General features: G+C 42.0%; 3 protein-coding genes across 6 annotated transcripts; all 3 read left to right on the top strand.

Moving 5' to 3' along the window:
• The first annotated feature begins 51904 nt into the window (after window positions 1-51904).
• Window positions 51905-104013, top strand: tncb (tenascin Cb). 3 transcript variants are annotated; one of them, XM_080045490.1, is made up of 23 exons: window positions 51905-52184; window positions 65921-66479; window positions 67051-68271; window positions 69866-70129; window positions 70218-70333; window positions 71865-72018; window positions 75363-75632; window positions 76435-76620; window positions 78750-78839; window positions 79182-79445; window positions 84153-84428; window positions 88512-88784; window positions 90466-90588; window positions 91147-91290; window positions 91642-91761; window positions 92853-92996; window positions 93374-93504; window positions 93607-93739; window positions 94952-95103; window positions 95894-95990; window positions 96339-96500; window positions 97142-97305; window positions 102420-104013. In XM_080045490.1, the coding sequence occupies exons 2-23, from the start codon at window positions 65987-65989 to the stop codon at window positions 102528-102530; spliced, it is 5088 nt and encodes a 1695-aa protein (XP_079901616.1). In that variant the 5' UTR covers window positions 51905-52184; window positions 65921-65986; the 3' UTR covers window positions 102531-104013. The 3 variants fall into 3 exon arrangements, with proteins under 3 accessions (XP_079901616.1, XP_079901617.1, XP_079901618.1); XM_080045491.1 differs by lacking the exon at window positions 88512-88784; XM_080045492.1 differs by lacking the exons at window positions 84153-84428; window positions 88512-88784.
• A 677-nt stretch (window positions 104014-104690) lies between these two features.
• Window positions 104691-108633, top strand: b3galt8 (beta-1,3-galactosyltransferase 8). The gene has a single exon (XM_080039873.1). The coding sequence runs from the start codon at window positions 104795-104797 to the stop codon at window positions 105764-105766; it is 972 nt and encodes a 323-aa protein (XP_079895999.1). The 5' UTR covers window positions 104691-104794; the 3' UTR covers window positions 105767-108633.
• Window positions 108634-113268: 4635 nt separating this feature from the next.
• On the top strand, window positions 113269-141126 carry LOC307258019 (dual specificity testis-specific protein kinase 1). 2 transcript variants are annotated; one of them, XM_080037404.1, is made up of 10 exons: window positions 113269-113408; window positions 114459-114535; window positions 124797-124990; window positions 125806-125927; window positions 127499-127547; window positions 128041-128193; window positions 136276-136449; window positions 136908-136991; window positions 137635-137721; window positions 138899-141126. In XM_080037404.1, the coding sequence occupies exons 2-10, from the start codon at window positions 114505-114507 to the stop codon at window positions 139004-139006; spliced, it is 1002 nt and encodes a 333-aa protein (XP_079893530.1). In that variant the 5' UTR covers window positions 113269-113408; window positions 114459-114504; the 3' UTR covers window positions 139007-141126. The 2 variants fall into 2 exon arrangements, with proteins under 2 accessions (XP_079893530.1, XP_079893531.1); XM_080037405.1 differs by lacking the exon at window positions 114459-114535 and having other exon boundaries at window positions 113317-113408.
• The last annotated feature ends 3053 nt before the right edge of the window (window positions 141127-144179 follow it).

Raw genomic sequence — 144179 nt, 5'->3', positions numbered from 1 at the left:
CAGCTAGTTATTGAGCGCAGCATGGCAACTCCCACGGCTGATTTGTGTTCGTCTGTTCTCAACTTGAGGTACCAAACGAAAGCCACGGTCAGCTTATCACCACAGAGGTGTATTATTTATGATTAGCAGTGGTTGCAGTTTCCCCCATGAAGAGAGACAGATGTGTCCAAGTGCCAAATTATAAATCTGAATATATCTGAACAGAAAACAGAGAATTCGGTTCTCACTATAAAATTTCTATGAATTGAAGACCTAAGCTACATGTACAAACAGTGTATTGCTTCAGTATATGACATTGGTACCGAGCCTGGTCCTACCAGACCATCGTTCTTCATTTCATTTGTACAGACGGTCTGGAATCGCTAACTCACTTGAAGGCGGGTGTTTGTCGAAGTTTAAAACTATTTGATCTTGCCAACCAATCTCACAATGCTTGGTTGTGACGTATGTCATGCACCGGCTTCTGAGCAGCTCCCTCTGTTCGCTGATTGGACAGCCAAAAATCTGGCTGAGAAAAACCCACGAATATACCTCAGAACCAGACTGACTGCTGAAGGGAAATGAAAATTGAGCGGAAGTAAGAAGGCGGGCGGTGCCAGGCTAAGTGGTACCCAACATTTGATGTCTTCTGTATGCATACACCCAGTAAGACAAGTAACCCTCCGTTAACACCACCCATCATATTCTAAATGTATTTATTTGAATTGGCTTTACACTCTATGCTTATATAAAAGTTTGTATTCCTCCAATACTTGTTTCACCTAATTAAACAATCAATGTAATAATCAGCAACACAGTTCAGTTTTTACAGAGTCAATAAAGTATACTGTATGTATGTCATTTGAAATAATACTACTTCATACAGTGTAAGAAGAGTGGTTGAAGACTATCCATCAAGATTATCATTTGTTATTGAGGAAAAGCCCTTTGATGGTTGAAAGAGTCCTAACCAAATAACCTTCACTATGTTTTTCTCTGATGCTCCTCTGTGATGCATCCAGATATGTATGGCAGGATGTTTATGAGGCAATCCTCATAAACTGTCTGTAGATTATAGCTCTTTACCTAAAAGATAAGAACTGCAGACTGCTACAGTTTCATTACCTGACACTGAGTCTGAGTAACACTTGCATCAGTTTGATAAAGACAGGCACTAAAACATCTCTTGTGTAGCATCTTATACCTGTTTTCTCATACATCCATTTGTCACCAACATTAAAATGAATTGTAGCCTGTATACATTGATGGCCTAGGCCCTATAGAGGAAAGCGGGGCACCGGACGGGAGGATGTTATTTGTAAAAACTAGTGGTGGCTGGTATTACATTTACAGTGCCCACCATATCTATCATTGTGTCCTTGAGCAACTTGAGCACTTAACCCCAAAAACTGCTCCAGGGGCGCTGTACTATGGTTGACCCTGCGCTCTGACCACCTCCGAAGTGTAGCATCTTGAGAAGGAATATAAAAAAAAAAAAACACATTTCACCACTGATGTTATAACCTTGCTTTACCAATAACTGAAAAAAATACTAACTACAGTTGTGTCAACAGTTTTCCTGAGGTGAAACACTATCAAGCATTTCAAACAGGCTCATAAATTGAACAGCGGAGCTCTTGCATGATAAAAAACCTCTTTATCCTCTTCACTCCATCCCAGTATGGGAGATGCATGGTTGGGTAATTTACTTTAACAAATGACCATCTGCTTGGACAGTTTGGATGAGGGCACCGATGACCTACAGTCCTGAGGCACAGCAGCAGCAAAAGGTTGCTGGATCTTAGACATGTGCTACATATCAAAAAAGGATTTCTCATCCTCGGACTACCAGTGAATATTACTGAAAATCCCAAGTTTAGTTTTTTATAAATGTAATCTTGTACATCTTTAAACGGGTTTTGGCTTAGAGGGCTTTATTTTTGTGAACTAATGGTGCATAGCTCAATTCCAGTCAAAGGGCGCACACAGCACAAGGGCATAGTGTCTGACTTTTAAGTTTATTGCCAGAGGCGTGCTGGGTGCATGTGCGGTGCAGATGGAAATGGGAGGAATACATTTTCACTAGGTGTTGATGGCCTGGCATCAGTCATGATTGATCAAATCACCATGCCATTAAAAGCAGTGCATGTGATGCCACGGTGACCTGACAACCTTAAGATGGAGGAGAAAAACAACAAAAAGCAGAACACAAAGGACCCCTTGTTTGCAAGAGGACGTCCTAAGGAGTGGAAGCTTTTTGGATAGGGCCCGGGTCATATGTGCATTGCTCAAAATGGAATATACAGTTTTGCCGCATCGTTTCTTTTTGAATGTTACTAACAAAACCATGAGTGCATTTTTTCCCCTTGAAAGGACATTTGTTGACAACACACTTGAAAGAGCAAATATGTTTATTATGTCATACCACCCAGATTTTGAATGACATATCTTATCACCATAGTGAGGACATGTTTATATTGGAAGTATCTACCATGTCTTCTCTTCTTATAAAGCATGGTGGAGTTTTTATTGTTGTGTTAGGGCAACTGGGCGCTTGGTTGAAGATGGCGACCTCCTGAATATTGAAGACTAAAGATTATACTCTACAGCATGTGCTTTGAGCTAAATATAAATACAGTTGGCTTGAATTGTTACATTTAGATAAATTGTTCCTGCCATGTTTATTGTTTATGTAAGGATCCCAATTAGATAGACATGGATCTACTATCAAGTCTTCCAGAGGTGTTGAACATAGAAATACATGTCAACATTAGCTTGGCGTTTAGCAGACTGACAACAGATTGAACTTTCCATCCCAACGGACCAACAGGGACATCCCTAGAGCATGGCCGAAACTGTAACACTGACTTGGCTGTTTGCTTTTAAGTTTCATAAATCAGATGATTTTCATAATAAACATTTATGTACTGTCAAATAGAGTTTGTTAGGTTGTTTTAACAAAAGCTTAGGGATGTAACTGGGTAATGTGCGTGTGGAGCACGCCGTACTTTATTGGTGGAGTGTTTTTCTGTACCTTATGACACTAAGCTACGCTCTCTTTCCATTTTATCGTGATGTGTTCAAGTGCATGTGTGATGTGTTCAACAAAAATGCTACAACTGTACAACTTTAAAGGTATCAAAAATGAATCCCAAGGCGCATCAATTAAATGAGGCGGATCCTCGTTCCAAAATGATTCTCTTCTCTTCTTTTTCTCTTTTCTTGTAGGATAATAATTTCATTTTCTTTAGTTTTTCCGAGGGTCTCCATGTTGACGGCGGGCCTGGGTGTTTGTATGAGTCATGAATTGATCAGTGGTACAGCTAGTCTCTTACCGTTTTGCAGGATTAGGATTATGCAGACTGCACCTCTGCACTTTATTTCTGCTTTCAGCAATTGATTGTATGCAGAAAGAGTTTTAGAATACCAGTGACTTGAAGATAGCTTAGAATGCGTGTGTGTGTGTGTGTGTGTGTGTGTGTGTGTGTGCGCGCGTGTCTGTGTGTGTGTGTTCGCGCTCAGGATTGAAATTTGACCTTGCCTTTATGGTGAAGAACAGCAGCACAGGTGTGTAACGTGATAGATGCGATCCCCTTACCAGAACGCCCACAGATTACCCCACTGCCAGATTTCTGTTGTAAATGACTGCAGAGATGAATGGACTAGCTTAGTCATTTATCATGTCATAGGAAAATAAGGCGGTATGAGTTTTACTATGATCCATACACTGAGTCACAAAGGGCAACAGGAGCTCAACCACATCAAAGTCTCAAAGGAGTATTGTCTTACAACACTTTTCTAGCTTTGTTACCCGCTCAACTTATTGTCTTTGTAGTTTTAAAGACACTCTTTTAAAATATGTTTTTGCGTGACTTCCTTGGCTCATGACCCATTGGAATGAGTACATTTGGTTTAAAGTAATATTGATACATTTACACATATAGACCGTTTGTATTCTATGAGTGTGACATTTCTGTCTGTGAGCTAGTCCAAATTGATAAAACACACCCAAAGTACAGAGACCCCTGAATAAATAATGACCATGTTGTTTTGTTAACATTAACCTATACTGTAAAGGACATTTAAAAAAGGCTGTGTAGTTGTAAAATTGAATGGTTTAAGATAAGTTTAAATAATTTAGAATCAAAACTCTCCTATTATACTACTTTTCTGGTCTTAATTTCTCATTAATGACTCCTATAGAGCAACCTGACATGAATCACAGCACAAAATAACCATGTAGATTTTCGGGAAGCTCTTCCTCTCATCTCAGCGATTTCAGCATTCGTTGTCCACACTCGGCTTTATGCTTCTCCGCCCCCTCACCCCCCTCCTGCAAACCCCACTCCTTTGTGATTGGTTACCTTCCTTCCGGAACACTTTCAGCAGTGCACAGGCAGATTTGAGCAGGCAGGTGGGGGCATGGCTGGAGCGTGCCTGAGCACGTTGCAGCATTACCATACATGGAAAAATCCGGATTCTCTACGTAATATATCCCGGAAATTTGAACAGTGAATCGCGACCGGCTGCCCTAGTGTTTTGCGCTCTGCATAGCCACCCCAGATGGTCAGCAGGGAATACGTCTAAATGCATGTAAGTCATTACTTGACACTTTAGTATGGTTAAACATAACTATACATTTTTTCATCAAACTCCCATGCCTCGCAAAAATTCTAGAATCACTTATTAATAATCAGTTAAAAACATTTCTAACTAGTGCTTACATTTTGAGCCCATTCCAATCTGGTTTTAGGGCAGGTCACAGTACTGTCTCTGCTGTGACTTTGGTTGTAGACAACATTGTTACAGCATTAGACAAGAAAAAGCACTGTGCAGCACTTTTTATTGATCTTTCAAAGGCCTTTGATACTGTTGACCACCATTTGCTTTTACAGAGGCTGCATGACATTGGCTTTGATCATTCTGCATGTAGCTGGTTTAGGGATTATCTCTCTGATAGACAGCAGTCAGTTAAACTGGGAAGATACCAATCTGAGTTTTTAACTGTTACAAATGGTGTCCCACAGGGCTCAATTTTAGGTGCAGTTCTTTTCACAATTTATATAAATAACGTCACGCCCATCTATACGCTGACGACACAGTAGTGTATTGCATTTCCGATTCGGTGCACCAATCTATTCAGAACCTACAAAGCTCTTTTAACACCCTGCAGGACTGTCTAGTGGACCTCAGGCTTGTTCTAAATACAGACAAAACCAAATATATGTGTTTCTCCAGAGCAAGAACTACAACTTTTAATGATTTTAATATTTTTACAAAGAATGGATTTTTAATTGAAAGAGTCACAGAGTACAAATATCTCGGCATCTGGTTAGATGATAAACTCACTTTTAATTTTCATATAAAAAATCTTGTTTGTCGACTACAACAAAAAATTGGCTATTTTTATAGGAACAAAACCACCTTCCCTTTATTTAGTAGGAAAAGGATTATTGAGGCAGTTTTCATGTCTGTCCTTGATTACGGTGATGTGGTTTACCGGCATGCATCACATTCATGTCTTAAACTCCTGGACTCTTTTATATGAAAAGGTTGGGTGGTACTCCCTTAAAGAGAGACGTGACGCACATTGGCACATTTTTATTTACAAAGCCTTGACCGGGAAGCTTCCTCGTTATTTAACAGAAATGCTGCAAATTTCAGATGGGCTTTATCAGACCCGCTCCACTGACATGCTTATGCTTTATGTCCCACAAGCCCGGTCTGAGCTGGGAAAGACAGCTTTTAGCTTCAGTCAGCCCCTGACTCCTGGAATAACTTACAGCAACAAATTAAACTAAATACCTTCATATCTTTTAACCAATTTAAACAAACTATCTTAAATCTGCCAAACTCTACCTGTAACTGTTTTAATTAGACTATATTGTACTTTCACCCATTTAATTTTAATTGCTGCCACTCTTCACCACTGTGTAAATGTTTCAATTGTTTTTTTCACCTGTTGTTGTGTATTTGATGTTTTTGCATTGAATATTGTTTATGTATTGTTGTTTTTCCTTTGAATTTGCTTTGAACTCGACATCATTGTAAATGAGGGTCACCCCTCAATTGGTCTCTCGAGGATAAATAAAAGTTAAATGTAAAAAAAAAATGTAAATATTACGTTTATAGGTCATACAAGTTGAAAAAGCATAATAATGATAAATGATAAAATAAAATATTATAAATGATAAATATACTGTAAATTATCTGTGATTATTACTGTCAATATTGGCATCAGGTGATGTTGAGCTGGTTCACCACTTCAGGAATAGACTCTAAGGTACCTCACAGAGTTGCTGAAAGTCAGGTCAACTCAAAAGAGCAGCGCTGGAAAACTCGTCTAGGGGGCCCGGTGGCAAAACTGACCCCTGTGCCCTTTTTTCCCCTTCTTTTTCTTTTTCTTTTTGGCTAATATTGGAGATTTGACAGATTGGGAAAAAGCTAATAAATTGGACTTGATTTCAGATTCACTTTATCAATTAAATGCTAGTCTAGAATGTATTTTTATCGCTCAAATTCCACCAATCATAACCTGGAATGAATTTTAAGTGTTCCTGCTTTGTCCGGTTGATACTCAAGCCTTTCAAAAGAGAAACATGGGATTCTCATTTCTGTAAAGACTCATCTGAATTCAAAGTCCATATTAATTCATCTTCCATTTTTGTGCCATCAGGTTGTTACAGTATCAACAGGCAGCGTAACATCTCAGAGCGTTATGTGTACTACTGACACACAACACATTCTCAGACAGTCCAGACTGACCTCTTGCTGGAGCAGAAGCTGTAAATGCCTGAACTGTGGCGTGCCACAGTAATCACTAAGGAATGATCAACAGACTACTAACTACTCAGCATCAGCAAAGACAGTGGGGGGACATCTGTCAGTTAGATGAGGATGAATGTAGGTCACTGTTGGCCTTGTCTTGTGCTGATCGGGGTCCGCCTGATTAAAGCTGCAACCTTTTGGCCCTAAGATCTCTGCACCAGCCATCACTGCCAACTTACACAACAACATTTGACTCTTTCTTTTTTGCAGTTGCGGAAGGATTTGATACAACCTTCGTCACTGAGAACTTTTGCCCCGTGCATGCGTGCCTGCCTGCCTGACTCCCCACTCCGGAAACAGCAGAGATTGGATTACTGGACTGTCAGTCAATCATGATACAAGCCCACCATGAAACATCCCTAAACAGATGGCCAGCCACTACCACACGCTTTGCACCCCCCCATCCTCCCTCTAACCTCGGATCTCTAGTCCCTTAGTTAAGAGACTGTAAGCTCCTTAGACATTTTTTCATGCTTATCACTAATTTAGGTCTTTTCATCAAAGTGATCGCTATAGTCATATTTTTGCAACCAACAATGACACTCCTAATGCCTTTTTTTTGCTCACAGCTCACCATTCCCTTTATTTACAACATATAATGTTTACACCACAGATAAGGAATGTGTGATAATGTGTCTTAATGAGTGCATAAATCCGTGGCTGTGCTTAAGACAATAGCATGCCAGGGGGCTTGAGCGATGGGTGTATTTTTGGGGCAGGGTGACGACCCCACACACACACACCCAGGCCCGGCAAGCAGGCAAGCAGGCAGGAAAAGCAGAGGAGGGAGGCTGAGCCAGAGCAGGTGTCTCTGGGTGACATCTGCTTCAGTTCACTGGAGAACACAAGCACCCTGCAGCTCCAGCTATACTGACAATGCCACTGAAGTGCCCCGGCTCCATACGTATGAACAAGGTAGACTCTTTTTTTTTATACTACTTTTTATTATTATTATTACGCCTCTGGAATTATCAGGCTGATGGGGTGAAGCCATAATTTTTCTTTTTGCAGGATTTTGTGAAGGATTGCTGTTTGCTGGATTTTCTTTAGTTGGAATATTTTTTCACACTTTTGCATAAGATTGTATGATTCTTTGGCAAATCAAGTTCATCTCTGTAGCACAATTCAGACACAAGTCAATATTTAGACGTAAGGAAATATTGAAATTGCATTCAAGAGATGATAAAAAACAAAGAGCCTTTATTGTAAAATGTTGTATCAGCAATATCTACGGGCTTTTGACACTTTTACATGTTCCATGCTGGTTTTTCAACGTGGCGGCTTAATCCATGATAGAAAGAAAAAAAAATGACGTTTTCATGTCAGTGAGTATTAAGAGGATTCGACCCAGATCTCTTACAAACATTAAAAAAAAGAAAAAGAAAAGCGAAATGGTTGGATGTTGAGGCTCATGCAATATTGATGCTGTCATGTTTACCCATCAACCCACTTTCCTCCTGAATCTAATCAAGCTGACAAGAGAGAGAAAAAAACCCCACCAGGCTGTTGATTCAGACGCTATGTATCGATCCAGGATTGCGTGCCGTCCGCCCGGGTGCATTTTTTAAAGACTTTGTAGTGTAATCAAAAGACTATGTGGACCCCCCCTCGCTTCTACCATGACCCTGTGCTCGGCAGATATAGCAGTCAGTGATATCCCTATAAATCTTATGTTTTCCCTTTAGCTCCAATACTGCTTTTGACAAGCGTTTGCATCACAATGCCTGACTTTGTGTGTTTTGCCATAATCGCACATTGATCTTTCCTGTGCGCTCCCCCTCAAACAATAGATCATAATAGGACAATGATGTTGGTGGCAAGCGTGGATGTGGTGGCAGCAAAGATGATGCGTTGAGATAGATTTATGTTGAACTGAGGAACCGAGGCAGGAGGGAGGGAGGGGAAGGGGGGTGGGGGGGGGCGCTAACAGGAGTACCTGATAGAAATTCTGAGCATGCACCAGGGTGGCGCTGAATCCCAGTCCATATGTGTCCTATAAATGAATGAATACTGTCCGTCTTATCGCTATCCTAATCTGACCTATTTCCAAACTTAGTTATAGCACAGAGGAAGTCTATGACGAACAAGGCTGTACCATTTGATTTTTTTTTTAAGGAAAAATGTGTGCTGCATTTCCAATCTGTTACTGCTTCTTCTTCAGATATACTTTAAGATGACAGCCTGAGGGGCTTTAACGAGCCCAGTGCACGGTAGATATCACATTGACAGGAGTGATTTGTTCTTCCTACTGCTATAATTGGTTTGCCATTTTGTAAAATTCTGTTTCAAGACATAATTGAATTTTTGTAATGTTTTTAACCGGCAAAATATCACTGCTTATCTCATAGCAGCCAATAAGCACCTGTAAAAAAACCCAAATGTCAAGGAGGTGAAATTGATCCTTGGTTATTGACAGCTCTGTGTGTTTGGACAGGTTGGGGCTGTCTTTCAGGTGTTGAGTTGAGGGTGTGTATACTTTAATTAATCAGTTGCCTCAAAGTTTTTGATTACTGGGTCGCTTGTTTTTAATTTAATCAAGGCAATGTATTTCATTTAAGCACACTTGAAAAAAATTACAAAAGAGACTAAGAAATATTGAGTGTATTCTACATAAATATTTTGTTTGTGTATTCATTTATCTTAAATTTCGCTAACTTCATACCATTGGAGTGTGAATGAAAACTTTAGAGTCGTACTAAATAAAAATATTTGAGGTGACTTAATAAAAACTTTAAGTTCACGGTACTCAAACAGTACATGTAGCATGTAATCCTAATATTATTGCCAAACACTGCTTAGAAGAGCAGCAGGAAAGAAGACTGCATGTTTGCATCCTTTTAATCCTTTTCCTAAATAAAATGCAGGAAAAAGATATTACATTACATTTAGCTCCAGCCCAAAGCATTTAACAGTAAGCGCATTCAACCATGTGGGTATAACCCAGCAATACAGGAATCCTGCTAACCATCAAATAAGCGGAAATTATTCAATTGCTACATTCAGAAATAATAGAGAGAAAGAGAAATATTGTTTTTCATGGGCCAAGGTTCAGTCTGACCTGAAACATTTTTAGTTTGGAACAGGAGATGGGTAGAGTTTCTGCTGTCCTGATAGCAGTGAGGACATTGTTCCAGCATTGTGGAGCCAGGACAGAAAACAGTCTGGATTTTATCGTTCCCACCTTTTAACGAGCAAGTAGACAGTATCAGAGTGTAGTGGACATGCTGAGGTGTATGGTTTGAGCATGTTCTGAATGTAGGATGGGCATGAACCATTCACAGTGCGATAGGAGATTACAAGTGTCTTGATTTCATTTTGAGCAGCCACCAGTAGCCACTGGCAGGGTACAGAGGAGCAGTGTAGGGTTGGAGAATTTGGGTAAGTGTAAAGGTGTGGCCACACTACACGCGTTACGCGCGTAACCATGGCTGCGATCAGACCAGACCCGACACAACAGCGTGTATGTCCACACAAAAACAACAACAACACGGCCAGCAACTGTGCCAAAAGTCAAATAAACAGCAACTGAACAGCACAAATTGCCTAGCATTAAAACAGCATTGCATATTCACGCCGCTCGGAAATTCATACAAACAGCATGGCAGCTACATAACAAACACAGTTACAGCAGCATCGGTGCACGGCGGCACAAAATAAAGGCAAGTAGCCAACATTACCCTACCTGGCTGTGACAGGGGACCGTGGCTGGCGTAGATAAACACCGGTGCTTCGCTGTACTTGTCGTGAAAGTTCCCCGGACATAGCCGTCATGTTTGGGTTCATAATATGAGGCGCTAGCCGCCCGCACACAACCGGGTGAGTTAACTAATGCTATCCGGCGCTAACTTGGTTTATCGGCTAAAGCACAGCTACACATATTCACTGAATTAACCAGGAAGTCCATTCTCCTGGTTTACTTTCCCCACGTCTTCTATTCCCGAGCGGCTTCATACAGCACCGGCCGCCCGCAATACATTTTCCTCCTCGGTGTTTCTCAGTCTCTGTGTACACTGTTCTCCGACCGTGCCAATGTATGTGATGGCGGGTCAAGCTCAACGCTGATTGGCCAACGCGGCTAAGCGTCACGCGTAGGAGCGTAAAAAGTAAAAAAAATTGAACTCTGTGTGCGTAGGCGCGTTAGGTGCGTATATACGCGACTCATACGTGGCTAACGCGCCTACAGTGTTGCTTTAGCGCGTGTAACGCATCTACGCGCCATCTACACACGTGGACCAATGGTTCCCTATGGAAAAATTGCCGATTTTAAACACGTCTGTGCGCGTGTAACGCGTGTAGTGTGGCCGCACCTTAAGGAAATGATTGGTTATGTTTAATTATATGGGTCCATAATTTACTAATCATTTTAGAGAATGTCACATAATTATTATTACATATCATTACAATCAAATCATACGTGCATTTAATTGGTGTCAAATCGCACTGTTTCCGATAAACTTGTATTACGTTATTATGAAATGATGGGCTTGTCACACAAAGTTTTACCAAATGGAGAAGGATGTTCACTATAAAATCATTTGCACATGAGAAGTTAGTTCATATATTATATAATAATATCATATGTGATTCATTTTCAAAAATACATTTTTCAAATTGCCAATTTTGAATGATAAACTGCTCAGTGAATGGCAAAATTGTAGTAGAAAAATTAAGGATTTTTCTTGGCATTGTGTCACCCAGTCCTTCACAAATAACAGTTGCGGTGATGACTTATGGAGGGGCTTAGTTGTGGAGACAGGGGTCCCCTCTCCAGCCTGAAGTCAGTGCTGATCTGGCATCAGCCTGTCTGGGGACAGGATTAAGGGTGTGTGCGACTGTGCGTGGAGGTGAGGACTTGCAGATAGATAAAAGGTCACTGACTGAGACACACACGAGCAAACAAGCGCATTATCGACAGGACTAGCTCTACCTAACATTGCAGAACACATGTCCACTAGATCGAGGTATAGCTAGCTGCTTAATCCCTTCAGTGCAGATCCCAGAATATGATGTGATTACTGCCAGCATATGAAACGTGTGAGCTATTGGTAAACAAACGCCAAAGTCATGTGCTAGAATAGACCAATGAGCTCTCTCTCTCTCTCTTTGAAGAATACGTTCTATAGTGATTCACTTGATCTCTTTAGCCAGCTTTGGTTGACACTGAATGGAATACACTCAAAATCTGTCCGATTTAAGGTCAGTAGATTATTTTCATTCATGCTATTATCATTGTTCAGAACAGCCTTGTATAGCGTGTATAGAAATATATGTATACATGTATCCTTGTTTAGAGTCAATGCATGAATATCATTATCATTTTGTTGATAAAAATGCCAAGATTAGCCCTTAACCTGCTTATAGGCAATCTGAATAAGATATACCCAACATTAGTTAGTGTAATCAGATGGGATACTTAGCATGTATACACTTTATCCCATTTAGGGGTGGATTTAGCCATGTTTGTTAATTGAGTTTCTATGGCAACAGCCAGAATATCCTTAAAGCTTGTTAGTAACTAATTCATTAAGATAAATAAATGGATTGATGTCTGAAGCTCTTTTGTCAAAGAACTGCACAGCTTGAGAAGGTGTGTGTAGTCACTCAAAAATGTTCAGCGTTTAACATTAGAAGGGAATTTCAGTGCAAGCGGTGTCATGCCATTCAGTTGTTAACCCTGGCATGAAAATATAAATAAATAGGCCTACAATACACAGTTTCATTATATGTTAAAGCTGCAACAATTCATTTATTTGGCCACTTGGGCCATATATGTACTCAACTAGCAGACATGGAGCAATACGGCACTGTGTTTCTAGCAAATTGACGCATGTATGTCCAGTAGTGATTCTCTTTTGAGCTTTGGTCTCCACCAACTCTTTAGGGAAATACCTGGATCTGGAGTTGTTAAATGCCAGTCACTAACTTTGTCTGCCTGTTGTACGGTGCTGGGCAGGAAGTAGCCTATAAAAGCTGCTTTATCTGCTGCCACAGATGCAAATGGAAATGACAAAGGAACGTAAAAGCTACAGTGTGGAAGGATGCTGAAATGCTCCATAGCTGTCATGGGAAATATTGTGGTGCACTGATAATGTTTTCTGCAGGTTTGTCACTCAAAACAACCATTGGAGTACATGGAGTCAAGCCATCCACTGCAAAACAATCAAACAACATAAGCAATAGAGGCAAGTCCAAAGTGCAATGTTATGATGGTTTAAATGAGTATAAGTACGTCCCAATTGTTTGCCTACTGCGTTTGGAATGGGTCTATAAAAGTCATTTGGAACGCAGGGGACTACCCCAGAAGTTAGTCCCTTTGACACTTGACCCCCTGTGGGATCAGCCATCTCTCTGATCTGTTCATACTTAAATGTGACCATGTACTTTGGGAACACATATCTATCTATCTATCTATCTATCTATCTATCTATCTATCTATCTATCTATCTATCTATCTATCTATCTATCTATCTATCTATCTATCTATCTATCTATCTATCTATCTATCTATCTATCTATCTATCTATCTATCTATCTATCTATCTATCTATCTATCTATCTATCTATCTATCTATCTATCTATCTATCTATCTATCTATCTATCTATCTATCTATCTATCTATCTATCTATCTATCTATCCATCTTTTTTTGACACACATCTTGAGGTATGTGTCAACATCTACTTTGCCTGAACTCATCACAAAAATAATCCTCTCAAAAGTGAGGTTCTGGGCCCAACTGTTTCCCACTAGTCTTTGAGCATGAGTGGCTGTGAACAAGCTTGGGTAAGGATGAAAGGGGAAGGTTAAATGGGGAGTGAAAAATGCTGTTAGCAAAGCCTATTTGAGGTTGACACACATACACACACACACACACACACACACACACACATGCACACACCCCTCCGGCGAGCAGATAGGCAGGAGATTTAGTTCCCTTTTGAATATGTAATGAGTTTATCATGCATGATGAGCCGCTGGTTGATTCCTGGCGAAGCAGCTGTGATCCACGCCGCACAGTCAGGATTATCTGCCACCAGAGATAACGGGGCAGAACAAAGCTGTAGAAAGAGAGAGCTGAAGGCATAGGAAGACCCTCACCCGCTCAGCAGCACTAGACCCTCCAAGCTATTTGATTGGAGATCCCCCCCCCCCCTCCTCCATTTTACCTTTGCTTGCCTCCAAGCTGCACTCCACTTCTGGGGATTGGCGGGTGGCCTGAGGGGGCGGCGGGGACAGTGTTGGCTCGGATAGGCGGCAAAGCATTAGCTAACATTGTGTTTAGAAAAGAGTCTCGGGAGAATAGGACATACAGTAACTTCTTGAAGCCTTGTTTCCCATCAACTCCACTTAGATCACAGTCAGCTATCTGAAGTCCCAAGGAGCTCAGCTAGTAGAATTTTTGATGAAGGTGATGTTTATGACATCAAGATAAGGACATTACTTGTAATATTTTGATTGTATAATATTATGATTATAGGTGCCACATTGAGCCAACATATGTATGATCTTTACCAAGGTTGCACATCTAAATTTGTGTACATTTCTACACATCAGATGACCTCATCGGTGGAATCATTTTCAAGTATTTGAGAGAAGAATTTGAGTCTTTTCAGTAGTGCACAACTTGCCTAGACCTTTAGCTGTGCAAATGGAGTGCACCATTAAGTCTCAATTGTACTGTTTCTAAAGTTCACATACTATAGTATGCTACAGTTTTCAGGTTCACATTTGTGATTCAAATTTCTTTATGGTGTAGTGTAAAAAAAACGTTTTATTTCTCACAGTGCCATTGCTAAATCTTCTCTTTTGAGCCTCTTTCTGAAACGCTCCGTTTTAAGAGCTTGTCTCTTTAAGCCCCGTCTTCAAAAAAGCCCAGTCTGCTCTGATTGGCCCTGAATCTGACTGCCAGGTTTGAATCGACTGTAACTTGCAGTCAGATTCAGGGCTATCTGGGGGTGTGCTTATCACAAGTGGAGGTAGTGCTAAGGTTAGCAATAAGGTGTGTGGCTTCTCCCCTTATGATGTCATAAGGGGCGGGTTGTTTTTTCTGATACGTTGGGCATTTCTTGTCACACCGGGGACCAATATTAATGTTGAAAAAAACATGCAAAAGTGCATTTTGCATAATAGGTGGCCTTTAACACACACAGTGGACAATTGTCAATGTATTCATACCATTAATGCAATGTATTCAAGTTCATGGTTACATGGACAGTGCTTGCGAGGAAATGCCAAGTAAAGATTGGCAATATATAAAGCCTATTTCAAAGTACCAAACATCCTTTCACTTCACTGCCCCATATGTGTGCATCCTAACATAATCATTTTAATAGTTGAATGCTTCTCTGTAGGGGCTCCCATTTTCAGCTGGAGTTTCTCATTCTAACCTTGAGCATTGTGGTGTAAGGTGATTGCTGCAGAAGTCGGTGAGAGTCTCACCATTCAACTTGAAAGGGACCTTATCACAGGCAATCCAGAGCCAACGGCAGCTGGAGTGGCAGCCTCTGACTGAGCCTCTGAGTCCTCTGTTTCTGAAGAGGTGTATTTTCTATCAAGAGTGTTTCAAATGTAGAGAATTATGGCTTCTTGAATGGCATGTCCATGACCGCTAGAACTAATGATTTTACTTTTGGCTCCCGATAGGCATTCTACCAGTTGCAGCCATCGGGTACATTTCTGTTAAATGATCTTCAGCATATCAAGTGAATACTGATCATAAAAAGTTTTACAAATCCCTAACAGTATATCAGTTGCAGGTGAGACACTGCAGGTGAATAAAGTAACATCTTTAACTTATATATATCATCATGAAACTCTGGCAGTTGATACATACATTGTTTTGTATAACAATTTTTTTCAGAAATGTTGGGGAAATTATGTAAATGTGGCAATATCTACCTTATTATGTGTATATTTGCATCTTTAAAAACAAAAGTCTAGATAGAGTTAAAATCCTTGTTTCATTTTTATACCATATGAATGTCCAAAGTTTTGACAGAACATATTTTGGATAGAGCCAATTCTCATTTTATAAATCCTAATATACTATGTGTTGGTGTTGGAAAGGCCGCTTCCCTCATGCACCCGCACTCGCCGTGCCCGCGCTCATATTACTTTTGGACATTCCATGCGCACAGAGGGGCAGAGAGTTCAGCGGAGGAGTAGTGTCTGTTTGTGTGCGTTATTGACCAAAACGTGAGTTTGTCCATTGTGAACGGCACATAACATGCTTTAAGTTAAGCCTACCGTGACTTGTATATTTCTTAAGCTTTATGAGTGTTTAAAGTGAGTTTATTACCTGTTTGTCACAGCCTGTGTTAAGCTAATTGTTATGTAGAAAACGGCGATTTTGCCCACTTCATTATCCTAATTTATGCATCCTTAGTTGAAGTTACTAGTCTGGTGTCACACTATTATATGTAAGCCCCTGATATTAATGTTGTTTCGCTACATATAGTGCAATTTCGGCGATCTTTTGTGTGTGTGAATTCGCGGGTCGTTTATAGTGTAACGGTCACGTTAATGAGCCATTAAGCCCTTTGTTCTATATGTTTCCCGCCTTTGACCACTTAACACTGGTTTGTGTTTCACCATTGTAACACTGTGTTAGTGAAAGAGTATATGTCTGTTTAGCCTACCTGTAGTAATGCACAGGCAATACTATTATTCCTTTTATCATATTTGTGAACATACTGTATAGCCTATATTATTTGATATTAATGCAAGTGTGGTTTCTTGTCTATTTCCTTTTCAGACCACACACACTCTGTTACTTATGCAGACATAACCCCAAAGCCTAAGTTAATTAACCTGTGCATTGCTGTGCTGTGCTGTAAACCACCAAAGTCTGCTATTAAAGCCCATGACTGCATCCTATACTTTACTGTGTGTTCTTACCGACACCCCAGGAAGACACTCTGCTCTAACCCAATAGCCTTATACAGTCCACCCATTCAACATTTGGTCCTTCGAGCCGGATATTGTGATTTTCCTGGATCGAGATGTTGCCTTTCAACATGCAGCCAAGGCCACAACGCCAACTTCAGCCACCTGCCTACCTCCTAGACTATGTCTATGACTTGAGTGTAGGCCAGAGATTTACTAGTCAACCTCCTTTATCCCTTAACACAGCACAGCATGCACATGGCACCGAGGAGGGAGAAATAGCATCTCCACGATCTTCTGGAGCCTCCAGCCCCTTAAGCCAGTCAGGCCCCATGGATGCACTGACTTCAGCCTTCGAGGAAGGACTTTCACCTTCAAATAAGCAAAGCATGGATCCGCAACATCATGCTTCTAGCCCTCACGGTCCCCTCCTACAGCCTATCCCCGCTCCACAGCCCCTCCCTTACCACCGGCCATGGGAAATGAGTCTCCAGCAGTTACCACACGTGCCACCTGGCCCGCCCGGGTTACCTCAACCTCCAGTGAGTATGTACCAGCCGTACGCTGTCAACCCATCACAGAGTACTGCAACACTGACATTTCCTCAGTCTTTGCCTGCGACTACGCAACCACCTCAGATGAGTCACAACAGTGGAGCTTCGACAGCGCAGTATCTTCCACAGTATCCTCCACAGCTCAGCTATAGCTATCCTCACCCCTCAAGTCAGTTGACTGGTCACCAGCCTTATCCTCATCCACCCAGCCTACCCCCTACCAAGATGGATGATTCAGCCAAGGACCAGGGCTTATATGATCTCTTAGGGAGCATGCTACACGAGCTGCAAGTCGTCAAAGATAAATTAGCCTCTGTGACTCCTAGTCAGCCCCAACCAGATGCGTTACCACAAGCTGCCTACATGCCGTACTATGAGACCTCTCGGGTGCAGCCTACAGCGATGTCCTATAGCTACCTGCACCAGCCTCCTGTTCAGTCACAACCTGCTGCCTACACAGCTCAGCCTGCTCATGCTTGGTATCAACAGCCCAAGGTAGAGCCACCTGGATCCTTCCATGCCCACCCACCGCAGGTGCCTTCTCAGCAACCTTACCCCCCTCAGCAGAGACCTCACTCAGGTGCCCCAATGACACCTCACGCATACTCAGCAGTCCAGGAACAGATCTACCGGGGTCCCAAGCCAACAATACCAAACTTTGTCACTAACGACCCTAGCGAGTTCACTCGTTTAAGGATAGCCCTTGACAACCTGTTGCCTCGTGACGCCACCGAGCTATTTAAGTATCAGATCTTGATGGATCACTTGAAGTTTGAAGATGCTCGCCTGGTGGCGGACGCCTTTCTTAATTCCCCATCCCCCTATTCAGACACAATGGCTGCTCTGACTGAGAGATATGGACAGCCTCATAAGCTGGCTCTTAAGAAGATTTCCAATGTGATGGATTCACCTGACGTCCAGAGGGGAGACACAGAAGCATTTCAGAGATTTGCCTTACAGATAAGGGCCCTTGTGGGCATGCTGAACACTCTAGGCCCTGAAGGTGAAGCAGAGCTGAGATGCGGGTCTCATGCAGAGCGACTCCTGAGTAAGTTACCAGCCGAGATGAGGTCAGAGTTCCGACGTCATATGGGCCGTCGCCCTGGGCCAGTGTACACTCTCCATGACCTGTCAGAGTGGCTCCAGTATGAGGCTTGGTGCCAGAGCTTCGATTGCCATACCAGCAGCAAGGGACCTAAACAAGGGCAGAGACAGGATCCCAAGAGAGAGGTTAAATCATTCACGTGTTCAACTACCGTACTGCATGGAGCCGCTGAGGTTGAAGAGGAACAGACTTCTGAGCCAGCCCCGTCCAAGCAAACTCAGAAGGCCTTCTGTCCTTACTGTGGAAAGGACGATCATTATCTCAGCCAGTGCACTACCTTCAAGGCATTCAGTAAGGATCAGATGACCAACTGGATCAAGACCAATCACAGATGTTGGCGCTGTGGACGTACACACATGGCCGCTCAGTGTACCCTGAAGAAGTCATGCAGCATATGTAATGGCAAACACCTCCAGATCCTCCATGAAGTCAACTCCAAAGGCGCGAGTGAAAGGCCCCCCCTGGTGAGTTCAATTACTCAATCCTTCTATCTGGACAACCCCACAGATTGCAAGCGAGTCCTCCTTAAGGTCATCAGAGTCCTGCTTCGCTATCGAGGTAAGACCCTCAACACTTATGCAGTACTGGACGATGGATCGCAACGTACTATCCTTCTCTCTCCTGCTGCCCACAAGCTTGGTTTACAAGGCACAGATGAGAGTTTAGCCCTGAGAACGATCCGCCAAGATGTCCAAACCATTAATGGTTCCTCAGTCTCCTTTCAGATCTCGCCTGCAACCCATCCTCGGAAGATCTTTGAGATCACAGCAGCCTTCACAGCCAAACACCTTGAACTGGCTGACCACTCCTACCCTGCTGCCATCCTGCAAAGGTATAAGCACCTCAAAGATATCCCACTGCAGCCCTTTGAACATGTGCAGCCCTTACTCCTCATCGGCGCTGATCACACTCACTTGATCACTCCAACTGCACCTGTTCGCTCTGGCCCACCAGACGGGCCAACTGCCATCAAGACACGGCTTGGATGGGCGCTACAGGGACCAGCACGATACCTCCAGACACAGCTTCCGCCGCAGCAGTGCCTCTTCCTCTCCCTCACCCCTGCAGAGCTCAAGCTGAAGAGAGATATAGAAAGGTTGCGGCAGCTCGATGTCTTACCTTATCGCTTTGAGAAGCAAGTAACAAGATCTAGGGAGGATCAGGAAGCCTCCAACCTCCTGAAAACCAAGACAACCAGAGTGGAGGTCAACGGCGACCTCAGTTACGCCACACCACTACTACGCAATAAAGACTCGCCATGCCTCCAGGCCCCCAAGGAAGCTGTGATGACCTGCCTCAGGAGCATGGAGAGACGCCTTGCGAAAGAAGTGGAGAAGCTTGTTGTTACCGGTGCTGTAACCCATCTTACCTCAGAGACCACTTTACGTGGGCTTATCACCCCACTACCATCCGAAACAGACAGGGCCAAATACAGCAGCCGGCAGGAACTGGGAAAGGCAGGGGTTGAGAACCTCAATGGGGCGGCAGGTCTTCCTCCAACCAGTACCTTTCAAGATGCAAAGGATCAAGCTCTAAGTAGGGACCAGTTGGAGAGCTTTCCTGAAGATTATCGACTCCTGAAGGCAGGTAAACCACCCCGTTCAGTTAAGCCAGCTCTCTACACCACACTTGGTTCAGCAATAGTCACAGAAGAGGTGCTCAGGACTGTCCTCATTGAGATCGAGGCCATTCTCAACACGAAGCCTCTTGGCTACGTTTCTGCAGACCTAGCAGATCCAGATCCTGTGACACCCAACAGCCTTTTGATGGGGCGGCCAGCCGATTCCCTCCTCCAGATCGTGTATCCAGAGTCTGAGCTGCTAGGAAGACGGAGATGGAGGCACTCACAAGTGCTGGCAGATAGGTTCTGGGCAGCCTATGTCAAGCATTACCTGCTTTGGTTGCAAACCAGAGGGAAGAGGCAGACTCCTTCTCCAGATGTTGAAACCGGGATGGTGGTGATGGTTGCCGACTCCCAGCTGCCTTGCTCATCATGGCAAATTGGAAGAGTGACCAAGGTTTTCCCAGGTGCAGACGGTCGAGTGAGGACAGCTGAAGTTCAGATACGGAACCGGTCCTACACTAGACCTATCGCACGCCTGATTGTGATACCTGAGTTACCGGACGAAGAGAACAATCCTGACGGCCAGGATGGACTTTAGGCCGGCCTTTCCATGGTGCAAATTTCAACACAAATTTGGGGGCGGCTTTGTTGGAAAGGCCGCTTCCCTCATGCACCCGCACTCGCCGTGCCCGCGCTCATATTACTTTTGGACATTCCATGCGCACAGAGGGGCAGAGAGTTCAGCGGAGGAGTAGTGTCTGTTTGTGTGCGTTATTGACCAAAACGTGAGTTTGTCCATTGTGAACGGCACATAACATGCTTTAAGTTAAGCCTACCGTGACTTGTATATTTCTTAAGCTTTATGAGTGTTTAAAGTGAGTTTATTACCTGTTTGTCACAGCCTGTGTTAAGCTAATTGTTATGTAGAAAACGGCGATTTTGCCCACTTCATTATCCTAATTTATGCATCCTTAGTTGAAGTTACTAGTCTGGTGTCACACTATTATATGTAAGCCCCTGATATTAATGTTGTTTCGCTACATATAGTGCAATTTCGGCGATCTTTTGTGTGTGTGAATTCGCGGGTCGTTTATAGTGTAACGGTCACGTTAATGAGCCATTAAGCCCTTTGTTCTATATGTTTCCCGCCTTTGACCACTTAACACTGGTTTGTGTTTCACCATTGTAACACTGTGTTAGTGAAAGAGTATATGTCTGTTTAGCCTACCTGTAGTAATGCACAGGCAATACTATTATTCCTTTTATCATATTTGTGAACATACTGTATAGCCTATATTATTTGATATTAATGCAAGTGTGGTTTCTTGTCTATTTCCTTTTCAGACCACACACACTCTGTTACTTATGCAGACATAACCCCAAAGCCTAAGTTAATTAACCTGTGCATTGCTGTGCTGTAAACCACCAAAGTCTGCTATTAAAGCCCATGACTGCATCCTATACTTTACTGTGTGTTCTTACCGACACCCCAGGAAGACACTCTGCTCTAACCCAATAGCCTTATACAGTCCACCCATTCAACAGTTGGTCTTAAAAATGCATATTTGGCAAGTTTTTAGAAGAAATAAATGTAGCATAATTCTGACAATTAACAACATGTGAACAAATCATTCTGTAATTACCTTCTTAATAGTGCTAAGAATCATAATGGAAAGTTTAGTTAGTTAGTGGAAAGTGAATTCGGAATATTGAAAAAAACTAACGTTGAGATAATTGTTATAAAGATGGTTGTATAAGAGAGATATACAGATTCAAACAGACCTGGTTTAATCAAATACACACCTACCTAACCTCAATGTACATTGTGGACCTTTAATTTATAGTTGTATGAAAGAAGACATTTTGTGGGAGCAAAATAGCCCAAATTCTCTAAATTGACCAGTGCTTTTGCATAATGTTTTTACCTGCCCATGTCTCACCTTCGAGATGTACAGTATAATTGACAGTTGCTATTATTCCTGCTACCCATACTGGGCCCATTACAGGAAAAAAAAATGGCCAAATCGTTAAAAGTTTTTTGTCTGTTACACTTTTCTTGTTCTAAAAAAATAAATTAGGGTTGCTCCATTTTTTTTCACTTCCTTAGTTTTCTGTAGGCATCTTTTAACAAGATCTCCAGCAGTGGGTGAGGGGGAGTTGAAACATGTCTGCTGCTTTCCAGTCTCCTGCTGGACTTGAATAACACAGTGACCTAGTTAGGAGGACGCTCCCCCAAACTTGTCATCAGTGGCCCCCCAGACTTAAGGGATGAAATCATTTCCCTCAGTAGACGGCTCGGAAGAAAAAGCAAGACCCAGGTTTGTGTGACACATAACGGGTATCTGATCGCGGACTAATGCAAACGATCCGGGCTTCCCTGGCGGCTTGGCGTGGTGAGCTGGCAAAATCCCACTCTCTAACTGGCCCCCTTTTGCTTTCTCTAAGACTGGGCTGAAGTCTTAGCCCGAAAGGGAGGCCTCGCTCAACTCGCTACAGTCAAGTGCTGTTGGCAACCAATTACTGTTAGCAAAAGGGGAAAAAAGAAGGGTAAGAAAAAAGCACCTTTTAACAGGGCTTTTCTCAGGCTCCTGTTTCCATGGGCACGAGCTCCCAGGGTGGGTGATGTCAGATAGTTACAGGTAGCTACACTACAGCGCCTTTGAGATCAATTACATCGTTGTAGTTTTTTTTTCAACTATCAGCTGCAAACTTTGCAAACTTAAAGGCGCAGTCTACCCAAATCCACAACATCCTTCAAACTATGCTATTTGGGGGAGTTAATGACATATTAGTAAGCATCTGAAAAGAGTTAGGCATATTCATCAATACAAATTATTCTCATTTAAGATTGAGAAACTTAACAGAAATGCTCTGGTTATTCCTTTTCACAAAAAGTATAAAGAACCAATCCCACAGGTTTTCTGCACGAACATTCTATAAAAACAATGACTGTTACCATGGAGACTGTTTGATACGCCCACCCAGTCCTTTCAAACGGTTTAGAGAGAAAAGGACGCCACTCCCACAAACTAAGTTTTATAATATTTATGAATATTTATCGTCAATACGATTTTTTTTAAGCTTATTGAGACACCCAACTTGGATACCATATTTATTTATTTTTTTACTCTTTTAGATCAGGTTTTCAGAGGCTTTAACCATCAGCTCCAAACTTTAGCAAACTTAAAAGACTGATAGAATATGTGATCTCTCCGTCTCCCCCTCCGGTCTGGTGGCTATATGAAGGCGGATTCTGTTGGGAGAACTCTTTATTTTTTTGACCCCCTCTCCTCTCCTCTGAGAGAGGTCGGCACTTTGCCACCGGATCATCTGCCAGCAGGGCCAGCCCCGGTGCCAGCTCCTTTTCACTCAAACTGAACAAACGCCTGCATTATTCAGCCTGCCATCTCCCTAAGATGGATCGCCTATCCCTCTGCCAGGCTTACCCGGGCTACACACTTTACCAACAGATATATTTTGCCGTGCACATTACAATATATATATATTTTTCGGCAGAATGTGTTTGAAGCGCTCCTTCGCTGTGCCAGTCCAAGTGCATTTGCCAGAGGATGAGTTCAGGGCTTAAAAACCCCAGCCATGCAGGATGTTTTTCTTCCAAATGTATTAGACAGTGATGAGTCTGAGCGATATCCGAGTGCTACCCGTGAAGTGTTGATGCACTTTACCCACCGACACCAGCAAAACAAGCAGTAGAGTAGATTTAAAGCATGTCCGCACTCCACACGGCCGGGGATAAATGTGTTTACAAAGCACGCTCCGGCTTCCACGGTGCACTCTCACTAAGTGGCTGTTAAAACGCTGGCCCTTCTCCTCTGCCTGGTTAATGGCCAAGTGATGATGTGGGGAAGGTCAGACAGTAGGCTGCCATGCCAGTTATCCCCACTGTTTATATCTGTGTGACCTGTCCAGCCCGCTTGCCCCGCTGATCGGTGTCATTCCACCCACTGTTGTATTGCCATCAGACACTCTACCTTACCGTTTGGGGGGGGGTGGGGGGGGGGGGGAGTGCTGCGCTCCAAGATGTGTAATCAGAGCGTCTGGTCCGCTCCAAAGGGCCAAACAGGATTGTGCCTTATCCCTGCTGGCCATTCAAAGCAGTAAATTAGCTCCTAGGTGCTGGCTCACAGCATTGATGAGGTGATTATCCTCCTCCACGGCTGCTTTTTATGCCTCCGTCCGTCTGTCCATCCGGCCCATTCTTGTGGGCCGCAATATCTCATGAAGACTTTAAAGGATTCTCTCAAAACTCTGCACACAGTTCCAATCTACTTCAACGATGAACTGATTCGATTTTGGTGGTTAGAGAGCAAGGTCACTGTGACATCATACCTGCTGAACCCAATATCTTCTGAACGCTTTTAGGGATTTTCTTCAAACTTTGCCCAAATGTCCACTCACACTCAAAGATGAACTGAATAGATTTTGGAGGTCAAAGGTTACTGCAACCTTACATATTGTCAGATCACATTGACTTGTTACCATATTGTTGCCTTATGAGCATTACCTTCTGTTAAGCATTGCATACCAGCACTGTGCTTTCACCATTCGGAAATTGTACGCCTCGCAGAGGCATATAACCGCCAGACGGTATTTCCAGTTATTGGTGTGACAGGTCAGGTTATGTAATAAGATTTACTAGCCACTGGACACAGACATGGCTTCAGTGTCTGTGAATCCACACTTCTATTCTTAGCCGGCATTTCTTTTTGATATGTGTATATTTTATTAACCAAACATGGGGACTGAGCTAAAAACCTGGCTTTGATAATGACAATACTGCGGTTCTCATCCACATGCAGATGGGTCTGTTTTGCAGCTGCATGATTCATCCCTCAGACAGTCCGAATCTATCTTGCTATTAAAATCCCCCGACGTCATTATTATGTCCAGCTCGGATGTGTGGAGAGATCATATCTTCAGTAGAAAGCAGAGCTGCCAGATGTTTACAGTATATCCTTGTCGTCCTGTGATATAATTAACGTGTACTACAATTGTTGCAGTATATGTTTTTCCTCCACATACCTGCAGTGTTACATCATGCCGTTGTTGTAATTGTAATTTACAGCCCCTGTCACCCCAGACCCCTTTAAAGCTCATCCAAATACATGGTGTTTATAGACTGCTACTGTGCCATGCTGTGTAAATGATTTTGCCTCGAGGAGCTGTTACCGATCATTTCCTTGTAGTACATCCTCACTCAGCGCTGAAATATCAATTACAAAGACAGTTAGCTGTCTGTGTGTGTAATTTAGGAGGACACTATAACAGCTCTTTCATCTTGAGCATTGCAGTTGACGACCAGTCAGAACATACTTTTAAAGGAGCGAGGCAAAGAGTGAGATAGTAAAGAGGTTGGGCTTCTTGCAATATTTTAAGATCTGTTGCCGCGGTTCAAGTTATTTCACTATATTGTCAATGTTTGGTCTTCAGCTTCAATCATGTGGGGGAAAAAAAGGACCAATTCGATTGGTATTTTGCTTCACCCCATTTAAAAATCATAGGTGCTACTTTTACAGACTTGTTTTCCTCTCAAAGGCATACCAAGCGATCTCCAGCGAACGATTGTTTATGTTTTTACTGACCACGGCAATACTTAACGCTCAGAGCGAGTGGCCTGGCCATTTCACGAAATGTCGATCAGCAATGTTCTGGGCAGCTGCTGGCTCTGAGCCAGGCTTTTTTAGATTGCTACTTTTACACACACGACTGACAGGTAGCAGATGGTGAGTAGATATTAGCCGATTTTGACAAAAAGTGTTCTGGATTGCAATCGCCAAGTATGCCTTTAACATCACTGTCAGTTCTTATCTGTATGGGTCATAACAGATATAAAGCGTTTGTTCCTTTAGTGTATTTTCTCCTGTCTGGCAATGTGTCTAAAGGCTTGGAACATGCATGTCAACCACATGTGAAGTTCAAGGAAGCCCAGACTTCCAAACTCTTTCGAGACACATGTTAAATCACTGAGATGGACCATTGGTTTTTTATACCATATATCCTTATCCCTTTGATTCTCAGAAGAGGATTATATAAGTAAGTTATCTAATACTATTCCATAGGCTAATAAATCTAAATGTAAATATTAATATGCATATAAATATTATATATATAGTATAGTATACAGTAGTTTGAATTTATAGCTTAGTTCAACATATTTTCAGTTCACATCAGCTGTATATTCCAGCCTTGTGCCAGACCAGAGGGGCTTTCCCCCGGTATACATGTGTCTCAGAGTCAGGAGACAGAGAGAGAGAGAGAGTGTAGGGCTAGTTCTCCATCACGTCGCCTCTTCTCACTGTGATGAAGGAAAAGAGGAAACACTCAACTCAGCACAATATTTCAGTGCTTGTGCCACAGTACAGATTTCTCTAACTCTGATAAATGCTTTTGCTACTTATATGGGGTCAGTGCTGCGAACGGATGATTCAGTTTTTATGGTTATGGACAGTGAGGAGAGACAATGGATGATCCATCTATACTATAGGCTCACTTTGACACGTCATCACAGGGGATAGGTTGTGGTAAAAAGGCCCTTCGCTTAGATGGTGAGGAGCCCTTCAATCAGGCATGGCTCAGTGCTCACGGCAAGTTGACTGGAGATCCCATTTTCATCAAGCTGCTGTGGATGCAACCACACCAGGAGAAAGAAAAAATACCTGGGACTCACCCCAATGTTTGTGAGAAGATTGTGTCTTTAGACTTTCACTTGACTCCTAGACGATATGCATTTTTAAAGCTGCACTTTTATATTAGAGGAGAAGTGAGTGATATGTGTCTGTTAAATCACTCTATAATCATACAGCAAACACTTAAACAGTATGTGCAGTTCATAACACAGGTCTTACAGTCAGTCAGGGCAACTGTAGCCAACATGTGATTGTTGAGATTGGATGTGCAAGCGTTTTGGCAGCCATTCAGGTCCTCTTGTTTTGGACTGTATAATGCTTGATGTCTCTGATCTCTTCCTTCCTAATCCTGCTGAGACCAATGCATGTCAAACATGTTTGGTTTGGTACAAGTTTCTCTTGCCATCTCAATATGTGGCGTAAGCTGGTTGCAGAGTTAAAATCAGTTTGTTTTGGGGTTGGTTTTGCGTCAGGAAGGTTTTTGGACAGATTTGAAGGTTGCACAGGGTCAGACCATGAGTTATGTCATCCAAATGCAACTAGTCATCAAGTGTGTAGTACATAAATCACACACTATCTTACACAATCATGAAATCCAATTTGACAAAAAAATCTCCAAAAAGCCAATAGCTGGGAGTGTATGGTGGAAAGTCCTCGTCTTAAGAGTGTCTGTGTTTGGGTTTAATACCAACCCACTGTATACACCCAGATCATTCCTGTTTCCTCTTTTTCTCTCCACCTAGACACTCACACACACTGAACCCTTTGTATGGCTCCCTGTCAGGCACTAGCATGGTTGTGTAGAATGGAAGCGGAAATCCCAGCTATAGGAAACCCACTGGTCTCCGTCCATTCAGTCCTGGAACTCTCCTAGCATGTCAATGCAAAAGGGCCTTATTCTGTTTGACTCGGCAGATTGCGCCAGTCAGCCATGCAATGAGATTACAGAGGCAGCGGCCGCTTGCCAATCACACTCAACGGGAGACATAGTGATACCCCAAGCCTTCTGGGCTGTCAGTGGTGAACAAGAAAGGCAAGGAATGCTCTACCAAACCATCCAATAATAAATAAGTAATATGCAGACTTGTAGATGCCTATATTTCTCAAAACACACACACATACACACAAGAAGTAATGAATATTGAAGGATGAATTAGGCATAATACTGATTTTAGGGCAGCTGGGTGAAAAGCCAAGAATGTCATGTAGCACTGCGCTATCTTCCAATGCGTTGAAGTCGAGGGAAAAGTTTGCAGAATTTCTTTCAGGTTTTACACTTCCAAAGGCTGAATTCCTGAATGTTCTGTATTTGGATTCAACACATCCCAGCTGACTCCACGCTATAATCAATTTTGCTGCACTGTTCGGGGGTTCTCAAAGCCCTGTCTCTAGGGGCAGACAGCAGTGATTTAAATGATTGACACAGAGTTTCTCCAAAGAAGCAAGTGCAGGTCAATGCCAAATGTATCTGCAATGCATTTATTTACATGCTTAGAGAACATACATTGCCTTTGGACATTGCATTGTCCAAAGGCTTAGAACATACATGGCCACCATATGTCAAATTTAGTGAAGCCCACCATGCAACTCTTCCAGGACAGGATGTTAAATCACCGATATGGATCCTTGGTTTACACTCCATATATCCTTACACCTTTGATTCTTAGAGGAGGATTATATAAGCCATGCAGGTTGAAAATGTCATACCATTGCATAGGCTAATTAATACATCAAAATGTAAATATTCACATGCATATCAATTATATATAGTCTTTCTGCTACAACAGGTTTGAATGTATAGCTTAGTGCAACATATTTCTAGGTGCACTTCAGCTGTGCAAATCGCCAAGGATCACTACAACAAATATATCAAGCAAGCAACACCAAGCAGATGGTTGGTTGAAGTAGTCACAGCTAGGGCTTCGTAAATTTGATTCACGTGATATTTGTGGTCAAACCAGCCCTGATACAACACTAGCTTTAAAGATCCAAATAGCTTTGCGTGGCTACAAATGCTCAGAGTCAGCCATACACGTGGACCATACTAGCTTATGCCCATACAAATACAAGTGACTTCATGAGGCTCCCGGACTCTCCTCCTATGTCTATTATATAGTACTTGATCAGTGTTGACCCTGTGGTTATTGAGAGTCAGGGAGTTGTGTGTGTGTGTGTGTGTGTGTGTGTGATGCTGGTACTTCAGCCTTGAACAAACAAGTACTGCTGCTGAAAGCTAAGATGAGCTGTGTCGGCTGCCTTCAGTTGTTTTATATTCACTCCACTGTCTCTCATAAATCCACACGTACGAGCGCTGAACCCCCCGATCTCTTTCATCCTTCACAAGGCGGCTTTTGGCCTCAACTTTTGTGCATCTTGGTTTCAGTTCCCTCTCTGTCTTTTTAGGTTAGAGCGATAGAATAGGATTTACTGCCATATTCACAGTATAAAGTGAGGATCTTGATGTGTAAGCAGTTTTGTGCTGGCTTGGTTAAATGTATGGTCCAGGGTCAGAGTCAAGGTCTCACTGTCTGTTGTTTTATTGCGCTCACAGCTCAGTGGTTGTGTGTGAATGCAAACAAACACCCAAAAGGGTTTTCCTCAAGGTGCACGTTTGTGTATGTGTGTGTGTTTACTTGTGTTCTCTACATGTTTTATGGAAGACAGACACCCTATACACATCTCTGATAGAGACTACCACACAGGAATACTGGGTATTTGTATTACGCATCTGAAACAAGATATCTGGTGCACTCAACCAATTTCACATAAAGACTGGCTAACTCACAAGGGGCTGGTTGTGGCGAATGTCAATATTATTAGCAATATGTATTATGTACACACTGTATAAAAGCAAAAAGTACCCTTTCGGCAGATAAATGGTCCCCCTGACTGACACAGATACTGCATTGTTAGCACTGCTGCATAGGTAGTCTTGTGGGGCTAGTTTGAAGTCACTTTTATCGTCAATTCTGAATATGTGACAGACATACATAGAGTAATGGATGATACGTTCTCCAACCCATGGTGCAATTAGTACAAAAGTTACAAATAAAAAAGATAAGTATAATATGTGCAATAAATACATTCTAAATATTGTAAAAACAAAGCAGTACAGAAAACTCAAGAAATTGAAAATGTGTAATATAAAGGCCATAACAATGTGCTGACTGAGTATAAAGAAATCAATGTAAAAGGCAATGATGAGTTAAAAAGTGTTCCTCAGAGTCTATTTTATAAAGCCAATTAACTGCTATATAGTGCAGTTTAGTCCAGTGGTTCTCAACCTAGGGGTTGGAACCCTCCAAAGGGTCACAATATACATTTTTGGGTGACGTGAGGTGATTAAAGGACACATTTTTACACAAATGTGTTTTTATTTGGCCAAATGAACATTTGCGTATTCCTATTATTATATACACCTTTTCCAGCTCAATTGCTCCAAGTCAGATTCTCTAAAGTGTCTTTACTAGACACACTTGCCAAAAATGCCTGGTATCAACTTAATGAATGCCACCTGTTCATAAGAAGGTGTATGATCATGACATTTAATAATTTACATAATTGATTCCCCTAATATTGCCATGTAAGTCGACCTGTTACACTCTGTTTTTTGGCCAGCAGGACTCCATGGGTATTTCTAAAAATACCCATGGAGTCCTGCTTTTGGACATCGGCAGAGGGAAAATATAACAAATTCAGCAGGATACAGCAAATGGCAGAGACACCCTTAGGCAGCTGTCAGAGTAAGATAACTTTCCAATAACACTGAACTGTTGAAGATGCTGTGCAGAAAGTTGCCCTTAAAACCAAGTTATCTAAAAGAAAAAAAACTCTTAATTAGCACTTCATCAAGTCCCTTAGCTGTATCGTGATATGTATTGACAGTCGGCTGCAAAACAGTATTGTTATTCAATCCAAATGCCAGCTTCTGAAAGCAGCGTAAAGCCAGCCTTTACAATCAATCAGCAATTTTAACCGTCTTTTCCAAGCACAATTGTGAAAAGAAGACTTAGATAGATTTTAACTCAAATGCATTGGTGTATATACTGTAGAAGCACTAAAGTATAGCCTATATTCTTTTGTATTCATGTATGCTTGAGAGGAAATGTGGGTATCAGAGTAGGCATAGCAAAACCAATTTAAGCAACATGTTCTATCAGTTGAAGAGATGGGGCCTTCCTCCATAAAGAACAATAATGACATGCTACAGATGGCTGTGTTTTTGCGTTATGACTTGCTTCGGCTCTGAAGGCCCCCTCAAATTTTTGTTGGCGGTTTGAGCTGCTTGTATATATGAGAAAGCAGACTTCTCTTGCAGTAAATTGTCAGCTCACTCAGACAGGGGGTACAGCCCTCTGCCAGCAGCCTGGGATCCTCAGGGATGTCTCACATTTTTACTGGCTTGCCAAGGCATGCGTGTGTCTTTGTGTGTGTGTGTGTGTGTGTGTGTGTGTGTGTGTGTGTTTGTATTTATTGCCCTGTGCTGTAATTAACTGTCCAGCATGCTTTTGAAGAGGCCACACCAGACAGACAAGGAAGATTGATTTATGTTGCTTGGTCAGGAGGTCATGTAAAAAATCACTTTTTCCCCTATTTTCGTTTTTGTTTTCCAGTCATATACTTCAAAGATGGAGGCAGCAATCTTGGAGAACGCAAGTTGTAAAAATCACGTTTTGTCGAAATCAGTGTTAATACACAGTCTAGGCTCTGTAAACGGGTATGTAAACAAAGGGTATGTACAAAAGGGGACCACCATATAAAGCAAAATGTCCACTTACAGAACCTAGGCTGTTTATTAACACAGGATTGTTTTCACACACAAAACCAAAAATGACCAGATATGTAACATGCTTCCCTGATTTTACTGCAATTTCACTGCCTGACATGTTTTGCTTTTAAAGGGTAGGTTTACTCATTTACATAATACACATGGAGATCACTTTACATGTCTGGGCTCAGGGATCACTGCTCAGCGCCTGACAGCAGATGTATAAAGTCTGTTGATCCGAAGTCTGAGGACATAACCCAGATGAAGTCATTAGGCCTGTACTTTGAGAACACACATTTATGACAGAAAGGCCGCATGGCAGATGAGGGAGGATCTATACGGGGGTGCTATTGATATCATTGGGGGAAAAAATTAAGTTCTAGCCTGTCTGTAGTTTGACTTATATGTAGGACTAAAAGTCGGTATGTATCTCATCTTCTGCTGCATCAATTTGAACCGTTCATTCAAACAAACATATCTATAGATATTCTTCAAAATATGAGTGCTGTACCCCTGCTTACTTTAATGCTTTTAACGCAATACATAGCCATATGAAAGTGGTGACTTTATACAGAAGCCAGATTGAATCTGCAAAAACTGTCTCAAGCCAACATTAAGTGAGTGACTTGACTCACTAAAATTGTAACACTGTTACTTCAACTGAAAATACTTGGATGAAACCCAGGTCTTATTCATCAATACCCAATTTCTCACTTGATGTTGTCATGACAATGTAGTCCCAATCCAGATTCAGCAGTATAGTGTATTAACTTTTCCATTGGTATGTTCTCATAGAGGTGACTCTTGCTGATTTTTCCTGCCACTCAGCTGGCTTGTGATTTTTTTTTTTTTGTTTTGGCCCTGCTGATTTTCTGGAAAAGGCTTCGAGTTGATCCATTTGAATAAGTGCTGAACGTAAAGGAGCCGTATACTTCCTCCGGTGCTCTTAGAGGCAATTACCCAGCAGGCTCCTCTGCTCTCACACACTGAAGCTGCCTTTGTAATTATAGGCTGCTGCTACTGAGGCTATAGCATCATCGCCTCTCAGCACACCAGAATTGTGTAAGCAACATCCATGCATGTACGCACACACACACACACACACACACACACACACACACACACACACACACACACACACACACACACACACACACACACACACACACACAGAGTTGAGGAATGTGAAGGTAAAACAGTGGACACACCATCCACATACGTGTGCAAACTGTACGTGCTCAAATAGATTTTTAGCTCTGAGTGTGAACATGAGGGGGGGGGGGGGGGGGGAACATGGCTGAGACCGATGAGTGCTCAGTGAGTTCAGACAGCGGCGGCGGCACATGTTACATACATACACATGGAAACCATTACATTTCTCCCCGACACTACTGTTCCAAAGAGTGAATCTCACCACTGTGTGTGATTATTACCCTCAACGGGCTGCTCTATAGCTATTCTCTCTGCTCTTCCAAGGCTACTGCGTTGACTGTGTTCCAGGGCTGGCAGTGCTGCTTGTGGCATACAGATGTGCAGTATACTATAGCTGTGCTGAGATCCAGGTCAGACAAGGGTGAGCTGAGAGAGCATTAAAGCACAACCACAATATACCCAGGGAGGAACAGGCACAGCACTATGCAGTACAGAGAGTCAATCTGAAGAAAGGATCTTAAAAAGAAGGCACAATGTTTTTATTCATATTGGCAGTTCAATTTGGTCTATAAGGTGAGACACTGCAGGTAGGTAGGGTAAGATTGTACAACTTATAGATAGATATCATCATGAAACTTTGGTTTTTGGTTTAGAGTTTTATAAAAATGTTGAAATAATGGCAGTAAAAGACGATTGTATAGGACAAATATACAGACGCAAATAGAGAAAGTTTGGTCAAATAAACACCTCAATGTACAAATTAGACCTATTATTTATACTAGTATGAGAGAAGACATGTTATGGAACACAAATCTCTAAATTGACCAGTACTTGAAAAAAAAACAATGTTTTTGCCTGAATTTTTTTCGCCTAACCTCATGTGACTTACATTGTGGAGGAGTCTTGTCTTTTTGATGAACAATTTCTATCTTCATTTCAAATGTTAGATTATCAGTCATTCATGAAGGTTGACTCATTTAAGCTTGTGTTAGTTCATGCAGGGAAATTGTTAAATGTCTTATGTTTTTAAGACTGAAGTACCCAGAGATGCTATAGTATTGGAGTCCAACAGCTTGGTCGATGTCTAACAAATATGTTGAATGCATTTTCTACTCTAAGCCAATTTATTGTTAATATTTTAAACCATTCATTGTTGACATCCATGTTTGTTAGCTTGCAGTCCTCTCCATTGCTGCATTTATTGGCACATTGATTTGGTCCTTTGAGTGTCAGGCCTACCACCACAAGCCTATTAAGAGTTGTTCAGCAAACCTGGCTCTATAATTCTGGACTGGTGCTAGTTGGTTCACCTTGCGAAGAATAACTAATTTGCTTTAACGCAGGCTAGAGTGTGTCATTACATCATAGTACACATCTGTATATGCCATGTGTCCAATCTCACAGCTAATGCTAACGTCAAACACAACCATCACAACAACAACAATGGCGGACGGGACTACAATGCATTTTTACAAGCTTTGCTTCTGTCTTTTATTTGTAAACCTACACCCAAACAAGATTGTTCCAGTGTATTCTTCTTGCTACTCGTTGTTATGGCTATAATAGACAACGATGATGTTTCGATGATGTTAAGCTGTTTTGGTGCCTTGGTGGAAAAGGGGAGTTAATGTAGAGCATCTAAAGAGACAAATATTGTTTTTCTCAGAGGAGTTTTGAAAGCCAAAATAGAGCTAAAAAGAAAAAGTGATTTGTGGATATAAATCTACATGAATTGAAGTGAAAGATACTGTTGATGTGTCTGCTGAATGTGTAAATAGGCGACACATGTCAGCTTTACAATGCATTCATATTGCAGTGTTGTGTGACAAGCCATCCACCCCCAAGAAGAGTTTTTGGAATGGTAGAACGAGAGTTACACTACCAATAAGAGACAACAGTAATTACTTTCATGACTGGGGCCAGAAAAGCACAACCTATTTTAATTTCCTTAAAAGATCAGTGTCATTACTAAGGATCAGTGAATGCCAGTCTTGGTTCTCCTGCTTTTTCATCTCGTGGCCATGTAATGATGAACTGACTTATACTTGGGTTTGTAATTATTAATGTGGTGGGATGGAAATCTGCGGTACGTTAGTTCCTTTTAGAACCAGGGCTTCAGAACCACTGTTGTGAATAATGCTATTGCTCAATCTAATGAGAACATATGAAATATTTTGCAGTCTTATTTTTTTTCTTGACCTATAAGCCACTTTTCCGAGAACACAGTGCATTTTCTATAACCAGTAATCTCCACCATTATAACCAAAAGCCTTACATATGTCTTCTTCCTATAACTCTGGGCTTCCATCCTTAATTTAAATCCATTAAAATTCAAGCCAACCCACTGACATCATTAATGAAAAAGCTCTTGGGTAAATTTTGGATGTAATTCATGTTTGCGAGACATTTGCAAGGCTCCGTAAGTGAGCACAGCAGGGCTCCATATATATATTCTCTCTCTGTTTGAGACGGCTGACAGGTTGTGAGAATAAATAGAGCAGACTCTACACCTCGGGGAGATATCTCTGAACCCTCTGGAGTCTCTGTAGCTAGTTTTATCATTAATAAACACTTAGTAGTCCCAATTTCCCTCAGTCCTCCCCTCTCTCTCTCCGCTTCTCATCCTCCGTTTCTCACATCTCAGTGTAGAGAAGATGAATCATAAAACAAGTCTTTTTTCTTTCTTTAATTTTTTGAACAGATGAATATGCCTACAAGCTCACAGAGAAAAGATACATAGCTTGTTTCTTATAGTCACATGAACAAGGCTGGTGGAATTTGTTTTTACAGTACAGTATGTTATATTAAGCAGCAGAACAACAACAGAACCCTTTTTCATATACAAATACTCATAATTCTCGTATATGAAAAAAGAACTAGAGGGAGAATGTGAGTCCTGTTAAGAGTTGATTAATGGGGTGTGGGCGATCCCACATGATTGTCTTTGCACGCTTCACAGTTTGTTGAGCATGTAGAGATTCAACTGAGGTGAGTGGGTTATGATTTTGAGTCCCTTGTTGACAATGTACTGTATTTTATTTGTTCCTTTTTTGACTGCCTGTGCTGCTTCCTACCTGATCTCGCAAGCTTCACATTTGTTTTTTAACAAGCGCAAATCAGTCTGGCCTTTCTCCAATCTCTGTGGGACGGAGCCGGTCAGAAAGGGACCGAGCCAATCAGAGCCTGTGATTCAGACCTAACGTTGGTCCCTTATTGGTTCGGGTAGTTGTTATTCTCAACATGGTTTGGCGAATTTTAAGATTGTGAAATATAGGCTTGTCTCGGGGAGGCTAGATCTACGACTGTGTGCACCAATGAGGGGCTACCTTCCACTATAAGGGAGGAACGTTAGGTCGAAACACAGGCTCTGTATTGGCCCAGTGGCATTCAGCGGAAGATAGCTCTTTGGGTGGAGGACTGAGCATTTCATTACAGTTTACTGTTTTTAGGAAGCTAGTACAGAGCTATTGATCATATGTGACAGTTAAAGGAGCTACAATCAATAATGTGACAATGGATCAAGGTGTCACTACTAGTCATTAACTGAAAGGATAATGCACTTGACTGTAGTTCCCTTCAGCTGTACGGGAAAGTGTGAGAGCTTCTTTCAGCTAATAAGTTACTTCTTTCCAGCCTGTAACTTCACTGTTCTGTTCACACTCACAGCTCCTGTTTATCATTTTTAACCAAAGAGGGAAGCGGTATTTAGAAAAAAGTTTTGAGGAATCCACTGTTTGCTACCTGCACATAGTAGACTTAGCAACGTGATGTTGTCCCTAGGAAAAGCACCCACAATGTTTCCCTTACCTTAAAGGAACTTTTAAATATTTATATTATATTAGAGAATCAAGATGAATGTCTCAGCATTTCTTGTTACGCACCAAATACAACTATACCATAAAATACATTCAATTCAAGCAAAAGGCCTAGTATTAGTTGAATCAGTATTACTATGGCTTAACAGGGAGTATTTAAACTTGGGTGTCCTGGAGGCCAAGGGACACTTGTTGCATGTCAATCCCCACTATGAAATGCAGGCAGAAAATGACAAAAAAATACAAATCTGTAAAAAAGTAATATGACATTTTCCCACACCTGCTGTTGCCTTCCTTATTCCTTATTCCTCACCAGGATGAATGACCTGATAAGAAAACGTTTCCAGCGAGTGAACCACAAGGCGTTACAAAAAAAAGAACATCATGTCTCCACTAATCTGCAACCGAAACACAGCATCTCGAAACAGCATTTGCCATCTGTGCCGCTGTCAGGTGTACTTTGGTTTTCTTGCCCAGGGACGCTTTTGCAGTTGATGGACTGCTGTGAAGATTGAAAGTGTGACCTTTTCAGAAGCACTATTGTGTCTGCACACCCAGTCTGTTGCTACATCCGCCACAATAGCTGCATGGAAATGAGTTTGGCTCGACACTGTGCCATGAAACAACCGCCGTCGGGCTCAGAGAAATACTTTTAATTTGTTTCCCAAAGCAGCTTCACTTTATCTCCCACGAACAAGCATCGCAGTAGAATCCTAGAGCCAGAATAAAGATGTACTCCAACAGTATTTAAACCATTAATTAAGTCAGTGAAAATTTTGGGCTGAATAAACTAACTACCTTCCTCTGTTTGCCAAAGTTGTCCAACCATGGTGTTTTTGTATTTATTTTAACCCTTGCTGACAGTTGAGAGCAGAGAGTACAGGGTGGAGATGGGGAGAGATAGGGGGGATGACATGCAGTAAAGGTCCACGAGTCGGATTCGAACCCGCGACCACTGCGACAAAGGCTGAAGCTATGTGGTACAGGCTCCATCCACTACACCACAGAGCGCCCCCCAACCATGGTGTTTATAACTATTCCGAACGTCCATCCAAAGTTAGAAGACAGTCGGGACAAGGGGTACACTTAAGATTGTTAAAATTGCTGATTCATTATATATTGTTTAAATATGGTAATAACTGCTTAGATTTTCAGACAGTCTCTCCTAGCAGGCATTCATAGTGTTACACTCATTCGTATACATTGAGAAGTGACAGAAAAGCTGGTTTTGTCACAAAGGTTTTCAGAAGGTGGAGGTGGAAAAAAAAGAGAGGGTTGTTCGGGCACTTTATTGAATTTGAAATTCAAAATGTTTTTACTGGACACAGATGGCAGCAGACTACACCATTTAAAAGGCTGGCGAGAGGCTAATTACTAGCATTTTACAGAGCATCAGTCACTCTCAGTACCTTGACGACACATAGGTTGCGTTCCGAATCGCATACTTTCTACTATATAGTATGTAGAAAAAAAGAATTAGGATGTCCCGATTCTTGTGGCCAGATTTAGGATGGTTAGAAGTACCCGGATGTCCTACTTCATGCGGCCAAGATTGTTAGTGTTGAAAACTGCATCCTATTTGGGCGATTCTGACCCACAATCCAGTGCGCACGTGAAGTGACGTCACATCGACGAAGCCTCCATATGAAAACAAACGGGGATGCGACGGATATAAAAGCAAGAGGCAAGATCAAGGCACAATGTTATGATGAAATAAGAGAGTAAAGTATGTCCCAATAGTATGCCTACAGCATCCTAACTAGATTCTTTTTATCGTCGGATGTAGTATGTTTAGTTTAGTTTAGTTTAGTTTATTTGTTTATAGTTTCGTGGACAGTCCCCTTTGAGAAGGAGCAGCTTTAGCCTATTTGGCTAATTTCCAGCTGTAGTCCCCGGCCAGTTCTCAGTAGGCAACCTACAATACATAACAGTAAAAAAATTTAAAAAAATACATTACATTTATAATTACAGCAGGCCTGAGCAAGAAGGGGAAAAAGACAAACAAACATATTGCACACAGTTGGAGCAAGAACAAACAGGCAAGCACAGATGATGGCAAAGATATCAAGGCAGTTCATGCAACAACAACACAAACACACAGGAGACAAGGGAAAATAGGCCACAAAGATCACATTGAAAGTACATAGGGCAGAACATGCAGGCAGGTAGCAGAGATGGAGCGGCAGCAACAATGACACATCAAACACACACATCACGTCTGACAGAAATTAATGTGTGCAGTTATAGTTGTCGGACAGCCATGTTTTAAGATGTCCTGTAAAGGTGGAATATGTATGTATATCATTGATAGTGGTAGGCAGTGAATTCCAATTTTGTATTGCCCTAACAGAAAATGATTGTTGACCAAATGTGCTTTTTCTAAATGGGATTAGAAGGTCACCCCGTGTGGTGCTTCTGGTGATCTGATTGCTGCTGTTACGTTGGATTATGAATGATTTTAAAGGAGGAGGAGCGGTGTTATGCAGAATTTTGAAAATGTAGAATAGAAAAAAGAAAGAGTATGCGATTCGGAACGCAACCATAGAATAGCATCCTAATGGCTCATCCTCAGAGCCGATTGAGAAAAACATAAAGGGCGTTTTGGTAGCAGAGCAGGACTAGGACGCCCTAATGTGATCCATCCAAAGCCACCAGTGCCTCTTGAGTCCAAGCTCTCTCCACTCTATTGTCCGCTAGACCTTCTGCTCTGGGCTGACCCCAGCCTGCCCTCACCTCTCACCTTTATCCAACACAGCTGCTGCGTTTGTGATGATAGACGGCTAAAGGTACAAACTCCCCTTCTCGAGGCTACCAGGGGGGGATTTATTCCAGAGAAATAATGGTAAAATGACAAGAGCTTTGAAATATTATTAAGTTTGGCTCATCCTGGATTATGTCACTGCTTGACGAAAAACCTGAGAGAGAAAAAAAAAGATTGGTTATGTGAAGGTAAGGCAGGAGGAAAGTAAGAACGGGTTTGAGGGGGAGAATGAAAAGACAAGGTGTTCCTCGCCTGCAGCTCCTGTGTCCTGGGTAATAGGAAAAGAGTGGAGATAAGCTCTTAAAAGTTAACATCCCCACGCCTCATTTTCCATTAGAAAAAAAAACTTTCTTTTATGGGTTTTTTTTAGAGAAGGAGCCTCATCAGAATTCATTGCGCCACCCTTTTCTCCAACAGATACCCCTCACAGAGCTTAAAACAGATTTGCAAAACATTGTATTTTTAAAACGCCCTTCGCCCACCATAGCAAATGAAGATGTTTTGGAACGGCCGCCGCGGCATTGTGACATGAACGAAAAACAAATGGCTATACATTTCATTCACATCTAGGGAAACTAACAACAAACCGAACAAACAGAGCCCCGGTACCGAGCTGAGCATCAATCATGGCTGTGCTGCCTTGTGTTGCTACAGCTCTACTTAAAGCAAAGGGGAAGGCTTTGACAAGGGCCCATTATTCAGTGAGCTCATCGCCTGTCCGCTTCACACGTCACCTGTCAGTACTGTGGCCAGAGGTCAACAGCGGTCATCAGTCACATCAATGACGTAGTAGAGCCGGCTCCAGACTGTGTTTTTTCAACAAGTTGCTTATCAGATGTCAGTCAGTAAGAGAGCATCTATTAACATCTGAGACAACAGAGGATTCTACAAGTTTGTCAAAGAAAACTTGAAATAGAAATACAAAACAAAACATTTAACAGGGATACGATTTGTTTTGGTAAAAATCACTGAAATATCCCCATGATTAATACCTTGGAAATCCAGACTCGCCGCTAGCAGATTTTTAATTTGCTCCACAGCTTACTCTGATGACGAAACCATTGGAGCTCAATAACTATGTCGGGCAACTCAGAGGCACCAATCAAATCGTACTATCTGATAAAGGCGGGCGTAACCGGATGACAAAAGTGCTGCACATGCGCCGTCGAAGTTGTGATAGTAAACAACAACGGCTACGGATGCGGTTTTTGAAACGGCTTTGGCCTTGACACTTGACGATTTGGACTTATAAACAGAAAATGAAAAAATGAACAGAAGACATCACTCAAATCTTTCATTAGCAAGAAGGATGTATTTGCTTTTTACCAGTTAGCCCCGTTGGTCGCTTAATGATGGGGCTTATGTCACTTTATTCATTTCTCTGAGTGGTCGTAGTCAGTCGTAGTGCCATCCAGTGCATGTGTTGGTGTCGCCCCTTGAGTTGGGAAGGTCTATTGCTCATGGCCAGACCCTAAATCTTGCTTATGTAGGCTGTGGTGTCAAGAATTACATGGGGACGATGAATAGTATTTGTGTGTGTGTGTGTGTGTGTGTGTGTGTGTGTGTGTGTGTGTGTGTGTGTGTGTGTGTGTGTGTGTGTGTGTGTGTGTGTGTGTGTGTGTATGTGTGTGTGTGTGGGAGGAGTAGGGGTGTGCACAAAGAATGTTTTTTGACAATAAAATATATATGAAATGAGAGCGTGGCGCAGCAGCAAAAGGTGGAATTCAGATGGTATTTATGATAAGGTGACATTTAAAGAAATGTCGACTCCATCTCCTTTTGAAACGAATAAAAGGTCTTATCTTAATCTAAAAAAAAAAGATCCTGGCTGTTGCTAAAGGAATATAGTGTCAGCATGAGACATTTTGTAAAATGTCGCCCGTTTAATTGGCAAAAGAAGCCATTAATAAGCTTATATCACATTTAGGTCGTAATGGAGGGTAAAACCTACCTAAATTCAGTTTCCCTAGTAATGTGCTTTTTTAAAACAGAACGTCACAACTTTAAAAAAAATCTTTATTAACACTACGCTCTCAGCCATGAAACTCGTTACTACCAGGATCACACAGTATTAATTAGTGAGTAAATGCTGAAGGCCTACAAGATTAGGGGCGTGAAGAAGGCATGGAAGAATGCATTGGCAATAGAGTTTGTTGTGACGATCATCAGAGAAGGTCACAGTTCACCACTCTTTTTTTTTTTATTAGGAGCACATTACTGATGGCCGCTGACGGTTACCATGGAGGAAACATGCAATCAGCTGGTGTTTCTCTGTGTCCCTTTCACCGCCCAGTGCCCTCTGTCTCACCATCCCCATCCTCCGCAGTACGCTGACAGTACGGCCCTGTTGTTTTTGTTGTTGTCATGTGTGCAGCGTTGTTGTCATATGTGCAGCGTGAGTGTGGGAAGAAGCATTCTCAGCTGTTCTATGGCTGGAGAACTCATCTCATCTCCCCTCCTGTTCCGGTCCTAGGTGAACCTCCTCAATAACTTCCCCCAAGACCTCCCTTTCCTTTTTGGATGCCATTACCCCAAACTAAGCTCATTTGTCCCCCAGCAATAGACCCATGATCTGCCTTTTGTTCCGTGCCCCAACCCTTCCCATTCATGTCCCCCCCCCCCCACCAGGAGAGCAGACAAAAGGAGGAAAAAGACACAGGCCTGAACCCCCTTTGCCCAGACAGACTGTGGTTAAAGCAACCATAAAGAGATGCTATGTTTTGAATGGAGCTCTCTCTAGCTTCAACTATGGCCTCTGTCTGTGAGGATGTCCTCATCTAAGCAATGTGTGTTGAGGGAAGGTTTGGTTACTGTGTAGATCTTTATATTTCCTTAGTGTGTATAGTGTGAATTATGTAGGCCATGAGAGCTAAATGCACTGCAACTGACGAACACACTGGCAAATAGACAGAACGCGAATGGAGAAAGTAGCATTATGAAACCAAATACTGAAACACACAACGGATATGACAAAATACAGTTACGCAAATAATGAACAGATAACATGAACAAAGAAGCATTGCAAGTTGTGCGAAACAACATAACAATCACAGGAACCATGTTTACAGCGGAAATTAAAGGGGCAGTTCATTATTTTTTAAGTGAGGATGTATGAAGTACTTATGCATAGTTAGTGTAATACCTTGTGGAGATAGAAATCAGCGCAGTTCCTATAAGGAGTTTGGAGAAGATTGACGTTGGAAATATCAACTAAATACTATGCTAAATGTTGGATTTTTGGAGTTTGCCAGCAGACAGTCGTTGATTTCTGCACTTTTTTTCAAGCCCAGTTCGGCCATGTGTAACTCTTCCAATTCTGGCCTGTGCAGTGCAGCGTATCACTCCACCAATCAGCTCTTCGACTCAGAGCTACCGCGGCTTACTGAAGAGTCACAATGAAACAGAAATGTGTGATTATGAATGCGACAACGACAAGCCATTCACTGTAGACATAAGAGGATACCTTTATGAACCACAGTTTACTGAAGAAGAACTTTTCTAGAGGGAGAAGGAATGGGCCTCATGTGGACTGTTCGGACACAAAACTATCCCTTTAATACCACTTAACACCAAGCTCCTATAAAATGTACTGGGGGTCTGAAGAGATGTTGATGTACAGTCGGCCACATAGGTTGCTGCATTATCTGGAACCATCATCACGTGACATCACACTTTCCCCATACTGTCATTGGGAAAGGAGTGGCTCTTAAACTACCTCGCAATTCTAATAGAACCCCTGTTTTAACAGAATGTGTCTATGTGGTCCTTTAACCTTTGGAGAGTCTAGAACTTCAATCAACCTCAACACACATACTGTACATGTAATACAAGTTAGTTTAAAATGTGCATTAAGCATTGAGGGCCACAGTAGGATACAGTGACGGGTGTCAGTGTTAGTGTGCTGAGGAAGCATTATAGGGGAATTTAAATTATTTTTAAATAAAATATATTTTTTGTCAGATTGAATCCTACGCTTCTGTTATGGTTTTACGGCACAAATCACATGGTATTTAAATGGTAAGCTATATTACTGTAGCTTAGGCTTTATAGGCTTGCGGGAATACAATTCTGAACTCTCCGACATGTTAATCTACAAAGCAATATACAGTCTGAGATATATAGTATGCCGTGTATCTGTCTATCCACCTGTGTGATGCTCGGGTTCAGCCAGGAGACAACGGGTGGGATCTGCCATAGTGTTCTATAGGGGGGCTCCTCTGCACGGCTTAAAATAGAAAGAGATAAGGACCAAGTCTCGGCAGGCATCCATGCTGCTACATACTACTTAAAAAAAAGAGAAGAATATGGTGTGGGCAGATATGTGTTGCACATAGAAAATGAACCCTGCAAAATTGTAACCTGAAAAATGTAAAGGTTTTATAACGAGATATCCATTATCTCCTGAAGATAAATGCCGGCTCGTGCAAAATGACATTGGCATGGAACTGAAAAAGCTGAAAAAACTGAAAAAACAACAACAGCAAGTCAATACCAGTAATGTGATAGAGAATTCACAAATGAGCAATGTGTGTAGGAAATGAAGTGTTGCCGGTGTTGCCAGGCATGACAGGAAATAAAAAAAAGCCACGAGAGGAAAGATCAGTGTTCTGTGTCATAAACTTAAGTGATGTAAATTCTCCTCCCACAGCAACCATCCTGCCCATCCTGCCCATTCTGCTCATCCACGATTTTCACAGAGGAATTTCATAGACAAATTGCATTACTTTCCTTTTCTAACGAGGTCTGATTGCATTAGTAGTGGATTAGCGGATCGGTGGATTGCCACTTGTTTGAAATCCCTGTCAAATTTGTGATTTCAATGGCAGATAACAGACAAATTCCCCAGCGTGTAGTAAATGTGATGAGATGGAAACGGCATGGGAATAATTGTACTGAACTGGAAGAACCTTGATGTGGTTGATCATTTTCATCAATGACGTGAAGGGGTTACATTACATCTCATCGCAACAACTTAGTTGCATGGGGTGGAAATGCTTTTAGAAAGTTACCATATAAGTCTAACCCAGCAATCAAAAAAGTTCCTTGTTTGAAACTTATTCCTAAAAGTCTGTATTGGACCTCAAAAAACTGTATTCCAAATGTCCTTAAGAACATTTGGATCAGAGTATCTTTATGAATTTGAAGTGGGAACAATTTATCTTAAAATGAAAGCCAGCCAATTAATCTTAAAAAAGAATCCTGTAAAATGATATCTAGTTGATGCAAATGTTTTAAATTGTTGTGTTAGCATATTGTGACTTTAACTTACACTGATATTCACTCTGGGTCTGTGTGAAATCACATTTTCTAGACCACCAGTAATTATATTTGTATGAATCTAGCTTGATAGCAATTTGTCAACACATTTCTCTCAAGCTCAGACAAGCCAGTCACATTACTTAGATAAAATTCATAATTTTATAGAAAAACATAATACTGCCTTGGAGATTAGGAATTACTTATTGTCTGTCAGTGCCTGATGTAGTGCAGAAAGTTCACTATCTTCTTCAGCTAAACTTTGGAGTTGTTTCTCGGCCCCGTGTAACCCTGCAGTAGGACGGAGCGGATAAAAGAGGAGAGTCTTGTGACCTGGGCTAGCTCGGGTGTCCCAGAGGTTTTCTGTGTTATTGCTTTCTGTCATTCCTGGGTGAGGTCAAGCCTAAGGGGGTCATTTCACCCAGGAGGTCCCAAGCTCTTACTGATCTCTGTGCTGTGTAGGAATGGACAGTATGGCCATTTGCAATCATAGGTACACTATCAGTTTCACTTTCTGAAACAAATATGGTTACTTTGAATTAAAGGTGCACTATGCATTTTCAGAGGAGGGGGGGATAAGTTCACATTTGCAGAGCCTGCAGTTAAAAACATATTACACAAACATATAGAACATATTGTCTCTAGATGTAATTCATATTATTGAATAATTCTATCATCATGATTCAAGATTTTTTTCGAGGAACCTGGAACCAAACATGAGACTAGAATATGTGTTGTCAACAAAACTGTTGGCCCTGCAGCTGCAAACAACCACAGTGAAACAGTAACTTTTCAGGAAGCTTTCTAACTTCAACCAGTGTTCCAATGATCCAATTTTCCTGTGAAGAAAGTTTTTTTTTTACTCAGTTATGAGAATATACATTAGAAAATGTTCACTTCTCTAAAACACCCAGTTACATAGTACACCTTTTAAATACAATGATTTAATATCTATTTTCAAGATGATTTTAACATTCAACATTGGCTTTCTGTGGCTTAAGTCTGATCCCTGGCAATACAATTCCCCTTCAACCTAAAAAACCCAGAGTGTTTTGTGCACAGCCAGTGAGAAGGAAATGGTTTACTTATCTTGACAATGTTCTGTTAGACCACTGTTTGTTTATAGAGGGAGCTGTGGTGTTCGCTGCTTAAAAATGGACCATTTATTGTAAAGACAAATAAAAGAGATTTTTGCGGGTTGTTGTTTATTGAGGAAAATGTGGCATTTAAATCAGTCAGCTGTCTGAAAGGAGTTCTCATGTTATATGCCGTCCTGTTGCATTAAAATGTATTGTGTATCACACAGATCCAGAGAGTTAAAAGTGTTGTATGTGGGCCGTCAGCTTGTATGGCCGGAGCAGCTGTCTTGTGCAGGGAAAGAGGGTGCCAACTGTAGCAACACAAAGGGTGTGGAGGTGGTTATGGGGTCAAAGGCCACGGACCACAGCAAAGATACAAGGTCCTGACACTGTTGAGGACATTTATTAGCCCCATTCATACCAATGGGTGCAGCAGTTGTGAGTGTGTGTGGCCTAAAATAACAGCTCTGTTAGCCTCATAGCAATGCAGGGTTTTCTTCCCAATGAGACATAAGACTAACAGTTCTAACAATGAGCTGAATACGTTGAATGTTTTATGGACTTGTTATGTCTTCTCCGTCTTTATAGGGGATGGTTAAACATGTGTCAAATGGAATGATTTAGAGTCGGGAGGCAGTCAGCATCATAACATTCAGCACGGCAGGTTTGTGAGACAAGATAGATAGATAGTCACTTGTGCATGTTTTGAACCACATCATTTTCCAAACTCACATAAAAAATGTAACTAGTTTTAATCAGTCCAGATGGGCACTACTGACGGATACAGGTTTCTCCCCGCGGTAGCTATACGTGCTGGCTGCAGAGACTGTTCAGTACCTCAGACCCGTACATTCGCCTCGTCTGGGCTTATGCTGATACCAGGTCTCGTACACATGTGCTGCCCTCGGCACTTTCTTGTGCGTGTTTAACTTTCTCAAAAGAATGCAGAAGAATACTTAACTAAGAAACTGCTCAGGGGGGCTTCAGATCAGCCAGAAAGACACCCACAAGACAAATGATATCTCTTTATGTACAGGTGCAACAGCTGGAAGGTGCTGCTATAGGAACATTTTCTACTTGTAGAGTCATTGATGTTAGGCTAAGCTAAACCCAAGTCCAGCTCTGTACAGACATGATATGAGTCTCTCCTTTCAGGAATTCTGAGTGACCTTCAGATCTCAGATCAGTTTCTCTTACCTCTGAACTACAAACCATCTCAGATTGGACCATTTATTCAACAAATGTGATGCAAACAGCTGACAGAGTGCCAAACAGAAATGTTTGGTTTGTCTGAGCCTCCGTGTCTCATGAAAGCTAGCATGGGGCCAGTCTACTGCATTGCCAGGGTTATGAATTATGGATCGCTGCTAATAGGCTGTTTCTCCCTGTGTTTAACTTATTGTGGCCACGGGGCTTATCGCTGATGGCTAATTCTACTTGGGAATCCCATTGCCTAACATTATGCTGCCCATCACTATTGTCTCATCATTGCATTACAGAGGCAGGAGCTTCAGTCAGTAGCTTATAGGGAGGAGATCTCTGTCCGAGTGACCCTCCCTGAGGACTTAACCCACACCGTCCCACCATGTTGCTGCATAATGGATGAAGGACAGACGTTGGGAGGGAGAGAGGGTATGGAGGGTAGGGATGGGGAGTGGAGAGAGCCCCTTATTACCTTGTGATTCATTTTTAATGAGGTAAACAGGTCTTTCCAGGTCACCTGCGAGCTCACAGGCACACACACACACACACACGCACACACACACACACACACACACACACACACACGCACACACACACACACACACACACACACACACGCACACACACGCACACACACACACACACACACACACACACACACACACACACACACACACACCTATATTGGCTGCCTTATTGCTGCCCGCTTTGACATCCTCCATGGCTGCAGGGGCTCCATAGTATAATTAGGTCTCACTGTCATTGACAGAATGTGTCTCACTTTCCACAGTCCCTTTCCTTTCCTTCAAGTAAAGCTGCCACCAATTATACAGTGGCAAGAAGACCTCCTTATTTTTATGAGTGCTCCAGGCAACCTTTGCCTCACTTTTCCTATCGCTGCCTCTATACATTAAGTTTTCCAGCAGTGAGTTATACACTGTACACAATACCAGCAAGAATTAAGTTACTGTATATAGTTTCATAATCAATTGATTTGCACTTTGCAGCTCATAAATTGAATTTGAAACAGGTTGTGTAGTGGAAAACTGTTTTTGAAAATAGCTGATCCTTTTGCAGCACCATCAATGCCTCGTTTCCACTGAGCAGTAAAGTTGGGTTTAGTACGGTATGTTTTGGTGCGGAATGGCAACCCTATATCTGGCTTACTTCACAACAACATTTTTATCTAAACATAAGATTATTCACTCTCGCTGAGGTGACGATACACTGTCTCTTGCATTGTAATGAAAATTCTGTCGACAAATCAACAGACTGCAGTGTGAAGGGATCCTTTTGGGACCGCTTGGTACCCAAACGAAAGGTAGACAAAAATAGGTACGGCACGGTACGCTTATTTTGGTACTCTTCCCAACTTTTGACAGTGGAAACGCTATATACAGTAATTGTGTTCCGTACTGCACCGAACTGTGGAAACGAGTCTATAAGGTTCAGTGCAAGTAGTTGTTCTATCTCTCTCTTTTCTCTGCATTTTGTAGCATTTCTGTGTCTGTGTGTATTTTAAATGACAGCCGATATAACTGAGCGTTGTTGTGCTCTAATGGAAATAAAATGGGCTCGCTCAAAAACAGACAAGTCTGGTTCGGGAGCAGCAATAGAATTGGTTGACAGGCAAGGAGGATGCACGTACGCAGGGTGTCATCTGGGAAATCAGACCCGCTCGGTTCACTTGCTCTGAAAGTCAGCGAACAGGTACGCCTTTGCTAGACAGGGAGGCGGAGAAGTCCCACAGCAATTCTCTGCTAAACCAGCATGGCGAGGCTGTGAACGCAGGAGACAGAAAGAGAGAGAGAGAGTGTGAAAGGGAGGTGAGAACAGGAACAGATGGAGAGATGCAGGGGGATCTACACTTACTGTCGTTTAAAGCAAGTGCCTATACATAGCCAAGCCTTCAAAGCCATCATCTTATCTAAATGATATCATTACAGCCAGAAGTCATTAAAAAGAGATCCATGCCCCCCCAGACTGTATAGATTTCCTGACTCTCCCTGGGGAGCGGGGATGAAAATGAATTTAAGGGGCCCCTCAAGTCATTGAATTTGCTTTTTATCACCCGATAGTGGTGCTACATATTTGCCATTGTGCTGTATATAGGATTAGAAAGGCTCTTTTTTTCTGCCTGACTGCCTACCAGCTCTCTGCAACAAGATGAGGATCATTTCCCCTGCTGAGAAACGCTTCAATCAGCCCTGGAAGAGACACATAGCACACACAGACACCCCTAAGAAGACAGAGAGACATGGATCTCAACTCACATACCACTGGTCTTTATCAACCTGTTGGGCAGTAAAGGTGGAGTATTTAAAACAAAGGGTTTGTAAACAAAGGGGGCCCACCATAGCTAGCAACATGCCCTTTACAGAGTCTAGGCTGTGTATTAACAGCTTTTTTTCAGCGCAAACACAATACAGACAGGTTGCCAATTTTGAAGAGATATTCACTGATTTTGACAAAAAGTGATTTTGACAACAAGCTTTCTCCAGAATCGCTGACTCCACCGTTGAAGGTTGGGAAATTAATTATATTCCCTTGAGGCTTTTTCATAAGGAAACTATAAAATTAGAAACACTGTATAAATATTTAGCGTCATCTCCACCACTCAAAGTATTCTCAATAAATAATGTTGGCGATCGAGCAGAACGGAGAACCTGTATTGTCGAAGGTCTTTATCATTCCTCACCATCATCCCCACCAGCAAAGCCTATCTGATCAATCTGAGGGGTCAAATTCTGACTTAATGAGTGTCACTCCATCCTCCACACCGGCTCTCAACCAAGATCTTTTGATGATGGCCTATCTCAGCCCTTTCAAGTCGGCATATTTTTTCCCTCAGAATAAGGAGTGATGATATGAGCTGTGCGGCACTGGATCCTCCATGGAACGCTTTGTTCCTTGTGTTTATTTGAGGTGGGTTTGTGAGTTTACAGCACATTCATGAGTGCAGAACGGCTGGTAATTGCAACCATCGTCCTTTAGCACCCTAAGCAAAATCTAATCAAGAGATGGTTACCGACACGCATGTTTGATCCAGGCATGTCAGGGGGTCGACTTAGTGGTCGTCGCCAGAGCTGCTGAATGGATGAGTCGGGAGGCTTAAAAGCAACCATTCAACTGTTCCATCAACATAATCAGGGAAGAGGTCCATGCATGTTTTGGATGTTACCGTATGCAGTAGTCATCAGTCAGTGCTGGACATTTGAACAAGGCTTTTGTTGTTGACTGTCTTTCTTTATGCTAGTATCAGACTAGGATCGAGATATCGGTAAGCCAGACAAGATGGCAATCCTTAATCAAATGGGCCTGGGTATAATTGAGACAATGTCAGTGTGTTAAATGTAGATTTAGGACATCTGAAATAAAACAAATGGCAATTGTTTTTGGTCTACTCTGGCCTAGTACAACAGGACCTTCTCCCAAAATCGCTGACATGGTGAAGCGAAAGAGAAATGATGGTGTTGGCCCCTCCAACCACCTTCCTGATTACGAACGCAACTCTTAAAAATGCAGCAGGCTATTTTCGATTTGGGGGCCAATGTGTAGTCATGTCTCTAGGCCAAACCACCACAAAACATGTATGAATCTATGATCTAAGTAGTCTGACAGTGAGTAAAGCATGGCAATAATGATACAACAGGACACATAAATCATTTCAGAACCTGGTCAATTTGGTTGCGCTGTAAACTGTGTGGACAGAAGTTGGTTGCATTTCTAAAGCCTCTTTTCCACTGAGCAGTACAGTTCGGTTTGGTACGGCACACAATTATTAGCGTTTCCACTGTCAAAAGTTGGGGAGGCTACCAACATAACATAACAGTACAGTACCTGTTTTAGTCACCCCTTCGTAGGAGTACTAAGCGGTCCCAAGAGGGTGGAGCTACACACACAGCAATCAGTCTATTGGTCAACTTTTCATTTACGTGTTACGTGGGGATTGAAGGGACGAGCACAATACCCGCCTTGTGCAATCTCTTCGCCAAAAGTGAAGAATTTTGTGTTCAGAGAAAATTGTTGTCTCACAGCTCTTTGTTTTCTGTGGTGCATTGTTCCTATTCAATTAATGTATTGGTGGGCTACACTGTGTTGCGCTGCTATGATGTCATAATAGTTATGTAGTTGCCACGGCTATCGCTTTCCATCATACAGTAAATCTGGCCTACCAAGTTAGGGTACTGTTGGCATTGGAAACTCAAGTTAGAATCGTGTTTCTAACCAAACCATACTGAAACAAACTGAATAGACTCAGGGCAAGTTTGTTTTATTCGAGTCACACTAGCAGTCAAAGCAGTAACATTTTCTGCTGAAATCGGTTCATTGCATTGAAACGGTGCAGTCAACATTGTTGCTTGCAGGGTTTAAATAAATCAGCAAAAATAGTTTGGGCCGAATTTAACTTTGAACATCGACACCAACTGGCATGTTAGTAAGATAGCATGGGCCATTAGGCAAGCCATAAGCCAATCAGCCACATTAGCCATGTGGTCCAAATCGTTGTCTTCACTCAGAGGCTCCGTCGATGTGACATAACTTCTGCTGCATAATGGATTGTGGGTCAGAATCGCCAAAAAAGCATGCTGATTTCCACCCTAAAAATCACAAAAAGATGTAATAGGGTATATGGGTATTTTTAGCATGTTGCTTCTGACCGCATACATTGGGACGTCCTGAATCTTTTTCTTCCATACTTTATAGCAAGGAAGTATGGGGATTGGAACATGGCCATAGTGTGGATTTCATAGTACCCCTTTTTTCAGGTGTGATTGGGCTTCTATACAAAACTACCAGCATAGCAGTATTGAGCAACTCAACATTTTCTAAACTTTGAATTTGGTGCCATACATTCAATGTGGCTTAGTCCATCATTTTGCTACATATTTAGTGTGTCCTGGGATCTGCATTCTCATCAGTTTAACAAACGCTGCATGGTTGGCCCCTGTTTACTCCCAGCTTTCAAATTCTTAAATGCTATGTTAATGCAGGCCCCTGCATTCTCTCATATCTTGCTTCCCATTGGCTTGCCTGCTGCAATTTGCTGCTAATGGTTCAACCAACCCCCTCCATCACCCCCCCTCTCCATTTTCGTGTGCTACTCTCTTTCTCTCAGCCTCTCTCTCTCTCTCTCTCTCTCTCTCTCTCTCTCTCTCTTCCCAGCCTTGAGGCGTCCCGTTTCAGCTCCTTCGCTTTCAGTCACAATGCTGTGGAGTGGCTGAATGGGTGGGGGGCATTTAAAGAGAGCAGTAGGTGGGAGTGGAGTCTGACCGCAGAGGGTGTACTGTTTAAGAGAAAAGGGAATTCTCTCTTTCACTCACTCACTCTCTCCCTCTCCCTCTCTCTCTGTCTGTCTCCTCACTGGCTGCACAACATCAGCCGGCTCTCTAGGTACAGACTCCAGTAAACACTCTTGGAGAAAACAGAGAAGAAGAGGGAAGATGACAGAGCTGTCAGCGCACTGAGAGATACGGACCGGTTGAGAACATTTGTCAAGGGGCGGGCTGATAAGGCTCTCTTCAACACGGCTTCTGCTTCAGTTTTCTAGTCATTGGGAGTGTTGGCTTGTGAGCATTGTGTGTGAGGTAAGTCACCTTCTTTACCTGCATGGAGACAGTGTGTTTGGATGGGAGCGGAATGAATGGGCTGATCACTTCATCTGATGAAGATGATTGAGACAATTGCACAGCAGAGCTTCGGGACTTTGTAACTTTTCTCAGCTCATTTCCACTTTTATATGAGTTAATATTTAAACTTTTTGGAGGAATTATATTTTGTTGTGGTAATCATGTTCATGAATTGTACTGTAGGGTTACAACCAAGGATGACTTCTGTTAGCATTTTTTGTGAGACTAATTCATTTGTTAGCCTACCGAATGAAACAGATTAGTGAGAAATGCTTATCTCAAATTCTGAAATAGAGTGAAATTCAACTAATGTTGTCCAAACCCCCCAAATATCCAGTTTGACATGATATACTCAGCACACAACCTGCAAATCCTCCCATCTGATAAGCTTAAACAAACCAACACTTTATATATTTGTTTGATAAATGACTCAATGTTTTTTAAAATTAAAATGGCTGTTAATTCATATTCTGTCTAATAATCACCAATCAAATTTGTAACCATGCTGCATGCTGTATTCTCACCTACAGTGAAGAATGTGCGCGATGGTAGCAATAAAAAAATATTTCCATTCATCACAGCAGCCTCTGCAATTCATCCTCGTGTTTTACGAGCGAGGACTTCAGAGACTGGCGTAATGTTGCTCTTTACTGCACACACCTGGGTGCCAATTATGTTTTACTGTGAAAGTTTTTCTTTTTGTTGGCTATTTTTTATGTATTACAAGAGCTGGTAAAAGAGCAATGTCTGCAGAGATGAAAGTCTGTGATGATATAGTGAGTTATTCTGCCTGCGTTGGGTCTGATGCTGACTGGTGGTCTGATAGGATAGCAGAGGAGAGATGGGTAGGTTTAGTGTGTGTGTGTGTGTGTGTGTGTGTGTGTGTGTGTGTGTGTGTGTGTGTGTGTGTGTGTGTGTGTGTGTGTGTGTGTGTGTGTGTGTGTGTGTGTGTGTGTGTGTGTGTGTGTGTGTGTGTGTGTGTGTGTGTGTGTGTGTGTGTGTGTGTGTGTGTGTGTGTGTGTGTGTGCGCGTGTGTGTATGTGTATGCTGCTTGCCGGAGTTGGTCCAGCTGTACACTTTACGGTTGCCAGCAGACAGTAGGCTTGTGTTACCCAGGAGACAGGCAGCTGCTCTGCATTAGATGCTGCTGGTTGGTTCCTCTCCCAGATCGCCAGCGAACACACTGTCGGCTGTAAACTGGCAGCTTCACTGACACACACACACACACACACACACACACACACACACACAAACATACACGCCAGGCGCACGCATTAGACACACACACGCACACATTCGGTGACTGTTCATCTCCATGTGCTTCCCAGTCTCCTATATCTCCAGGTCAGGTTCATTATTTTTTCAGTTGTGTCTCACAGAGATTGCCGGTAGATAATCATAAAATGTAAAGTAAAGGTTGTTAGATGGAATAGTGAATCAACTATTATTCACTAATCTGTATGTTTGACAGCAGCAGATTGAGATTTTGTTTATGCTTTCAAAATGTCCCTTTTAATAAGCCGCAATTCTTATTCTTGAGCAAGCCTCCAGAACTGTGGCCAGACCACAGCGGAATCCTCCACTGACAGCTAATGAAGTTCTCAAAGGTGAGGCAGGATTTATTGCGGGTTTGTCTGATTTACACTTTATACCCCTGAAGCTGTCTCAGGGAAATGGTATCCTCATGGTGCCTGAAGATGGAACCCCTATGTACATATCAGCAAGAGAGGGTTAGAGGGAAGGAGGGAGTTAAAAGGGTGAGTCAGTGAGGAGAGAAAGAAAGAATGAAAGAAAGAAAGGGGTGTGTATGGAGATGTAAGTGTGGCGTGTGATGGAGGAGACCTTCAGGATACCAGGGCAGCATCTGCTGGATGGTAATTGTGTATGTTGAGGAGATACAGAGAGTGAAAGAGCCTGGTTTTGTTTCAGTAGGTCTGCTCACAGGTTCACTGCAGACTGGCAATATATCTTAAATATCCATTGTGGAAGACTTTTGTATATATTTGAATTATTTTCACAACTTAAAGATACAAGAACATGTCGAACATGACTTTCTTCTCACTACCTTTGCATAATAGGCATGCTATCTGATCGTAGGTAGCAGTTCAGGCTTGGTGCATTAATATTTAATGATGCTTTGGCTACGCATATGAGTGGCCACTGACAGTGACACTCAACGTAACGAATAGTGGGAAACGGGCCTTTGTTTGGACAGCTGTTAGCTCCCAAACGCCCTACCATGTCCTGGGAGAGGGTGACTGTCTTTAACCCCACTTAGCTCCTCCATTGGTGGTTGAGAGAAAACAGTATTCATGGGTGTTGAAGATGACCCACGCCCGGCAAGAGCAGAGATGTTTTGATTGGACTAAATTAATGTCATCTTGAATTTACACTGATCCGGACTCCCATTGTTGCCTCCCGCTGCTGTCCTTTCCTTTGTCTCAATTATTCAACATTGTCACTGGTTTCTGGTGAAATGTATTGCTGGCTCTAGATATCATGGTGTTCAATTAAATGTAACCAGATTTGACATAATGTATGAATACATATTTGCATTATTTCACCTGGGTTAATGCTACCCAGTGCATATGACCACATGTGGTCCAGATGGTCCTCAAAACTTTGAGTCTAGTCCAAAAAACTTCGGCACAGATATATTGAAGATAAGACAGGAGAGTGTGCACTCCTGGTTGTGGTCATAACATATTTGCCTGATATATATATTCTAAGAACATTTGTAAAGGGATTCATGGTTCCCAGATGATGACTCCTAATGATGTTGGTAGCCCCCTGACTTTTTGTCCAGTGATCCCAAAATGTAGTACTTTTGATTTATCTAATAGTCTGGTTTGTGACCAAATACTTGCAAATCTCCCTTCCCGTGAGCCTCAGCTATACCTTGTGTTTAGAGCTTAATAACAAATGTTAGCTCAGTAACATGCTAAACTATGATTGTTGACATTATACCTGCTTGACAAAAGCATGTTGGCATGGTCATTTTGAACAAGTTGACAGTCTGGTCTTTTCATTTTGCTCAAAGCTCTGTATTGTCCAAAAACTAAAGTTGTATTAAGAAAAAATAATGCCTCACATGTCTTATTAAGGATCCAACCTTTATCACATAGTATTATCTAACTGGTCAACCAGATACTTGGGAAATCTGCTGTTCTTTCCAAAAGCGTATCAATCATATTTGGACTATCACTCATTTTATAAGAGAAGTAGCCAGTTTTATGACATAATGAATACCCCAATTTCTGAATTAAGCTCATCTTTGGAAAATCTGGTTATGGAAGAGAAAATCCTGTTTTCTCAGAGTCTAACGTTCTTGGCCTAAGTTGAAGGATTGAAATGAGTAGCCTGCCTTCTCTCGTCACTGGCTTTATGTTCAAATAAATGTTTGTTTGACTTATAATTTGCACTTTTGAGTGTATCCTTCCCACTAAAGTCACCACAGTCTTTTCGTTTTTTCCCACTCAGTCCCAGTCAGATTAGTCATCACCACAGAAGAAAGACCCCCCTCAAAGAAACCCAGTGTTTTACGCATCCCAGATGGGTTTTAATGTTCCACTCTTCACAGATAATGTGCGACGGGGGGAAAGAAGTAGAAATGTTGGAGCTGTGGGATCCGGGATGCCTTTGTATTGCCAGGGCTACCATTGGAGGCATCCAATAGACGAACACATGTGCTAGACACTTTACTCTGACACTTTTGCCTCCACCAGTGACCTCGCACATTGGAATGCATGAGCCATGATGTTCTTGGAACAAGATGGGGGCCCTTTTTGAGAGGGGCAGACTATTTAAATGAGGGGAAAACGGTAAAAAACGGGGAAGCCAATGAAGAGTCGACCCCTCGCACCGGGGTCATTAGGCTCATACAAGTGTCTGAAAGGAAGGCACTCCCAATTTGGACACGCAACACGCTTCAGGCTTTCATCACAGACAAGGACAAACAGATGTCCGCATATCACAGCCAACATGCTCGCTCTCCATTCAAAAAAACCTTTCCATCCCGTTTGAATTGAAGGAAACCATTGAACCTCCAGTGTAAACGTGCTGAAATAAGCAGTCATGGAAAGACCTTGCAGAGTCTTCCTACATGTTCATTCAGCGTTCTTTGGACTTTATCAAAACAAAAATCGTCTTTGGTCTGTGGGTCAACTCATCCATTCTGTCGCACATACTGTACTTGTACAGTTCTATATCGGTTTGCTGTTGTGCCACTTAAGAAAATACACTGGTAGCAATTACATGTTCAATGGGGAACAAGCCAGCGAGTCAGCGAGCCAAACACCCTTCTGCGATTGCAAGGAGATAGCGCTCTCACCTTGCAGCTGCCTATACCTGAGAGAGGAATGGGTGTTAGTTACTCAGTAAGTCTAGATGGGTCCCAGGAGTCGACAACAATACCTCTGTGTAGCATTACGACACAGACAGCAGCCCGATACACGCCAGATTTTTATAGTAATTGCAGTGCAGTGTGAAAACTGAGGAGAGGGGAAGTAGGTAGAACGGATAGGGGCTACGCAATTACAAGTGTCTGGAGAAAACAGCAGGTGGATGAGCTGTAAAGGCTGCCACATGAAGTCTGCCAAAGCCTCCACACCACACAGGGGTTAGGCCAATAAACAGTAGGTCACCAGCACCCAGCATGTTAAGAAGCTCACGAACAATGACTAGCATCCAACCTCTCCATCTGGACCCAACCGAGGAACAGCAGCGGCAGACAGAGGCACCGCAGGGAAAGGGACATAAATAATATTGATGGGCCTGGCTGGCGAACCAGTCAAATCACAATGCCGTGAAAATCTCAATTGAGATTTGACTGTCTGCGGTACAATTGACCCAGGGAATCGCTCTCGTTTGCTCAACATTCATTTTCTCCATATCTAAGTGTCAAAGTCGGGAAATTGGTTTTGGTTGAAAAAATAGACTTTTTTAGGGACGGTATCAGTCAGACGTGTCAACCTTGGCTCCAAATCACTCTGGTTGGTTCTGTTAGCGCGATAGGGCTCAGTCTTGGCAGAGCACTCTCTCCGAGTATCCAGTTAAGTGTTTTCTGCCGGTATCTCGGATCCAGCTTCCCACCGTCCCCCCTTATCAGCCATGAACACACCAACCCCCACCACTCCCCGCCGCTATCTGTGTCATCAGATCCAATGGGGTCACAGTGGAGAGCCAATGAGAGCAGCCTTTCTTTGATGAAACCAAGTCTCCTTTTCATCCATCAAAAACAGCGTATTCCCCTATTTCATTTTGGTTTGGCAAGTGAAATTATTATAATTTTTTCAACCATATGGGAAATAATAATGCAGAATGTAAAATGCTGAAAGTATTGATATGTTTAAAAGGATTTCATGAAAATATTTACATGCTTTATGATTTCATGTCAGTTTTCTTTGTAGTGAGAAGGGATAGATAGCTGTTATTCTATCAATGCAAAGTACATTTGGAGCATGAAAGTTAAATGATGGTAATGTAGTTATTATAGTCAATTACATATATTTCACACTCATCAATACAACCTCATCAGCCATATCTTAAAGTCTCATCAGGACCACGGTGGAATCCTTCTCTCAAATCTATTGGGGCATCCTAAGTCATTGTATTTACAGTAAAGTATGAAATATCATTTTCAAAGTCAAGTCATTTCACTACACTCTCATTTTAAAGGTCACATATTATGCTCATTTTCAGATTCCAATTTTTTCTTTTGGGTTTTGTACTAGAAACTGTTTTCATAGTATATTGTCCAGAAAATACGTTATATTCTCATAGTGCCATTATTGAATCTCATCTTGTTAGCCTGGTCTGAAACGCTCCATTTTAGAGCTTGTCTCTTTAAGCCCTGCATTCCATAAAGCCCAGTCTGCTCTGATTGTCCCTAAATCTAACTGCCTGTTTGAATCTAACTAGTATCTAGGGGTTTGCTTATCACAGGTGGGTGTTGTGCTCAGTTAAGTTGATAGTGAGGGGGTGTGGCTTCTCCCATTATGACATAGTAAGAGGAGAAAATATGACTGCGGTTTGAGAACACCAGTTTTCAGAAAGGTGGAGGTGTAGTTAAATGGAGAAAGGTTGTTGTCGTCGTTTTGACGTCTGAAAAGAAAAGCAGCAGGTATCCTCTCTAAAGAATACTATGAATTTGGAAGACTAAACTATATGGCTTTAAAGATGTTCGCAAAAAGGTCCCCGTTCACACATCAAAGTGACTCAGACTACATTAGCATTCATTTATAGGCCTGTTTCTGGTCCCCAGGTAAATGTAAGTCCAATATTTTGTCTTCTTTTATGCTTAACTTTTGTCTCTGCCAACACCTGAGGAAAATATCAGTTTCTTTAGCTGCTAGATTTTCAACTTTTCAATACTCCAAACCAAAAATCTCAACTTCTAAAGCATCAACTAAACTCTCCATGATATTTTTTTAGCACTATTCTAGGTTATTACAGAAGGATTTGTTTATATGTTGTTATTTTGTGTAATTTTGCATTTAGGTCAATAACAAAAAATGTAGTTGTTGGATAAAGCCAGAGTTCAATCTTTATTTAATTAACAACATATAGTTAGATTTAGCCAAATTTACATAATACATTAAAAAATTCCGAAAGAAATTGCAATAAAAATTAAAATTGTTTTAAGGTAACTTATTAAGTAACTGGCAAAGTTACATGAAATCTATAAGTTGTAAATGTAACCCTATCCACTACCTTAAAAGACATTATTTCCCCAATCTATGAGGCAGTTTATTATGGTTATTCATGTTGGTCTGTGAAGTGTGCATTGACCCTGCTAGACTCAACCTGCCTTTTGAAATGTGCATCTGGCAGAAGCAGGGAGGATTTTCCACTGGAACAAACTGAGCAGAAACTTGTCTTTACCCAATTAGCTGTGTCCTAATGTCATTGTCTTACCTGCTCAGTCATTTCCCTCGCATGAAATGAGTCGAGACTGATTGCCTCTTGGTCACATTTTCTAACACTGCATCTCCTCAGCCATTAAGCAATCCGTTTTTACTCCATTATTCTGCCGTCTGGGTTTTGTGTGGTTCAGCACAACCTCACTGGCCTTATCAGTCATAAAAGGCAAAGAAAAGAGAAAGATGGCGTGTGTCTCTCAGAGCGTGAGGTGATCAAATTTGAAAAAAAAAAAAAAAACGTTTTTTCATTCTTCTGAGAAGCAGAAACAATTGTGCCATCGATCGCGCGTTGAGCCCGTCGACTCAAGCTAAGCCCCCATGCCGGGAAATTCATTTCTGTGTTTGATGATTATAACTCACAGCGATATAGTGCTGTCCTCAGCAGCTTGCTATCTCTCTGGTTATGACCTTGGTGGAAATATAGGATCCAAATCAATATTCACCTACTCTATAGCTCAGGACATATGTGGCAGGTTTTTCTTTCACCTTGCAGCAGACACGTTGATTGTCAAAAATACAGTAAGTCCATCAACAGATTTCAATTGGAGTGGAACTGTGGCTCTGCTAAATGTGAGATTGGTCTTTAAAGTGGAATTAAAAAATAATGTATTTCATGATTCTTGAAATGGCAATGAGTGTCTGTTGCTGAGGGCCACTTTGCTGGTCATTTTGTGGCAGCATCTCAAGGTGAAAAGAGCCCCAGACCATAGCCCTTCATTCAGTCCTTATACCAACGACCCAGATTTGGATTTCTGTACCAAAGGAGGCAAACATGAGGTTTTGTCATGGCATGGGTGACCTACAAAACTAGGCAAGCTTGATAAATTCTTCAGAAATGAAAAGGAAAGCATGCACGCTTATCCTGTCTATCAGACCTGTTTAACATACAGTCCTGGGACTTGAGTTGTAGTATGTAGTCATTGAATATTAACAGCTTTTACACACCAAGTGGGGCACGCTGCTTCATTATTCAGTTTGTTTGTTGTCGAGTTTATCGGTGGGATGCTGCGTCATCTGTTCACATTGCTGCCATTATCCACTGATAGTTTTTCTAATCTTTGTTGTCCCTTCGAAACAAAAGCGCTGATTGCACTCATTGTCGTCGGCTTTAGGAAACAACCTACCACTCGTTGTCGTTTCATGGATTGATAGCACTTGCCTTTCTCTCATGCCAAAACAAATGGCAACAATTGTCATCAGAGCGGCTACTATACAGATGATAGCTGCTGAAGGCTCAACGAGTAATAGTTTTCTTATTTGATTTATCTTGGACCTGCCATATGGTAGAGTCTCCGCAAAGGTGAACTTCAACTAAACTGAGAAATACGTTTGTCAGCATGGAGCCCTGGCTGAGTTTGAAAGAAAAACCCAGAGACTTGTGCGTATGAGGTCTGCAATCTTTCCCAGACAGAAAGTCTCCTCGTCAATCTCTCAAATAACTGAAAGTCGAACTTGTGTCAAAAAGATGGGAGACAGTAGGAAGGGAGGGAAAACTGGTAAAGAAATTATCCACCAAGGATTTATTAATTCTCCATTGAAAGTGTGTAGCACTATCCAAGTGGAAAAGAAGATCAATGCCAAGCGAAAAAGCCACTATAATAAGATCGAACCTTGCAGGCCAATGTTGGGCTTGGGGGTATTCCATAGCTTATGGGGATTTGTGCTGACTGGACTGTCCTGGTTTTACTCTTATCTAGATCCCCTTGGTCCTCCTTTGTGTGAGATAAATGCATTCTCTTGATTTACCCAGGGATTAGGGGTTCTAGTATCCATGCACACGGATTTTGAAAAAAAAGAAGCAACTTCAAGGCGACATACTGAAAAACACTTGTTCTGGCAAAGGAAGGAAGTAACTGCTGTCTCAGCTTGTTGAAGCCGGTGCAATGTTTTTTACATTACACTAATGGGAAAATCAGAAAGGTATGAGAGGACTAATGTAAATAAGACATTCTATAGATTGTACATTTTAAACACTTTGGATGTCACGGTTGATTCTGCCTAAACACATGAAGAAATATCAACTATTAAAGGTAACATATAATGCTAATTTTCCGGTTCAAAATTGTAGTTTGGATTTCGACTCAAAACTGTTTTCATGGTGTAGTGTCCAAAACATTTTTTTATATTTCTCACAGTGCCATTGCTGAATTTCCTCTTTTCACCGTCTGTCTGATCACGTTGTCTTGACTGGAGTCTTGTCAGACATTAACCCATGACTCTGACATACCCTGCTCTCCACATACATTCAAAGTCATGTTGAAATAGTATTCCATTGTTTTGTGGAGGAGTAGTACAAGCACTAACTGTTTGTATACGTCTGTCAGCAGATTGATATGACGTGGAAATGATCGCTCAAAACAATGACGTAAGCACTTAGCAACGGTCCTTATCCTTGACACCGGTAATTAAATTACCTGTAGAATGCCATGATTGACCAATCAGAACACAGAACAGAGTGTCTTTAAGCCCCGCCTTCAAGAAGCCCAGTCTGCTCTGATTGGTCAGACCCACTTGGGGGAACAGGCACCGCCCGCCAGCTCAATATGGTGAGGACAGCCTCATGTGGCGGACTGGCAGTAGGATTCAGGGGTACTGGGGTTGTGCTTATCACAGGTGGAGGTAGTGCTATGTTAGTTTGGTAATGTGGGGGTGTGGCTTCTCCCGTTATTACCTCGTAAGGGGAGAGAAATATAACTGGGGTTTTCATAAAGATGGAGGTGAAGAAGATGAAAGAGGGTTGTTTTTTCTCATACTTGAAGAGTGTCCAGTCACACAGGAGACCCATATTATAGTTGAAAAGCAATGAAAAAGTGCATTTTGCACCTTAAAGGAAGTTTTTGTGCTTACCACTGACTGCATGCATGTTGCACACAGAATTGACGTGGATTTGTAGAGGCGTGTTTTATGAGGCTGTCCTCGTATTATTTTTAATTTGGTCATGCACTCAAAATGTTTTCCTCTGATAATGACAAGCAACCCTACAAGGCTTGGATATGCTTGTCCAGATTGCTCATTAGCAAAAAATGTCACTCCCACAACAATTATTTAATCCATGAATATGATCTTTCCCTTTCCATAACTACATAGTTTTAGTTGCTTAAATTTAACCAAACTCTAACCATAGAAGTGGCTAATACTAATAGTAGTGTTCCCCTGCAGCACTCATCCACAAATGGGTAGTATAGATTAGTTGCACCTCCAAATGTGTGTGTGTGTGTGTGTGTGTGTGTGTGTGTGTGTGTGTGTGTGTGTGTGTGTGTGTGTGTGTGTGTGTGTGTGTGTGTGCCAGTAGGTTTCTCCTGGTATAATTCGCCTCACATCTTTGACCACAAGGCGGGCACAACAACAAGCTTTGTTGCTGTTTGGGAAGCTAACTATTGAGCAAAACCAAGTGGGGGCCATAACAAAGCAGCAGCAGTCAGATTGTATCAAGTCCATGTGTACTGTGCCAGCTACCAGCCACATTAGCATAGTGCCAGCAGGGCCACAGGGAGCTCACCAAGGAAGTCCAAACAGAGGGATCAACTCTGTGTTTCTCAGGGTCACACTCAGATTCTCGTATTGTGATTGTTCTGCTTCATATTAAACAGTAGTAGATGGCAGAGGAAAGAGGAGAAAAAAAGGCCAAATCAGATTTCTTCATTGTCTGAGTTTCTTCTGTTCATCTATTTCTGAATGAAGCCTAGTTTTTGCCAGAACCACAGATTCTCACACACAATGGCCCGCTTTGGTCTCTCTCAGGGTTGCCTTGCTCCAGAGGTCCATGTGGAGAGCAGCCAGCCCTTCCAAGTGAGAAAGCCAGCCATCCGCCCAGAACTAAAACCTTAGCAGCGACTCAAAGCAATTTTCTGGCTATTTTGTTGATTTAATCCCTAGTTTGTGATGCTTGGGCACAGCGGTGTGACTGTATTGGCCTGCTTGTGTGTGTGTGTGTGTGTGTGTGTGTGTGTGTGTGTGTGTGTGTGTGTGTGTGTGTATGTAGGGGGGTTTGGACCCCCAAGGGCCCAGATCTTCAGCTCTCCCATCAGTAAGCTACATTAGCACTTTAACAGTCTACCCATCCTAGAGGCGCTCATCCCAGCCTGTCTAATCATAGGGCTATAGGGGTCGGGGGGCCGTGGGATCCCTCCAAGCTGAGCTGCCCTGTCAGCTTGCTTATAATCACACGTAAAACGAAGCACCTTTTCCTGGTTGTATTACCTGCTGACTGTCAGCATCCTTGTATCTGCATACATGAATATGGCCAGCAAAAATTCCTCGCCTTTTTTACGACATCCACCATTAGTGTGACTCAGGTGAAGGAAATATAATAATTAATACATATTCCACCACCGAGTTGGAAAACACTATGTACTGCAATCGTGCATTTTAATGTCTGCTGCTTATCCAGACATTTTCTAGTTGGCTGCTAATGTCTGCTGTTAAGCTTTTACAGAAGCCAAATCACACACTGGTTTTATGAGAGGTAGGAAAGTATCAGTGTCAGCATCTCTGACAAGGTGCTGGTAAAAAGTGGAATTATTCAATCTCAGGTTGAGCCAGACACTAAAAAGCAGGAAGTACTGTATAATGCCAAGCACAGAATCTTTATTCTCTCCCCCCCCCCCCCCCCCCCTTCGGTTCCAGTACTGACAGGCTAATAGTTCAACTTTATTTCTTTCAACATCTTTCACCATATAAAGAATTAGAAACATAATTCTAGTAAAAAAATACTTTAAGAATCAGTGCTCTTATCCATAAATAACACCAAACGATACAGACCCAGACCTGCACATATCAAGGGCATACCATACAAATCTGTACATTTACATCAAGGCCAGACACTGAAGGTGAATCGGATATCATTGTTATAGATATTATCATGAAACTTTGCAAGTTGTTAACTTATATTAAAACATTATTTTTGGATTACAATTATCTTCAGAAATGTTTGAATATGTAAATTTGGCAATATTTCATTAATTATGCAATTAATTAATTATTTATTTATTTAAAATCTAGATGTTGGATAAGATGTTGTCAGTGTGTCTCGCCTTAATGCTAATATCAACGAGTAAGAAACAACATCAGGCTTAAAAGGTTGGCACAACTAGAGCACAATTTTCCAGCAGACCTCATGAAAAGAACCATGTCTCAGAAGCATTCGTTGAAAGCAATGGGAATCATGTTACAGACATAAAAAGGAAACCCAGTGGCTGTCGGGAGGAGAGCGGTCCGGGAATGCTGACCTGCCTTTCTTTGCGGTCAGCAGGGACGTTTGTGCAGACCTCTGTGCTTTACAGGAATGCACAGATGGTCTAACCATACACCGGTATTAATGTGTCAGCTTGGGGTTGTGGGAAAAAAAGTTGCCGCTTTCCAACCAATGCAGGTGTTGCCGGGGCTGTTTTGTGGCAACCTGTCTCAACACGGTCAGATTAAGAAAAAGCTCCAGTTCCCCCCCAAGGTCAACCCCCCCCCCCCCCCCCCCCCCGCCCAGTAATTGCTGCTTCTGGTCCTGGGAGGAAGAATGGCCCCCATGTCTTCCGCTAAGTGTGTGTCTCCTCCACTGAGAGCTAGAGGGGGCTCAAATGGGTCAGAGTGGCAGCAACAGGATAGAAAGTGGTCTTTTGTTAAGGGGATACCGAAGAAGGTTAATTGCTTTTTATTGAGATACTGTAATATATCAGTCCAGCAAAGGTCCCCAGTGTGGATGTATACAGGAGTGTGTGTGTGTGTGTGTGTGTGTGTGTGTGTGTGTGTGTGTATGGAGGATAGTGTTAATGAATCTATTCCAATTGGCAAGGGCAAACCATTAAGGTGAGACACGACAGGCAAAACATTTAGGTGTTTATTTGACTAAACCTTGTCTGTTTTCGTCTGTATATTTTTCTCCTATACAACCACCTTTAATGGCCATTATCTCAACATTCGTTTTATACAATACTCTGAACCAGAAATCTCAACTGAACTTTCCATAATAATGTTAAGCTCTACTCTGAAGGTTATTACAGAAGGATTTGTTCATACATTTATTATTGTCTGATTTATGATACATTTTGTTCTTAAAAAACATGCTGAAAAAACTAATAATTTGTTAAAATGAGAAAGAAGATTTTAAATCTGGCTTTATCCAACATCTTGGTTTTTAGTTTTTAAAGAGATTGTCACAACCCGGCTCAAGGGAAGGACAAAAGAGGAGACCACACAAGAAAGTTAGTTTAACCAAATTATAATTTATTTAACCAAGTTTAAAGTAACCTAATAAAGAGTGCGTGAATGTCAGTAATCAGTAGTGAGTGCAGTGTCTGTGTGAGTGAAGAGTGTATGGGGTGTGTAAAGCAGCACTAACTAAAACAAATCAAAACCAACCAAACCAAACGTCAAAGGAGGGGGCCCAAGTGGCTGACTCCTGCAGCTTTTATAGCTCAGGAGAGCAGCCAGCATGGGTGTTGAGGATCAGCAATCAGCTCCTGGCAGCCTGCCAATCAGGAGGTGTCAGGAGCTGTCAGGAGCTGTCACAAGATAAAAAACTACACATGAGAATACAAGTTTTAATATGAGTAAATAACTGGCAAAGATTCATGATGATATCAATAAGTTTAAAATGTTACCCCGTTCACCTGCAGTGTCTCGCCTCAGAGTGAATAGCCAACAGAATTATGTGTGGATTGCTCTGAGATGTATTTGTTCTACATACATAAGAACCAAGACAAAGTTATTTGCCTGGAAAGTAAATTCTCAATCAATCGTCCTAATTGGTTCCTCTGTACGTTTCTTCTTTCTTTACTCCAGGACAGGAACACCTATTTGATACCTGAATAGGCTATTCTGCAGTCCGCTGCTATACGTCTTCTCATCATGGGGATGAAAGGCTTCCTCTTAGGCTGCCTGACCGTGGCCGTGCTCCTGGAGCTATCCACCGCCGGCCTGGTCAAGAAGATCATCCGCCACCGTCGAGAGGCCCTCATGCCTAGGAAAACCCTGGAGAACCTCACCTTACCCAACCCTGACCAACCAGTCGTGTTCAACCATGTTTACAACATCAACGTTCCCTCCACCTCCCTCTGCTCCGTGGACCTGGAGTCGCCCGGAGGCACCGAGCCCAAACACAAGAGCGTCCCCATGGGCATGCAGAATACTGAAGAACACCTGGAGCACACTGAGGATGGAGACAATCAGATCGTCTTCACACATCGCATCAGTATCCCCAAGCAAGCGTGTGGCTGTGACAACCAGATGCCCGACATGAAGGATATCCTGAGCAGGCTGGAGATGCTGGAGTCCGAGCTGTCCAGTTTGAGAGATCAGTGCAGCAGTGGTGGAGCAGGCTGCTGTGGTGCTCAAGTTACAGGTATATAAGTTTCACTGTATGTGCGGTTAGACAGAGTGCTGCATGCATTCTATTTCTAAAGTACCAGTTCCAGCAAATTGTGTATGAAGACCAGACAGATTTCAAATAAGGGAACAAGTGCTGAAAGTCTTTTAAAAAGCTGCTCCAGGCAATCATTTCACACAGACTACAGCAATGAATTGGCATCTTCTCTAGACCATTAACCACAAATTGGCTGTATTTTACAGTTATGCCATTCCCTTTCAAAAGTGTGGAGGAGTGCATAGATTTATATTTCTAGTTTTAATGGTACATTTTAGTAATTTTCTCCATTTATTTCCCTACAACGCCTAAAGATATGAAACAGTTATAAAATGATTGATATACTATACAGGGAATATTTATATTTCTTTCATTTATTGTCAGTTACGTTATTGTCAAATAGTGATGCACTTGTTGGGATACAGTTTTTAAGAAACTCACTGTTTCTGAAAGGACCTGGAATCATATTTAAAACAATAACATATTGAATGATTTGTGATCTCATTGGAATCATTTTAAAATCCTAAAACTTCTACCTGCCTTCTCCCAGGTGAAGTGTCCACAAAGCCCTACTGTAATGGTCGCGGGAATTGGAGCGCTGACACCTGCGGCTGCGTATGTGAGTCTGGATGGAAGGGCCCCAACTGCACCGAGCCCGAGTGCCCCAATGACTGCCAGGACCAGGGCCGCTGCGTGGACGGCAAATGCGAATGCTTCGAGGGCTTCGGTGGGGACGACTGCAGTATCGAACTCTGCCTGTTGGACTGCGGCGACTATGGCCACTGCGTCGAGGGCTCCTGCCTCTGTGAGGAAGGCTTCATCGGTGTAGACTGCGGCCACACCAACTGCCTCAACAACTGCCTGGGCCGTGGGCGCTGTGTGGACGACGAGTGCGTTTGTGACGAGCCGTGGACGGGCTTTGACTGCTCCGAGCTCATCTGTCCCAACGACTGCTACGACCGCGGACGCTGCGTCAACGGCACCTGCTTCTGCGACCAGGGATTCGCCGGGGAAGACTGCGGCGAGCTCACCTGTCCCGGCAACTGCAACAACCGCGGCATGTGCGTCAACGGCCTGTGCGTGTGCCAGACCGGCTACATCGGAGAGGACTGCTCCAAACTCACCTGCCCCAAGAACTGCAACGAGAGAGGCCATTGCTTCAACGGGAAGTGCATCTGCGATCCAGGATACGAGGGCGAAGATTGCTCCGTCCTCTCGTGCCCCGAGAACTGCAGCAACAGGGGCCAGTGCATCAACGGAGAATGCGTATGCGACATAGGGTACCAAGGCGAAGACTGCGGCGAGCTCTCCTGCCTCAACAACTGCCAAGATCGCGGGCGCTGCGTTAACGGACAATGCGTGTGCAACAGGGGCTTCACCGGGGAAGACTGCAGCGTCAAGAAGTGTCCGAAAGATTGCATGGGGCGCGGAGAGTGTGTGGACGGCAAGTGCGTGTGCTTCGTGGGCTTCACAGGGAAGGACTGCGGCGAGCTGACCTGCCCCAATGACTGCCTGGACCAAGGTCGCTGTGTGAACGGACAGTGTGTTTGTCACGAGGGCTATGCCGGCGAGGACTGCAGTGAGAAGACGTGTCCCAAGAACTGCCTCGATCGAGGATACTGCGCCGATGGCATCTGTGTGTGTTACGAAGGCTTCAGCGGGCCGGACTGCTCCGTACTGACCTGCCCAGACGACTGCCAGAACCAGGGACGCTGCGAGAACGGAGTGTGCGTCTGTGACGAGGGCTTCATTGGGGAGGACTGCTCTCAGGGTAAGAGAGAACATGAATGCAATACAGTGCAGCTTTCCACACGTTTATTACAGAGTTGTAATAGAAGATCTGTATCAGATAGTGTATGTACTACTGAGGCCCTACAGTGTTAAGGGAATTATTCCATGCTGTTTGCACCAGTGTCTTTTCAGTAAACTACTGGTAGGTCAGGGCTGTACAGTGCGACAGTTTTGATCGCATTTGCTACTGGAATTGATCACGTGCGATGATAAATACAAGTCCACTCGCACTAGTGCTAATGAGCAGATGCACAACACTGCTTAGAGGGCTCTTCAATAACTATCTCCAAATGCGGGTAAATGTAGTCTTTGGCTGGTGAAAGATGTGCGCTCTGGATCTGTGCTTGTGCGGCGATATAACCGGAAAGAGACGGCTCTTTACGTTACCGCAGTTAAGTTAGCGCGTGTGCAAGCAGAACATTTCCTGTGCGCCTTCACATTAAAAGCCTGTTACTAGCCAACATGAGTTGACTTTTATTCTGAAGCCGGTAAAACAGGAAGTTAGCGCTTCAGCTTGCAGTGCTCTAGCTACAAAGGCAACTCATTCAGCTGCAGAGAGTTTGAAATAAGCCACTGAAGAACTACTCTCAGCACATTCACAACAACCAATTTAATTTATCCTAAATTTTACCAATATGTATACTTATTCATTTAACAAGCTATGTTTAATGTTTTAAAGTTTGGTTTTAATTAACAGAAGGACATTTTCTATTTTTGTTATTATTATTAATATAATAATTATATATACAAAAAAATATATAGATACAGATATTATTTTTATATTCTTATGGGGAGAAATAATTCTGAATCAGCAAAAAATTGCAATTGGCAGGTTAGATTCTTTTGTCTAAATTGCAATCAGTGCAACCCTATTAATTTTTCTACAATTATTACTGCACACACTAGGATATAATATTAATTGTGAATCTCAAATTAGACCAAGATGACAGCCTCAAAGGTAATTAGAGCGAAATGCAAGGGTTAAGGTTATGCAAGTTTTCGAACATACTTTCTGTGCTACCAAATTTATTTTTGTGCTACTGATTTTTTTGGCTTGCTAGCACCAGTGCTACCACCTAAAAAAATAAGCGTACAGCCCTGTAGGTATTCAAGAAATTAGAAACATTCTACAAATAGTAACTTTTATACTGCATTCATCATGTTGTGGTCCCTTGAGGCCACAATGTGAATGAACAAATCATTAACTCTGCATTATAGCTCTCTTATGGTTTCCACCAACTTCTGGCACTTAAGCTGTTACATCCTTAAGTGCCAGATGCTTTATTCTTTACTTACCTGTGAGATATTATTTACATTCTCTGCAAAATATGAATTGAGATAAAATCACATGCGTCTGCAGAAAATGTATTTCCAAATTGTGGAGGCATCAGCTTGAATGTATCTCTTGTTTAAAAATGTCACTTGGTTTAAAAATGCTCACCAAGTCAATTTATATTCCCATTGGCACAGTGCTTAAAATACTGCACTAATATTCTCTCTCATTACTGCTATTCAATGTTACTTACATGTTAAACCCTCAGTACAGATCAGTGATTTTCAGTGCTTCTCCACAGTCTCACCTGCCAAGGACCTAACAGTGGTGGTGGTCAGCCCAGAGTCGGTGGACTTGTCCTGGGAGCACGAGATGCGTGTGACCAACTACCTGATCACGTATGCGCCCACGGCCCATGGAGGTCTTGAACTGGACATGACGGTTACTGGGGACCAGAAGAAGGCCACTATTCGGGAGCTCGAGCCAGGAGTAGAGTACCTGATCAGTGTCTATGCTGTGCTTAACAACAAGAAGAGTGTTCCTGTCAGCGCAAGGGTGGCTACACGTATGTCAATCCCCTCTGGGGCCGTTAACGAAATGCAGTGTAGTTATTTAGATGAAATGTAGTCAAGGTTTTGATCTATGCTTTTCAGATCTGCCTGAGCCCGAGGGACTTAAGTTCAAGTCGGTGCGCGAGTCGTCAGTCGAGGTGCAGTGGGACCCGTTGGACATTTCTTTCGATGGCTGGAACCTCATCTTCAGAAACACAGTGAGTCATTCTAACCCAACATTTTAATGCCATTTCTGTATCCGAGGATGGGGGTGAACTCCTAGAGCCTACCACAGTCTCTATCATTATCTGGCAGGAACCCCATACTATGACCCACTGCAGACCCCCCAACTTCAAATTCAGCAATTGCTAAATGTGCATACATTAGGGTCACGGAGTGTATCCTCTGGAAAGCGTTTTTTGTCCAAACCAGAATGCAGAGACACAGACGTAATAACTGTTAGCCATGTCAAACAGCTTCATTGACCATACGGCACTTTTAAATGTTTCCTTTTCTTTTTGAGAAGACTTTTTTCCACAGTGCTATTGGGAACTTCTAAAAGCCACACTCTATCAAACTAATGCCTCGTTTCCACCGAGTAGAGCGGGTCGGATCGGAGCGGTTCGATCCGGGTAGTTTGGCTTTTCATTTGCCAAAAATTGGGTAGGGTACGGTTTAAGCGCACCTAACCGCTCTGAGCCGCTCCTAATCTCAGTACTCATCCGTAGGGGTACTAGCCGCCTGAAAGGGTGCCGAAAAGGCGGAGCTACACACTGCCGTCATTTGATTGGTTGAAAGAATAATTTCCGCCATGTGTAGTCATCTCGGCAAGAGTGAAGAGAGTCTTGTGTTTTGGCGAAAATGTGAGCACAGCACTGTTTATTGTGTGGTGTTTTTCCTCGTCAATACATTAATCAGTTGGTTACATTGTGTCCTACGTAGCTGCCGCAGCCAGCATTGTTTGCTCACTGTCTCTATGAGTTGCACCGAGTCGTCTCTGTGTTTACGCCATAGATAGTAGTAAATACACGCTCACAACAACACGGGGGGAATAAATAAAGAAGCGGCTGGTTTGACCAAGCAAAAACGAGAGACCGCTGGCTTGACCACAGTGGGTAGAAAGAATCATTTCCGCCGTGTATAGTCACCTCGGCTAGAGAGAGTCTTGTGTTTTGGCGAAAATGTGAGCGCAGCACTGTTTATTGTGTGGTGTTTTTCCTCGTCATTAAATGAATCAGTTGGCTACAGTGTGTCCCACTGCTACGATGTCACGTAGCTACCGCAGCCAGCGCTGTTAGCTCACTGTCTCTATCAGTTGCACCGAGCCGTCTCTGTGCTCACAACAACACGGGGGGAATAAATAAAGAAGCGGCTGGTTTGACCAAGCAAAAACGAGAGACCGCTGGCTTGACCACAGTTGTTCCACAGCCCGATAGTTTGACCCATATTCTGGCGGCGGCTCTCGCAGTCCAGCCTAAACCCCGCCCTACCAGTAAGGGTAGGGTCGGCGGTGGAAACACCACCGAGATTCTTAAAAGTGAGCTGTCCCGCTCTGAGCCGCTCTGACCCGACCCGCTGTACTCAGTGGAAACGAGGCATAAGTCCCCTTTCAACTCTTAAGTCCAAACACCATCCAAAGCGACACATTCTGTATGATCTGACTGGTATTTCTCCACCCCCACTCAGAATATTATGCCAGAATAAGTCTTTGTGTTGGTTGATGACTGATGTTTTTTGGGGTGCTGGCAGAAAGAGGAGGATGGTGAGATTCTGAACTCCCTGGGCCGTCCAGAGACCACCTTTGAGCAGTCAGGCTTGGGCCCTGGCCAGGAGTACGAGGTCAAACTGGAAGTGGTGAAGAACAACAAGCGTGGACCGCCTGCCTCCAAGAACGTCATCACAAGTAAGTGGACACATTCATTAACCGCGAACTGGTTTATCATTCTTTTGTTTTTAGACTAACTCAAATAGCTTCCTTTCTGCAAGGGAGTACATATGATTGGTTTGCAATGGGTTCTCCAAAACCTCTCATTTATTAATCCACATTTAAAAAGCAGATTGTGAACGGTTGACTCAGGGCACGGTCTGCTGGTCTGCCCTAGCTTATCAGTCTTGATGCATAGTTTGCCCTTTATGACCCTTATAAATCTTATATACTGTAGGTACTTATACAATGGAGGGATGTATTCCTGACTGATAGATTCTAGAAAAGCATGTGCAAATAACTACCACCACTTCTGCTATTTAACAATACTCAAATATATAAATATACATAAAAAAATCATTCTAAACCTTATGTAGGTAATCCTAATCATTGTATTCAAAACACATTAGCAGAAGAATAAACCTAATCACTTTATTCACCTTTTGATAGTTCAGTAGGCAACACCACTGGTGATACCAGATTTCGATTCCCGGTCAAGGTGGGGCAAGTCCAGTGAGGGTCCTTAGGCAAGACCCCTAATGCTAACTGCCTACCTACAGTTGTAAGTCTGCTAAATTACATGCAGTAAATTATAAATACCATGCTGACCTTGTGCTGGAGATTTAGAGATGTTTGTGCATTTCTAGAAATAGAAGTTACTGTGGAATTCATTGTCACTTAGAGGTGTCAAAGTGGAATGCAAAAACAGGTTGTCACCTTCATACCTTGCATATGGTTCATTGGTTTTTATATCGGGGCAATCCATCTTGCAGCCCCCAACAGAGTACTGAAAACAGCCCGACATGTCAACCCTGAGTGATTAGCTCATTAGATTTCATTGCATTGTTGTGAGTTAGCAGGGGTAGTAAAAAGAGATATAGATTTCCAACCCTATTGGCAAGTTATGAGATATCTCCATAGCGCCATCAGGCTATAAAGCCCAATCGCTTGTATCACACTGAGGAACTCAGGGCTGGGGATCAATAAAACAAAGAGAGAAAATGGGGTTGAATTCTTGACTGCACCTGCCAGACTAGCCACCAACCATCGGGCAGGCTATTTTTAGTTGTCTTGCCTAGGGGGTATAGGTTGAAACACTGCTCCAGCTCTTGTAAAGTTATTAAATGTGTGTTTTCTTTCAAAGTAAGCCTCAGTGGCTTGCTTAGCAGGCTGAAACTTAAAACCGGGCTCCGACTTTGCAAGCTGTTACCCATGGGAGATCAGTTTCCACAAAGCAGATTCAACAGGAGCAGCAATGTTCGCCACACTCAGCACTAAGTTTAATAAATGGCAGCTCTGTCTAGCAATGGCTCAGGCCGCTCTTCGTATTAAGGTGGTGAATATGGCCTATAATTTGCCAGGATCAACATCAGTTTGAATTGGAATGCCATTAGAGGCCTGTCATAACCTTTCCTTACACGCAACAGTAAGAGCAGGCTGGTAAATTGCAGTGATAACTTGGAGTAGTAAAAGCTCCTTTATATGAATAAAGAAGAATATCCTCTTTTTTTTATATATATATATAAAACACTTTTCACATGGTCAAATAATACTGTATATAATAGGTCCATGGTATATAGCCAAACATACTTCCTGAATGTGTGGCTAGGAAGGTTGATAAGCTCATCACTGCTAATAAAGGAAACATGTATTAATTAAGTATGTCACTATAACATATAAGCTCTTGTTATAGTTTGATTATCTTTTGTAACATAAAAACGAAATCCTTTACAAAGAGAGAATATTACTTTTTTAAAGCTATTATCCGTTATTTCTAGGCAAGGCAAGTTTATTTCTAAAGCACATTTCGGACACAAGGCGTAAATGTGTCCGTCAATGTCATAGCAGGCACTTCTGGACCAGGGTTTCCTTCAAAACCGAACATTATTGATTGTATGAAGTCAGTATATTGGCAGTTCTTACCTCTTACCGAAAAGGCATTGATGTGACGTCGGGGGGAGGGAGATACACCCATCTAGCTGAGGCGAAGTGAGGGCCAGCGGGCGGCTAGCTGTCACTCAAGAGGCTGCGCCCCTAATAATTCGTACCTCTAATAGTTTAAAAACTAGCGTAATCCTGCTCGAGGTAAATACGACAAAGCTCAATTATCAATTATTTTTGTAATTTTTTTAACAAAAATGTAATTATTGGATTATCAACAAAACTTGTACTGTATATTCAAAAAGTCATTAAGTCAAAGGAGATGCAAAAACGCTGTTTGTGCATGCACTGGTGAATTGCACTTGTGTAAATGCACGTCAGCACTACTTGGATTATGAGGTCCAGAGTTCTTCCTGTCACTCAGGCTCTCTTAACGTCTCCCATTACACCGGTGTGAGGCTGCGTTCTGTGGGATTTGCATGTTGAGGGGCTAATTGTGCGAGTCCCTGTGCTGTCCTCTTCTCTCCTCCCCCTCCAACCCAACTCAACCCACCATACGTGGGAGGCATCAGTCAGTAGAGCAGTCAGGCTCAGAGGGACGCCAGCCTCTCAGGAGAATGGTATCGTGACACCCAAACGACACGCTCCCTCGCAGCCTCCCTCAGAAACCAAATCTGTGTTAAGCTCAAATGCAGATTCTCCATTTTATCAGCCCTGAACAGAGGGTTGACTTTCCTAAAGTTGCCAGCATGTGACAAATCAATTCCAGCGCTGGTGAAAGGCGCACCCTTCATGGATTTGATCAGTAAATATTTTCAATAACATCATAAAGGCAAGATGGTTGTTTCTCAGCACTTGCAATGCTGAAATGGCTGTATGCGTATACACAGTACACCCTGACACTTCATACTTCCATCCCATACCGACCTTCATGACTCAACCATGTGCTGCTAACTACCTTTTATATAGTTTTTTCTTAATGCCTGTGGCATGCGTACACTCAGTCGGGAAAGACAATGGCGGAAAATGAAACTGAGACATATACACTATAAAGACATAGTAAAGCATATTTTCTGTTTTACTGTTCATGGAAAGAAGGCTGTGGATTTTGTCCTCCATCATTTACATTGAGTGTGTATTAAAAAGGGACCTCCTAATGGCCAGTGTGAACACGAGGAAAGATTACAGCACATAAAAAATGTGATATGGGCACTTATTTTTAGATAGACTGAAAAAAGTGTGTAACCTATCCTTAACCCTAATGATCCCTTTTTATTTTATGAATAAGAATTATGTCAACGTTTTTATTTATTTTTTATTGACCTGTGCTGTGAACATTTGACGGACGACTGAAGATTTCCCACAATAGAAGGACATTTGGCTCCTGCTGTTAAAGTCTTCTAACTAACCGTCTGCCTCACGTCACCTCTTTACCTCTCCAGTGATTGACGGGCCGAGCCAGGTGGACGTGCGCGATGTGACGGATAGCACAGCGCTGGTGACTTGGTTCCAGCCCGTTGCCATGGTGGAGGGGATCAGCGTCTCCTACGGGCCCAGCTCTAACCCGGTTGAGCGCAGCGTGGTGGAGCTGTCCTCCACTGAGACACAGTACCACCTGGGAGGCCTCGTCCCCGACACACAGTACGATGTGTCTCTGATGGCTCGCAGGGCAGACCAGACCAGTGTTCCTGTCTACGAGTCCTTCCTCACAGGTACCGTAAGGCTGAAATTGATTTGGATCTACCTGAACTTTTTTTTTACAGAAAATAATAAAAACCTTCTTCCTGGATTAAAAAAAAACAGCCACGGTCGTTAAATTATTACGAAAGCCAGGTTTTATAAGCTGTTTTTCAGGGGGTGGGGTGGGGGGGGGGGGGGGCACCGGACCACACATACTTTAGCTTTACATATATGTTTACAAGGAAGGAAAATCCTGCTGCATGTGTCTACGTGGACATGTGTGTTCCTTGAAGGGCTGAAGTCCCCCCAAGTATAGAATAATGAGGAATATGCCAATTCTAAAGTGGAACTTTAAATGTTAAAAATGTTCAATTATAAATAATCACTAACAGCAAACAAGACCATAAGTGAAAAGCATGTAATTCTATATCATTAATGCCTTTCCTCTGGTCCAATCTACCGGGCCAGACTAAATGATTTACGGCAGGCAGACAAGACAATCCTGTGTTCTAATCATTGTTTAATCTGCTTCACCGTTGTCATATTGCCATCATTAATCTAACATAGTCACATATACAGTAAATACATTGCCTCATTGCGTTGCATACTGCCGTCTCTCTCTCTCTCTCCCTCTCTTTCTCTCTCTTCCTAAACAAATTCACACGCTTGGGTGCTTGTGTTTTAAAAAAGAACTACCTCTTTTGGCCCAAAGGTGCCGTAATAATCAACAGAAACTCAACGTCCCTCGTAGCCACTTTAAGGGTTTTGGGCATGGATTATAAATACAGCTACATTTAGCCTACATCTATTCTTAAGTCCATGTGTGTGTTGCAGACCTGGACGCCCCCAGAGACTTGCAGACAGTGGAGCTGACAGACGAGAGCATCACGCTGGAGTGGAAGAACAGCCAGGCCAGGGTGGACAACTACCGCATCAAGTACGGTCCTCTGTCTGGAGGGGAGCACGGAGAGCTGCTATTCCCCCCGGGACCCAAGGACAGCACCCAGGCTAAGATCACCGGTACACACACACACACACACACACACACACACACACACACACACACACACACACACACACACACACACACACAATGGCATCAAACATTTATATAAAGACAAACACTCATCGGCGACTTAATTAGGTAAACCTTTTCAGCTCGACGCAACCTATCTCAAGGGTTCTGCTATAAAATGCTGCTTTTATTAGGTCCAGTTATTGTTGACATTGTCATTGTTCATTCAGTGTTATGGCAGGGCTGATCTGACTGCATTAGATCGTACAGCTGTACCTGTTGTTAGTAATTGTTTTGTTAATGTTACACAATTCACTCTTAACATTTATAGAACATGTATTACAGTCAGAAGTTAAACCTCATAGACCCTTAATACATTATGTTAATTAGAAAGTTGTAGCTTCATAGATATGTATTTTATTATCCTTTAGCATAACACTTTACACTAAGAGTATATTAATTAACAGTTAGTTAATGCTTAGTTAATTCTATTAACGGTTAGTTCATGTGTAGTAAGCATTAACTAACTGTAAATGCTTACTTATTAACGTTAAGTCAACGCTTGGTTAACTAATGCTTAGTTTAGCAACAACTAAGCATAACAGTTATTTCATGCTTCATATGCATGAACTATACAGTTAATATTGTTAATAACATTAACGATGTATAGCTAATGCATATAAAGCATTAAGTAAACATTAATTAAAGTTAATTAATCTACCCTTATAGTAAGGTGTTACCTAATTGAGACTAAATAATCTCAGAGTTTAAGGTAAAAGGGACTTTGCATTGTCTTGGACTTCTTTAATGTATGCCCCTCCCTCCGACTCAACATGTCAGACCAATTAGTAGACTATCAGCCTAGAACTGTTTGCAGCTACAGTAAATAACAACCAGTCCTGCTCAGACAAACCAGTGGGTTGCTTAGCGGCGCACAAGCTCTATTTTCATTCTTTTGTCTTCCTTGAGTTCACATTAGGCGAGTACCACTTTGAATCCAAGTGACACAGCGAAACAGAGCCTTCGGGGAGGGGGGGACAAATTATACAGTGTGAAGTGTTTATTCTCTTAATTCTTCGGGCAAGTGTTTACGGTGCTCCCTTTTCAAATGGCCACTGTTATATTGAGCCTGCACATTCCCAAAATGGGTTTGCCTTTGTTTTGTGTGGTGAAATGTCTCACAAAAGGCCCACTTTATTAGAAAAACCACCCAGGGGGGGTTTGGCATTCAGTCTGGTAAATGGAAATAACACTGCCGCTTGTTTCACTGTGACATCTCGCTCCGACAAGAAAAAGCGGACGTGTTTTTCATCCATCTGCACCGCTGACATTATAAAGCCATGCTTTGAGGCGGACGTGTTTTTGCCCCTGTTTGTTTCTACACTGTGTGCTATGGCATGGCTAGGATTAGACACCATGAGAAAAAAAAGCTTCCAAAAACAGTCTAATAGTGTCTTTGTCTGGCCCAATTCTTTGTCCTTGGGGGGGGGCCCATCCGCCCATCCCATCCCATGGAAATAAAGCACTGTGTCCATTGAGCCGACGCCCCCCTCCCCTCCGCTCCACACACACACACCTCAGCACTTCTTTCACACAGTTATTATCTGTAATTGCCTTCACGCTCGTGATTTTATTGATAATGAGTTTCCTGGGCATTAGGTGTAATTTCATGCTGCAGGACTCTGTGCGTGATGTGACCTCTGTGGGAGTTAATAAAGGAATTAGAGCCGATCAGGGCCCAGAGAGAGGGCTTAATTGTAGAGACCGAAAGGGCCTCTGGAGAGAGCTCCACTGTAGTAGTGTTTTCTGCCCCGCCACAAGGGCCCCTATAGATCCATCAATGCAAATGCAACACTGATGGTTCCACAGTGGGCGCAGGGGCTTACCATGAAATGCAATTAGGCTGCAATGTTTTTGAGAGAGTTTTTTTGTTGTGTTTGGCATGGGCACCTCCGGATCCATTAGCCCAAACTACAGCTGCATGCCCACTTGACTACAGAGCACCCCCCCCCCCTCCCCCCCCCCCCCCCCCGCTCACTTGGTGACACCTCAGTGGATTTTGTACAATCCCAACATGACATTGCTTTTTATTTTCTACATGACAGTGTTGTTATGTGTTGGTCATGTCTCGTAGGCTTGAGGCCCGGCACAGAGTATGGGATGGGTGTGACGGCGGTGAAAGATGAGCGGGAGAGTCTGCCCACCACCACCAACGCAGTGACTGGTAAGAGGCTTTCACCTATCACTTTAATCTGCACTTTTTGTTACATAATGGATGGACATATTACACAGTCTATATTTTTCTGATTTATAGAAACATTTATTTATAGTACCATCAGAAAAGTAATAACATTATTACCAACATTATTACATTCAAAAACATTTGTTAGCTATCGCCAGTTATTTCATTATTATCAACCATTACTACATAATTGGCTGCTGGACGGTTCATAAAAGCCTGGGATTCCATAATCTGAATCATTTTGAACTGGTGTGGATGCATCTGCGTCATCTCGAACGTTAAAACCCCTATACTCACACCATGTCCTCTTACTTGTGGCATCAGCCCTGGATGCGCCCAAGGACCTGACTGTAGCCGAGGTGACAGAGGTCACCATGGTGCTGGAGTGGACACGCCCACTGGCCAAGCTGGACTCCTATAGGCTGGTGTACGTGTCGGCTGACGGCCACCGGGAAGAGGTGGTTATCCCAGGCAGCGCAGAGTCTCACACCCTGAGGAGCCTCACGCCCGGCATGCTCTACACCATCACCATCATCGCAGAGAGGGGCCGCAGAACCAGCGTGCCCGCCACCATCTCCGCACCCACAGGTCAGCACTGCAAAACACACACACAGCCTCTTCTTTTTTAAATTAGTTTTTGTTTTGGAGAGACAGAGATGAAATGGGGCAGAGAGGGGAATGACATGCAGAAAACTACAGAGGCCGGATAATCTCAGCCAAGGCTCCCAACCAGAACTAATGCAATCAAGTCCCTTTGAATGTCCTGTAAAAATATCGTAAAATCTGGGCAGATAAAAAACAACATCTGCATGGCTAGATATCACCAGTAATAAGTGAGAACTTTAAGAGCCAACTTCTGTAAATAACTAAAACAGAGATGGGGTAAAGTTTGGACTTTGACTATATCAGTAGCTAGGCTGATACTCTGCATGCAGGATATGCAGTGTGTGAAATGTGTCCGTGGCCGAGGCTCCGCTGAATGCAGACCAATGTTTCCATGAGCTTTCTAGTAGCTGGTGGCGCAGGGTCAGGGAATAAGAGAAGTCCTCATTAACCATAGGTTGATTTTTCTTGTCCCCCAGTACTGCAGCCAAACTCAGGCAATGAATTGACTTCATTGTTAGCTCCTCAATGTAAGTGGCTCTGTCTCTAACCCTCCTTCCCCCAAGGCTCATTTATAGCATGTGGGATTATTTTTCCTTTTTCCCCATCTTTTTTTTTAAACCAAAACAAGACAAAGACAAATGGGGTGATTGTAGCATATGTTTCGGCTGCGGTCAAGGCGCCTCCAAGTCAAACAATTCACAAGTAAATCTTCTCAGTTATGCAACGGGAGCCCATTTAACGCATGGCTACGGGAACAAATCGCTATGGCATGAGGGAAAAAAGTTTGCGAGCATCGTTATAACATTTTTTTTGTCGACTGCACGCTGCCAAGAAGAACAGAATACAGACCCCTGTGTGTGTATTGTCGTGTGTGTGTGTGTGTGTGTGTGTGTGTGTGTGTGTGTGTGTGTGTGTGTGTGAGTGGGGGGTGATTGCGCACGTGCATGTCTATACCCTATATGTCCACTTGTCTGTGCGGTCATGTGTGACACGTATGATTGGGAAACCCAATGGCTTAAAGGATTGAGACAGAGTGAAACTGTGTGTGTGTGTGTGTGTGTGTGTGTGTGTGTGTGTGTGTGTGTGTGTGTGTGTGTGTGTGTGTGTGTGTGTGTGTGTGTGTGTGTGTGTGTGTGTGTGTGTGTGTGTGTGTGTGTGTGTGTGTGTGTGTGTGTGTGTGTGTGTGTGTGTGTGTTACCCATTCAGTGTGTATACTTGACCCCAGTTATAACTTAATACCTGACCCCCCAAGTCCCCAAAACGGTTGTCCTAGTCTGGTCGGGGAACTCTTCTTTGTCTGATTAAGAAGTGACATCTCTGTTCATGTCCACTCCAGGTTACTCGCTGATTTTTCCAGTGTTGTAAAACCTTCAGAAAGGGTGGTCCCTAGAATGGATGTTCTGGTCCGGTGTCCCCACAATACCATAAAGACAAGCGTTTGTGTGTGTGGGTGGGTGTGTTTGCGTGGACTTGTGTGTGCGCTCAAACACAATGTTCATTCATGTGATAATTGTTGGCGTGAGCCCTGCTACCCCTCTGGTTTTGTGCGATTTGACCACGATGAACTGTGGGTCTTTAACAGATAAAAGGCCACATGCTGGGACTCCTGTTATAAAACATTGTCTCCCAAATACAGCAGCCCTCTAATCCCCACACCGCCCGATCCCAAGCCTTTATCATCTCCAGACGCGTATAGTGCAAACACAGATCACGCTCGTTTTGTACACGAGGGATTGAAGGAAAGAGGAGGGGTGCGGAGCGAGGTGAGACCAGCTTTGGGGTTATATTTTGTGCCCGATAGTCATCGAAAAGGATTACAAGAATTTGTCTTCAAGTGATCCAGAGGAGCTGCTTATTATCTGACCTGCTGAGAATCAATTTTCCAGTCAAATATCCAGATACTTTTAGAAATCAGTAGACCAGGGAAAGCAGGAGACAAAAAGCCAGGATTATCATAATTTAAACTAATCATCTGACTGGAAGAGAATCACAGCAGCCTGGAAGAGTTTAACACTTAGTGACAACAGGCAATTTGGCAATGATAGTGACTTCAGCGTTAGTCACACAATTCTTTGTCCTTATTTGTACATGTGTAAAGAAATTGAACATGTTTGACATTTAATAAGGCGAGACACTGCAGGTTTATAGAGGTAAAAGTTTAACTTCCAGATTTCATCATAAAACTTGGCTAGTTTATTCCTAACATTAGACAATTAATTTTTTTCAGAAATCTGTGAATAAATACTGTATGCATTGTTGGCAATATCTAACTTTGCCTTCATCGTCTTGCTTTAAATGTTTCACATGGCATTGTTACAAATTAAAAGTAGTCTTACCAATGTCAACGGACCAGTACATATGTGAAAAAACCAAGACATCACTAAAGACGGTCATCAATGTACATCTACTGACATCTTTTGGGCAATATATTGGGTTTTCTTGTTATAATTGCATTTCATTTATTCAAAGCTTGTGACCATAATACCATGTATTATTTGTTATGTTGTATGGAGCACAAACATACAATAATAACAAGACAAATGGCGTACGGCATGGACAAAATACAACAAATATTACTTAAAGATGTAATCTGTCGCATAAACATATACTTTATTGTCTTTTAAGTTCCTATCTATCATACACAGAGTGCAATGAGGATAAAACAGAGAAGAGAAAGCATGACAAAGCCAGATCAATGTCCTGCATGCATTGACATGATCTGTGCTGTATGTACATAGTTATTGCCTGAGTTCCAGGGTTTGACTCTCACCCTGATGACTGCACGTGTGATGCTGTAGTATGAGAGGAAGGAGTGTGTATCAAATGGCAGATATCAGATGGAGGAGGTTGATATCTCTGGGGAGCATTTGAATTAGGCATGATGATGACACACTCCTTCACCTGCATGTGACAACCAGAACTGAAGCCGAGCTCAATGGGTTGGTTCCCTTCATAAAACAAAAGCCAGCCAGCAGCTCTGAGATTGCAGATGAATTACATTTTGTTTGTGTGTGCGCGTTTTTTTTTTACAGCATTGGAACATGACATTTGAAAAAAATACAACAGCAGAATTTCTTCCCAAATACATGTTTTACCTCTTAACCCTGGACAACACAGCACTACTTCTATAAGCTACATGCTGCAGAATAAAAAGTACCCATGATGACACTATTTTGACAATAGGTATGTCACTGGAAATCTGCTGTTGAATATTTTTTGTGCGTGGCATTTTCTTAATGTTGTTAGCACCATAAACTCGACATATTGCTTAACCCAGACACAAAACAACTACAGTAGATAGTAATGAAAATGTTTTGTTTTTCTCAAATTGTGAATGGGCACTGTCTTTACGCAAATGGGAAAGCTTGCTTTGAAGACATTTTCACTTGGCGTACCCCAAATTGTAGCTAAGAATGTCTTGAAATGATAGGAAGTCTCTTCAAATTCATTAAGCCAAATGCAGATTTTTGTAAGGGTAATAATAACCCTATTTGACAAAAGAAAAAATACATTTGGGGTTATATGAATTGAGACTACTTCAGGTGGCTTTTTCATGCATTATCTGTTCATACAGCATGCCTTCTATACGGCAGTTATAGTTATGAAATCGAATGAATTATCACATATCTGTGAATTACTACATTAAAGTGTGTTATAAACCATTCATTACATTTGATACAGCACTTTAAAATGCTAAATAGCAGGACATCTAAAGCTATGCTGAGCAACTTTGTAGCAACTGCAGGTGAAACGTCAGCAGCTGTGAACACAACGGAGACTCAAAATCTCCCCCACACTAGAGGACCAGAATAAATGCATTTTCCTTGTCCTTTGTGAATTCTCATAAGTGATAATCAGCTGATCCAGCAAAGCCATCACATTCCTATTGTCTAACAGCCCCCATTTGCGCTTCACTCTGCCACACAGTGAAAAGAGGATAATGGTTGCCTTGATGTTTACCTGCGCCATCTATCTCTGTGTCGTTCTAATCTACTCTACTGAATGCCTTGCACACTCAATGGACTCCCATTACCGGCTCTGCATGGCCTCCCCCCCACATAGGTTTGAAGTGGACGGCGTACTTCATGCCATTCCGGCTGGGCTACGCTGCACCTTCAAATGTTAATGGCCTTATTCAGAGCCATTAATACGCACAAGCTGCATCAGCATGTCTGCCCGCTGCTTTCTACCTTGAAGCCTTTCCACTTATATGGTAATATATAGAGGAGATGGCTATAGGCTATAGGTGGCCATTGATTATGAGGCTGGTTTCCTCCTTTTGTAGTGGAAATAAGGGAATATTTCCAGACAAACGTGAAGGTCTTTTTTCTTTTCTTTTTTGTTCTTTTCTCTTGACAGCAAAATGAAATGATTGAAATACAAATGAGAGATCATCAATGTCCAATGTCCCGCTGATACCGCTAAGCAGATCCTCGGTCTTATTCGTTGTATATGTTTAACAATGTACATTGTTGTTGAAAAGAAAGCTTTTTTTTTAACCTGTTTTTCGTGTTGTGTATAACGTTGAACCTCTATTCCTAGACAGACGACTTCTACCCCCAAAACAAAAGAAATCCATGATCAACTTTGGAACACCTGTATCAGTCTAACCATTGGTCTTCCATTCTGTAATGTGTCTGTCCCCAATCCCGTAACTCCATATGTGGGATTGTGTTTGTCGTCACCCAGAGGAGGAGAAGCCTGTGGTGACCAATGTGACAGTGAGCGAGGTCTCTTGGGACAGCTTCCTCTTGTCCTGGTCTGCAGTGGACGGGGCCTTCCAGGGCTTTTTGATCGAGGTGACCGACGCGGAGACGGGCGCCGAGTGGCAGAACCACACGGTGCCCGCCGACGCTCGCAGCCTGGCCGTCTCTGGCCTGTCCCCCACCACCTGGTACAGGGCCAACCTGTACGGCTGGTACAGGGGGGCCCTCTTAGACCCGGTGTTTGCAGACACCATCACAGGTATATCGACATCGTCAACGCTGCAGGCCTCGCTCAATCTTTTCCCTTTGCTTCCTTCTTCTTCTTCTTCTCGAATTAACAAGTGCATTTTTTCCATGGGGACTTTTTTATTTAAATGACGGTTACAAATGGTGTTGTTCTTTTCATTGAGTTCTGGTGTCGCTGTTGGTTTGGCAGTGTATTCAAGTGTTACATTCACTATCATTCACATTACACCGTCATACTTAAATTACTACTAATACTATTCATACTATGCTACTATATTATTATGCTTACTTTAATTGATTTTCCTAGGCCCGTCAGCCTTCATAAGTAACAGAAGTCAGTACGATTTTGTGAGGATTCTTGTGAGAGTGTTTCAGTGACAGTGGAAGCAAAACATTTTTAAGTAGACTATGGCATTTTTTGCATCTGATTGAAAAGTTCTTAAAGGTCACATATTATGCCCGTTTTCAGGTTCAAAATCGATATTTGAGTCTCTACTAGAAACTGTTTTCATGGTGTAGTGTCCAAAAAGAACCTTTGTATTTCTCACAGTGCCATGGCTGAATCTGCCCTTTTCAGCCTCTGTCTGAAATGCTCTGTTTTAGAGCCTGTCTCTTTAAGCCCCACCTTCCAGAAAACCTAGTCTGAATCTAACTGCTGGTTTGTATCTAAATGCTAGTTAGTTTCAGGGGTATCTGGGGGTGTGCTTATCACAGGTGGAGTTAGTGCTAAGTTAAGTAGGTAATGAGGGAGCATGGCTTCTCCCCATATGATGTCATTATGGGAGAGAAATCTGACTGGGGGTTTTTCAGAGGGTAGTTTTTCCTCATAATTTAGGAGGCTTGAGTCATACCAGGGATCTTCAGTATATCAATGTTGAAAAACCATCAGGAAGTGCATTTTGCATAATAGTTGATCTTTAATGTGACCAATCATTGCGACTGGGACCTTCTTCATATACATGTTTTAAGGCAACAACTCAGTACTCAATCTATGACAAGAAACTATTTACCATCAGCATTGGAAGTACATCAAAAAGACAATCTACCTAAAGGCCACTGTGATGTGAAGTTATTTTTCACAAAGTTAGCTAACTCTGGTCATTGAGATGGTGTGATACAATCATACGGGGATACAGGGTTTGTGAAATGGGCTTACACAATCCGCCCGTAGCACCCATACAAATCCCATTCAATCTACAGTGTATTAGCTAAGCCCCACGTCTGCATTTGATCTGACTCCAAGCTGACGGCATGCCTGTTGGTACTGGTCCAGCCTCAAACAGCACCTGGTCTGTTGTGTGAACAGGAAGAAAACACGTTGTAAAAAAAAAAAGGCCTGTGTGTTGTTTAACTCAGGCACAACAGGTGCTCTGCCTCCCCACCCACCACACCAAATCACAGTCATTGCCAGCGATTAACACTCTGTGGATTGCAGTATGTGCCTAATAAGAAGGCTGTAAACTGTGAAAACCAAAACCGGCTCCTTCCCCCGGACTGACATTTCTCACTGTCAAAATGTTTTGACTAGAGGACAAGGTTAAAAATGACCAGTTTTGAGTTGGTCGACAATTATATATATATATTTTTTTAAATATGAGCATCTATTCCAGCGTTATCATTCAACATTTCAGTGATGAGGATCAGTCAAGTGGAAGAAAGATGGGAGGACGGAGAGAGGACAAAAAAATCCCTGAGGCGCTTTTGTCACTTTGTGTGAGGCCCTCTCTTCTGTATGCATCCCCAGTTTTCCCCCAAAAGGCCTGGACCGCTCTTCATTCTCATGCTGCCATCGCCCCTGGGCCCGGGGTGCTAGGGTGCCAAGGGGCTTCTGGGGCCACGCAGAATATGGCATGTGCTCAACGCTGCCCCATTGTCTGCATGCTAATGGCTGGTGAAAAACCATCTTAACATTTTTCATTAGCATCGCTTTAATCCATTAAACATTCCAACTTGTGAATACAAGCGCTGACTAATTTGATTATGTTATGCACGGTGGTCAGCGTCAGCCTTACCCTGGAGGAAGATGTTGAAGGCAAAATAGTCCTCCTCTGAAAAGGCAGTGAGAATGAACCTTTTAAGGTTAAGGTGAGACACTGCAGGTGAATGGGTATTGTTGGGAAGTTTAGTTGATGTTAGTGCTTTAGAAGTTGAGATTTTATGGTTCAGAGTATTGAAAAAAACGAATGCTGAGATAATGGCGGTTAAAGATGAAAAAGAGAGGGATTTTTATACAGCAAATGATTGATGGAACCACACAGAGATGTGGACAGTGGCCAGCACAAACATGGACTCAGTTGTGATTCATACCACCACAAGCCACTCTCGTAAAGTTATCAGGCCAGACTGGAACCAGCTCTGCCTTGCAGACTCCCTTTGCAGCAGGTTAGCTGGCGCCGGCGTACCTCCTCCAATAACAGGCTCCCTTTTGTAAGCGAGGGATTGTGTTCCCTAAAGTCTTGGGGAAGGGGGGGGGGGGTGATATGGGGTAGAGGGGTAGAAGAGGTAGTGGTGGTGGGAGGGTGAATTCAGTAGCGAGCTAGCACATGTTAGCTGATGGATGTAGCCCTCCCTCCCTTCCCACTGACCAGCTAAAGCCGCCCGCCGGCTAATGAAGAGTGACAGCTCCCTGGGATTTGTCCGCTCTGCTTCTCATTTCCACCGCTTCTTCTCACAACAAATGCCTCATGCCTTTTTCCCTCACAATGAAAAAAAAGAAGGGGTTTCAGGCTAGTTCAAGGACCCCTGAGACCCCCACATTTGGTGTAGTGTTTTAATGAGCCAGTGGCACTGAGCTTTATTGAGGCTTTCCCTGAGCCCACTTACTAAATCTGCTTCAATCCGGACTGCTTTAAAAGCTCTGTCCAGGTTCCATGTATCCATCTGTGCTGCTGCTATACCGGAAGTTTCTCCTGCTAATTAGCTTGAGCGGACTCATCCTCTGGAGAAACAGCTTCTTTTTTTATTCTCCAGCAGCTGTAGACTCCTGCTGTCTCTCAGTCTTTCTTCCTATCACTGCCATTATTAGCTGCTGCTAATGACTGCGTAACTACCACTACCAGCTTTTACAGCAGCACACATACACACAGTCCCATCTGTATTCACACAGTTATGTGTCTTCACTGTAGTGTATCTGAGCACTATTCTAAAACAAACAGCGGTTTTTTGACAATGCCTCTTTACTTTGTAATACCTAGGGGTCAGACCGGGGCTTATGCTTTTAGGAATACATATTACATGTGATTATTCAAATTAAACAAATATCAAACGATGTAATTAGTTTCAAGTTTACAAATCACATCCTACATTGTCTTGCAGAAATACAGCCTACACCCAGCAGCGTATCAAATGTCATACTACATCTGTGGTGAAATTGACTCATTCCAATGGAATAATGACAATTAAAGGATTCTATTATAATTCATTTTACTATCTAAAGTTTTTTTTGCAATTAAAAGTTAGCTATCAAGCTGACTTGCCCTATTTAAAGCAACTAGTCTAGCACTAACCTAGTTTTCTCCATTTTGCATTTGTGAAGAGCACAACAATAGCCTTGTTTACCGGGAACCGCCCCCTGCTGGAGTATAATGCACAGGCTGTGACCCTTACACACTGTGAATTTGAAATTCAAATAGATCATTAGAGGTTGATTATTATATTCCCATGATAAACAGTAGTTTGGATTTTTAAATAAAAAGTGGCAGCCCTACGTCATATTCCGGTATCGCTTTACTCAACTTCCCGGTAACAGTCACAGTGGTGATACAATCAGCTTCACATCTTACTAACCACAGTGGCTTTGACAGGCCAGTTAACTTGAGTCCAAAAACTTTTCTTTGGCTCAACAACCTTCCCTCTGTCGCCTGAAGTTCCTTTTTGCTTCCTTAGTTTTTCACTGGATTGCAGTTAAAACTCTTTTCTCTTTCCACTCTTTGCAAACTCTGTAATGCTGAGCCTCCATATAACCAATGCCGGCATTCGCACTATATGGACTCGTATACATCTCTTTTTTCGCCCGCCGTGTTCCTTAAAATGTCAAAGCACTCTTTAAATTCCACAGAGGAGGAGGAAAACTGACTTTCCCCCCCCTGTCACTCAGAGGCCGAACCAGAGGTGCAGGCTGTCCTAGTGTCCAACTTCACCTCTGGGGAGTTTACTCTGGAGTGGGAGGCTGAAGAGGACGCCTTCGACACCTTTGTGGTAATGGTCAGCGAGGCGGACGCCCCGGGTCCACCCAGAGAGCTGGTGCTGGGCGGGGAGGAACGCAGCGCCTATGTCATGAATCTCATGGAGGACACAGAGTACAAAGTGGAAATCTTTGGACTGGTTTTGGGAAGACGCTCCAAGTCTCTTTTTGAGGGGGTGACAACAGGTACACGGTGGTGACGGGATGGAAACAAGAGAACCTGTGAAGTGATACGTCTAATCTGAACTTGGTCCTGTCAACGTGGTCAATGTGGAATGATGTCATATCTGGTCAATGTTGTCTTTTTGTGGTAACCGCATGAAGAGATGGTCATTAATACGTGTTCGTCTTTTACATCAGAGGTCTTTTTGTCTACTAACCTGGTAAAAAAAAAAAGTGTCATGGCGTTCATTGAAGTCACTTAAAGAAATAGTGCAACGTGTTTTTATTTCTGAGCTCGTTGCGTCACACCGGGGTTCAAGACGAGGCGACAGAAACCATTCCTTTATCTGTGCGAGCATCTTGGAAGAAGAAATGGGCAAAGGTTGCTCATCGAGAGTAATCACAGCTACAGTGGGTAGCGTTAGTCTACCTCCGCCAACAGTCAGAAGATACAACACTTAATGGTCCTGTGTGCTTGTTGGGACTTGTTGATGTATCATGTTACATTGTGGTCTATATAGTTTGCTCTTGCATTTTCAATCAAATACATACTGTTGACCTAGACATTTCTTCTTCAAAAATGCACGCACAGTTAAAACAATGGTTTCATGTCGCCTTGTCTTGATCCCCAGAGTGACGAAACAAGCGAAAAATGAAAAATATTTGAACTATTACTTTAATGAGGTAATAATTACACAGAATACTCTATTCAGAAATGGTATGCCTTGTGACAGCGGCCATGTGTTGGGGTGTTCAGTGTTTCTATCTGTGTTCCTGAGTGGTGTCTGCATTATTTATAATATATATAATATATAATTATACCTTATACATAATTCTGGGTAAGAAATTGAAAAGATGCTGAATATCTGCAGAAAATATTCCATCAGCATAGCAGCTTCATCTCTAAACTGTCAGAAAATGGCCTCAAAGACTATAACTATGAGTTGGCCCCCACTCAGGACAGCTCTTTACCCTGCTCCTTTCATTGTGTCGTCTCTGTCCAGTCGTCCTCCCAAAATGTTGTCTTTGACTGCCTGGCCCCATGTGTCCTTTGTATAGTAAAGGAGGGGGGGGGGGGGCTGTTGTCTGTGTCAAATACAGCGGGTGTCTATGGGGCTGTGTCGCCCTGTCCTCCCTGGGGGTATAAGGCTTTACTCTTGGGTTGCGTGGCGCATGTTTCACTTTTGTGTTGCCATGAAATGGGGGCAAGTTAATCTCCTCAGGTCTGTCACGCAAGATACTATGGCTCGCCATTACAGCAGGGAAGGGTCTGGTCTGCAGTGAGCGCAGGCCCCCCCCCCCCCCCCCCCCAGGCCCCCCTTTGTCTGTCTACCTTGCTCTCTCTCTCTTTTACACACTCTTGCTTCCGCTCTGTTCTAAAAAGTAGTGCCTTTCCTTGGTGGATCTCCCTTGGCTACAATAACTAAATATGTGTGCCTTTGTGTGTGGTGTCTGTGTGTTTGTATGTGTGTGTGTGTGTGTGTGTGTGTGTGTGTGTTGTTGTCTATTTCGTTGTCTGCTGATTAATTCTGTTGCAGGAAATGATCTCTTGTATATGTCAGTTTTGCGCATTCACTGATGTTCCAGTGTACTGTATGTTCTCTTTTTCCAGTCTAAGAGAGCAGTACACATATTGACTGAACCTTATATTTTTTGTCTGTTTTGTCCCCCCCCCCCTGTTGTTTCTGTCCTGTCTATATGCCAGATCTGGGCTCACCCAAGGGCATCCGCTTCTCTGATGTCAGCGACACGTCCGCCACCGTTCACTGGGTGGTGACAAGAGCTCGTGTGGACAGCTACAGGGTCACCTATGTGCCTGCTCACAGAGGTCAGAACCCTAATGTGTGATTAACACTGTCACGAAGGACTTTATAGCCAATACGGACATTCTTTATTCTCATCAAGCTATACTAAGTTTATTTCACCATAATCTGCAGTGAAAACATTATCCATAATGATAGACTGATCCTGCCCCCTAGTGACTAGACATAGGTATTACTAGAGCAAATGAAAAGTCGTCCAACACGCAACAAAAAAATATGAAGTAATCATTAAATGTATTGCTATCATTATAATGTGAAAGCTGCACATATCGTTAATTTAAATCAACAAGTAGCTAATGTTATTTCATCCATTGTAATGAAAATTTACTGTTTGAATGTATCCCCCAACTAAGTAGGTTCTATTCAACACATGCATGTCAAGTGGCTGTGGCTCAGATGGCTGTAAGATGAAATACATAATACAAATAGAACGGTAGGAAAATGTGTGCATAGGAGGCGCAAAATGTAGAAATGTAACTACTCATTATTAACCACAACTTCAGCCAAGCTCATACTATCTTAATTGTATTCACCCAAACAACATGTGATGTTTTGACTCCCAGGTCATGCTAAGACGATCACAGTGGACGGCTCTGAGTCTCACACAGTGCTGCCCAACCTGACGCCCGGGGTCACCTATGAGGTCACCGTCATCGCTGTCAAGGGGTCAAGGGAGAGCGAGCCTGGATCAGAAAGTGTCACCACAGGTAGGAATTATGGGAAACTAACAATGTAATACTCATGGTGCCAATTAAGGTGTGTTATAAAACTGTATATTAAATAATAATAATAATAATAATAATAATACTAATAATAATACTAATAATAATAATAATAATAATAATAATAATAATAATAATAATAATAATAATAATAATAATAATAATAATAATAATAATAATAATACAATAAATAAAAACATTTGATTTTTTTATTCAACATTACATTTGCTTTTGAAAATAATCCTTTCGCAACAGCTCCGTCCATAGGGAGATAATTGAGAAGGGTGAACTGATGCTAACTGTTTGTGTGTGTGTGTGTGTGTGTGTGTGTTACAGCTCTGGATAAGCCCCGTGGTCTGAATGCAGTCAACATCACAGACACAGAAGCCCTGCTGCTGTGGCAGCCCGCCATTGCTACTGTAGACGGCTACGTCATCTCCTACAGTGCAGACTCAGGTAGTGTAAACACATGGACAATATAAATAAACATACAGACTGCATATAAAACAGACAATTCAATATTTAATTTTTCACCCAGCAACAGTGTGTCCATTTTCTTTTTCTTGCTTTTCAAGCCAAGCATCAGTTTTATAATGAGATACTCGAACAACAGCGATGATTCACTCTCAAACCTGAAGGCTGTTGAGCATGGTCAAACACAGTTTCATACCGGTGTATTTCAAAGGCCTAAAGTGACCTACTCACATTGTGCTTCTTTTAAACACAAAAATCAACTATCGTTAGATTTTAGTTCAGTTCGTGGGATGGAAACAGAAATGAAGGAGACATTTTTATATTTCATCCTCAGAGAAAGATGGTATTTTATTCAACCAAATAAATCATACCACTTCTTAAAATATCCCACTGTTCTCTGGAACATCATCCAACTATAACAAGTGTGGGTTCCAATTGTTGAATAGTTCTACCGCCCTACATGTATTAATCATGACAGAGCTGCTATAAAACAGAAATAGCTCTGGATGATCATTAGTGCCTTTCAAAGGGAGGACTAATGATGAATGCCTCCTGCTGGAACCAATTAGTTTAACCGTGCAAAAGGAAATTCAGTTTTCTTAGTTGTATCCGGAACATTTCCAGAAGCCAGGAAAGGAATCTCAATTATTTCTTAGTAAGATTGCATGACCCTACAGTTTATTCCGGAATAATATCCGTCTGGTACATCAGTCCATATACAGTACAGTACCTTTCCTGCATGTTTGTCTAACTCAATGCGTTGCCTGTGTGTGTGTTGTTCGGCTCGGCTTGTTCGGAGCAGCTGTGGCGAAGCGGGTAGGGCGGTCGGCCACTGGAGTGCAGGGTCGGTGGTTTGATTCCCCGTCTCCCCGCCACATGTCGAAGTGTCCTCGGGCAAGACATTGAACCCCGAATTGCTCCCGATAGTTATCTTGCACCTTGCGTGGTAGCTGCTGCTATCGTTGTATGAATGTGTGTGTGTGAATGTCAACAAAACAATGTAAAGCGCTTTGAGTCTGTGAAAAAACCAGGGAAAAGCGCTGTATAAGTGGAGTCCATTTACCATTTTCCAGTGGCTCCGGTGATGGAGCGTGTGTCAGGGAACGTGGTGGAGTTTGAGATGGTCTCTCTGACTCCGGCCACACACTACACTGTCAAGGTCTACGCTGTCAGGGACATGGCCAAGAGTGCAGCCACCACTACAGACTTCATCACCGGTGAGCACTCCTCACTTAATGTTGATACAGTTACTTTATTTCCTACAATCATTGGCTTCACTGATTCCAAATAAGTCAAACATGTTCATTTGCATTCAACTAGAGTGACAGTAATAGTCTTAGCAGTCAAGTCAAACGTGCATGATGTCCAGATGTAAGTGGGAGAGGAGGAATTGTTTTATTAAATGATGGGGAGGATTCATAACAATATGCATAGCTGCAGTGATGTCATGTAAAGATGTGGGAATGAAAGATGTATTAACACATTAATAACACCCGAAAATGAGGGTTTAAAGAATTTAGTCAAAAAGCAATTGCCGGAATAATTGTAAAATATGAAATTGTTTGTATTGGCGTTGTGTGTGTTTTTTGTATAGATGTGGACGCGCCTCAGGACCTGGCAGCCAGTAACATCCAGACAGAGAGCGGCATGTTGACCTGGAAGCCTCCTCGAGCCGACATCACCGGATACATCCTCAGCTTTGAGTCTGCAGACGGGACCATCCGCGTGAGCACACAACACAACACAACACAACACAACACAACACAAAACTGGCCAGTGTGCATCTAAAATGTGTTTGGTAAAAAATACATCTGTCTTTCTCTTTAGGAGGTTGTCCTGAGTCCCAATGCTGTCTCCTATAACATGGCCCAGCTCAGCGCCTCCACAGAGTATTCAGTCAAGCTGCAGGCCATCGCCGGTCCCAAGAGAAGCAGAGTCATCACTACTGTCTTCACCACCAGTGAGTTTAGTACACACACACACACACACAAACACACACACACACGCACGCACGCACTCACGCACGCACGCACACACACACACACACACACTTGCTTTTAGTGCATACTACACTCTACATTGAAGCAATTACCCCTTTAATTCATAAATCATTGAGTCCCTTTATAATGTAATACAATTATTACACTATTATGTGAAAAATATTTTGCTCGCTTAATAATGTACTAAGTGAACCAAAATGTAACGAGTTGTTACATTATGGGCAAAAAGTTATTACGTTGGCTATGGGCTCAGCATTGTGTTACATTATCAATCAGTTATTACATTATGGCTTTAATTATATTATTACATACATTATGGGCTTTTACAGGCTCTGGCTGTGATCGAAAAGCCCTACTAACGTCCTACTCATACTCATTTTGACGTCAATTTGAGTATGTTGTGGTTGTGTATGCGAGTTTGTGTAGGCGAGAAATGATGATGAGATTTTGTGTATGGATCGATAGGTTACTTTTCCTACTCAACCGCCCCACAATGCATTGCGTATTTTCAAACGACACAGAAGGTTTTTTTCTATATTCTCTATTGCTTCTGTAAACTTCAGTGTAAACGGTCCTAAATAGCGCTGCATACACAATCGGAGGGAAGACGTCAGTAGGCCGTTTCAAAGACAGCCTCTGTCTTCACACAGCAGGGAAGTAGTTGGGTGTTTTGGTAACTCAGTTGTAGTGAGATTAATGTCAAGGCAGCACAGAAGATCAATTGTAACACTGTGGCTCAGTGAGATTGAGTTCAATTACCTACAATTGTGTCCTTGTGATTGATTGGTGACATTTCCTGGGTTGTTCACTGCCTCTCTCTCTCTCAATGCATGCTGGGATGCCCTAGGAGAGTCACATGCCTGTAGCCGTAAATATACTTAAAGTGATCTGCCACTCCCTGTGCATCCTGCACACGGTGCACTTAATGAACTGCACATTGATTTACAAAACCCTAAGAGTCAGCTTAAGCTCTGTTACATTACATTCATTTAGCTTGTTCTTTTATCCAAAGTGACTTGCAGTAAGTGCATTTAAGCAGAATAGACATTTATCTGCATGGTAAGGATATTAAGGCAGTCCCATGTATTATCTGCTGTAGCGGAGTCTGTTAAGTCCACTTAGTTTGATTATTCCATGATCAAACGCTCTGGTTTGTTTGTCTGTGTGTTTAGCTGGCGTTCTGTACAGACACCCAAGGGACTGCTCCCAGGCCCTGCTGAATGGTGAAACCACCTCCGACCTGTACACCATCTACCTGGGTGGAGACGAGAGCCAGCCAATCCAGGTGTACTGCGACATGACCACTGATGGAGGAGGATGGATTGTAAGTCACAGGCTGACGGAGACACGCGTTTATACTCAATATGTTTACCGTAATCATTTAATGATGTGATAATACGTCAATATTTAAAGTGTGTTCCACTACACCAAGAGGACAGGACAAATGAGTGAAACATTAAAAACATTTTTAGATTGTTTATTGAGATTGTGATGAGATTTTTCTGGAAATATTAAACAAGAAATACCGCCTGGTGGTTACATACCTCCTTGAGACATACAATTGTTGAACAGTGAAAGTACAACGGTGGTAAGCCATGCTTTAATGACAGTAAAGCTCCCAAGAAGCTACAATACGGAACAAGGTCACTGCAACCTGACAATAGGTAAGGTCACAGTAACCTTTGACCTCCAAAATCTATTCAGTTCATCTTTGAGTCAGAGTGGACACGTATGTCCAAAGAAAATAGCTGAAAGTGTTCTTGAGATATTGTGTTCAGATATCGTGTTCACAAGGAACTCCAAAATGTATCAGTTTATCCTTGAGTCAAAGCGAGAGTTTGTACAAAATGTTACAAAAATCCCTCAAAGTGTTATATTGTGTTAATGAGACAATGTAAGTCACAGTGACCATGGCCTTTGACCTCCAACATCTAATCAGTTCATCCCTCAAAGCGTTCATGAGATATTGTGCTTTTGCCGACGCGGAGGCATAACAAAAATATCCAGGCTATATTTCTAGATTCTTTGGATTTTTCTACAACAGTGTGGTAAACCCATATATTAAAGTGATAACACAGATCGGTGAAAGTGTTTCTATGTCTTTCTCTTCTCAGGTGTTCCTGAGGCGCCAGAGTGGTCGACTGGAGTTTTTCCGCAACTGGAAGAATTACACGGCCGGCTTCGGGGACATGAACGATGAATTCTGGCTTGGTAATTTACCTTCACACATTAAAAGCACAACGTATACGGTTACCACTTTGATATACAGCTCCGAAAAAAAATGAAGAGACCAGTTTGGATTTTTCTTCAATCTTTATCTCTACATTACTTTTTAAAAAATGCTCTAAATGACAATATTTTTATTTCGAATTTGGTAGAAATGTTGTCAGTAGTTTATATTATAAAATCTAAAAGGTTCATTTTACTCAAACGTATGCCTCTAAAGAGTAAAACGAGAGACACTGAACATTTGGAGTGGTCTCTTAAATTTTTTTTCCGGAGCTGTATAGTAAATATCTCTGTCCGTCCATCTTATTTCTCCTCTCCTCTGTCACTCAGGTCTGTCCAACCTGCATAAGATCACGTCTGGCAGTCAGTACGAGCTGCGAGTGGACTTGAGGGATAAGGGAGAGCTGGCCTTCGCTCAGTACGACAAGTTCTCCATCTCTGAACCTCGATCCCGCTACAAGGTCCACGTCGGAGGATACAGTGGAACAGCAGGTAAAGCTCACTGTAGCGCCATGTTTTAGTCCGTCTGTCAGTACTTTCTGAGCCCCCCCCTTTCTGTCTGTGGCACTCAAAACCCATTAGTTCCCACTGAAGGCATATATAAAGCTTTTGAAACAGCCCGCACATGCATATAGTTTCATATGGATTTGAAAGAAAGACAAATACTGTACTTCCCTTTGAACCACACCATTCTGTGAATGCTGTTGATTTCGTTTAACAGCAGAGGGGACACCATCAGTTAAATTAAGGCTTTTATAGATAGTTTTTCCATACTGCCTTTGTCCTGTCCTGGGACGCTCACCCATTAACAACAGCTGGCGTGGTAAAAACACTACCGCTTTTGTCCAAAGGGGGCGCAAGAATGAAGACAAACTGAATACTTACTTATAGCGACTTTCAAAAATAAATCTAAAACAGACCAGGATAGAATACATTATCTAGTTTGCACATTGATAGCTACACACTTGGCTCTTGCAGTGTTGTAGCAGTCCCAACAGAAACTTAACCCAAGTTTTTTTCCTCTCCTTCTCTGTCTCTCTCTGTGTCTCTCTTTCTGTCTCTCTCTCTCTCTCTCTCTCTCTCTCTGTGTCTCTCTCTCTCTCGCTCTCTCTCTCTGCTGTGTGTCTTTGAAGGTGACTCTATGACCTACCACCACGGGCGTCCGTTCTCCACGTATGACCACGACAACGACATCGCCGTCACAAACTGTGCCCTGTCCTACAAGGGAGCCTTCTGGTACAAGAACTGCCACCGCGTCAACCTCATGGGACGATATGGAGATAACAGTCACAGCAAGGTACAAACAGGATTCACTGATTGTCGGGAAATCTCGGACTCACATATCATGCTAATGGTCAGGTTAAAAATTGTAATGTGGGGGCGCTCCGGTGTCGTATTGGATAGGGCGCATACCATATAAGCTCAGTCCTTGTTGCAGTGGTTGTGGGTTCAATTTTCGACCCGTGGATCTTTACTGCATGTCAACCCCCCTCTCTGTCCCCATTTCCACTCTGTCACTATCTGCTTCAAACTGTCAAATAAAGGTTAACCCTCCTATTGTACTGGGGTCAATTTGACCCCACAAGACATTTCTTTTGAGGGGAAAACATGTTTGTCATTCACCAAATGGTCTGAAAATTATAGGGGTTGTTCAATACTATGCTGTTGATGATTCCTATACATTTGAAGTGTTTTGATAAAATTATGGGTGTTTTATTGAATTTTATAACACCTGTTGTACTCTGGGGTCAATATGACCCCGCAGCACACAATGGTGCAATGGGGCAAAATGTCACACTATACTGCTTCTAAATACCCGCCCCCCCTTCTTCTGACGACATCCACACACACACACACACACACCTACACACACACACAAACACACACACACACACACACACACACACCTACACACACACACATACACATACACACACACACACTTCACCAGCACACACACACACACGAGCACACACACGCACGCAAGTACGCACATACACACACACACACACACAGACCCACACACACACACACAACACAGACACACACACACCCACACACACATACACACACACAGCCACACACACACACATGCACATACCTGTACATGAGCACACACCCACGAGCACACACACACACACACACACACACGCACACACACACACACGCACATGCACTCCCCCCCCAAAAAAACACACACAGACACACAAACAGAACCAACACCTGTGCCTTTGATGTGTGGGGTCAAGCAATGGTTAGGAAAACAAAACACATAAACAGATCGTTTCCCGCAGACTCTGCACCATTTCAAATCTTAGTCTGAGACAGGCAGCATGATCAGTAGGCAGCAGGCTTTACCTAACAGGCTTGTGAGCTCATTTTGAACCAAGTTCAACAAAATGCAATGAAGTGAATCAGCAAAGATCACTCCATAACTACCGGCCTCGCATGCAACTGAGGGCCAAATCGAGGGTGACTCACTTCTAAAAAGTACATTTTTGCAAAGTTTTACATGTTTTAATGTTGTGTTGTGATGTGATGTTTATTATGTCAGGTAAAGAGTGAGGATAAAGTTGAGTATAAAACTGAAAAACTGAGGTTAGTGATTATTTATGCTTTTTGCCTTAGAAACAGTCAAACCAGGCGAGAACTGACCCTGCCTGGTTTGACTGTCTAAATCAAAAAATGCATACTTTTATATAAACAAGGTCTGTTGGCCCTAAATTAAAAAACTAAGGGAAATATTTGTGGTAATGGGTTGGACTCAAGTCAGACTAAAGGTGTAACACAAAATTAATTGATCATTTATACTTTATAGGCTTTAAAAAACAGCCGAACTGGGCGGGGTCAATATGACCCCAGAGGACCATGGGTGTTTGTATTTGCTCCTATTAAAAAAATCTAAGTGATTCAAAAACAGTTTTTTCACTAACCTTTGACATAAGCCACTCTCTAATGAGTCATATAGTCAAAATCAAGTAAGGGATTTTTTTTATTTATTTTTTTTTATTTCAAATCGAAAAAATTGTATATTTTTATGTAAACAAGGTCCGTTGGCTTAAAATTCCAAAACTAAGGCAAATATTTGTGGTAATGGGTTGGACTCAAGTCAGAGTAAAGGTGTAACAAAATGTATTGACAATTTATACTTTAGGCTTTAAAAAAACACCAAACCGTTTGGGGTCAATATAGTCTGGCATGACCACTTCCGCCAGCATCTATTCGCTTGCGTCGAAAAGCAACGCAGCCCTGACGCAGCCCCCTCCTTTTCCGGTTGCTGGCTTTCCCCTATTGTGATCCCCCTCAAATTCGGAAACAATTCGCTCACAGTCAACCCGTGTGCTTATGTGCAGCGCTCACACACACACACACACACACACACACACACACACACACACACACACACACACACACACACACACACACACACACAGGGTGTGAGAAGTCACATTACTGTAGACAGAAATAAAGTGTGGCTATACTTCGGGATAATAATATTGGCGGCGGCGGTCCGGGACGCAGCCTAGCTTAGCCTAGCCTAGCTGTCCAACTTCATTGTACAACTACCCCCGGGCAGAAATACCCTCATAAACTCTGGAAAATGAAGCGTGGGGGTTTGAATTGAGCACCGGACCTTATAACCAGCTAGATTAAGATCCGCCGTTCCCTTTCTTTGGTGAGGGACTAAGCAGCGGTGTTTTAGCGACGGGGAAAGATTCCAACGGCTTCCACTATCACCTAGCAACTCTTACGGCTACTTGCTGCAGTTGGTGTAGCGCTCACAACGTCAAAACCCTGTTCTGCCTGTAAACAGACGGACTACGGCTCTGACTACAGCGATAGGAGGTGGTGACATAAGTTCTCGAATGCTAAAAATTCTACTCGACCGCCGTAGCCGTCCTCTCAACCGCCGATGATAATGTTACCAGAGATAACACTACGTGGCTAGTTAACTCCGGTTAAGTTATCCCGTGAGCTCCTCGGGGGCTAAAGTGTATGGTGTCTTGACATGCTGGTTAGAAAGCAACACACTATGTACAGTATCTCACAAAAGTGAGTACACCCCTAACATTTCTTCAAATATTTCATTATATCTTTCCATGCGACAACACTGAATAAATGACACTTTGATACAATGTTAAGTAGTCAGTGTACAGCTTGTATAACAGTGTAAATTTACTGTCCCCTCAAAATAACTCGGCACACAGCCATTAATGTCTCAACTGTTGGCAACAAAAGTGAGTACACCCCTAAGAAAAAATGTCCAAATTGGGCCCAAAGTGTCAATATTTTGTTTTGCCATCATTATTTTCTAGCACTGCCTTAACCCTCTTGGGCATGTAGTTCACTAGAGCTTCACAGGTTGCAACTGGAACCCTCTTCTACCCATTCATGACGACATCAAGGAGCTGGTGGATATTAGAGTCCTTGCGCTCCTCCATCTCCCGTTTGAGGATGCCCCAAAGATGCTCAATAGGGTTTAAGACTGGAGACATGCTTGGCCAGTCCATAACCTTTACCCTCAGCTTCTTTAGCAAGCCAGTGGTCGTTCGGAGGGGTGTTTAGGGTCGTTATCATGTTGCAGTACTGCCCTGCGGCCCAGTTTATGAAGGGAGGGGATCATGCTCTGCTTCAGTATGTCACAGTACATGTTAGAATTCAATGAACTGTAGATCCCCAGTGCTGGCAGCACTCATGCAGCCCCAGACCATGACACTCAAACCACCATGCTTGACTCTAGGCAAGACACACTTGTCTTTGTACTCCTCACCTGGTTGCCGCTCCACACTCTTAACACCATCTGAACCAAATAAATGTATTTTGGTCTCATCAGACCACAGGACATGGTTGCAGTAATCCATGTCCGTAGTCTGTTTGTCTTCAGCAAACTTTTTGTGGGGTTTCTTGTGCATCATCTTTAGAATAGGCTTCCTTCTGGGATGACAGCCATGCAGACCAGTATGATGCAGAGTGTGGCGTATGGTCTGAGCACTGACAGGTTGACCCCCCACCCCTTCAAGCCCTTCAGCAATGCTGGCAGTATTCATAGGCCTATTTTCCAAAGCCAACCTCTGTGTACGACGCTGACCACGTGCACTCAACCTTCGTAAACTGGGCCGCAGGGTGGTATTGCAACATGATAACGACCCCAAACACACCTCCAAGACGACCAGAGGCTTGCTAAAAAAGCTGAGGGTAAAGGTTATGGCCTGGCCAAGCCTGTCTCCAGACCTAAACCCTATTGAGCATCTTTGGGGCATCCTCAAACAGAAGGTGGAGGAGCGCAAGGTCTTTAATATCCACCAGCTCTGTGATGCTGTCATAAATGGGTGGAAGAGGGTTCCAGTTGCAACCTGTGAAGCTCTAGTGAACTACATGCCCAAGAGGGTTAAGGCAGTGCTGGAAAATAATGGTGGCCACACAAAATATTTACACTTTGGGCCCAATTTGTAAATTTTTTCTAAGGGGTGTACTCACTTTTGTTGCCAGCAGTTTAGACATGAATGGCTGTGTGTCGAGTTATTTTGAGGGGACAGTAAATTTACACTGTTATACAAGCTGTACACTGACTACTTTACATTGTATCAAAGTGTCATTTATTCAATGTTGTCCCATGGAAAGATATAAAGAAAAATGTGAAGAAATGTGAGGGGTGTACTCACTTTTGTGAGATACTGTATATTCCTTTTGTCTTTAATAGTTTTTGTGTGGCGTTTGCGGGTTTAGCCATTTCTCTGACAGTCTCTGGACGTGAAGACGTTCCATCAAAATAAGTCCCCCCCCGGCACTATTTTGCAGGACACCGCTGCTGCTTCCCGGGGTTAGCCCCGCCCTAGATGATTGTGATTGGTTTAAACAAATACAAACAGGCTAGTCCAGTTTCCCCCGGTTTCCCCACCCGAATAGACGGCTTTAAACAGAGTGCTTCCAGACCATACTACGTGCTGTAGTTTGGTCTGGCTTTGCGAGACTAGGGTCAATATGACCCCAGAGGACCATGGGTGTAAGTCTGTCGGGAGTACATTACGAGGGTTAACTGGAAAAAATATTTGAAGAAGAATCTCCTCTTTACTGTCTGAAACACTCCGTTTTAGAGCCTGTCTCTTTACGCCCTGCCTTCCAAAAATCCCTGGTCTGCTCTGATTGGCCCTGAATTTTGAACACATGTTTTCTGAAAGGCAGAAGAAGAGAAAACGAGAGAGGGTTGTTGTTTTTTTTTCTCATACTTTAGGAGTCTCTAGTCACACTGGAGACACATACTAATGTGGAAAAAAAAAATTGCATAATAGGTGACTTTTGAAGTGCTGGGTTGCTTTGATTTGCACATATTTGTGAAACTCTGGCTGATTATCTCCACTGTATTCCCATTTAGACTAAAACCATGTTTGTCCACCTTCTCCTCTTCTACAGGGCGTGAACTGGTTCCACTGGAAAGGCCACGAGCACTCCATCGAGTTCGCCGAGATGAAGATCAGGCCGTCCAACTTCAGGAACCTGGAGGGGAGGAGGAAACGCTCATAGACAACCCCTACCACCACCACCATGACCCCCCCACCCACCACCAACAACAGCACCAAGAACAGCAAACACTGCTACCACTCTGATCTGGACTCTCCATAGTACCACCTCCACTCCCACATCCACACATCCTGCAGTGACCAAAGCCACTGCCAAGAGCCCCGCTGCCTCCACGCAAAAAGAAAACAACAACAACAACAACACACCTTCATAAGCCCCCCCCCCCCTCCCACCCCTGTGATACAGTTGTGGAAAAAAATGCTGCCAGTGCGGAAATCGATGTGCATGTTAACAAACTGGACTTAAATCAAAGCCCACACAGATTCTACTCACGCACCAAAGAGAGCAACAAAAAAAAAACTCCATCTCACCCGATGATTCTGCCCCCTTCCATTTTCTTGTGTTGCAAGCATTTGTGGGGAGGCAAGTGTGCAGCTTGTGGCAATATGTTGTGTACAGTTATTAATACAGTTCCCCTGTTTTACATCCAAGCCACGTTTGGAGGGTGTGACAGACATGAGAGGCTGCTTATTGTACGCTAAAATGTGGTCTTGTTTAGGTTCAGGGCCTCTTTGCTAAAAATAAAAACCCGACACTACAGTGATAAATCAACTGGTTTGTCATATCAATTCTATTCCTGGTACAATGCTGTACATGTACGCATCTGATTTAAACGTTTGAAAAAAGGGGACGTCCCCAAGGATGGCACTTCTCAGATATGTCCATCGAACTGGCCATTCGTTTGTCTCTGTGCGACTTTAAGTGGTCTCGGTGTCACTTTATCCTTCCCCAGGTTCCCCCTCATTCAAACACACGCCAACATCTGATGTGAGAGAGATGGAAATGAAAAGAGAGAAGAGGAAAAAAAAAGTTTGCAAAAAAAGTATTTAAACCTGCCGCATCCCATGTCCACGTGGATGGCAATGTTTCCATTCATTAACTTGAGCCCCTGAAGGCACCATGCTATACAGCCACAGTATTGTGTTTTTAAAAAAAAAAGGCTAAAGAGAAGCTGACGTGTTTCAATTTGTTTTGTTTCTCTTATGAATCCGAGGCAGGACCTGTTATTCAGTATATAATGAAATGCGGTGATTTTACATTTGTTTTATTTTCTTTCTTTGCTAAATGTGAATACAGTACGTATATGTGGAACAAGAGAATGTTATGTGTTGTTTTAACACAAAAGATGTTGATGTTCAAAAAAAATTGTGAAAAAAGGCCAATTCCAATTTAATTCCATTTGACATAGAAAGGTGTCTATGCTTATTGTTGAGGACAATAGTGTCCGACCAGGCCAAAACTAGAGAACTAGAGTTCCTGTTTCTCCCCTCCCAAGCCCCCTCCCCGCCTGCTACAGAGCAGCATACTAAACCACTGACCTTCTAAAGAATACCTGTGTAAGTTAAGTTTGTTTTTATTGTTTCGTTTGTTTATAACTGGGTGAACAACAGGTGTTTCTCTGTAAACTGTATTACAATAAAACAGTTTGTTTAAAATGAAGGGGGCGCTTCATTCTTCAGTGTCGGTTGATAAATGAAAGCTGATCATAAGCTCAACTCACTGGTCCACTGTCTAACCTTTCTCTGGAGTCTCTGTCCCATCTCACAGTTAAATTATTCGACTTATAAGTGAGCACTCTTTACAACGAGTGAAAATATATTCAACTTCACCCTACACCCATTAATGGAATATCATTATCATTAAACTGGATGTGGTGATTTATTTTTGGAGGATAAAATAAAAACATTCTTTATTCTCACTTAGTTAGGCTATAGGCCTTACAGATGCACAGAAAATAGATCAGATTATACATATTAGGCTACATTTATTTCAGAAGTTCTTGTGACATAGCCTACTATCTGTACATGAACATTTCTCATTATAAATCATTTGGATAAATTCGATTCTAAAACATTGAAATGATGGGCGAGATGCTTGGCTTTAATGTGAAACTGACACATTTTCCTTTTCATCTTAGTCTTTATTTCTTACAAAATTCACCTTTTTTTCCAAATGGACAATAAAATCCTCCAATCACAACGAGTGAGGCTGTCGTGACATCATGCGTCGCCAGGTAAACCTATCCCCTGGCTATCACGCCCATGATCACGCCCCTCGCCATGATGTTTGTGTTGGGCACATAAACATTTCCTGGTTCGAGTGGCAGCTGCCGTCTGGACTCAAATGCCGTGTGACTTTACCCAGATTTTACCGTTCTATTTCGGTCATTTATCCAAAGACTAGAGTGAACGGGACACTTCGAGGCGATGAGGATAACTTATTCATCGAGGTTAGTGAAGTTACTCACCGTTTCAGCTGTGCTCGTGCTGTCTGCTCAGGTCTTACTGGGAAAGTTAACACTGAGTAAACATCCGCCACAGCCTAGTCCCCTTCCCGCGGAGGAATACAGGATCATATCGCCAGACACATACCAGTATATTCTCAACCAGCCCAACAAATGCAACGACAGACAGCCCTTTTTGGTGTTTATGGTTCCAGTCGCCCCCCAAGAGGCTGAAGCGAGGCAGGCAATTAGGAAAACATGGGGTGCCCCGAGTCAGGACACCCTCACTCTGTTCTATGTGGGACTACCTGAGAGGGGACAGCTGGAGTCCACCATCCAGGACAAGTTGGAGGAGGAGAGTAGGACTAATGCAGACATAGTTCAGATGGACTTCCAGGACAGTTACCAGAACCTGACCATCAAGACCATGATGATGATGCACTGGTTGGCGACCCACTGCCCCAATGCCACCTATGCCATGAAAGTGGACGCGGACATCTTTGTGAACGTCTTCCACCTTGTAAGACGGCTGAGGGGTTCCCCAAGACAGGGCTTCATCACGGGCTCGGTGATAAGAGACGGCAGGCCCAGGAGGGACATCAGAAGCAAATGGTACGTTTCTGAGGAGCAGTACCCCGAGGACGCATTCCCACCGTATGTGTCCGGAGCCGGGTACGTGTTCTCGGCAGACCTGGCCCAAAGGATCTCTTGGGGGTCCAGGTTTGTGCGTGCGATCCCCATGGAAGATGTCTACGTGGGCCTGTGTTTGAGAGTGGTGGGGGTCCAGCCAGTGTACGCCCGGAGCCTGCTCACACTCAGGAACCTGTTTGAGATAGGGACGCTGGGGTACGACAGGTGCACCTTCACCGGACTGATCATCGTCAACGCAGGGTTTAAGCCGTCCCAGCTGCTGCACGTCTGGCAGGACTTCTCCAAAGGCCAGGGCAGCTGCTGAAGGCCAGGGTTTGATTCTTATTTTGTATACCCAGTGTGAGCACTTAAAGGAAACAAAGCCATTAGACAAGCAACCTTTACGTGTGTGTGTGTGTGTGTGGGGTGGTGGGGGGGGGTGATCAGGTCAAAAGGGTGGAGGTGTTGTGGGGTTAGCAGCATTTTAAGGTGGAGTCAGTGATTCTGGAGAACGCTTGTTGTCAATATCGCTTTTCATCCAAATCAGTGGAATATCTCTCCTCACGATCCACAACTCCTAAAGGGCACTGTCCAGAATGGTTGACTACACCTTTAAATCATTAGTTAACATTGTGTGAAGGAAACAAAGCCATTAGATGCCACAGCATTACGGGTAGGGGTTTAGCTGTATGAACTAGTTCTAGTTGAGTGTAAGTTCAGTATCAGTCCTGAAACCATTGAGTCAATGATGATCAATGAACCCTCTAACCTCCTGGGTTAATGGTCAGGAGACTGAGCTTTTCACTCAAAACATTTTTACGTGTTTCATATTTTTAGACATCTCTAATCTTTTATTTTTCATTCTGCGCTCCCTGTGCCTATAATGTCCATTCAGATGACATTCAGATACACACACGGATAAAGTAAAAACATTAATAGACACATAGACAGCTTCTTCTTTTTAAAGGTGCAGTGTGTAGTGTAGGAGTATTTCTGCATCATTTAGTGGTGAAAGTTCTAGATTGCAGTGCTCCCTTGCTATCGGTTCCAGCTTCTCAAATGTGCGAATTTGCTGCTTTTCTCTCTCTATAATGCCGTCATAAATGGTATATCTTTGTGTTGAGGATGGTTGGATGACTATCAGGGAAATAGTGGTAGAAGTTTTCCAAGTCAATCCACAATGAAAAGGACTTTGCATACATACTGAGCTGACAATCCCAATAGTAACATGAAAGACCACATGATTGTTGGTGAGTATTTTCTTACTTGTTTTGCTATGCATTAGAGATATTAATAAAGGGTGTTTAGCTTTTTTCTTCAATAAGAATGCCTTTGTTTTCACACTGTTCTGCTGCTATCAGTTCACCCCTGCACCAAGGAGCCTCTTGATAGACAAAAAAGAAGCGCTCCTTCTCTCTGCCCTGCCATATGATTGTATTTGCTGTTTGTTTCTGAAACACTGTAGAAATAAGGTTGATTTCATTTACAAAAGACATAAAACCATTGAGAAGCTGGACGCAGGGACCATTATGCATATGGAATACAATATCGGCCCCTGGGGAGATATTTTTTCTACGTTTGGACAACTACTGTAGATGAGGTGTTTCAGCTGAAATTGGTCATGAAAGTAACCTTATGCCGCAGCCTTAAACTATTGTGTGTGACATGCTGAAATGTGTAGGCTCTTTTAAAGAGACGGCATATTTATGTATGCATAACGTCAAGGTGCTAATACTTTCTTTATCCAAAGTGCTGGAAACTGTCGTATCATTTGCACAGCTAAAGGTCTGTCTTAGAATTAGCTAAATGTCATTATATATCCTCAGAACTCGCCGTTTAAACCAAAGACTATTTAAAATGTTAATTGTACTGCTATTGCACTTATTGTTCAGTTAAGCTGCGTTCCAATCCCCATACCTTCTATTTTATTTTATTGGTTTATTTATGGGACATTGCACACTAATCAACAGTCAACTGTAAGTGAGCCAGAGTTAGCCTAAGAGGCTAGTTTACATCTGTTGTCCCTTGTTGTTGTCAAAAGGCAACCTAAAATTACAGAAATATATTCTGCTATTTAGTATGGTAGCAAAAAGATTTAGGATGTCCAAATTATTGTTGTCAGATTTAGTATGCTTAGAAAAAACCCAGATGTCTACTGCATCAGGCTGAGATTTTTAGTGTTGAAGTCAGCATGCGATTATAACCCACAATCCAGTGTGCACCGGAAGTGACGTCACATTGACAGAGCCTCTGTATGAAAACAAGCAGGGATGCGACAAGAGGCAAGATCAAGGCACAATGTTATGATGAAATAAATAAGTTAAAGTATGTCCCAATTGTATGCCTACTGCATGCTAACAAGATTATTTGTATGATCAGATGTAGTATGCAGAAGAGAGAGTGTGTGATTTGGAATGCAGCCTTAGTGCCCGGTGAGCTGTGAGTGTATAATCAATCTCAAGGAGCCACATTAGCGAGCAAACATTCTTTTGAACTATAAAGATAACATGTGGAAGGACTTGCTTTATTACACTACTACAATGTAATATTAAGAGCGTTGTGCTTTGTTCTATATGTCCTGGAGATGATTGTCCAGGTTATTGTGCCTATATTTATGTACAGAATGTATCTATGTATGTGTGTGTTGTAGTTGCACGTGACAACCACCTGGTGGCAGTAAGTGCATGCAGATGACATGTAAATATACTGTTGATTCACACTTCACAGTGCCTCATGCTAGATAGACTTATGGCCTTAATGGAGTTATATTATAAGAAAGAGTTTTGTATTGTATGATTTTAAGAAGTTAGTTTGAAAAAGTGTTCATGTATTTTTTTAATTTTTATACCTATTCTCTTCTAAGTTTGACCCAGCGGATATACTTCACACCTCAATGCCTTTTATATATTGTTACCTCATCACTGGATTTTGAATCTATTGTATACGTGAGAAATGTGTATGTATTTGTATATGGGGGAACATAATGCACACTGTTGCTTTTTGAGTGTTTGTCAGTGAGTTATTATTCACTCTGAATGTTTGTGTATAATTGAGTGTATTTGGGTTTTTTTTTTGACATGGGACATTTTCTATCACTGTTTTCCATCCTGCTGCTGCCTTGGCTCCCTTTGTTCACTGGGATGAACGCTGATTCCATCCAGACAAAATAAAAAGTCTTGTGCATTAATTTAACACATTTGTTTTCACCATTTTTACATATTTAAACCCATGATGGTCGTATACAACATCATAAGCTGTATAATATGCATACATGTTTAGTGACTGTCATTTCTTCAACTTGGGGCATTCTAAAAAGCAAAAATAAGGACCAGAATAAAATAAAACCGTGAATGCAATGCTAACGCAAGAAGTAGGTTGAAAACAAAAGATGCAGGTAAAGTTAATGTGTGAATCGGTTCCTTCAGTAAAAATAGCAATACTACAGACTGAACGTATTCTGTTTGAAGCGAAAGCCCCATTCACTGTTCTACTTCAGTAAGGTTGCAGCGTTATCAGCTGAATGTAATGTAGAATTTCTTGTTAAAAACACACACAAACACGCATACAAAGGTGTTGTTATTGCCTTCTGAGTAGTTAGTCAGGAACCAGTTTCTTCTCTTTAAAAGTTACTTCCTGGATGGAGCACTATACTGACACTGATAAGTTAATACAGAACAGGCTGGTGGATACTTATATCATTTCTATGTATACTACAGCCCAATATCACAAATCGCCCATTTGCCTCAGTGATCTTCAGAATCTTCTCAGCAATAAGACACCCTCTGTCTTTAGTCCGTATACTCCACTGAAGAACATAAATTCCAGTATTGCAACAGTGGTGATTGACTGATTTGAATCCTGGTTTAAATTACTCTTGGTGGAGTCAGCGATTCTAGAGAACGCTTGTTGACATAATCCCCATTTGTCCAAATCAGTGAATATTTCAACATGATCTGCTACCTGTACATACTATGTGTGTCCTGACAAGAAATCTAGTATTATTACACAGCCTTGGCTCTCTAAACTAGTATGTTAACATAGGGGGCCCAATGTAGCTATCAAAATGCCCATTTACAGAGTCTAGGTTTTGTATTAACACCAGATTTGTTTTGAGTGCACAGACAGGTAGCGGATCATGAGCATGTATTCACTGATTTTGACCTAGTCTGGAAATCCAGACCCACATCTTGAACGATAAAGGGTCTGGCCACGATCTAAATACAGTACATTCCCAACTCCAGGGGCGGCACCTACGCGAGCATTTCAAATACCACTGCACACAATTGGATAACACTATGACCAATCAGAGCAATAATAAAGTTGACATATTAAGCAAACAGCTGCGGGTCTAACTGGTAAATTAAACGTTTGCCGTGTTCGGTCGGCAAAACAGAAAATAATGTTTTCTTGCTAATGAAAAATTTGAACGGGGCGCCCTTAGCTCAGTTGGTAGGGCGTCCCCCCCATGGGCCTTGGCCAGCAGCGGACCCGGGTTCGATTCCAGCCCGCGGTCGTTCTCTGCATGTCACTCCCCTCTCTGCCCCATTTCAACGCTGTCTCTACACTATCAATAAAGTATAAAAAGAAATGCCCAAAAAATATCTTTAAAAAAAAAATAATAATTTGAATGCCGTCTTCCAAATTGTTTGATCGGCCTTATTTCCCAAGTATCGAGGCCAAAGCCTTTTAAACTCAAACAACGTATCCGCATAGTGTGATGTCACAGGGTTAGACAGTGAGAACATACAACACTCTTTCTGCCTTTTCTCAGGCTAGGATTAACTGATTTTAAAAAAAATGCACATTTATACCACATAAATTCTCAAAGTTCAATACACCTTCATATTCCCACTGGTGAAGTAGGTCTTTAATGTGCTCCATTAGATCATGTCAAGAGCAACAGGCTGAGCGAATTTAAATTAGCCAGGCTCATTTTGACCACAAGTATGCTCCAGAATGGCTGACTTGTTGCCTGTTGCATATTAAATCAACAGATTACAGTAATACTGGGTTAACCATAGAGCACACAATGTAACAGCATAACGAGCGGCCTGCTTGTGTGACTCCATGCAGCAGAGGCAGTGAGTGAGTGAGTGAGTGGGCTCTGCAATAGACGGCTGCCGCCTCATGATTCACCGGTTTGGCCCAGCATCAGCACAAGGCAAGCGACACAGAAAAACCTGCAACACCTACTGAACCGTCAGCACTGCACCAACCAAGGCACAGTCATTATGCAAGTGTTTCTCTTCCCCTGGGTTGAACAGCAAAACTAACTACGCCTTAGGGAGGAAAAGTGGTGCCAGTTGTTATAGGAACTTTATCAAAAATTGCACCAAGCCCTGTCAGCATACACAACACACCCTATTGTGCTCATGTCAAACTAACTTACCTGGAGCGTTGAGCACATGTTGAGTTGTGAATACATTTAAAAGGCCTTATAGTTAGTTGGTCATACACACACTTTTTTTTTAGGTTTAAGGTTAACAAAAGCCCGGGCCATTGGACAACTCTGGAATATGTATTTTTATCACTTTATAGCAGCATTTAGTACATTTTTGGCCACTCTAGTGGGCGATATAATACGCTGTTAACACAATATTATATATTATTGACATTATGCTCTTAAAAGGCAGTTATGGCTGTGTAAGCAGACACTTTCTAAGGACGATTACGCCTGGTGAATGTTGAGTTCAGTGGTGACTTTCCTTTAAGCTCTGTTTTTCTATAAGAATATCTGTCTGTCTGATGCTCCATGTTCCTCTATGTCCGCTGTATTGCTGAGCAGGTAGTGTTCAGTTTATTTTAAGGGCTTTTTTTTTCTGCTGATCACTAAGCTGCCTGCTGCACCTGGACACAAGATGAGAGGGCTGAGACTAAACCAACAACATAGACATTTGAAATGTTGAAACACGCTGTAGAGTTTGGTGATCATCTTCTGAGATTGTCTCTACACTAAGTGACAGCTCTCAGATAACACAGAGTGATTGGATCAATTTTAAACTTAAAAATCTTGATAAAATACCAAACATAACATAGAGTTATGGTTAGTACTGATCAGGTATAACGTTTTTTTTAGGTTGGGTTGGGTTGGGTTTGGGGAGAGCCAATCATCTTGCTGGCCTAATTTACACTATTATCCGTGCATGATTTGGTTTGTGTTTGGTGTGGGCAGTGCGAGATATTGAAACCGAGTATGGATTCAAGGAGTTACCAGTAAGCTAAGTAAGTTGTATGAGCTTTTTTTTTTTTCGAATGCTGCGGAGTCAGCGTTCGTTAAGTGTGCCTAAGGTATTGAAAGAATTCAACCTGCTCAACTGGCTGACATTTGATACTGAGGGCTTTAAAAAAAAATTCTGTGTGTTGTTCAACTTTACCCTGCTCCCACAGCAAAGCTACCCCCAGTCTTGTCAGTGTTCAGTTCCAGAGAAATTTCCTAGGAAGTAGTGTGCTAGTGTGTTAGTCAAATGGGCTAATAAGGCCATGTGTCATCTGCATACTACAAAAGAGTCATTCCTTCTCTTCCACCACAGGAGATGGTGTTTATGTAGGTAGAGAGGAGAATAGGGGATACAACACAACCTATGTAACTTTGGGTGTGTCAGAGAAGGGGCATTTTTCCAAGGCATATTCTCATAACTGAAATAACAAACTTTACTCACTGGAAAAATTGGATCCCTGGAACACTGTTTGAAGTCAGAAAGCTTCCTGAAAAGTTACTGTTTCACTTGTTTACAGCAGCATGGCCCACACAGTTTTGTTGCCAAGCACATTCTAGTCTTACGTTTGGGGCGTGTGCTTCCAAATAATTTTGTGTTGATTTATCAGTTTGATTCTGTTTAGTATTGCAGTTTTTGAAAAGGGTCTACACAACAGATGGATTGAATAACAGAATCGTCCAAAAATTAAAGCAAACAAGAAGTGTGTAGCAACCATTTCCTTAAAGAATAATATGTATTTCTTATGCAATGTTTGTGGACAATATTCTGTGTCTGCAGCATTTTGTGATTTACATACTGTATAGCCCACAAGAGCCCAAAATTAGCCAATATTGTTGTGGTCCTCTTCATCTAATTTCCCCATGTAGAGAGCTCTCTCCCATTCTCCACACAGACGCTCCATTTGTCTGTTTATTTGTGTGCTTTCTGTTCCAGTCTATTCATTTCCCCAGTCCAACACACACACACACACACACACACACACACACACACACACACACACTGAGTGAGTGAGTGGGAGTTTGATGCTGTGGGGCCAGAGCTCTAACATTGTTCAAAACACTCCCACCTCTGTGTTGTGTTGTGTTGTGTTGTTTTGTATCTGGATGCTTCTGAATAGCACAAACCGCTGATCAACACTTCATCTCATTTAGTCATTATGAGGCATTACTACCTAATTATTATGGTGAGGACTCAAACAGTGCTGTTACTATAGGTGTATGAAAAATAGGGGTTAAAAAAATAGCCATACGTGTAAATAAATATAACATCTGCGTAAATAAATATTACAGCTTTATGATCGCCTTTTTTTCTATCCACAAATATGAATAAATAAACAAATCCCTATGTGAAAAACTCCATCAGTTTCACCACTGTTCTCGTGACAGCGCCATCCACTTTGCCAGCAGTCTGCCTGTGTGCGTGCCCTCCTCCGCTCGTGGTTGGTGGGTGGAGTTGCATCCACCGACGTGCCGCTTGCTGTTCGTGAAGCTGGTTCCTAAGACAACCCCATAAAACATGCATTTGCTTTTAGCGAGGCTCGTCCACAGTGAAGAGCGTCCACAGCAGGCTGAACGCACAGACGCTGCAGGGGACACACGTTGAGCTGCGTGGGAGACAAAACCACCGGGCACACAAACAACAACATACCTGAACGGAACTATTATGATGATGAACACGACTTGAACCGAGGACTGTAAAACCTGCAGCTGCCTTCTCATCCACCAACAACCACACTGCGACCGATTGTATGTAAGTAGATTAATATTAGTCTTCTGTGTTCGCAAATAGTTTTACACTGACTACCACACAACTAAATAACTTAAGATCAGAGCCTACTACTCTAAATCTGAAGAATGTATGCAAATATAAGCCCAAAGTCTAAAATAAATTAACAGCTAAATCTCCTTAGAAAGCTTTCAGGAATAATCCAAAGTGCACAAAAGCGTATTATAGCCTAGTCGTTAAGCACAATACACTGTTATAACAAGAACACTGTTATGGTGCTTCTCTGCAGTGGTTCCTAACCTAGGGATCGGGTCCTTCAAAGGGGTCCCTGAATAAATCTGAAGGGGACCCCAGCAATTCAAAGGGTGATGAAAGGGTAGAAAAAGTATAAGCTATATATTCAGACCGTACACAGTTTTTAAAACCTTAAAAGATCAGTTGATATCACAGTAATGTAGCCTACATGATGCACATTTTTAGAGCTGCACCAATCAACACGTTATATCAACAATGCAGTGTTATTTGCTGTGATACAGAGAATTACCACTCAGGTATTGAGTTTCTTAAAAAGAAAAAACTGAGCTTTTTTAACCCATTTTGCAGTTTATCGATTTTAATTTTTTATTTATTTATTTTTTTACTGTTCACAACTTTTTTCACTTGTCATTGCCCTAATCAACATCACTCGATTCAACAAGATTACATTCGCAATGTTGGGAACCACTGCCATAGAGCTTAAACATCAACGTAGTGCAGTCTCTGTAGGGCTATTACTATATCCCCATGCTTGTGATGTTTCTTAACAAAAATGCAAACGGGTGACAGCTATTTCACAGCCCAGTGCCTTGTCAAGAGCATAACTTACTGCTTGACTGTCTGTCACCAGGAAATGCATTCATCTGTGACTCATTTGAACATTGTCTGATGTCTGATATTCATGTCTTATTATGTTATAGCTTCTGTTTGAATGTTGCTCCTTTGACACGTTTGTTTTTTTCTTTGTTGTGGAAAGTCCTGTGTCTGTCTGTTGCTTTTTGTCTCATTTGCTGTTGCATGTATGTGGTTCCTCCTCAGTTTCTGCACAGAGCTACACCTGGGTTTGCTCCCGCCATCTGCCAAGATGCATATGAATAGCGTTTTAAATCAATGGAGTAAGTATCCAGAGATTCAAATTTTCCAACCCTTCCTTTCTTGACATTTCATTTACTGAACGGGGGGGGTTTACCAGGAGAAAGAGATGTTGATGACTTGTATCTGTATGTCACATCTATTCTAGACACGTTTAGAAGTAAGTAGGTGATAAAGCAAAGTTATCCGACACTGAAATTGAGAAAAGCACAACCTCGTCACGGCCCTTGAACTGTGAACTGTATGTGCAGTGTAGCGTTGCTTTTGTGTCAGTCTCCCACATCCGTCACAGTGCGTTGCTGTGTTTGAAATCATTGTGTGTCTGTCTCTCTTCTATGTTATTGCATCTTTAAGCAGGGGAATCTATCCGTAGCCGTATTGTGTGTAGCGCTGCATTGTCCTGAAATAGAAAGACCCTTGCTCAGCATCCCTGCCTTTTCTGAAACGTGTTCAGAGACAGTGTGTGTCAGAGTGTCCTGGGTTTTGGTGTCCTCTTACCTGACCTCCATGTTTAACACCTTCCAGGCTGTATAGGTTTTCTTTCTTTTTTTCAACCTTTACAAATGGCCTCTTGTTCACATTGTTCAAGTAAAAGAGGTGAGATCTTAAAGAAGTGGTATAATAAATATGGATAGCCAAAGCATTACATTTAAAGTAGATAAAAGAGGAATTATGAAATGAATAATAGTATGAATAAAGTGTGTTGAATATATATAAATCAACTATTTGTAAAATAATTTAACCAAACTATTATTAATCAATTCATTACTAGGAACAAACCTGCAACTGAGAACTTGCATGTAAAAATGAGATAGGGGAAGGTGGGGTGATTTGTGCAACTTTTTACTCAAAGTGATTTTAAAGTGAGGCCTTGACAGTTATGTCTCCAACTCAAATATGTACATATATTTCAGGATGTTGTGCATCCCTGGCAATAAAAACTTTGGATCTGGAATAAACTGTTTAAGAAATATAGCTTTCGGAAAAAAAGTTGTCTTTGTCATTGTGTCACAATGACAAAGTCACCATCATCATCTTTCTGGCCATCTGAACTCTCATCAGTGGTGTCGTTAAGTGGAATTGAGATGTCACTCTCTTCTGAGCTACTGTAGACAATCACTTTCTTTTGGTGACCAGCGTATACAGCCATGCCACTGGCACAACTCTCAGAAATGTACTTTGCACTAGTTGCTCCGTGCTTGTGGAACCAACTGCCACCTGACAAATGTGATTCCCCCTACATTTCTGCCTTTAAATCAAGGCTCAAAACCCATATGTACACCCTGGTGTTTCCTCCCCATTAACCTCTGCACTACTTACTTACCTCTGCACTACTATCTGTGTTTATGTGGATGTATGGGCTTTACGTCTTTTATTTTGGTTATTGTTATTTTACCTTCATTGTTTACCTACTGAATGCACTATGTACAGCACTTTGGACAGTGCAAACTGTCATAAATGTGCTTTTATAAATACATTTTACTTACTTACTTACTTATAACTCACCCAGGCCCTTGCGCACAAATCACCCCATCCCCAGAATTTTGGATAATAGGCATGATGCAGCAATTTAGGGTTGACATTGTGCTAACTATATAGACTCAAAGTGTAGCATACCAAAGCACTAAAACATGTGTCAAATGTTTTCAAACGTGTCTATAATTGTTCAGACACAATAATCAAAAAACCTTGATCATGGAAATTTTACTTTGAAAGGCAAAACACAGTTTTTTGAGCTTAAATGTGCTTATATCTTATTCCTTGTGTCTCCCTTCTTTACAGGATGAGTCAAATGGATGGCTCTTCTTAAATATGTGGTCACATTTCCAATTTCTTCCACGGTTTTCTAGAAACAAGGGGTTTTGCAACTTCCAAAATGCACAAATCACCCCACCTTCCCCTATAATAAACCAAAACAAAACTAACATAAAACTTGAGCTTGTAGCTTGGGTTTTTTCTAATGATCTCAGGCGTTTGTTCTTTATTTATCATGCAACATGGTGGTCAGTATAGTCCATGACATTGTCTAGCCATTTAGCCTGGTTTAATTTAAGCACATTTTCAGTTAATTTTTTATCTGCGTTGGTGGCTGTTTGCATTGTAGGCCTAGTGAGCACAGGCTCAAGGTTGTAATTTACCTCCTTCATATTTACCATCCTGCACCTTTAAATGCTTGGGAAGCTTGGCTACTCGGCTACTTACAAGGGCAATGTTTGCACTGGCACTGTTAGTTACAGCAGGCCTTTAGTCATGGACATGCGGTTGGATTTATACCTACAGTAGACTTGTTGTTGGAGTCTGTGCCGTTGCGAATACATGAAAGTGAATCAAAACAAATCAATGCGTGTATTGTGATTTGAAAGATAACCAGTAATTCTCAACGCTGGTCTTGAGGTGTTTTCTAACATATGGTTGGTTTGCCGTTATATGAATCAGTTGAGGAGCTGCTAACTTGTTGCATGAGAGGGCGAGAAAGTAAACACAGGGAGAAGGTCCTGAGTTTTGGATTCTTCGGTTCTTTTGGTTCTGTGAGAGAGCATGTATCACTCATTTACTGGGATCATGTTTCCAACCACTACGAGTCCTCCATATACATGTGTCCAAATGAATTGTTCCAATTGACAAAATGAAATGATGTCTGATCCACCCAGTCTTAACAAGTCAGGTTTGAAAAGGCCCTCATGCTCCTTACACACCATTGTTAGATTAAGGGTATGTGGGGGTGTGCTTTTGTAATAGAGGATTTGTATTTGTCATATTTCTTGTGGATTTTGTCACAATTATGTTCATTATGACCCTCTGCATCCTTTACCATCACGTTTGACTACATAGTGTTTCCTGTCAGTGCAAGTACAGTTGCACATCCTTATTTGCAAACACAGCTGAACATCCAATTCTAAGAAACAGGCCTCACACTTCTAAGCACAGATAGAACCTTGCTTCCTGTTGAAGCCCCCAGCAACCCTCCAGTCAGCTATGGGGAGAGAAATCTGACTGGGGCTTTTGAACACATGTTTTCAGAAAGGTGGAGGTAGAGAAAGAGAGAGTGTTGTTTTTCTCATATTTTTGGAAGTTGAAAAATCATGAAAAAGTGTATTTTGCATAAAAGGTTAGGTGACCTTTAAAATGTATAATTTTGGCCAGGTGAGAGTACTAGTCTAAAGATACGACCACTGCTACTGTTTTAGGCTACTACCTGTCAAGGGATGTTGACTTTGCCGTGCTTTCTAATGCTGCATTCAAGAATGTTGGTTAAGGGGCTCGGTTGGTAGGGCGTCCCCCCCATGGGCCTCGGCCAGCAGCGGACCCGGGTTCGATTCCAGCCCGCGGTCGTTCTCTGCATGTCGCTCCCCTCTCTGCCCCATTTCAACTCTGTCTCTACACTATCAATAAAGCATAAAAAAAATAAAAATAAATAAAAAATAAAAAATAATAATAATGTTGGTTATGTTTGGCTGTTGCACGTCCACATTTGTTTTTACGTAGCATGAACGTGACAAACATTGAGGGTTGGGTCAAACACTTGGATGACTTCATTGCTTTGGTGTTTGGAGGCAGTAGCAAAGGGACAGAGATACATTGTTCTGCTTCCACATTTTGTACGACCTCCAGCCCCACTCACTCACCCTTCTCTACAAGAGGCATGTTGTTCTCAAACGGGATTTTTCTTCACAGGGAAAATATAGAATTTTGCCAAAGCTTCCATGAGATGCCAGGGCGTCAATCTGTTTGTCTGGGATGCCATGCTATTTCCAGAGAGCCTGAAGGCATTTGGAAGAAAAAAAGTAAAGGAATTTGTTTACAACCATAAACATTACTCAACATCTTTTAATAATGTTTTGCCCCCCATGAGTGCTTGGTCTCTTGTGTCACATTGCTGGTGAAAGGGGGCCCAGGGGGATATATGGTTACAGTCTAGAAGTAATGGTGCTTGAAAGATTGTGTCGCACCTGAACTTATGCCTTTTGAATAATTCACATAAGCAATTCATTCAACGTTGGTACACATTAGGGCTGTGGATGTGTGTTGATATAACTGATACTAAGCGATGCAGCAGGTGTATAAAGCACCTACAAATCTTCCATGGTTTTGATGTTGTACTTTGATGTAACATGTTCATATGATCAACATCAGTGAGACTTTAAGAGCTGGCTGGTCTTGGCTGAATACTCCTATTTTAAGATCGATAGTCGACCATAAAATGTGATACTGTACTTAAGAATTTCCACTGCAAAATGTTAACGTTATGCCCATCAGTAGGCCTACTGCGTCTTTGGGGACTGTAAGAACAATTATTGGGGTTCTACAGTATGTTTCCTCTTATCTTTCATGCAAGACCCTATCCAATGTTATTAACATTTCATTGGACTATCCTCTTGACTAAAAGAAAAATGTAATGTAATTGGTACAGTTATTTTTACCATGTTGTAAATTATGGCATAGTCCCAATTTAAACCTATAGTGGAAAAATAAGTTTAGCATATCCCCAAAATCACACATTACTAGTTACGTTTGCCCAAAGTTTGTGAACACATCAGAGTGGCATGTGATTACTAAAGAATTTCAGCCACAGTAGAGATGGGAATGTTGTTATCTTAGTCCAGGCAGGTTGATGAACATTTGGAAAAACAATAATGATTTCCAGAGAATGCATCTTAATGACTTTGGGAATCCCCTGACTGTTCCTGTAGTGCCACTATGAGCTCGATGATATTATAATTGTGAGTGAAGTCTCTTGCTAAATAACCTTCTAATGTTTCTGACACCTAACCTCCAACGTCTTATATTGTTTGTATGAATAACTTAAACATCCAACAGTGACCACACACTACCACTTCACCATGGTATTAAGAGGTGTACCGATGAGCAGAGCACATTACAGACATGACCACCGTAAACGCTTTTTATTGTATCATAATCTGACAGTTTTTTCCATTTCACAAAAGGTTAGGACTTTGGAGTTATGCAATCAGAAGAGTAAACATTCTGCAAGTTCTCCTACTGGTTTTGCTTGAAACAGAAAGAAAAAACAGATAGCGTGAATTATCTGGTGTATGGCTCATGAGTTGACTGTATAAATAGTTGTACTGGTAAGAAAAAGAAAGCAAAACACTGTGTAACATGAGAACATGAGTAGACAATCAAAACATGTAAGATGAGTTTCAGCAGGGTAAGAGAAGACACTGAGTGAGGTCAGTAAAACGGAAAGACACAGAAGAAGAAATGTATAATTGATGGTTTCCTGAGTGACAAGGGATTGGTCCAAGGGAAGACAATTCCTGAAAAAATCTAAATGTTGAACTATTCCTTTAACTTCATAAACTGCTAGGTAAAAAGACAATATTTGAGTAGGGATTTTCATGCATAACTTCATATGCTTTGAAGTTAACTTTATTGTTGGACCCTGGGTCAGACTGTTCTATTCTATATCAATCAACTGATTAAATAACTTTGCCCCTATCTTATATACCAACTTCATATCCAACTTTGTGCATAGGTGTGATGGATAACTGTGGATTTATCACCATTGGTCTGTGGTAGTTGCTCCCATGGATCCTCATACACAACAGCTGTCTCATTATTGTGATATCTTGTTCACTAACTGCCCAGCACCTTACCGCTAAGAGACAATGTTAGCATCTACCTGTTGAACATACTGTAATGGAGATTTGAACAGATAAAGAGCCAGGTGTTTAGACCAAAACAGAGCTAGAAGAGAGTGAATAAAGGACTTGGATGTGTCAGCAAAAAGTGTTGCTCTGCAGTATGTCTCACTTGGTAACTGCTCCCAAAAATAAAAAATGCAGCTTGAAGCACATTGCACAAATTACTTTCACAGGGGCAGTGTTACAACTCATTAAATATATTAATAAAAAATAAAAAAAACTCTGAATTCTGTGCGCTCATGTTTAACTATATAGTTCATGTTCTGCAACAGTGGCATAACCCCTCATTGCCGTGTCAGTGTGGAGCCGCAGCTATGTGCGGTCTAGTTCGGGTCGCCCCTTACTGATCTGACGTCAGCCCATCTGACATCTCACTGATCCCAGGCCTGCCATCTCTGCCTTGAAAACCAACCCTGTGGACCAAGGCACGGCTCTGGGGTGCTGCTCTGAGATGAGTGTTACCTCACTTTGGAAAATCCACCAAGCAATTAACAGCTGCTTTGGCTTGGCTCAGGACAGTTTAAATTCATGAGGCTGCAGCCCAAAAAGGTCCTGACCAGAGGGCTGTTCAAGGCAGATAAATGCTCTGCTGTGGTGAAGTTGCCCACATCATCCTTTACATACATACTGTACATACTTCTATGCCTGAAGTCTCTGGGGTTAAGAGGTTTGCTGTTATCCTCGCTCAAACTCTGAATAGAATCTCAATTCTAGCCTTAGTTGACATCAATTACCATTTTTTTGTGATGGATTGCACATTCGTATTACGTGTGTGTGTGTACGTGTGTTTGCGTGTGTGCGCGTTTGGTTTGCGTACATGCGTGTGTGCTCTTACATATTTTAAGATGTTTCAGGCAGGGGACGGCCCCTGGGAAGTAGCATTGTCATCATGTTATTTAACGCCTACTGTATTTTGGAGTTTCACATGGCATGACTTGTATCAATTTATGATGTGATGTTGAAGTGTGAACTCTTCAATGAGTCACTATCTCAACGTCACCTTATGACGTGCTGCTCACACTTTTGGGAGGTGTGACATGTACCTTCATGGCTGCTCAGAAGTAATTGGTACAGATTACAAACACACACACATACATACACACACACACACACACATACACACACACACACACACACACACACACACAGACACACAAACACACACACTCTCTGCTTTGAGCTAACATCACATCCTATTCTGATCTTTTGGACATTCCTCAGAGAAAACCCCCGTTGAGAGAGGGAGCTCTGGGGAAAAACTTAGCTTTGGTGTGAAGTGATTTTTACTGTGAAGCTTTAGTGGGCAGCATTCCTTATCAGCGGGTATGGACGTCACAGTGGCGATGGCTAGCCCTGATATTCCCGTTGATAGTGTGTGTGTGTGTGTGTGTGGTCAGACCAGGGTCAAACTCACAGAGGGATGTGATGAAAGGACGGACATAGTTCCAGCATGTTGCTTGTGTAACCTTCCCATCAAACGTTGATAATAACATGGTGCTTTAAGCTGCTGCCCAAGGATCATGACTTGGCTCGCCTGCAAAATCTCTCAGTCAGAACTGACAGCACAACAGATAAATGAATCGTTATTATTGGTGCATTAAACCTACAGTATATTGTACTATAGAGCTGCTGCTATACACTATGTGACCAGATTATTTTATTAAGATTTTCTAAATGTGCTTGTGAAAGATTATGACAAGTAGTTAACCAAAACTGCACCCTTCAAAATGTTCAGAGTGATGTGACAGATGGGATATCCATGCTCTTTTTTCTTATACAGCTTGTGGTCAACCCAGTGTTGTTTTGGATGGAGCTAACAGTGGATGGGGAAAAGAGTTAGGGAAAGATACACAGAGCAGACACAGTGGAGCAGGGAATGCTGAACAAAAGAGAAACAGAAAGTTGAAAGGAGAAAAAAATCTGTAGATTGTGTCTCATCTCCAGTAAACATGGTGACATAATTGACTCTTTTTGAGGGAAGATTCATCATCTGTTTACGACTTGAGAGATATAGACTGATATTGTTTTTTTTTCTACGTATACTTTGGAAAGAGGTGGATTCGCTTGAGATAAATATGACATATTGAAAATGTGGAAATGTTGGAATTAAAAAACACACCGGAATATGTTGGAATTTTAAAAACACTCCAATTAATACTAAAACAATGCTGGATTACAAACAGTGTTGTTAGCAATAATGGAGCACCGTGGCATCCTCTGTGAAATTTCTGTCAGTAGGGTCAATCAATTGTGAGTTCTAGTCATTTCTTTGGATTGGTTTTTGGCAATAAACAACAACAATGATGTGTTGTTGCCAGTTTCACTGTCAGACTACAATGGGAGAGACATTTGTTACTATAGTTTTCCCCCCAATGTGTTTATTGAACGTTAATCAGAAATGCTCTCATTGATTTGATCCGATTTTTGGGGCTTCAACTTCCGAGGTAGTGCGACACAGGGGCGTGGGAGTGACAGCTAGTTGATATGGCTTGCTCTGTAAGCGTTTCTCTCTGACAGTGCCGGAGCTGAAAGTGTAGTGATTGTTTAGTCCCCAAGCCCCAAGGAACAAAAGCAGCATGAATAGCCGGGGTTGATTCTCCCCAGCTTTGATTGACAAAACGCTGCCAATTGTGTCAGCGTGTCAGCGTGTGCTTAACACCGGCGTCATCGCAAAGACCCAGAGAGAGAGAGAGAGACTGTTGCCGTGGAATGAAAACAAAGTCTGACCTTCAGTGTTGTCACAGCAGTCCTGTGTGGCTCAAAGTGGGTCAGGAGGACTTACCCAGACCCCTGTGCTAGTCTGAAACTGTCAATGGGGCAAGTGAAGTTTATTCTACATTCTTCTTTACCTTTAAAGGCGCACCATGCAGTTTTCAGAGGAGGGGCATTTGTTTACATTTGCAGAGCCGGCAGTTACTTTACAGAACATATTTACTCTACATGTAATTCCTATTATTGAATAAGTATATCATCATACACCTCTTGCTGATGTAAACATAAACAGTGAAACAGTAACTTTTTAGGTAGCTTGTTGACTTCAAACTGTGTTCAAGGGATCCAATTAGCAGGATATGAATCCTGTGAAGAAAGTGTATATGTTCAGTTATGAGAATATACCTAACAAAATGTTGCATTCGCTTACACACCAAAATTGACATAGTGCACCTTTAAACTGGTTGGGTCCCGTATGTGCCCAATAGGTGATGTTTGGTGCATGTGTTTAATTGCAAGAATAATTCCAATTGACTTTTTGTTTTGTTTACCACAAACTCAGTAAATCAGAAACGTGTATTTTTCTAAATGTATGTTCTTCTCCAGACTTTTAAGTGCTGCGGTTTCCAATAAAGCATGCTGCCATGTTGCATGCAATAACATTTTCTAAATGATATGAAAAAGAATGAATGATCAAATATGTGAAATAATGAGAATAATTGTGAGAGTAAACAACAAACCTATAATTGAATGCTTATAACCCTGTAAGATACACCTTGGATCCACATGTCATTTACAGAAATATCAATCTATTTCACTCTTTCTATATCATGTGGATTGTATTAGCTGTCAGATATGACATTCTACCTTCTCTTGAGGACAGAGTGCTCACTTGACCACTCTGAACAGTGTCTGTGCTCAGTGACCAGCCCTACTATCCATCAGTCCTGTCTCTATTTTAAGCCTCACATTATTCTCCATCTTTGTTTCACTCTGTGAAGTGGAGGCACTTTCCCTCATCCGTGTTAGAACAAAAGTGGGAGAGTGAAATTGGACCTTTTGTGAGCCTGTCTTTCATCCAGGGTCGCTTTCATACTGTTAAATGCATAAATTGCCTCTTTAGGTTGTCACCCAGTCTTTTGTGTTGGCGTGATCAGTTAAGCAGCGGTGTGAAATGAAGCAATTTAAAATACTGTTTGGCTGTTGGGTTAAATATATACCTTTGTATATACCTTTGTGCTTTACGACTTTTCCTGTCTGTCTACAGAAAAAAACAACCTTCAATCTTTTTCTCTACATCCACTTTTCTGAAAATGTGTTAAAAAATATTTTTTTTTCCCCCTCATGACATCATAAGGGGAGAAGCCACACCCCCTCATTACCAACCTAACCTCCACCTGTGATAAGCACACCGCCAGATCCTGATCTAACTGGCAGTTAGATTCAAAGCTGCAGTTAGATTCAGGGCCAATCAGAGCAGACTGGGCTTTTTGCAAGACGAGGTATAAAGAGAAAGGCTCTAAAATGAAGCGTTTCAGACAGAAGCTGAAAAGCAATGGCACTGTGAAAAATATGAAGGTTTTTTTTGGACACCCTGAAAACAGTTTCTAGTGAAAACCAGAATAACAAATGTGGAACTGAAAATGAGCACAATATGTGACCTTTAAGCATTTAGACCAATATTTATGAACATGTTCAATTTGATCTCTGTAGATTTAAAAATTAAAAAATTAAAATTTCCGCTTATCCTTTATTATATTGTGGTAAAGAAACCTTTAACCAGGGAAAGTAGTTAATTATCTGATTGGGCTATGTACTTGGACTGTCACTTTTTATTGAAAATATGTAGTAATTTGGGAACATGGGGAAAAGCATACTACTAAAGTCTAGCTGTCATCTTTCCCAGCTGAGATCTCCAGTATGTGTGATGTGGACGTGTCCTCGGAGCCCACCAGTCCCACTCTGTATGGGGAGTCTTCAGACAAGTACTACCATGTGGACCGCTGGCAGAAGCTACGCACCGCCGTACGCAAACTGGAGTTCTGGGAAAACTTTACGTCTGAGCTAATCGGGAGTGGCTTCTTCTCCAAAGTCTACAAGGTATTCATTCTGTCCATCCCCTCGTTGTGTTGCCTTGTAGCCAGCCTACGTGTGAGCTGCTATCAATGCTTTATCTTGTTTGGGAATTGATTGGGACATTCTTGCCATTTCGTGACTGGCCCACCAGCGTTGGAGAAACATGGGGGCGCAAAAAATACTCATCTCCAGCTGAGAACTTACATAACTCCTAATATGTGACAACAGTGCTTGAGTGGAGCAATGGAAAGAGTTTGATTCTCATACATTTGGGCTTTTGTCTCTGATGTAATGAGCTGGAAAGAGGCCACAGGATGCATGGGTGATTGGGGAAAATCAAGAGTTTAGGTGTTTCCAGACTGAGTTAGACTGGATGGAGAGGGCACATTTTGCTCTCTGGTTTTGGACTGTTGTTCAAATTGAATCAACACACAGTGTTTGCTGAACTCATAATTTTAATTTTTTCAAACTGCTGTCACCCAAGTCAGTAGTCAGTACGTTTGCATGACATCGAGAATATCGATTAATTGTGTTAGTTCGCTAACAAGTTAGCCGCTTGCTGACACTATAGGTCAAACAGAAAACTAACAAGCTGAAAGTGGGCATATCGCTCCGCTAACTATTGTAGCCGAGTGGGACATACTTCGGTCAATAAATCGATTCCCTTCCCGTGCTTGGGACACAGACAGTAGAATAATAAAATGGCCTAGTCGAGCTAGAACTGTAGCTCGACTTTACTGTCCATGTAAACTGTTATCGCAAACCAGTAGGTACTACTAAAACTACTATTGCTAGTGTATCTGCTACCAACCCTCCCCCCTCCCCTCTCTGTCCTGCAGGTCATGCACAGCACCAGTCGGAAGGTGATGGTGGTGAAGATCTACAAGAACGACGTGGACCAAGACAGCATCGTACGGGAGATCAGCCTGCTGCAGAAACTCTCACACCCTAACATCGTCAGGTAACAGTCCACTCTGATGTCCCACTCCCTCACTCAAGCCTTTACTGTTTTATCTAATTGGTAAGATTCCATTAAAACAAAATAAACTGCTTGAGGATTTGCGCTCACAACACTTTCGGTATCTCTTATCTGTCAGTAAACACAACATCATCATCAGCGTATAAGGTTGAAATATGTCAATTTTGAAATATTTTGTTAAACAGTTACTTATTCACATATTCAGCAGACTTGTTATCACTTGTGTGGAGTTGCGCTTGTGTCTACCTGATGGACGTAAGCTCTCCTTTCAGCTCTAATTTGATCTTTACAACTTCCGAGGGATATCCGGTGAAAATGACAAAACAGTAAAACTTGAGCTGAGTCAATGTGAGCTGAACAGACACTGCCGAATTGGGTGGTGATATTTCCTTAATACTGGGGACACCTTTGACATTACACATACAACATGTTGTCATTTGATACATTGTTTATGTAAAAAAAAATCTTTATTTCATTTCATAATGGAAAGTGGTTCCAGAAACTTCTGTATTGTAATTGTTGTTGTTGAATGATTGAAGCACAGTCAGGGCTACAGCTGTAGTCAACAGAATTGAAAAAGACCTAGGTGCTATTCTACACTGGCCCTGTCATCTATAATAGCTAGTTACATAAGGTATGAAGCTCGGCAGACATAATATTTGTTTTAGCAATCTTATTTCGAGCCATTAAGCAAGGTCACAGCTGTACGGGTTATCAGAATGCAGCTTATCTGCTCTGGTCATTGCTTACAGTACAGCAGGCTCTGATGAGTACCTCGTACACACCAACCTGCTCTCACTGCGTGGGCTGAGACCAAACATGACGTGTGTGTACATTATGTTGGTGGGAGCCATTGTTCCGAAAAGGCTCTTGAATATATCAGCTTTGATCAAAAACAATTATCATGTGCAAACCTGTCTGAATTATATAAATGAATGGGTTTTAAAAGATCTGAAATAGAAAAGTGACAGGCCACTCAATACTTACATTTTTCTTTAGATATGATACTTAATTAAATGTTCCATTTGGTGCCATATAAATCTGGCAACATTCATTTAGCCCTTAGACCATTGAGCCCAGGAGAACATTGGGGTGACGGCCTCTGTGAAATCATTGATGTGAAGACAATGACAGTATGCAATAAAATCTGAAACCTTAGCCAGCTGATTCTACCAAAAAGTGCAGATGAGGAAAAGTCTGCACTACAGCAATGCTAGCTGCTCTGTGATGCTATACGTAAGCACAGCAGTGCTCCCAGCTAAATGCCAATATATCATATACGGCTAACGTGTCAGCTTACTGAAATGCTTATTGAAATAAAGCTGTAAAGTACAGCTGAGCATGATGGGAATGCCATTTGTCCTGATGGTATACAGCCATAAACCAAAGTTTTGGATATATGATCAATTTAAAAAAGTCTAATCTGACAGTTAGAACTAAAGAGATTGACCATCCAACTGACTGGCTGATATCGTCATCCCCAGAGCCATGTTGCAACAAAAAAAATTGATTTTGTTTGAAACAAGTAATAAACATATTTCCTCATTTTCCAGATATCTGGGAATCTGCGTCAAAGAAGACAAGCTGTATCCGATCTTAGAGGTGGGTCCTTCTTCTTTATTGTTTTCCTTTTTGCACCTTGTGAATCATGGTTGCTATGTGTCCACAGGCTGGCTTTGTTCTTAGAGTGTGGAAACACACAACAGATTACACTGAGAGAGTTGAGTCAGACCTATATTGCGTAATCAGGGGCACGGATCACTGCTTCAGAGTAATGTCGGACTGTAAATATTACTAGTAGCGATACTTATTTGTATTTGGACACTGTGTATATCCTAGTTTACTGTATGTTTGACTACAGTTTTTTTTGTATTATTATTATTATTTCCCTCTACAGTATTATATTTTGCATTCTAAGTTAAATTTACATTAACATGGGGCATCTTATATCTTATTTCTTCTTCAATTGTATTGTTGAGAGGAACCTGATGCTTACGTATTACATTACCAATGCCTGCTGCTGTAATTGTTAATGTGCATATATGACAAATAAACCTCTTGAATATGTAATCTTGGATCTTGTGTTCTGTTTCAGTATGTGAACGGGGGCTGTCTGGAGGAGCTTCTGGCCAAGAAAGAAGAGGTGCCTCTGTGCTGGAGAGAGAAGGTGGACCTGGCCTGTGACATCAGCAGAGGAATGATCTACCTGCACTACAAGAACATTTACCACAGAGACCTCAACTCAAAGGTAAGACCCCCCCCCCTCCCCCAGTCTCCTGTCCTGTTATTTACTAGCTGCTGCATCAGTCCAGTGTCCCCACATGCAGTGAACAATCCATCTTCATCTCTTCTGATCATATATGTATACCTTTTATGGCAGACACGTAGATCAACACTTGGTTCAGTGTGTAGAATTGATTGGCATGTTTCAGAACAGACTGAAAAATGTAATAAATGTACTTAAGTATGTTATAATTTAGCTTGAAAAAAAGACAAGGTTTTGTTTATTTTTTAACCTTAGAGATGAGTCTTTTACTCTGTATCTTTATAGGAGGCGGCTGGGCCAACATGTTTCTACGGAAGCACAGAATGGACAAACTTAGAGGAATAGACCAACATTTAGAATTTGAATGTTTTGCTTAGTGCCTCGCTCTCCAGCTCAAGAAAAGGTCCTGTAACTGTGCGTGCATTTTTGATGTAGAATTGGGCAAATGTCGCTCATCCAGGTTAAAGCAGCTCCGAGTAACATTTAAATATCTTTTAAACAGCCTCATGTTTCCTCTGATAATCATAAATTACCTTTAACAGCAAACGAGACCATCAGTGCAAAGAAAGACGTTTTTAAATAGTTTTTATTACTGCTTTTGGTCTGGTCGCACACCCAGTCCGATTTTCGGTTCGCTCGTGCAGGCTCTATGGTCACATATCCATATTGGTCGCAGATTTCAGTGTGGCGCAGCAACGTGATTTGAGAAGCCTATCCCTCCAGGTGAGGGAAGGGGAGCGGGAGCCTTGTTTGAGACAGTTATTTGTCGTCATAATGACTGATAACGGGGCTGAACCATCAAAGAACAAAATTAAAATGCAATGAAGAAAAGCTAAAAGGGAGAGTGATAGGCGGGCGGGAGGGCGTTGCCAAGCAACGTGTATACAATTTCACGAGAGCGAAACTAGACTGCAGTGTTTACTCCTAAATGAATGAGCGGTTGGTACTAACACAAAGTTTGCTTTGCTTCACCATCATCAGATAACCATTATCTGAAATAGTCATTATTTACATCAACAACACAAACACATTACCTCATCGTGATCCATACTAACTGCCGTCTCTCGTTCATTCGCTTTCTGTGAGGACACGTCTTTCAGCTCCGTGAGAGAGAGTAGTTAGGTGACACTGCTGCATCTACTCATTGCAATCAGGTGTGTGTGGCAGTGACTGGCATTAGTTGATGCAGTGTCAAAACCACTCTCACGGAGCCGAAAAGAGTCCTCACACTTTCAACACACGGACATGCACTATATTGCGCCCTTCTCAGTTCACACTCGCACGCCTGTCACGCGCTAGTAAACAGCTTTGCGACAGCGGGCGTCGTAAAAATACTACCGCTTTTGTCCAAAGGGGACGCCAAAGTGCCATCTTACTCGTAGTGGCTTTAACTTAGCTCACACACTGATAGTCAAGGGGAGCAGGTCAAAATATAAACTTTACAACCTCACTAAACGCTATTGTGTTTGTGTGTGTGTGTGTGTGTGTGTGTGTGTGTGTGTGTGTGTGTGTGTGTGTGTGTGTGTGTGTGTGTGTGTGTGTGTGTGTGTGTGTGTGTGTGTGTGTGTGTGTGTGTGTGTGTGTGTGTGTGTGTGTGGGACTTGTTTATTTACCATGTTATGTTGCATTCTATATTTTTACATGTTAGGTCATTTAAAAACAAAAAAACCTCCTGGAAGGAAACCAGGAAGTGCCCATGACAGTCATGTATATTTGTGGTAAAATGACATAACGTGTACAAATATAGAGCTGTTTTAGATTTTAGATTTTAAGCTGCTCCCCTTGACTACCAGTGTTTTAGCTAAGCTAACCTGGATGAGCAACCTTTGATGAGCCAGAAAGTGAGGTAAAAAGCTGTATATTCAAAATGTTGAACTATTCCTTTAATGGCATCACGTGTTTTTATGTATAAGTGGGTGCCCTGGGGAAATGCACCTGTTGGAAGATGAAGAAGAAGTACTATATAATACATATCTAAATACATCTTCACCTCATCACTTGATATTGTGGAAAGACTTAAGGCAGTTGTGGATGAGGCCATATTTAGTAACTAGCTACTTGTCCTTGAAGGCCACCGTAGATTTGATAAATTAATTAAAACAAATTAAAAAGGAAAGGGAGGGGTAGACACAGAGCATAATGGTCTTGGCTCACAGGCTCCTAACTTGGATCCTGTGATTTCTAGGATCCAAGTTAGTTAAAATGATCATAAAAAAACTAGTTTGAAAGTGAAACAATTCTCAGCTATAAAACAATGAGGCACTAAGGTACGATGGGAAGAGAGAGTCACTGTGCATCCTTCACTTCCTCCCTAAATATAAAGACCCACAGAGGATAGGCCTATTTTGGCTCTATGTGTAGGCGGTGCACAAGCCTGGGAAAACCTGTTTCACTCTACATTCCCTTCCATTTAAGCGCCAACATAAATGGCATATTTAAAACATCACATCCAGACCTAAAGAAACTTCACTCATGACTGTTCTTGCAGAGTTCACTAAACATGGACCATTTTCAATGCACAAGGAGAATTAAAGTAAATGAGCAATATGTTGTACAGTTTCAGGCTTATTGTGCCCCTCTTTGGGTGCTCACCTGTATCTCTATTTACCCAGCAAAATATCTTTCAAGAGTAATATACAGTATCCAACATCTAGGTGGAGATTTGAAAGGCCAAATGCTTAGCTGGAGGCAGACCGTGGTTTGAGAGAGGCCTGAGTCGTGAGGCCGTTATATTGTTTGTAGTGTGTTTTACTACCAAATGCCTTGGGCCTGTCCCATAGGAACACTGCAGGAGTGCCAGAGAGTACACAGTCACACAGTACAACACGAAAAAAGGAAAAGTATTCTCTACTCTGTATGGGCGTGGTTTAACCTCAACCATCTACTGTAGTAAAAAAAAATATGAATGATTTGAAAACACTGATTGAGATTTCTGAATGACATGACATGGTATATACTGTATATTTTTTTTTACTTTTAATTCACTAAGCTCAAAAGGACCTGTGTGTGTGTGTGTGTGTGTGTGTTAATTTCAGAGCAGGAACCCCTAAAGAATTTAACTTACAGTATATAGCCTAAATATGATCCATGCACAACATGTCTCCTATACAACATTGACATCAAAAAGAAGATTGTAATTTCTGATCTGTACTTGCCTTTAAACCTGATGGATTTTCTGTCCCACTTTGGGGCAATGGAAACAAGTTGTGGACACTGCAATGTCCTCATAGCAGACCACTAATACCACACTAAGGAGCTTGAGTGTGATTCAACAGATAGCAGAATGTTGTCACAGCCATGGCTTTCTTCTTATAGCACAACTATTCTCCCTCTTGTTTGTGACAGTGACACATTGCAGTCAAAACACTTTACTGAGGTAGAAATTCCTGGTCTTCTCATTTATTAGTTGCAGCAAGTGTGGTTGTGCGTGCGTGCGTGCGTGCGCGTGTGTGTGTATGTGTGTGTGTGCGTGTATGTGTGCGTGCGTGTTTGTGTACATAGGTGCTGTCTTTGGTCCCTGGTTGCCAGGCTTCAGAGAAGGGACAGTCAGTAATGCAAAGGGACAAGGAAACATGACAGTCGCTCTATTGTCATGATAATTGTTTGTTGCCACATGTCATTGCTACACACATTTTAACTTGCCGACGCTCACATGCACACTGGATGAGTGTGAGAACAGGGGGGCCTCTTGCCCTGCACCCCCCCCCCCCCCACACACACACACTCACACACACACACACACACACACACACCGTGCACGTCACCCTGAGGCAACTCATTTGGCTCTGACCCAATTCACACCGAGGCTAAAGTTGATTAACGTCACGATCTGGCAAGATGGTGGCCCTGGATGGCACCCCAACTGCCAACTTCTTTTTCGTAATCTTTTGTTATTTCATTTTGTGTGAACTTTAATATTGAATGGAAGTTCTAGGAGTGCTGCTGTACTGCTGTTAAGTAGGCCTGCACCTTCATTTGTAAAGCTTGAGAATAGCAGCTTTCTCTCCAGTAAACATTAAATCTCTATTTAGCCTCCAAAAGCTCCTTATTTTTATTTTTTTCTTAATTCACACATGTATTACTTTTTTCACAGACGGTACATACATGATTATTTTGGACACAAGATACAGGAACACATAACAAATTCATAAATTTCATAGATCCAATTTCATGGAAAAAGCTCCTTATAAACAAATGCTCCGAGGCATTTTTCAATTCATTCCTCAGCTGAGATAGGAGCTCGTCTCAAAGCGACTTCATCACAAATGAAGGTGCTGTTTAGAGGTGCAAAATGAAACATCATAATATGTTTAACTTTATATCAGTGGTTAGAAATTCTGACCATGCAACATAAATATTTGGCACCCTAGCAGGAGCTGCAACCTTCTCTATTTTATCCATCTCCATTTTAAAACCTGATGATAATGACTTCATATCAATGTCTATCATGTAATAGTGCACCCAATGGCTACTGCCCTCAGGTTACACAGAGACATAACCTTCTAGTTACTGGTTACATTTAAAGAAATACATGGACAAAGCATTCAGTCATATGCTCCTGGATTTCCACTGGTCATGTATGTCATACACAGTGCTCTAAATAACAGGCACAGGGTTTAACCTGCTGACTGTACTTTATGCTACGATAATAGGAGCTAAAGGTCTTTTCAACAACCATGAATGCAACAACATACAACATCTTATCATCACCTTTGAGTTGATATGTTGAACGTGTCAGCAAACAGCTACTTAGGTACAAATGCATTAGTTTACAAAAATAACATTTGGAGTCATGTTTATTTCCACATGATGAATGTTAGTCCATTATTCACTCTCTGTTTTTGTTTTCTACCAGCTGTTGAGAGAAACACCCGGCTCTTTCGCAGCTAAAGAAACATATGTGTTTGTTTGGTTGGTTGAGACAAAACCAGAAGTAAATGACAGCTAACAGACTGCTAACATTAGCTATTCAATTCATTTTTTTTGTCAAAACACCATTGTTCAGCACCTTTTTCTGGCGAGGTCACTTTAATGTCCCGAAGGTATATCGTCCCCCAGCTCTGAATACAAACATGCTGTATATCCAATCTGCCTGCTGTGATAATACATTGTATTCACTATTATATAACATGATCATTCTCTATTGGGGTTGGTGAGACTGAGTCCCAGTAATATTGTTAACTTTATGTAAAATGCTGTAAAAGTTATCAATTAAAAAGCGGGCAAACACCCAGCCACCTGAACATAAAAATAAAAAATGAAATCAGAAAAAGCAGAAGTGAATTCTTGGTCAGATTTATTACCAGCGACAAGTTGTTTTTACAAAGTTAATTTGTTTACAGAGTTAGTGAGTTAGTTAATGGGATTTAAGCCATCCACTACAAATCTAGTTAACAGGCTGGACATGTGAGGCTTCTTATGCCAACATTTTAGGACTGCCAAAGAGGCAAATTACACGTCAGAGAGGCCCCTGAAGTCCCTGGAAAAAGTTGAGGCCAACTTTTAATTGGTGCATTAAGCTGGTGTTTCTGTCTCTCTCTCTCTCTCTCTCTCTCTCTCTCTCTCTCTCTCTCTCTCTCTCTCTCTCTCTCTCTCTCTCTCTCTCTCTCTCTTGCTTTCGACCAACGCTTTTTCCGTTTTTTGTCCACCAAACTTTGGCTTTCCTTGGCAGAGAGGGACCGAGGGCTAAATTTAGAAAGTGAAGTCTTATGGGACCAAAGATTTCCCACCAGAGCCTCTTAATGACAGGGGCTACTGGATGGAAAAGGGCTCCTGTTGAAATGGGAGCCACATGCTGAAACGTCACTTCCGCACCCAGTCTCACACAGTCTCACACACACACACACACACACACACACACACACACACACACACACACACACACACACACACACACACACACACACACACACACACACACACACACAGTCACAGTCATGACAATAAACAAGTCTCTCGCACCTTATTGCAGGGCAGGATTTATATGTACATGAAAACACAACTACATACAGGTATTGACATTTTTTTATCAGATAGTTTTGTTTAATGTGATAATCAAGACACCCTCATCTTTACAGATGTATGCATCAACATCACACATACAATAAATAGCATCATTATGTAAAGCCGATAATCCATACTTAGTCTTACATACAATGTCAAACTCTTACAGGTAAACTCTGTAACACATATTACTATACAGTACACACTCATCTCACATCTTGGCTGGGCCATACATTAAACTTTCTTACATACCCAACTTTTACTGTCACAATACAATACGGTCTGTCTAACACTATTATTCTTACTTACAGACATAACCAATGATAGTGTAAGTGAGAGAGGAATTGTATCACTGTATAATATGTGAAAGTGCATTGTACTGGGTGTGAGACTATAATTAAACAGTAAGACAGTTCTGGCAATCACTGCTCACTAATAACGTAATTCATATTTAAGAGAGTCGGAGATAATAGTCATTTATGTATGAGGGAATGACAGTAAATGAATGTTGGTGTCAAGCAGAAGTGTGTCTTTTTACATTTGGAGCCTTTATTTTAGGGCATAGTTACAAAGGTTTGAAGGTTGTGATACATTGGTGGTCAAAGCATTCCCTTTTAGTGTCTAAGCATTCGGCAAAATGTGTAAGAAGGTATAGGGTGCTGTGTGTGTGAAAGAGTTAAGTGGAGTCTGTGTGAGAATCTTGTATGTAAGACTGTAGGCTAAATTGAAGTATGTCCTAAACGAGCCTCTCGTACATCTATGCCTATACACCAACACACACTTGGGGCCACCCACTGTTCTTATGTAACTGCAGCTCCTCCACAGTCTGCCACTCATTACACCTACCAGCTCTCAGCCTTTGAAATCAATGAAACCTATTAACTTTCTATTAAAAAAAAAAACTAACTTAGATAACATTGAGCTGGTCAGTGTAATGGAGGCAATACTCAGGCTGTAGTCTATTGTGTGCTACTGAGTCTGGTCACACAGGGTCCGGGTTAATTATTTAGTGTGCTGGGAAGGTGCTGACAACAGATCCTATTGAGTGGATTGATAGGTGGAGACTAGACTAAAGAGAGGCTGTTTGTCTGGCAGCTGGATGGTCACTGTCCTGGGTGGGGATTGGGGGTGGGACACACATGCTCACACAATGGAGGCACATTCAAAGACCAAGACCAATACTTTTTTTTTGTTTATTTTTTACATGAGAGCCAACAGAGTAGACAAAAGGATACAGCCTACTTTTTCCTCATTACAACCGTACACTGCCCTCTGGTGGCAAAACACTGCAGGTTTATTAAAGCCCCCTGTGAACCCAAATCCACAAAACCCTTCTTACTATGTCATTTGGGGAGTTATTCGTATGATAATAAGCATTTGAAAAGAGTTGGGCGTATTTATTAATCCAATAAAGATATTGTCGTTTAAGTTTGATATATTTGAAAGAAATTTGGTTTAGGTGAGGCGGGATATGCTCATGGTTCTTATTACACCATAAGTATTTTGAACCAATCATGGCAGTTCTCTCCCCGAACGTTCTATAAAAACAATGACTGTTGCCATGGACACCGTTTGATATGGCCACACCCACACATTCCGCTCTAGTGAAAATGCTGTTTTTTTATTTAACTTATAGCTGGGGTGGAGGATTTGGGGAGAAAATTGCAGTTGGGATAGAGATTCGATTCCAAATACCTCAACCGCTCCACTTGTTCTCTTTGGTCCCTCCCCTATGGTCCCTCCCTGACACGCTCTACACCAACAAAGTCATGCCAAAGTGAATGGACAGTCACAACAGCCAATAAGAACAGAGAATTGGAGTCTCGCTCTGATTGGTCAAAGTGTACAGCTCATGTTAACTTTGACCAATCAGAAATCACATACCCCAGCTTTAAGTTTTATAAAGTTTATGAACATTTATTTTCAACCAAATTTTTGTGAAGGTTTATTGAGACACCAAGCTTTGATGTCATCAAGAGAATTTAACACCAGGGTTCCTGAGGCTTTAAATCTTTGTTCATATAATTATTTCATCCACTGCTTGTGTGTGTGTGTGCGCAGAACTGTCTGATCCGGGTGACGGCCCGGGGCAGGGAGGGCTTGGTGACTGACTTCGGCCTGGCCAGGGAGGTGGTGGAGCTGCCTGTGGTGGACCCCGGCAGGAAGCTCTCACTGGTAGGCTCTGCCTTCTGGATGGCCCCCGAGATGCTCCGAGGAGAGCCATACGACCGCAAGGTAACAACTATAATAGATTCAACTTACAGTATATAGCACTTTTCAAGAACCAAGTCTTGATTCTACTAAATACACTTGGGTTTTTGCTACAACAAAACTTTACAAATGTACTGTATATTGTTACAATTGAAATTGCAGTATGTAGAATATATTACCATTTCAAATTCAACGGAATATGACATTCACAAATAAGCTTTAATCAGTGTATAATCACTTGAATATATATATATATGTTTTTATGACCGTAGAATAAGCCTTTTATATCTACATTAGAGTGAGGCATGCCGCCATGTTGCACCGCCATGTTTCTCCAACACGTTTTTAATATATAGTGGGTGTCCTGGGGAAATGCAGAAAGTAGTGGCAGATGATGCCATCTTTAGTAACTAGGTTCCTGTCCTTTATTGACTTTGTTTGATATCGTCCTAAATGACCGCACCATATCTTACTTCTTCCAGGTGGATGTTTTCTCCTTTGGCATTGTGCTGGGTGAGATCCTGGCCCGGATCCCTGCTGACCCAGAGATACTGCCCCGAACACAGGTAAGAAAGCTGCTAGCATAGAAGGCTGGACAAACTTCACAATAATATAAAAGGAAAGTGAGCAAATTCTGTTTTGCATTTTTGATATGTGATATTGATCCAGGTTAACACACAGCCTTGAATGGAACATGTGACCTAAGACAGAACGTCAGTCCCATGATAATGATTTAATTGTAAGGGACACTTAAACAACCTCTAATGTTGCAAACCAAAGCTCCGGGTAAAAGATAGTAAGTGAACCTTGAGTCGTTAAGTAGTTAGTGGTTAAGTTTATTTGTAATTCAATTCATAAATAGCTGTTTCCAGTCTTTATGCTAAGGCTAAGTAATGGCCTTCTTCCAGCTATATAGAGTAGTATGAGAAGGTATGGTCTTATCCATTCTCCATTCCATATTATTGACATAAGGTCTCTCAGTTTTTTATTTGAATTATTGACCCGAAAAAAACTTTTATGATGAGTCAAACAAACTCTAGCTTATGTACTATAACATACTAGTGTCCCCCTTCCAGACAGCGTGTGGATAGCAACATATGTTATGTTAACATGTGTTGTACATTGTTGGAGTATCACCTGGATGTGTTGAACTTGACACATGTAGTGAAGTGTGCACTACAGTGACTGTTGTGTGGACATATGTTTCAGGACTATGGTCTGGATGTGAACGGACTGAAGGAGCTGGTGGCTGACTGTCCCCAGCGTCTCCTGGAGCTAGCTGCTAGCTGTTGTATGGTAGGTGGAAGAGCCCAATCAAAAGATGGAAGACGTTATATTTGGTCTTCTGTTTTTGTTGTGTTGTTAGTGTACTGTATGTATGTGTCTTTGTTTTATTGTAAAAATTATAATTTTGCTTAAATAATAATAATAATCTAAAAAAAAGATTGAATGCTGGCGTGAAGACGAATGAAAGAAACTACTAGACTATAATGCACAGTGTATGAGCAGACAGTTTTTGTTTTTATTAGTTGGGTGATTAGATGCACAGAAGAAATTTTCTGTGAATGCTTCTGTAGCTCATTAAATTAGCATTACGTTTTCTAATAAGGAGTCTCAAGGCATTTTGAGCGTGATATAATTCCATCAAATACTCAGAATAGAGTAGAGTAGTAGTTATAGAATGCATTAAGTTAAAAGAGAAGTATACTTATCATCATAGTAAATTGAGTTGTCTCTAAATGTGAAGTGGCTCTCATTGTTTTTAATAGAGGTTGACAAAATGAGAAATGACATGTTACTTTACCTTATATTATCATATTTATTATATTATGTTGGGTCATACAAAATGTTTGGACCTATGGCCTGAGCTGTGTTCAGTTGAGAGCCCCCTGGTGGACACAGGGCTGAAGTTAGAAAGTTTCTCAACCCCTTTCGATGCACAAGCAATGCAGACCCCTCATAATGCACAGCATGGGTCAATAATAACCTGTATTCATTTCCTATGCTATTTACATGGCTGTTGTTGTTTTTTTATATCTTTGAAATAAATGTATTTTATCATTTCATTTTCCACATTTTATCAAATGTCTTTATTTTCACATTATAATATCTAAAATGAATAATACATTTTTCTGTAGGACTATGTTAAGCTTTCACACGTGCAAAAATGACCTAAGTGTTTAAAAAGAAGCTATAACTGTCTGTTTGTGTGTGAATCAGTGTTCAGACCTCCAACCACCTCCGGGGGTGGAGAGATTGGTCTGCCCCACTGCAGTATGAATCTTTGTCCTTTGACTCTCCGTTTTGTCTATTTTGTGTTACTTAATTAAATTCTTAAAACTCTGTGAAGTTTTAGTTATTCTTATAGATATGTCGTAAAATCACCACAAAATGTTAATATATTGAGATGAATGTACCAGACTCCCATAGCCTCTCCTCTCCTCTCCTCTCCTCTCCTCTCCTCTCCCCTAAGATGGAGTCCTTCAGGCGGCCAGCGTTCACCGAGCTGCTGGATGAACTGGGAGAAGTGGCAGAGAGTCTGGAGCTTCCACCCAGACCCGACGTGAGCACCACCAGCTGAGGATGTACTGCCCGGCCAGCCAGCCAGCATCAGCACCGCATTGTCTGGGGATTATACAGTACGCCGCTTCAACAGGACAGAAAGGCTGGACTCAACCGGAACTCTATCAGCTCTCTGTGTGTGTGTGTGTGGCATCTCTATCTCTCTCCTCCAATGCACAACACAGGACCATGGCTGAGTGTGGGTGCACGTCATAAGCCTTACTAGATGTGTTTTCCAGAGAGGCAGTGAAAACTCTTGACTTCTCACTGACTCTTTGATTTGACACTTTGTTGTACAGATGAATAGTAGCGTTAGTAAGGAGTGAATGCTGTATATAATACGGACTTCTCCTCCCTTCCTCCCTCTGTTGTTTGTGAGTGGATTTGTTTGTAACCGACGACGACACAGATGAGAAAGTCTGTTGATGTATTTTAATTTGTTTTGCCTCGTCTATGATCTGCTTGCCTCCAACAGGAAGTTGAATTTATTTGCCCGACTGAGAATGTTCTTTTCTCCACCGACTTTGTATAGTGCAAGACACTAAAGTGTTTGAGGACGCAGAGCATGGACACACGCAGCAAAATGCATTATTGACTTGTTATGGTAAATCAGGAGCCGAGGAGATTCAAAGTGGTCTGGTGGACTTTGAAGAGTTGAACCGGGAGCAGAAGTTGACAGAACACACACCTTGGCTCTTTGTTCAGCATCACGGTGCATGTTGTTTTTCAAGTGTAATCTTGGTATCATCTAATGCTATTTTAATGCTATTTATCAGTTCCATAAAAATTTCTTCTGTTTTTTTAACTAAAACATCACTGAAAATAACAGAAGAGTATTAGGGCCAGGGCAGAACAAATATATGACATGAGGTAGTTTTTGTTTTGTTTTTCAGACGAAATGTCCAGAAGAAATCAAGAGTTAGAGAAAGTTGGAATAATGTAGACGATTTCAAACTTCCAGGATTAATAACTCATGAGCAAAACGTTAGGCTATTAGAACACGAATGAATGATGCTTCTTTTCCAAAACCTTGTTTGACCAAAAAACCAGACGTCCACTAAGCTTGACCAATAACTGCATTGCACTGTATCAGAGTGAAGGTGTTAAATATCTTTCTCTTCAGTATTTGCCTTTGTAGACGGTCCATGTGCTCTCGTCTCACAGCCCACTGCACATAGAATAGAGACTAATGGTATAAGTCAAGCTTAAAGCAGCTACGAGTAACATTTAAATATCTTTTAAACAGCCCCATGTTTCCTCTGATAGTCATAAATTACCTTTAACAGCAAACGAGACCATCAGTGCAAAGAAAGACATGCTCTATATTGCGTCCTAATCAATTGAGACTGGCACGGCCGGCACGCGCTACAAAACGGCTTTATGACAGCTGGCGTCGTAAAAATACTACCGCTTTTGTCCAAAGGGGCCGCCAACTGACAAAGTTACTCGTAGTGGCTTTAAGGGGAAGTCTGGTTTCAGTATAAATGAGGTTGTAGCCCCATTGTCTGCCTATGACGGTAGCAAAGATGCATCGTTTGTGTTTTAATAAGGTTTTACTTATGAGTTCAGATACCAGAAGTTAGCGTCTGTCAATATCTTTACAACTTTAACTGTTGGAACGGTTGGAGTTCTTTTAAACTGCTAGGTTTATACTCAACATTATATTTAGTAATTTTTCTCAAAGTGCATGATGGGGGAAAACATCCTAATTTTTTTTCCTCTCCTGTGGCCCTATGACTTTTCTGTAGAAAATCTTTTGAGGGACAAGTACACCATCTTTAAGGCCTTCTCCTTTCTTATTCAATGCAACAACTTACTGTATCTTTGAGCTTTGATCAGGATTATTGTCAAAAGCAAATGCACGATGTAATGTCCTCCTCTCTTCTATGCTTTGTCATTTTTTGTCTTGATATTTTGGAGTTCATTTAGTTACTTTGAGCTCAACATGTGCGTGTAAATATTTAAGCCTTTCTCTTGATGGGATTGAATGGGGACCACATTCTTTTAAGTTTAGCAGTTTTTACTGGTTCATGCTTTGTGTGTGGTCTTTGTGTGTGGTCTCTCTCTACATACCTGTTTGTAATTTATTGTGAGATTTTTCTTCATTCACTTCAATAATAAAACGGTTTATAAACGGCAGTGGAGTAAAATGCTCATTAGATGTGTTGGATCACTGTGCTAATATCAGCCCATGAGCTCCATGCAGTGGCGATCACAGCCTCTCTTAAGGGTGGGTCGAAAAAAAGCCAGAAGGACACCTGAGCCACTTAAAGGCATACTAGGTCATTCTGGAGAAAGTTTGTTGACAAATCACTTTTTTTCAAAATCAGTGAATATCTCCTCACTATCTGCTACCTGTGTATACGTGAAAAAAGCTAGTGTTAATACAGAGCCTAGAGTAAACTAGTACGTAAACAAAGGGAATGTAAGCAGTTTACAGAGCCTAGGCTGTGTATTCGCACATCATTTTTTTTTCCAGCGCTGAAACGGTACGGACGTGTAGCACACGTGTGAGGAAATATTCACTGATTTTTACAAAAAAATGATTTGTCAACAAACATTCTCCAGAATGACCGAGTATGCCTTTAAATGCCCCTTGTATGACCTTATAAGTGTGGAAGTCCCATAAGCGGATACTGGTTCAATACAAATAAAGATTTAAAGTTGGGGCACTAAGGCACTTTTGAACAAAAAGGGCACGGGTGGTTGCCCCCTAGTCTGCACCCTCCCTGCGCACAGTTAAGGGCCTCAACACCACACTGCAATAAGACACCATACTGTACATGAAAAGAGAACCTTTTCGACACGGTCTGTTATAAAGTCACACCTAGCCCACTGTGACTGTCTAGATTGAGGAGGTTCATCTGCATCTGTTACCCTTGCAACTGTTAGGCTATTTTCATCATCTGTCTGTGATGTCTAAGTGCATTCGCTGATTTACTATTGGAGATGTTGGCTGCCTTCCAAACTGTATACTCTTTTCTATTCTGCATACAATTGGGACCTACTTTTACATACTTATTTCATCATAACATTGCACTTTGATCTTGCCTCTTGCTTTTATATCCATTGAATCCCGGTTGTTTTCATACAGAGGCTCTGTCGATGTGACTTCAGTTCGACTGTGCACTGGATTGTGGGTCAGAATCGCCTAAATAGCAGGCCGATTTCAACACAAAAAATCTACCGGGTACTATTACCATAATGCCAAACTCTGACCACAAGAATTGGGACATCCTACATCTTTTTTCTACAATACTGAGTTCCCCGATGCCCATGTCACAGATGGTGGTTCTCTGACAGAAGGCCGTAATTGAATTGTTAAATAGAGCAGCCATTAAGAATACACTCTTTCCACCCAATGTTTAAGACATACAGCTGGGATCTTCGGTGGTTTTAGTTTCTCAGTGATAAACTGCCTTGTGAAAGAGGCTATAGCTTCAATCTGTCCTGAACGAGTCACCTGGAACAGGAACACGATGTCCCTTTAACTGAGATGGGATGTAAAAAGCATCTGTCCTGCCAAAAACCGCTTGAGTGTGAAGAAAAGCACTCTGACAAATTCACCCTTCAAAGTCTCTCCTTGCACGAGATGCAGTTTTTGACCAGTGTTGCTGCTGTGCTTTCAATACTAGCAAACACTCTGTTCTAAAAAGGTTGATTTGAATGACCCCATGAGCATTATTTTTTAAAGGATCCCTGGACGGAGGTGAAGCAGGATATTTGAGATGGTGTAATTACATATTCCAACATGAGCCCTAAAGGTGACAAGGTGTGAGCTTAAACACGTTTAACAACTTTTACTTTAATGGTCATTTAATTATAGAAATATAAAAGTATTGACTGACTGACTGATTTGCATGTGATATGCTATATAACCAGTACGAAGATTATTTATAATCCAAAATCCCCAAATCATGTATCAGTATCCATTTTCATGTTTTCAAGAACAGCTTCAAACAACCCAGAAGAGTGCTAACATGCAGGGGGGTCATGCAAGCCAAAATTCTGGTGGGGGCAAAACAAGAGAAGGGACCATGGGATCAGAAAACTAAACCCCTCCCAGAATATTTTTCTCTGTTTTAAACATGTAATTGAATCATTCTGGTGAACAGGAATTAAGGAAAAAGTCAACATTTATTTTAGTTCAGATGAATAGTACAGTTAGCAAAACAGCATAACTTGATAGCAGCCGGATGCTTAACAACTAGAAGTTGGATATTGCAAACTGGTACTGTATATCAGTGGACTAGCTGTCATTATTGATTGATCAGAAAAAAGGCAGATCTGGAGGGGCCAACAAGGGTGGCCAGTTACATTTCAGGAGGGGCCATGAACCCAAACCACATCCCCCCCCCCCCCCCCCCCCCCCCCTCCAGGACCCACCCTAAAATTGCCAGTGGAAGTGCAATGAAATGACATAAGACCAAACCCACAGCTGCGTGGAAAGAAATCCAGCCAAGACATTATAGATCAATTTAAACAACTGCATCTGATCCAAATTACTCAGACCTTAATCAGTCGTCCATATAATAAATCCTCTCGGTTAACATAACATTGTACTTGTGCTCTCAGATTGTCACTAAGTCTGGATCCAGCTAACATCTGTTGCAGCAGCTATGGGCAAACAGCTTTCATGTCCGTTTACTGGAGCCGTGGATCATGTTAATGAAGTGTCTTTGAAGCCGAGGCGTTTTATCATAATCAGCGAGGGAACATAATGGAGATACGTCCAATTAATGGACCAAAGCATGACGCCCCTTTGAACTGTTATGAAACACCTCGCCGTTCACATTTTTCTTTTGGCTCTCAAGACCGTCTAGCCTTCCTTACTTTATGCGCACATACACACACACACACACACACACACACACACACACACACACACACACACACACACACACACACACACACACACACACACAGTCATTCAGCAGCCACCGTGCCTGTTTTTTAGATACCTGAAATGAAGGCGCCGCACAAACAAAAGATCATGAAAGATTCAGTGGCTCCTTTCAGGGTTTTTAAAACATTCTCCTTGTGCTTTCAAAGCCCTCCCACAACATGGGAATATGACGAATAGTCTTGATGAGGATGAATAATGCAGAGGCTGGTTCTGTGTCCTTGTGGGTGCTTTGATGATGGGCTAAGGTCAGACGAGGCAAAAGAAAAGGCAAGGTTTCAAAAGGTAG

Source organism: Ammodytes marinus, assembly GCF_949987685.1.
Source record: "Ammodytes marinus genome assembly, chromosome: 2".
In the NCBI taxonomy this organism is placed as follows: Eukaryota; Metazoa; Chordata; class Actinopteri; order Uranoscopiformes; family Ammodytidae; genus Ammodytes; species Ammodytes marinus.
This window is presented reverse-complemented; position numbering and strand designations above follow the sequence as displayed.

Excerpts from the sequence above, each read along its gene's own strand:
- tncb (XM_080045490.1), top strand. The coding sequence starts at position 65,987 with ATGGGGATGAAAGGCTTCCTCTTAGGCTGCCTGACCGTGGCCGTGCTC. Across the intron at positions 95,991-96,338 it reads GAACGATGAATTCTGGCTTG|GTCTGTCCAACCTGCATAAG; the intron begins GTAATTTACCTT and ends TCTGTCACTCAG. Across the intron at positions 97,306-102,419 it reads GAGATAACAGTCACAGCAAG|GGCGTGAACTGGTTCCACTG; the intron begins GTACAAACAGGA and ends CCTCTTCTACAG.
- b3galt8 (XM_080039873.1), top strand. The coding sequence starts at position 104,795 with ATGAGGATAACTTATTCATCGAGGTTAGTGAAGTTACTCACCGTTTCA.
- LOC307258019 (XM_080037404.1), top strand. The coding sequence starts at position 114,505 with ATGCATATGAATAGCGTTTTAAATCAATGGA. Across the intron at positions 124,991-125,805 it reads TCTTCTCCAAAGTCTACAAG|GTCATGCACAGCACCAGTCG; the intron begins GTATTCATTCTG and ends TCTGTCCTGCAG. Across the intron at positions 128,194-136,275 it reads ACAGAGACCTCAACTCAAAG|AACTGTCTGATCCGGGTGAC; the intron begins GTAAGACCCCCC and ends GTGTGTGCGCAG.